This window comes from Cryptomeria japonica, chromosome 2, assembly GCF_030272615.1.
Source record: "Cryptomeria japonica chromosome 2, Sugi_1.0, whole genome shotgun sequence".
Taxonomy (NCBI): domain Eukaryota; kingdom Viridiplantae; phylum Streptophyta; class Pinopsida; order Cupressales; family Cupressaceae; genus Cryptomeria; species Cryptomeria japonica.
This window is the reverse complement of record NC_081406.1, coordinates 564534551-564678729: the sequence shown is the minus strand read 5'-3', so window position 1 is coordinate 564678729 and position 144179 is coordinate 564534551. Positions and strand designations below refer to the sequence as shown.

At 36.6% G+C, this 144179-nt stretch overlaps 1 protein-coding gene across 1 annotated transcript; it reads left to right on the top strand.

Annotated features, from left to right (window-relative positions):
* Positions 1-23074: 23074 nt before the first annotated feature.
* LOC131051494 (uncharacterized) lies at positions 23075-121293 on the top strand. Its single transcript, XM_057986052.2, has 17 exons — positions 23075-23482; positions 23756-23947; positions 29582-29749; positions 51260-51671; positions 51966-52084; positions 84237-84314; positions 84486-84629; positions 84983-85027; positions 85157-85323; positions 113805-113883; positions 114139-114224; positions 119129-119264; positions 119367-119499; positions 119609-119760; positions 119842-120043; positions 120208-120464; positions 120624-121293. Exons 1-16 carry the CDS (start codon positions 23363-23365, stop codon positions 120429-120431), a joined length of 2457 nt encoding a protein of 818 aa, XP_057842035.2. The 5' UTR covers positions 23075-23362; the 3' UTR covers positions 120432-120464; positions 120624-121293.
* The last annotated feature ends 22886 nt before the right edge of the window (positions 121294-144179 follow it).

Genomic DNA, 144179 nt, shown 5'->3' with positions numbered 1-144179 from the left:
TAGATGTTGATCAGATTTTGGAAGCAAAGACATTTAACCTCTATTGATCTGGAACTGCAAACTAGACTAAGAAAATACTAATAATCATATCAAGGGTTGCTCATATAAACAAGTATAGTCAAATTAGTTATTAAAGAAGGATTCATACAATGAGATAGTGGTGAAAATATATTAATGTAGGGTTCCTTATAGCAGTTCTCCTTATTAAACACTATATTGTAGGGTGCCTTATAGTAGTTCTCCCTATTCAACTCTTAATTCCTTATGGGCAAGATACTCATTAGATTTTGGTCAAAAGATAAATTCATCCAAATCCAAGGTATACATCCTTAATTATAATTGTGTTGTAAAAGATAATATTACTAGGGTCCTACACTTCCAATGATAGAATTACCTTGAAAGCACTTTGGCATTCCTTTCTTCATGGTTCAAAATAAACCATCAGACTATTAGAAAGTCATTCAAAGCTTACAAAGTAGGATCTCTAATTAGAAAGACAAATGGTTATCAATGGCATCTAGAATACAAATGATAAAATCATCTCTTAACACCATTCCCAATTGTTACATGGTTGTTTTGAAAGCTCCTAAATCAGTAGTCTCAAAATTAGAGAGTTATTAGAAATTTCATTTAGAAAGTAAATCTAGATAAAAAATAAAAATCCGTCTAATCTCATTAGCAAACATGAGTTTAGATAAGTCTAAAGGTGGATTGGGTATTCACAACATCTCAGTGATAAATTTAGCTCTAGGTATAAAATTGGTTTAGCACATGTACAATAAGCCTCATGCCAAATCGATTAAATTTATGCAAAGGAAATACCTTTATTCTTATAATCCAAGAAATAATTTTACAGTTTCTAATCCTTAATTTTATTATTACCATTTATTATTAAATTATTAAATTATATTTCAAAGTAGGGGCATTACAGTCCGTCCTTCCCAAATTTGCTTGTCCTCAAGCAATGTTGATTTTAATTTTCTCAAACAAAGGTGAGAAGCATGACACGTCTATGACCTTCTCATCCCCTTTGGTTCACTCTTGTTATTCTCATATTATAGATTAACTAAAAATATAGAGCCAAACACAGAGCATATACTTGAAAATACAAAGCATACGCATGGATATATGAAGACACAGAGCATACACATAGTATACACATGAATTTGCGTATTGTTAGACCCTTCTTATTAGTTAGAATGCATTCATTATTGTATTGCTTGGAAATAAAATATTGATCCATAATTGATCGATAATTTATGTATCATATTGCTTGGAATAAAAATATTGATCGATAATTTATGTATTGTATTGGTTGGAAATATGAAAGTATATGTGGTATTGAAAAACCACCAGAGTTCTGCCACCCCCAAAAAAAAACCCAAAACCATGCTCAAAACCACCATCCCAAAAAAAACCAAACCCTACTACATGCAGAATCGACCTCCCAAAACTACTAGCAGAAATCCCCATGTACATACAGAATTGGGGAGAAAATAGACATAGAACAAAAAGATATAAAAAGACAACACAAACACCACCGACCATGGCAGGATTAACCCAGAAGTGGCCTATTCTCCAGGTCCTCATAGAATTATAAGAGTCACTTCATTGCTTGGGAAGTTTGGGGTCTCGACTGCAACTTTTGACCCACCTCTACTCGTGCCACTTCATGAAGAACCCCTATAACCTCATCACATTGCTTCAACCTTTTGAAAGTTTTGAATGCGTGCCACCCGCAAAAAGCAAGAGTTTTGCATCTTGCCTTCAAATCATCATCAACCCATCGAATAAGTGGTAGCAACACCACCGAACCAGCCACCCCTGCCTCAGGAACAATGCCCACCATTGGGACCACATGCGCACACACACTATCCAGGTTTATTAGATACCTTGAGTCAATTACAACTCTCAAGGCACTTTTCACCTTGTCCACCTCAGCCTCAAACTAGAAACCCCAAGCTGCAATCAATGAATATGCCTCCATGTTCGTCCTGTAGCGATAAATTACATGGAAAATTTCCTCTCCCAACTACATCTTCACAACCTCATATAGGTGCTCATCCTTAAACAAAAACAAACCTTTCAGCCTCCTGTCCATGAATCATCCAAGAAATGGGACTAATTTCTTGTCAATATGGAAGGACAAAATTGGCTTCCATGCTTCGTAAGGCACCCAAGACAACTATGCATATAGTATGATACCAAGAAAATGGCACTCCAACTATACTCTGCCCAGTCCAATCAAGTTTTAAACACCTCACGCTTAATTATTACAATCATTCGTCGTCGACATTTATCACAATCTATGCCATCATTCCTCTGAATGTTTTAGTTCATCTGCACAATTCATCCACACAAGTCATCATTAAATCCATCTAAATATTAACCATTCAGTGCGTACGAAAAGGCAATATCTCTTCTTATTAGCATTCTCGATCACCACAAGGCAATAACACAAGACAATTCGTTCAAATGTATTTAAGATAATTCACAACATTTAATCTTTTCGAGTCGATCCACATGTGTGCATTGTCCCATTAAAGGTTCTGACGCCATTTCACAAACCCACTTTATTTCTCCTTCCGAAATAATGACCTTTTTGCCAATTCTGAAGTGGTAGTTGATGCCCTTCGCGAAATAGCATCGAGTTCGCTATTTCACAATCCTCACTTTTTGTCTTTCACAAAATGGCGATGTATTCACCATTTTGTAAATTGTTATTTTAGCTTCAGGAAACGGCGTCAGGTTCACTATTTTGCATCCTTCATATTTAGACTACGCGAAACAATGAAAGATTTGCCATTTTGCATCCTTTGTTTTTTGACTCTTGTGAAATCGACATTCAGCAATGTTGTTGTATGTGCGATGATATTTTCATCAAACTGGCATGCTCTACATCATTGCAATTGTGATGAACCACTTAAATATCTAACGAAGTTGCTGCATGTGTGACGATTTTTTCCTCGTAATCGCCCAATTTTTGTGATGATTGTTCGTCGCAAGACTAATAAAATTTTTATTGATATTTTGATAAAGATCACTTGCATTTTTTTGCAACATCGTTCGACTATGCTTCATCGAGAGTTCGACGAAAATAGGAACGTCGGACAAGCAACAATTTTTTTGGGGGTATTTCGTTAGTAATCCAACAATAGTTCATCAAAATTTCAACAAACATGCATCAGAAATTGGTGCTAGAAATAGTATTGTGCGAGGTTTCGATTTTTTATAATGTGTCTCAATAAGTGATCAATTATTGAAGTAAATAGGATAAATTGATGCGACCACTTCTATCGAGCGATTGAGACAACCCTGATCTTTGTTGCAAGGCCTGCGTTCTCAGAGGTTCATTATCAAACTCATTTCCACAACTGCGTAGATAATGACGATAGAGGTGCAAGATTATGCGATGTTTCAATAAAAGTTTACGATTGATGTAGAGAAATCTTCTATTTTTCAAGATCGCTTTTTGACCAAGCTTCATCTTTTTTAAACGACACGAAATGGTCATTCAAGTATTTGAGAGTTTGCAAGTTTTTTGATCCTAGTTTGGAGTGCAAATTTTGTGATTTTGGTATGAAGAAGTTCAATAGAAATGATATATCCTATGATAGAGAATAGGGTTAGTATAATCAAGTGTTGTAGTTTTGTGATAAAGGATGATAGGTCTTGATGAGAAACTATGTTTGAGAGATCAGTTTATTAAAGAAAATGTGATTATGCACTCTGAGATGTTGGATCTTGAACTTGTTGGAGATGAATATGTTGGCAATTAACACTCAATTGGTTGGTTTCACTATGTTTTCATTGATGGCAACATGGTATTGTGTTTCAGCTTCATGTTTTGATTCAATTGTGTACTAGCAAGCACTTCACAGACACTACACCGGCACTCACACCGGTAGGATAAAAGGATTTCTTTGGTTATCAACAATGCAAGCCGACATGGTTTGGAATATGGTTATCGGTATTGGAGGCTGACATCTCTTGGATCTGTCATCGACAATTGTTTTTAATATTTATGCATTCATGTTATCTAGCCGACATGTAATTTGATATTATAATTATCTTTGTAAGCCAACATAAGGTATGATAAGTTGTATGGGGTATACAGGTCAGTTTGATAGATCATTTTGTGATCATCATTATGCGAATATGTAATTGGAACGAGATAATATAGGAGATGCAAAATATTTTAGAGAGATCATGTATGTGAGGATATTTATGTAAGGGTTATTCTGGTAAAGGGTTCAGGGTCTTAGATTGAAATAGACAGAGCTTAAATCAGAACTGTATTCTGGCATAGAAGATGCTATCTTAGCAGTTCGATACTTCTCCGGATTGTAGTCTATATTTATTTGTAGTTAGTGAGGCTCCATTTGTGATTAAGTAGTGTGATCTAGGTTGTAAGCCTTCCTGCAAGTGCAGGCCCCTTATATTTTGTAATATCTCTTCATATGGCCAGTGGATTGATATTGTGGGTCAAAAATCCCACCGTGGTTTTTCCTCTTTGAAGATTTCCACGTATAATTATATGAGTTATGGTTCTCATTTATGTGATTGGCATATTGGTTGCTTTACTTCTTTCAATTATGTATGTACCAGTATATCAATTTGTGTATGGATGTTTTAATAAGGTTAATATGATCATTCCGATATAACACTGATTCACCCCCCCTCTCAGTGTTATTGGATTCCAACAATTGGTATCAGAGCCTTGTGCCTCAGAGGAAGTTTAATAGTTGGAGGAAGATCCTAAATCCGAAATCCATGGACATGGCTTTGGAGAAGCAACTTGAGATGGCACTTGAAGATTATGATGTTGAAAGGTTGAAGAACTTAAAGCTACAAGATGAATTGAATTCTGCTAAGGAATTCATTCTTGTCCTACAAAGCAAATCAGAACCCTGATTCTGCTCCTGATAAATGTTCTAAATGCAATAAGTATGGTCATAAGATAGAAGATTGTATAATGAATGTTAAATGCTATGCATGTGGAAATTTTGGACACATGGCTAATCAGTGCAGGTCAACAAATTTCACCGGTTTTAGCAAAGCAATTCAAATGAACAATGTTACATGTTATGCATGTAATGAGGTTGGACATATTACTAAATTCCGTAGAAGCATAAATCCATCAGTTGAAAATGGAGGATCAAATGAGAAAGGGAAAGAGAAGGTTAGTGAAATCCGGCAAGATCATACTCAGAGATGGGTTAGGAAGACTGACGAACAATCATCAGATAGAAATGCACCGATTACTTATCCGACAGAGGAGGTTTCTCTTGCACTGACAGGTAGCTCATTCGGTAACTGAGGCAGATGCCTTAGGGGTAGGCAAAATTCATGAAGATGTTGCATATGCCCTGGGAAGAGGTTCTGGAAGATGTTCCAGACATTGGAGATGCTTATCCGGCATGGATATGTTATGTTCAAGATCCAGTATCTTTCACCGATAGTCATTTATGTCAATGGAAGATTAGGGTTTTTCTTGGAGGTTAAAAGGTTGAATTCACTTAATTATTGATCACCTTGCATTCAAATCGATTAAGAGTGACTAAGAGCGATCAAAGTAATTTCGGAGAAATCAAATTTCTTCTCGAGCGATTTCACCGGTGACTAGAAGAATTTGTTAAGGGTTTTCACTGAAAGCGATCAACAAGTAATTATCCTTAAACATGGAAGTGAGATCATCATCTATTCCTATCTTTGTTGCAAACCCAATTGTAGTATAGGTCAAGAACCACCCCAGGCCACTTTTCAAGCAGTATCTGCATGTGGCTACCTTGGAAGATTTGGTTGGAGCATTTTCCCATGTTCCGAAGGGATTTGTCTATGTTGAAGACGTTAGGGCATACATATACTGTCACATTGAGGACTTGGGAACATCTAAAATAAAGGGCATGTACATGAGCGAGCTGATGGGAGAATCTAGAAAGATCAATCCGATATACAAGCACATTGAAGACTTAGGGTTTACCGACATTCTGGATATCCCGAAATTCGAAGATGAGATAATCGGGTATGTTTTGAGCAGAGTACTTGGGGAGTTCATCTGGTTAGATAGACCTTACAAGATCACCAAGGAAGTCATTAGGGCAATCACTCGTTTACCATCACTTGGGAAACATCTAGATAAGAAGGTTTCAAATGATTATGTCAACAAAATCACCGACGCAACATCTAACAGGAGATCTATGAGAATAAGCACTATTACCGACACAAATATCAGATTTGGTAGCATGATCATCGGGTATAAGGTAACTCAATCAAACTGATTGAATTTTGTTTCCATTTCCTGCATTTTAACTACATACAAAATGATGTCAAGAGAGAATGTGAAATTGGATCTATGTGTTTGGATGTTAGATGAGTTATTAATAAACCTAGGAAAGATTAAGGGAGAAAAGACGGGAACCTTCCGATATGGTAACTTAATATTCTACTTAATGTTATTTTTCATGAATGATACACCCAGTTTTGGTAAAAGGCAATGGGCATTTGACATCCCGGTAGAGAGACAATTGAAACAGTCAATTGCCACTCTAGGAAGTCAAAGAGATGATAAGGTAGGGAGATATTTCAAGGGATTTCATAAATCTATGAAGTCTAGGGAAAGGGTTCCTAAGTATATTGTAGAAATATATTCAACTGATATATGATTCATGGTGAAGAAGGATGAAACACTTATGGAAGCGGTTAAGCCTCAGAAGATTTGGATTAAGGAAATGGGCTATGAAGTGGATGCACCAATTCTTGAGGGTTATGCAAAAATGTTGATTGATGCACCTATTGACGAGGTAGAGAAGCCTTGTGGTACTACAAAACAAAAATCACAAGAGGTTGAAATAGAGTTCAACTGGAAGAAGAGAGAGAAGCAGGAAGGAAAGGCTAGCAAATTTGTTGAGAAGGTCTCACAGGACATCAAAGCATTAATTGATGTTGTCCCGGAGAAAGGTAGGAAGAGGAAGAATCCAGAAGTACACATTGAGCCTGTTACAATAGAGTCTAAATTTGAGGATGACACACCCTTGGCATTCAAGAGGGTTGTAAGGAAGAAAATAGAGGAAACAAAGGTAGAAGCCAAAAAGCAACCGGTTAGGAAAATTACATGCAAAATACCGGCATAGAAAAACAAGCACCAAAGGCAACACCTTCAGCTGCGTCAAATACTACAAAGAGGAAGAAGAAGAGTGACATCGATCTGACAATTCAATCTGGTAATGTGACTATCATTCCACCTACAACTTGTGCAGAGTTAGTTCATGAAATCACTAAGGATGGCATGTTAAAGAATGTATAGTTTTGTTATGAAAAATTAGAGGATGATGAACAAAGAGAGGTAGAGGAAGCAGTCTTATTATATTTGGATATTTATAAGAAAGCCTTAATAGAAATTGAAAACCAAATACCGACAAAGTTATATAATATGTTAGATGCTAGAAGACTATCAGCTATGCAATAAGACAAGCATATTAAAATTCAAGAGTTATTATTTGTTTGTGTTACTATTGCTCCAGAGGAAATGGAAAGGACACTTGAGGCGACAGATAGAAAAGTCTTTAATAGCAAACATAGAATAACTAGTCTGATGCTAGGAAGGGTAAATGAAATAATAAAGGAGACTCAAAAGGCATGGGTTAAGTTTTTTGAAGAGAACATAGGTTTCTTTACTTCACCGAAATCAAAGACAGACACTGTAGACACCCCAGTTGAAGGAAAAGGAAAGGGGATTATGGATACTTCACCCTCAGTTTTGAAAAACATTAAGATAGTGGAAATAAAGCCCCCAATAGATACAAATATTGAGATACTGGCTAATACAGAGAGTGAAAAGATTGATTATGCACATGATACTAATATTGAGGATAATAGTCCTCCAAAAAAAAATGTACAGATTGAGGTTACAGTTCCTACAGAGGAATCGGCAGTTACAAAGACTGCACCAAGTGGCAAAGCCATCGATGCAAATGAGGAAGATATAAAGGATAAATCATTAGAGGAGAAGAAAGGGGAAACTGGAAGAGAACCGATAGTTGGTCCATCATTGTTGTCAATTGACACCTCACAAGTTGAAAAGAAAAACATATCCGAGATGAGTCCTACTAAACTCATGATGATGGCGGAACAAAAACTAATGAAGGAGGGATCTACAAATAAAGGGATTATTGATCAATCAATCACTGTTTTACACAGACTAGTCCCAGAGTGCAAGATTGACAATGAAGCAAGCCCATCTGGTAAGCTTAAGATAATCACTGAGCATATTTCAAAGGATTTTCAATGCTTACAACATATTTCAAAACGTCAAGCACTAGAGAGGATCACTCAGGCTAAAAGAGTTGCATTTGATCAGGTGATTGAATCTGAGAAGAAGAAGATTGATGAAAAGTTGAAACTGATAGATAGTTCTCTGAAGCAATGTACAAATATGTATAGATTATATTATAACACTGATATACTTGTTGGCATTGTGTTGTCATTGATGTCAACCGACATGGGATGACTATCGATATGAGAGGAACAGGTTATGTGCAACACTATCAAGGAGGACTACAAAGTAGGATAAGATATCCTTGATATCTCTGTGTGTTGCAGGACACGGTAAGGTAAGACAGAGCATCCCACTTAGAGGAATGTTCACTAAGGTGCCTAGCTTGTGTGGATGAGATGAGTAAGTTACCGATACAGTGTAACACTGGTAAGGAAAGGATGTCAACTGCATGCTTCGGTAATAGCAGCCTGTCCTCTTGAGCCCTACTATTATAATGGGGCAATGCTCAAAGAACTATAATCGAGCTATTATTTGGTAGGTAATGAGTGAAACCGGTGGGGTGGTAACAGAACAACCCTGCAACACGAAAAGGAGTTCAACCCTGTCTGCTTCAAGAATAAAGCTCGTTAACAAAAACAAGGCTCCCAACTTTGTTATCGGGTTCTATAATGTCGAGTGAGGGAAGGAACTTCTTGTTGCTGGTCAGAGGGAGGATCAATCCTTTGTTTCTGGTGTCTGGAAGGTCTTACCAAGGGATTGAAGTTGTAAGGTCCAAAGGATGGAGGCCCTGGTTGGAAAAGAATATGGAGAGAGAGTAGAGATTCACCCCTAGTTCGCGCTCGCATGAGGAGAGTGATGCCATGCATTTGATAAACTGCTTCAACCGAGAAACTGAATACAGTTTGGGCGAGAAACTAAATACAGTTTGAGTGAGAAATCGTAACTACTTTAGCTCACTATCATCTATTTTGTTTGGACCTTTTGTCTGATGGAAACAACTATTATAGTTGTATGGGAACTCGAGGATGAAGCAGTTGATTCCGTTGAGCACCCGTCGGCCCATAGATTAGTAGGGGGCAACCTGAACATTTCTTTGGCCTCCCCAAATAGCCTAACGTTGGGCCCCTAAGTGATGTGTTGACATAGAGGAATCAGATCAACCAAGTGAGTGGTTGACAATCGACAAGATGATGACCAGTGCACAAGCAGGATGGGCAAAGTGCTTGAGAAGTTGTTTGTGATGAAGAGGCATAATACTATCAAAACCACATCAACACAAGAGGAGAAGGATGAACATGTCATTAGTATGTTGTGAGGTTGCAAAACAATAGGACTCCCACCGGATGAAGATGCAGCCATCATGAGATGCCACATGAGTGCACTGCAGAATGTAGATTACAAAGACTCACTCTCACGGGTAAGTGGAACTTATCTACTAGTATGCATAGTATGCATCATAGTTCCATGAGATAAATTATTTGAGGCAAAGATAGGTGTTTGAAGGCTTGCACTGGATCTACCATGAGTCAGAAGGAATGCCTTGAGTGCATGTAATCAGGGATATGCACTGGACTATCTGAGAAGGCATGTTGAGATGCTGGTACAAAAGAAGAAGAAGAGATGGGTTTGTCATATTGACAAACTGACAAAGTCATGGTCAGAGTTGATAAGGAAGAATGGCCTGACTGAAGATGAAGTCTGTTGAAGGTTGATGACATAATGTCATCAAGAGGGTTTTACCGGTATGGATGATCACTGGTAATAAGGACAAGGTGCAGATGCAGATGACTCCCCATCTGATGAAGTTGTGCATAAGGTAGGTTAGCAAGTGTGCTGACTGATTGAGTAGTCCACCAGAAGAGAATCAATGTGCAAGATGGATGACAGATTGGCTTGAGGGTTTAACCGACAGGGTTAGTAAACCGGCAGAGAAGAGGAACCGGAAGAGTGTTTGGTCGGTGAATCTATCTAGACCGACATGATGATCCAAGCTGGTAGTTGGTCGACATGGATGCCACATGGAGTCAAGGTGGCGAACCTGCATGCAATGGTAGAAGGAATGTACACCGACGGGGTAGCTGTAGAGTTTGTCAATATTAATGGAAGATCCCACAAATCATGGGACATGTTGCAGAGTTGTTGCAAGGGTTTGCGACTCGAGGTTTGGAGGACAACATAGATCTAGCTAAGAGCGATTGAGGAGATTGAGGTGGATGAAGGAAACAATAAGACCAATCTTAGTGTTTGACCAAGAGACCAGTCGATAGGGTAAAAAGTAGATTGCCAAAGATGGAAGGCGTGATCAAGAAGGTGCGTTAATGGCGAAGTTGTATAGTTGGTTGTCTGGAAGATCAGATCGAAAAGGATCTGATTAGATTTGGTTTTCCTCGATGATGATGAGGAAACCCTAACCACATAGAATTTGAATTGTCTTTTGGTGGGAAAACCAGACTATAAATATGCAAGCAAGAGACATTGTTAAGTGTTGTTGTTGTTGTTGAATAATAGAATATTGTGCTACTGCCAAGTGTATTACTTCTGCATGCGAGAGAAAATCAGTCAAGTGCACAAAGCATTTATAAGAAGAGATTGAGTGAGAGGGTGAACTAGGTTGAAGTGTTCAATCGGTAGTAGAGCATAACCGATAGTGTCCATACCGACAGAGCATAAGTGAAGAAAGTTGCGAAGAAGGCAGACATAGAACCGATAAAGTGTAGTACCGATGAAGAGTAGAGAGTGAGGAAAAGATCCAAGAGAGAAGAAGAAGAGGAGAGGTGTACCAGTAGAGTCTACTGACTGTTAAGCAACAGAGGAGTGAGTCGGTGTAGCAGAGAAGGTATCTCACTGATAGAGTAAGGTACATGAAATGGTTACAAGATTCACTTGTAACAAGACAACTACTTTTGTATTTGAAGTTATCTCTGTGTTCATTGAGTTGTAGCTTGGTGCAGGGGTTGTAACTCCTTTGGGTTGTAGCCCATAAATCTATTAGGGGTTAGTGCTCCTTGGTTTGGTGCCCTAAATCAGGGGTTGGTGCCCTAAATCAGGGGTTGTAGCTCCTTGGATTGGTTCCCTAAACATTGTAACAGAGATTTGACTGTGAGGTTGGATTGGAGCAGTAGACTCTAGCAGCATTACTCACCAAGGTTTTTCCCATCTCGGGGTTTCCTCTTATATGATGGTGTTATGTGATGTCCCTTTGCGTGTTTGCATTTGAGTTGGTCTCCCCACTAATCGTTAAGTCTGTTTTGAGTTAGATCAAATAACCGGTATGCTCACATGGGATAGTTTAAGAGAAAAGTTTGAGAACCACTGATTCACCCCCCTCTCAGTAGTGCATTGTGTCTAACAACACTTACAGTCAATGTGGATAAATTAATTTCAGGAGAAAATTGCAAATATAGCTAATTCTTTTGATGGATTGACATCATTGACTACATCCATTGATGGCCAAATTCTGATTTTGGAAAACCAAATTTCTGTTATTGAGAAGGAAAGAGACAAAATCATAAGAAGAGCCAAAAATTTGAGAGACTTGGTGAGTCCCCGGTTGGATTCACTCAGTGTACATAAGAAAGAATGTATGGATATGGTGGGAAAGCTCACACCGATAGAGGTAAATGAGAAAGAGTCATTTGCACATATATTAAATAGACTTGTATTCATTTCCGATACTTTCAAAATGGGTTGGGATACTTATCTTGAGCTATTGGAGAAGGCTTATCCAGAAATTTTGAAATTTGTTAAGCTCCGGTAAGATATTTTTGGGATATTCATTGTACAGTTTTTCTTTGACATTCTTTTTAGAATTTTTGATGGCATTGATGTCAAAGGGGGAGTGATATAGATATGAAAAAGAATAGAAGGATTTGTATGCATTATGAGGAGATATGGAGATATGGGAATATGGAGTATTTTGCATTAATGAATATTCAGCTCAGGGGGAGTAGGCAGGATGAAACCGATAGATTAAACCTTGACCATTTTTAATATGAGTGTTGCCAGCAATGCCAAAGGGGGAGATTTTTGGTAATTGACACTCAATTGGTTGGTTTCACTATGTTGTCATTGGTGGCAACATGGTATTGTGTTTCAACTTCATGTTTTGATTCAGTTGTGTACTGACCGACACTTCACAGACACTACACTGGCACCGACGAGACATAAGGATTTCTTTGGTTACCGGCAATGCAGGCCGACATGGTTTAGAATATGATTATAGATATTGGAGGCCAACATCGACAATTGTTTTTAATATTTATGCATTCATGTTATCTAGTCGACATGTAATTTGATACTGTAATTATCTTTGTAAGCCGACATAAGGCATGATAAGTTGTATAGGGTATATAGGTCAGTTTGATAGATCATTTTGTGATCATCATTGTGTGAATATGAAATTGGAAGAGATAATATAGGATATGTGAAATATATCAGAGAGATCATGTATTTGAGGATATTTATTTAAGGGTTATTTCGATAAAGGGTTTAGTGTTTCAGATCGGAACAGACAGAGCTTAAACCGAAACTGTATTCTGGCATAGAAGATGCTATCTTAGCAGTTCAATACTTATCCGGATTTTAGTCTAGATTTATTTGTAGTCAGTGAGGCTCCATTTGTGATTGAGCAGTGTGCTATAGGCTGTAAGCCTTCCTGCAAGTGGAGGCCCCTTATATTTTGTAATATCTCTTCATATGGCTAGTGGATTGATATTGTGGGTCACAAATCTCACCGTGGTTTTTCCTCTTTGAGTTTTTCCACACATAATTATGTGTGTTATGATTCTCATTTATGTGATTGGCTTATTGGTTGCTTTACTTCTTTCAATTCTGTATGTACCGATATATCAGTTGGTGTATGCATATTTTAATAAGGCTAATATCGATCATTCTGTTATAACATTGATTTACCCCCTCTCTTAGTGTTATTGGATTCCAACGGAATATTTGAAAACCTTAGTGTGTCTAGTTTTGAATCTGCTTTGACATAAGACAACCTGATTGAGTGTCTTAAGAAGATGACCTAATCTCTATGTTTGATTGTCTGAGAAATGGGTTGTTTTAATTTTTTGATTTTGATGTAGTTTACCAGAAATGCTGCTATACTGACCAGAAACATTGTGAAACTAACCAGGAACTCTATTCTGCAAACTGAAAACGTTAAAGGACTGACCAAAATCGCTGAGGAACTGACCAAAAATGCTATCAGATTGACCAAAATGCTAAGGAACATACCATGAACTTTGAGACAGAGACCAAAAACACTATTCTACCAATCAGGGAGTCTAAAGTTCAAAATAGTGATGTTTGGACTCAACAGATGGTTGTTTTGATTCAGAGATTTGATTTTCCGACTTAGGCAGTTGATGTTTAGACCTAGCAAGTGCAAACTTGGATAGCTAATGTTGAAATATGAGAAAAATGACATTCAAACTAAGAGAGTTGTACTTTAGACCAAGAGAGTTGACATTAGGACCAAGAGAGCTAAAGTTTAAACCAAGATAGCTAACATTTGGCCTGAGAGAGATAATTCAGACAATGGTTGTTTTGACTCCAAGAGTTGATGTGTAGAATCATACAACTGATGCTTAGACGTAGAAAGCTCAACCTTGGAGAGTTAATGTTGAAATATGCAAGAGATGACATTCACACCAAGAGAACTAAAGTTTAGACCAAAAGAGCTGACATTTGGACCGAGAGAGAGCTACTGTTAGGACAAAAAGAGCTATTGTTTGGATAGAAAGATCTAATGTTTGGACTGAAAGAGCTACTGTTTGGATTGAGAGTGCTATTGTTTGGACTGAGAGAGCTACTGTTTGGACCGAGAGAGCTACTGTTTGGACTGAGAGAGCTACTATTTGGATCGAGAGAGCTATTGTTTGGACTGAGAGAGCTACTATTTGGACCGAGAGAGCTATTATTTGGACTAGGAGAGCTACTCTGATGTGAAATGTGTAAATTTGATAGTTTGAAGTTTGAGTTTGCAATTTTTCCTGAGTTTCAAAGAATGATATCTGACATGATTCAAAAACACAGAAGCCAGATTGTCTTTGTCCCAAAGGACACATAAAGTGTATGTTCAAGAAGCTTTAAAGAAAGCCCAAGTTTTCATGGGTTTTAAACAATTGAAAACACACCATTCAATCTATCCTAAGGAGATTGGCTTTATTATTAGTTCTCAGCCCACACTTGGTACCCTGTTAGCTCACACAACCTTGTCACCCCCTAAAGGCCACTTGTGTTTTTGCCTTTGCGAGAGCTAGTGGAGTCTCGTTATGAGCCTAGCAATAAGGTCTCAAAAGGGGAGTTCACACATATGCTTAAGAGGGAGACATGGTGAGTGTCTTCGAGAGAGATTCGTCCCCCTCCCTACACTAAGAAGATAATAATGTTCGGAGGTAAACCAGGTAGCTTCTAATTTTAATTGGAACTGGTAAGGGATTTGTTCGGTGCGTCAGGGTATAAACTTAATTAAGAGGTCTCCCAGCCTTGAAAACTAAGGTTTGATATACCTGTAGGTACGGAGGAGAGCTATTCCCGAGCACTGTCATTGACTTGATTTTCATCAAATCATGTTTATTTTATAGTGGGTTGGAGTACTTGGCATTAGTCGTTCCCACTTGGGTCGTTCCCCTCTCACCAGCCTTATGGGCTTCTCGGGAGGGCATGCTTGCTAAAGATATGCACTATTGAAAAGAGAAGATGAGTCTAGCTTTCTGATCACCTAAGAAAGTCGAGCATACTCGCCTATCATCAAAACACATAAGACATGTTTGTTCATTTTCATTGTAATTAGTCTATGTGCCTAATTTATCAAAAACAAGTGCAAATTCACAGAATTGCAAATAAAGTTAGTAGTTTATATTGCATTCTTTGATGACAAAATTGTTTATATCTTCGGTCGAGATAGGTACCCACAAATTCAACAAACTGTAAATTAGGTTCGGGAAAATGACAGTCCAGATGCAGAAATGAGAAACGCAGAATATGACATTGAAATTATTAACGAAAAACTGAGAATGTTGTCAAATCAACCAAAAATACCATCAAATTAACAAAAAGCGCTGCTCTGATGACCAAGAATGTTGCTCTGCACCCCATAAACGCTGCCAAAATGACCAAGAATGCTACCAAATAGACCAAGAACGCTAAGAAAGAGACTAGAAAATGCTAAAGTATAGAAAAACACAAAATCAGAGTTGAAAATCTCCCATGAACTCCATTTGAGGTGTCTGGACATTAAAACAAAGATCATGAATGCGAATCTGGAACCTGAAAGAGCTAATTTGTGCATCGAAAGAGCTAATCAACCTGTCAATGAGATTTCCTGCAAGCAAACTTGTTAAGGATCAAAGGGGCTAGGCCCCATGGTGGGCGCCAATTAATGTGCTGCTAAAATTACAATCAATTGCAATACACAAGCACAATTAATGAGACAATATAAATGAAATTATGAAGCAAATTGAAAGCTAAATAAAAGCAAACCAAAAGCTCCTTTGAGATGTCCCATCTTCCTCTATTTTTGAGGACCTTGAAGGTGTTGGATTTGTTGGCTCTCAGCGGAGCAATGACCTCCAAAGTGGCAACTCAAAAGTTGAGTAGCTATTTCATGATTATGCAAATGTATGAGGCTAAGATGATTGTATGCATGATTAGCTAAAATGGTGATTTAAGCTACACGATTGATAAATGTAGACTAAATTAACATACTAGTATTGATCTAATTGTCAATTATTCTAGATGATTAAGATATAAAATGCCTATAGTAATGATGCTAAAATCTAGGATGCGAGGGATTTTTATTGCTCCAAAATGAGGGGTATTTATAGGAATTCCAACGCCAAAGATGAAGTGGCAGGAATTGACGGTCTAGATTCAATTTGAAGATATCAAGGGTCAGGATTGAGGAAGTTGGAGAAGAGGTTGGAGGGAGGGATACATGTCATATATGTGGTGACAAGTGCCAAGGAACCTTGCTCATGAGAGGGTAAGTGTCCAAATAGAGAGGACATGTGGCCAAAGTGCCATGTGTCTCAAGGAGGGGATATCTAACCCACAAGAGGTTAAAATAAAAAAGTTTAGGATTTGCGAGATAGAATAGGGTTAGTTAGACCCAAGATTAGATAGAATGGGTTGGGTTAGGGGGTGGTTAGGCTAGGTGGTTAGAAGTTAGGAGCCATGTGTTCATATTTGAATTTAGAAATTCAAATAATAGGAAAAAGGTAATTAATCTAAAAAAACTTGGATTTTTTAATCTTAATTATAGGTTGAAAACCTATTTATATTTTTAGAACCTTAATTCCATTCACGCCTAAGTCTACTTGTCTAATTTCAACCTAATTCAACCTTTATCCCTCACTTTTGGCACAATTAGTTCATATAAAATAAAATTATTTAATATGTTTAAATGAATTAGATATACATTAAAAACTATTTTTTGGAATAGTGGTTTGCTTGGCTATGTGTGACTAAAACATAATAGACAACTTTTTGTATTGGAAGATATCATGTGAAATACATAATGAGAAATGTTGATTTGGAAATCCTTGTTCTATCTAAATTAACAACACAGTAACACCAACATCATTAAGCTTACAACTAAGGTGAGGATAGTTCCTTCAAAGAGTTAATTGCATTTCATTCTTCCCTCAACAATTCTTGGTGATCCTCCATCACCATAGCATCCAAGTTAATAATTGTGCCCTCCTTCTACTTGATATCTCTTCTTATTTGTTTTCTTCTACCCCTTGGGGATCTAGCTTTTTTTTTTTTTTTTTTTTTAATCATGAATAATTATTTTATTGGTAATAAATTTTTTAATTATAGTCTAACGCAAAAGAATGATCTTATTCAAATACACTCTCAAATTCTCATGATTTTTTTTCAACATCACTCAACTAGGAACCATACCCTTATATATTATTTTTATTCCCACAAATAACATTAAGCTATTCCAATTATTCTCTATAAACTCAAATAAACTCAACCTAGATAATCCATTGTTTTGATTGAATTCCTTATGAAAAAAATTCCCTTTATCATTAGCAACAAAATTCTTAACCTTATCCTCTTCCATAGCCTTCTTAGCCTTCTTAGAGCTTCTTGGCAATGATTTTTTTCTCTCTCTCACTAAAGTGCTTCCCTTTCATGGTTTATTGTTTATCTTAGAGGATTGCTTCATTTTATGTTAGATTTTTTTTTTTCATTTTATGTTATAGTTGATAATTTATTATCAAATTGTACATCATTTTTTAAAAATAAATATGGATGATTGGATATCTTTAACCCCTTTTTTATGTGATGTGAAGAATCTAGGATTAGGGGGATTTATTTTGTAAAGGTTTGATTTCTAGGTTTGTTTATTGATGTGTGTTCTTTAACACCACAATAGAGGATTTAGCTACACTCTTTATGCAAGTGTTGTTGATGGACTTTTGGGCTCTTGTTCAATTTTAGACTTGACATTGACCATAAAATGAAAGTCCTTAAGAAGTATACACGTCATTAGATTATAACATGAAGGGTATTCAATTATTTTACATGTTTATGCGTACATTATCAATGGAGACAATGTTTGTGGAAAAAGATGAACATATAGGGACTTGCAATTATAAATTGGGTTAGATGATAGAAAAAGGTCTATTTGTTCGACTAAGAGACTCATGCTAGCTAGTTCTAATAGCACTTCACCACCCATATATGTTTGTTAGTTTGTGGCGATTGATCATGTTGCTTGGCTTAATTGTTGGTGACTTTGATAGCTACATTTTCACCCCAAATCAATTAACAAGGGAGTGCAAGGGGCATGGACCTTCTTGTAGGGCCCAAGGGGCTCATCACTACTAAGGGGTTATGGGTGTTGTTAAGGGCAATTCCCCCAACGAAAAAATCATCCATTTTTTGAGAAAGGATTTGGTTATTAATTTGTATGTAAACTAACCCTAGTAAACCACCAAAAAGGCTTGATAAATAAGTGGTTGTGGAAGGTGAAAAGTTAAGAGATGTGAGGTAGCCCAAGTGCATTAATATAGCACACAACACCAGTTTTTTTTGCAAAATTATAATTTGATCTTCATTGGATAATAGAAGAAAGTGGACAATCATTTCTTTATGGATATAGCTCACATTGGGTGAACCATGTCAAATTTATGTATTGTGATTTTTTTTTGCTTTTTTTTTTGCATTATAATTGATGTTGTTTATTTCTTTGGTTTGCCTAAATTATAACGATGCCAATGTTAGAGTAGGGACATGTGTACCCTATTTTGAGGTATGAATAGTTGGATGTTTTAACAATATAATATGGTTTCTATTCCAAGTATTATTAAGTATTTGACGCATACTTAGTCATATTTTGGAGGAGATGGAATTCTTTGTGTGTATTCAAGTTACAACATGACATTTAGAATGTGTTATAGTCTATTATTTTCTTATCTTTTGTGCTTTGGTCTGATGGCATGTCAGAGTGTTTTGGTTGACATGATGATCACTTGGTGGATGTTGCAAATACAAACATAGAGTACTCAGTTTATGTAGCTGGCTATAGTACCCTTCTAATGTAAATATCATGTGGAAAAATATTAAGATTAGGTTTACCATTCACCTTGCATATTCTAAGGTCTAATTGATTGTATAAATTTAATTATGTATTTACAAAAATCATGGAGTGGATAGTTGGGATGCCCATGTAGGGGTGGGGATATATGTAATTATTTTATTGTGCTTTAAGGGTAAAAACATTATTAAAACGAGACATCAATGAAAGGGCTACATGATTTAATTATAAGAAAAACTTCCTTATTTTGTGGGTATATGGTGTAGTTATTTTTAAATAACTACAAAGAATAGGACTATCCAAATTTACACTAAAATTTTATTTTCAAGTAGAAGGCACATCCTTCGAAGAATGCTTCGATAAAATTAGGGTCAAAATAATCCAAACTCCATTGTGAAGGACTTTTGCCCATACAATCAAATAAAAAGTACAATGAATGAAAATGTGTATATTACTTTGCTCATGATCTCCACATAATAAATAAATAGATGGATCTTTAGAAACTCTTTTGCTTATATTGTTAGAGTAAGCGCTTTACTATGAATTATAAGATAGAGAAGGGAATTAGCTTCAAGAAGTCCTTCTAGTATCCATATGTTTTTTTGAATAAAATTAGACTGACTTGATAGTTGACATTTTTAATAAATTCAAGGTAAGATTTTTCAACTATAATTGCTCCATTATATCTTCCATCCCATATAGGCATGTCATGCTCCAACTCCGAGGATAGTGATTACTTCATGATCTATTATAGGTTTAAGCTCAATGTAGGCTTAAGAAGATTTTAATTGATAATATTATGATTATAGTTATGTAATCTATAACTCTTTATCTCTAATTATTTTGAGCAAAGAGAGTTTGCTACTCTTTGAACTCGTCAATCTAAATTAATAGGTTTTATTACGTGACATAATTATTATTAAAGAGGCATGTACAAGATTTATTTTAATATTAGATTTGTAAACTAAAATTATAAATGTCAAATTTTACATAATTAACACTTTAAGAGAAGATTCTAAAATATAAAATATATATTTTCTATAAGTAAAATACAAATTATAATCTAGAAAACCTAAAAAATAAATAATTTCTTCTCAATGGGAACACAATATTATAACTATTGGAATATTTAAAATCACTACCAAAATGTGTGTTGAATGCAAAATCTTTATCTTATTGTATGGGTGAAAATTATATTGCTTGCACTTTTTCCCTTTGTTTTGGTCTCATTTTGATTGGATGTCCCTAATGAAATGACTAGTGTACAAGTGTGTGATTATGTGTAAAAGTTAGTGAAATACTAGAATCTACCCTACTTCCGTTACACACATCTCTAAGGGCCAATATTGATCTTTAGTTTATCCATTCAATTTTGGGTCAAATTTATGGGTGTATGATGACTTTAAAACTTGAACAAATTTAAATTTACATCTAGGTGTAAATTGATTCCTTTTCGATTATTCTTAACTTGTTGAGTTGAATGTGACATGTATTGATTTTTTTATTAGGGTGTTGTGGAAAAAGTAGGTCCTAATTAATTTTTTGATGTCTAGCATGCTATTCAACCATCATATAAAACTACCATTTCTTAGAATTTTCATTGCACTAGAAACTTACATTATTCCATCTACACTTAATGATAAATAAGGGCTTCGTGTATGATTTCTTACTTTCTTTGACCCTTGTTACAAAACTATTTAATTCTAAACCACGTGTTTGATTGAAGAAGGGGATCCTTTCCTAGTGAACTCCCAACTCAAGTTTTTGTTATAATGTTTTGTTCATGTTTTGTTTCACATATAGATTCCAAAAAATAAGGTGACTAGTTTCTAGAAATCCAAGAGTGCATAATTCATTTCCATGCATATAATTTATGCATACAATTTATATCAAGTTAGAAAAGCTTCATTTTCATATGTGTTGAGATCAGTTCCACAAGCATATTTTCAAACTAGGAAAGAGAATAAAAAATGATTTGTTGTCAAAGATAACTAATTTTACGGAATAATTTTAGATCACAAACCATATTGTAATAGAAACCCTTCACTTTGTTATTTTTTTAAAAATGTGTTCAATATTGATTATTAGTTTGAGTTCCTTAATATGGATTTAATTACTTCATCCTAATTCATTTGGAGGGTTAATTTCCTCGCACCTATATATTGAATTGAACAATAAACATTGTTGTGACTCTATACTTAAATGAATTAACACTATTAAAACTTAATTAGATTGGTGAAGTGGCCATTTGTACATCAACAAAAATGTTTGCTCACAAAGAACTAACCAAAGTGGCTTGACCCTATAAAGGTCAAGGTTGAGTTCAAATCCCATTTTTTTTTTATTAAACACCCTCGACTTCTACAAACCTTTGGTTGATTTCAAATAAGTGAAGGAGTTTATTCTCCCCAAAAAACTTAAAACTTGAATATTTGTGAAGGAACAAATCACCCCACACAACTATCCAAGGAAAATTAATTAAATAAAAATGAAAAACAAATTTGACCCAAGAGGAGGAGCTAGGTTTTAAAAAATACATATAAGTTAGATAAATCAAATGTGATATCTAGATCCTGATTCACATAGAGGAATAAAACTACTAGATATGCTAGAAATTGACTAAGTAATGTGCATAAAAATAGGGTATTGAATAGATAAACATATCAAATATAATTGTAATGTATCTAGTTTTTCTTTGTATCTACATTTGCAGAATTAAACTTTGTGCCTACACAAATGAACTTAGCATGTGAAAATGATCTTGAATTGCATAATTGAACTAGCAAAAAATTGATGATTGTTGTAGATATGTCTTGGCTTGTTGCATCTATGTTTGAAGTTAGGCGACGTTAAGAGTTGATTTAGTAACTTGTTAGGTAGGGCTTTCTTCTCCTTTGGTCAAATCTCTTGGCAGAATCATTTAAAAACAAAAAGTAAAGATCAAAGACAACATACAAACATGCAATATGCCTAGGACAATTTTGCAAAATGATAATGAAATTATGATGCTCAATGGTGCTTCTACGATGATGTGTAAATAAATTATAGAATGTAACATGATTTTGAATGTTTAAGGAATATTTTTAAATACAAAATATAACATAAAAGTTCAAATAAACATGTATTCCATCAATTCCCAACATTCAGTAAAAAAAGTTGATGATTTTTAATTTTTAATTTTTAATTTAAGAATTGAAATTTAAAAGTTTGATGCTTAGATTTATGAATGAAAATAATCTATATTAATTCCAAATCCAAAGTTCTGAATTCAAATAATACGTAAAAAACCTTAAAATTAAAATTGATCAAGGAAAACAAATTAAAACAAAGCCATAAGTTAGATTCGAAGAATATGCTACTTGTGACTTTATTATGAATAAAAGATAATATAGTCAAAGTAGGTGTCCAAAACACAAGTGAAAAGAGCAAGGGAAGTGATTTTTACCATTACATCTTATAAAATTAAAAAAACATACAAGTTAGGGGAAGGGTATTAGTAGTTGTTATAGCTAACTTCACACACCCTAAGCTCCTAAACAATACATTAGAGTTTGAAGATTTTTTTTTGTTTTCTTTGTATGCAACTTAAGAGCTTATAGTTATTGTTTTGATTTTTGGGTAGTTACAACAAACATCGAAGGATTCATTATGCATAGATGGGTCAAAAAGTGGTCATTTCGAGGTGATGCCCAATACATTTTCTATATTGTCTCATTAATTGTTTACTTTGATCATCACAAAATTTGCAAAACTGATCCAATACTCATGCACAAATAACCCAATAATGATGCGATATGAATGTCAATAAAATTGCACACTTTTTTCCCAACTACTATAATTTGAGCTAATAGATAATTATGTCGAGTTATGTCGAGAGGCATCTACAATGACATGAAAATGTCCGTGAACAAAAATCCACTTTTGAGACAATTTGACATGCAAATAACAAGTAAATGCATGAAATATGTCACGTTTCAACTTTTGTGGAGGTATTATTTTATTACTCCAAATAAAATAGAACCCTCACCACTTGTCTCCTCGAGCTAGATTCAGAATGACTATAATAGATTTGTAATCTTGATGTTTAGTATTTAGAAGAACATTTATATCATCTCTTCTATTATAAGAGATATCTCTACATATTTTACATATATTAATATATTTTTTTAATATAAGTATAATAGTTTTTAATAACTCTTAATTAGCATACTCGAGTGAAGAGAAATTGGAACATGGAGGCTATGGACCCTTCCCTAGAATTGCAAAACGGAAAATATGTGTGGGAAATAAATTGGCATTTGGAAAAACTTCAATAAAAATTGAAGCAGGTGGTCGTTAAACCCTAAATACTGAACAAAAATTTACTTGCACGAAGGTTTTGGTCCTAAGCTAGTGCAAACCGTCCTTTACCATTCACAGTGTTAAAGAGCCTTCACATAAGCTCTTGCCTGGTGTCGTCCTTTGGCGTATAATCTCTTCCAGGTTGTTCTTTTGCATTCTGTCTGTTAAGTGCCTTGTTTAACGTCAAAATGCTGACTGGTGGGGGCAGTTTGGTGAATCGAGCGCCTGTATTTTCAAGTGATGGCAAGAAGCTGCTAGTACCCACCGATCAAACTGTTTCAGTTTACAGTGTGGCCACAGGTCTTCTGGTAAGTTTGGCATAGCTTATGGCCAATTGCCTTTGTTGCTTTAGTTGATGACAATATTAGATGAGTGTAACGCCTCTGGAAAAAGCTGTCTGTGTTGATACAAAATAAACAGACGGTTTTTTCTACACTCACTGCTGTGAAAACCTCATGTTCTTTAATATTTATGGTGATGATTTTTAATGTTCTTTAGGCCGAATCGGTCTGTAAGACCACACAAAGTGCATCATTCAAATGCATGTTCATTGAAGCTGCTATTTTTTGATGTTACCACAGGTTTCGGAGTTGGTAGGGCACAAAGGGCAAGTCACAACAGTAATTTTGGGACCTCCCGATGCGAATGGGGATATGAAAAAGCCTTTTTGCCATTGCTGGACGTCATCTTTGGATGCGACTATACGCATTTGGGACTATGACTCCGCCACGTTACTTCACACTATTCAAATTTCTCGCCCGGTTGTTTCAATGGTAAGTTAACACCTTTTTTTTTACATGCATCATGGAATGAGTTTCTTTATAGTTTAGAGAGGGATTAACTGAAATGAAATTCATTCCATGCACATTGCATAGTAGCGAAACCAACTTTCTCTTTCCTCACTGCTCAATTGGGATTCGACAGAAACTGACACACTCTAAGCGTTACTTTATACTCTACCTTGGATTTATACTTTTCAAGCCTTGTTAAGCTCTGTTTGAGATTGGGTTTATTTTAGTTCTGTATTTTTATGAGTAATGAACTCTCAAAATGTCAAAACAATGCATGCACGTTCAAATCGTGCAGTGGCATGTTATACGTGACCAAGCTTGAAGAGTGAGTCGACAATGAAACAAAAAATGTTAAGTGCTTCACCAAGTGGTCTGGTTATTTCAACCTTTATATTACAGAGCTAGTGGTACTACAACAATCCAGGTTTAAGTCTGAATTTCACTAGTTAACCAGATAAATATAACAATCATCATTTTCACCAAAAGAAAAACATCCTAGTACATTGACTATCTATGGACTACTGATATTTGCTCCAAAAGTCAATAATAAATAGTTGTACACAGAATCCCAAACAACTTGTATCCATAGTGACTATGTCTACATCAAGAAACGAATACAATGCTTTTTGGCAGAGAATATAGCTAGTACAGATATCTTTATGATTCAGTGAACATATCCACATCTTTTTTGTCAAATGTGAAATAATTCTTGACCTTTTAGACGTTTAAAAGGTCCAAAAGAACATTATAAATATTCATTAAAATAGCAAATGGAAGAACAATTGGTAATTTAGCACTCCCGTTGTGACTTACAATTTACCAAGCCATTCAATGAAACATTTGTTTATGATCACCAGAAGAGAAACCAGATTTCTAAGACCAATAACTTCCTTTTGAAACATCTGAATCTGAATCACCAAAGAATCTGAATTATAGGGTATAGAAAGTCTACTGATTCAATAAGGTGACGATGTTGGGCGACAAAATAAAAGTTTACTTGGACTATGCACCGAAGGAACTGCCTTTTTGCAATGGATCATATGCTAAAGAATGAGGGTTAGGACTATATGAAGCCATTGGGAAGACCACAAACTTACGCCTTAAACCTTAGAATGATAGCTTAATAATTGCATTGAAGAGTGCATCTTTGAAAGTATATCCTGTAAATGTATCTAAAATCACAGGAACTTCAGGGGCAAATGCGAAGCATATCCCCTATGGAGGTGTGATTAAGTTAGAAGCATCACATTGAAAGATGGTTCAACAAACTTGGCTCTCGAAAAAAGTATATGTCATTGTTGTTTCTATAGGATCTCTGCGTTATGAACCCTGTAAAAGGCACCCTTATGTCAAGCATTTGTATTCCTATATAACTGTCCTTGAAAAATTCAAATTGACTATGCAGGAACAATTCAGTTGTGCAGAAATAAATTAGTTATGCATGAAATTGGAAACTGTGCAGGGGAAGAAACAAGTTATGCTGCTGTCAACTATGAAGGAATAAATTAATACAGCATCAGCTATGCTGCCAGCACTTACATGTCAGTTTTGCAGGTGTAAAAAATAAATTCATCATTACAGATGCGTTATGCAGCCAATAATTATGGTTCAGTCACTAGCAGTTGTGCATCAATTGAAGATACATTAGTTAGAAGTTTAGAACATAACTGACACTATAGGTGGCAAAATGAATCTAATTCGGTTACATTGGGCCCTTACTTTTGTGGGAGCCATAATAGTCCTCTAAACCTAAAATAAAATTGTTTGCCTTGAGTTTGGAGATTACCAAACAGAAGCGTGGAAGGACAGTTTGTGGCCAAATGTGCCACCCATACTGCTTTCAGATTGAATCTGAATTGGCACCCATTTCTTTTTAAGAAAGTGTCATGTTATTGTGTACTGTCTAGAATTCCATTTTTGAATTGTAGTATTGTTCTGTTTGAGCCTTTTTAGATTTGGTGTGTATTTTTCAAAATATCTGTGCCCTCTTCAAATAAAAAGACAAAGTAGAAGAGTAAAACTTTGTATTTTAGATATTTCGGTATCTACTGCAGTTTTTCTGCTTATTATCTAAGTTACCAGTTCAGGTTTGGGTACACTGGTATGGCAAAACGTTTTGGGGGTTGGGTTGGTTTTGGGTACATCCATTCAAAAACATATAAAAATCATATATATATATATATGTATGTATGTATATATGTATATATGTATGTATATATGTATATGTATATGTATACATATTTTGGGGGTCGGTTGGCTTTGGGTACATCCATTCAAAAACATTTAAAAATTATAATATATGTATATGTATGTGTATACATAGACATGTATAATATATGCAGCCTGAAAACATGTATTAAGCTGAGAATACCACATAGCATGCATATAAGAAACAAAAATACCATAAAAATAAAGATAAGAATTACTACTTTGATATCAGTCTATCAAAACTTAATTTTCATGACAGACATTCATTGTTCAATATTAAAATAATAAAAGGAGCATTCAATGTCCTATGGATCTTCATAAAGACCATCTTTGTCATCAAATGGGCTCTTGCACATACATAAGAATAGCAATCCAACTGCTTTGGAACCTTCAATGATCAATCTTCAACTCTTTTTGTGCAGTGACAAACAAGAATGAAAGTTTAGCAAGTGTATTTGGTTTGTGTCTTTTGTCTTCAAAAGTAGGTATAATGAGTTAGTTTTTTGTGTTTCAGTTTTAGAGGTCAAATTTGAGGGTTAGGGTTGAATTTTCTAGGCCGGGCAGTCAACCTGTGGCAAAAAAAAAAAGCAGCAAAGGGTACCAGGTGTTGCCTGGGTTTGCCTTGGATCTTGTAAATCGGACCTGCGTTCACCTGGGTATGCACTCTGGGTCTGATTTGTAGGACTTTGTTGGTATCCACAGGTGACACAGATAGGCTTTGTCCCTGAACTGGATCCATGCCTTTTTATCAGCCAACTGGTAATGCATTATACCTGATTTAGGAAACCTAGACAGGGCATGACCAAATGTGGTGAAGACCATAAATTTGGTTTTTACTAAACTTTATTGCATGTTGGTAAAGCTTATAAAAATGAAGAAGGACATTAAATATTCTGTGTAAACTGTTGGCAAAAATTGAGAGAAAAGGACAACTTTATCAAGAAAAAGTAGTATAGCAATTAGAACATGATGTAATGTACAATCATCACCTAGACGTGTGCCACTGAAGGAAGTGCTTAAGCTCATCAATGTAAATACCAAAATGATTCCAGGAGAGGGGGCGACCTTACTTGATTCTGATGGTAGCCTTACCAAAGTCAGACAATCGGCCAACAATTGTGTCATAGAAACTCATGATTTCATTGATGAAAGAATCCAAAGCTATGCAGTTGAATCCTGATAAAACAACATATAATTTGATAGATAGCAAAAATGCAACCTAAAATAAAACAAATCGATTTGTCAAATCAATAAATAGCAATTAATAAGTTGTCTCTTTGTTAATGCAATAACCAATATTTGTTGTATTCTTGCTGACTAGGATTAAGTTATTAACATTATTTATGGAAACTGTTACAGACACTTATTCACCTAGAAGTTAATTAATTTTTCCCAGAAGTATCTTTAAGTTGTTGAGCTTTTGTGGATTTATAGCCTGTTGAAGGTATGCTATTTCTTTGGTTTCACCAATGGGGTCTTCTATTGCCTGTAATAATGCATAATCTCTCACTATAACTAACTCCATGGACAGTTTCTTACCTTCCGCTAAGGTGTATTATGAAGAAGGTTCCAAGGTGGAAAAGTAACCATTTATGCTTTTCTAAGATGATATTGTTTTGTGTTATTTCATTCCTTTTGGATGATAAAATAAACTGTCAGTCACTTGCAGCAGTATGACTAGTAATAGAACTGACAATGCCTTTTAACGTAGTCAATAATCAAGAATCATGGGTATAAATTTCATACGTATGGCATAGCATATGAACATATCAAGTACATTGGGTTCGATAGCCTATCTAGAAAGAAAGAAAGAAAGAAAGATTTTATATTAATGACCATGGATGACCAAAAGTAGGTCAATCAGAGCCAAGAGTACAACAGTTCACAAAAGAAAGTTCTAGGTAGAGAAACCTAGAAAGGCCCCACAAAGGGGAAGAACAAAAGCAAAGAAATACAAAACAGCAAGGGACCACCAACGCAAGTGGTCAAGAAACTAGTACATATAGCCAAGAAGGGGGAATAATTCTCCAAAGAGAAAATACTGAGGAAAACTGGAGATCATCAATTATTATTGTCCGGACTAAAAATGGTGAAGTTGTTAGTGCCGTCATCAATCATTGTGAAGGGATTGTATGAGATCTAATAATGCTCATCAGGGAGTGCTGAGGGTTGAGAGGGTTAAGCAAAATATTCCTCCTAGGATCACTTTTAATATCCAAGACTAAAGCAACCCTTGTATTAGTGAAAAAGCCTCTAGTATGCATTCACCCATGTGTCTGGGGGTTGGTTGAAGAGGAGTAGATCTATGTTGATGAACAGAAGCTGAACTGCATCATCAGAAAGAAATAGGACCATGATCCTGAAAAGATCCAACTTATGGTTTTAACTGCTCATTCTTTGAGAATTCCATAAATTTATCATTTAATATGAAGTTAATAAGTTGTCGCTTTGTGAATACAATGACCTATGGTTGTCTATCAAATGTGGAGAACACATGTATGCACTCAAAAGAAAAATCTCTATTGTATTTATAGCTGCTTGAAAAAGGTATGCTATTTCCTTGGTTTTGTTGAATGATTATCAATTATAAGTGTTGTTTTTTTGGGACATTTGGTTCACATACATACATAGGTTAGTTTCTTCTTGGCGGTTTAACTGATTTTGTATTTGGTAGGTTAGATACAACAACCAAACCAGTTAAACATTAACCAGTTAATTTTCCTTTCCATGTCATTGGTTGGTATCTCATGAGTGAGTTTACATTTATGGTAATTAAGAAATATAAGTTACTTTTGTTGAGTGCATTACAGGTTATATATGTGAATTCGAGGTCAATGTGTAATTCATCAGATGCATGGTAAAAAGATGAAACAATGGTGTGGGATGCATTTATTTGTCAGAGTACACTAAAATGCATGGGTTGAGACAAGCATGATAAGGCAATAACTTTGTGGAGGCTCAACATTTATCATCTAATATCCTCTTGATTTCAAATAAACCTTAGGTCCAATATTCTAGCTATATTTCAGAGATCTGAATTTGTCAAATTTTTGTTGATAAACAAGTAAATTTTGTGCTTCTGCACACTTAATTATATGTTCCTCTACCCTGAGTTTTTTGCTGATTATCTATTTTCAAAGCAGTATATAAGGGTATTTTTACTTATACATAAAGCACATATTGCAAGATTCTTCATGTATAAAATTATGCATTTTTAATCCTATTGCAGATTTTAACTATTTAGAATATGCATTTTGTAATTATACTTCATATTCCATGTCAAAGTCTTACAATAATGGAAAGCAAGCTACAAGAATTGAGACTACAAAAATGTTTTTCCCTAAGAGTAATACTCTTCATGCTTATTGAATAACTGATGCAATCTTTTTGTTGGTTTGATGGTTGCAGGCAATTCCAGATTTCTTGAGGTGCCCGATCACCCATGATAAAAAGCGGAAGGATTTGTATGCATTTCTCTCACTTGATTGGAAGGAAACCCAGCTTAGTGATTGGGGTGGACGTCTAATGCTTCATAATCTGACTAAAATGAAGGAAATAAAAGGGCAAATAAAACTGGTGAAGTTTTGATTTTGTTTTTGGTTATTGATTATATTATCCTTGATGTTGTTATTATGCCCTTTATTTGATTTGCCTCTTATTGTAATTGTCCCTTTGTTGACAATTTTTAGAAAAAGTTTGTTTTCCTAATGTTATAGATTTACAATTTCTGTCTTAGCATCCTGTGTGCCAGTCTACTTAAAAACCTCAAGGAAAGTGTTAGGATACTGAGATAGAATTGTTAGGATTAAGGTGCTATAGACCTTGTAAATCCTATGACATGGTTCCCACATCCTTGGAAAGTGTTCTAAGGCACTTAGGGTATATTGGGAAAATAATTTATAATATATAATTCTCACTATTGTTTGTAATATATTTGTAAGGGGTGATGAATTCCACTAGCAGTAGTAAAGGTTGGTTGTGAACACAATTATTTAATATTGTTTTCCCCACATGTGGATACCTAGAATAAGACAATTAATGACTTAGAAAGTGGACAAATGAGTGGCCTTTGGGCTTCTTCAAGTGGACATTTGTATGAGGCAACAAGTGTCTCTTGGTATTCCGTCATTTATTGCATTTAATGTAATGTTTATCTTACAAGAATGGACGTTCAAGTTGGAGGGAAAGTATTGGGGCCAAAACTGGTGTCTTTTTGAATTATGTAGAGGCATTCCAAGGGTTGTGGTTGGGAGGAATGAAGAGCCTTATTTGGACATCTTCATTGGTGGTTTTGGAGCTCTTGCCATTCTTTAACTTCAAACTTTTGGATGTAAAAAATGAGAACAGTTGAATGTAGAGTTTCTCTATAGGAACAAGGATAGGTGGGAGGTATAAGGAGGTTGTTCCCAGGAACATAGGTGCTGCTATATTGGAGGCAAAGAGGATAATGGAAATGACTATATCGTAAGCACATTTATTGAAGATAATGCATACTTGGCCTGTCATGTCCCCTGTTTGAAACCCTAATTATGATGTCTGCAATTTTGTGAAGTCTCTGAAGAGACAAAATTGCAATAATCATACTTGATGAAGTCTAACTATCTTCAGTGACAAAGGTAGCAATAGATATGAGATATTAATAAAAACTACTTATTAAGACTATTATTAAACAGATCCCTCACGTAATAGTGTAAGTGATCAAACAAGCTATGACAGTTCCCATAATGTCAAAATTAAAGATTATCCATTTTAACGATCCATGTTACTGTGCCATGAATACTTGAAGATGTCGCAATCAAACCACTTATTATCCATGGGCATTGTTGAGGATTATTGATCTTTGGTGATATTTGATTAAAGAGTATCAAACGTTATCAAGACAAGGAGATAGAAGGGATTACATGTTATATCTAGCCATGGTCAACATCATAGTGTTAATACAATACAGAAGATTATTCAAGCATCAATTAAGACCAGCTTGGATGACTCGTCAATGATCAGCTTTGACCCCCACTTGTCAAAGTGATCCTAGACGGCTAAGGAGAGCAGCAATTATATCATTACCGATGAAGTTAGAAGATTTACGGCAGTGCTTGACCAAATTACTTGACTATTGATGAGCATTGGTAATAGTGTGATGGATATGAAGAAAGGAATAAGAAAAGACTCAGAAGAGCGACCTGATCACATCCCTTAGCTATATCTAATTGATGATTAGATAGAACTTTAGGATAAGGGACGTCGATTATAATTGGGTACCAGTTATAATGACGAACAACAATCATTATTTATGAAAGGCTGCAATCATCATAAGACAAGATCGATAAGAAATACAAGTCCTAACTATAACCAAGACGAGTGCGATTAATAGTTATTATAAAGAAAGACAAGAATGTAGGGGCATAAGATGTGTCTTCTAACAAGAGACTTATCACTCCAAACATACCATATAAGAAGGTAGGTTCCATCATTCAGGGAGGCAATTTATAAAGAAAGACAAGAATGTAGGGGTATGAGATGTGTCTTCTACCAAGAGACTTATCACTCCAAACATACCATATAAGAAGGCAGGTTCCATCATTCAGGGAGGCAATTTGGGAAAAGTGACAGAAGAGAGATATTTGATACTGACCACAAGTAAGAGATCAGGAAGAAATAAAATATATATTATTATTGTGGGTAAGCATCATAAAACAGCAAATAGGTATGCTGTGACTTATTTATAGATCCACACTGATTTACAGAATATTATATATAATAATGTATGAATGCTGCTAAGAATAAAGGGACCAATATACGGTCTAGTGTGTATGCTGTAGTATAAATAACAGTTTATGATGGTGTAATCAGAATTTATTTATCAGTTATGCTGTATTATATAATAATAATAATAATTTAATCAGAATTTATATATCACTTATGCTGTCTTTTATATATATATATATATATATATTTCACTGAAGTTAATATATTCATTAGCCAATTCCTTAATCACTTGCTATAGCCCCTTAAGGGGAGAGGTTGGTGTGATGTAGGGAGAGGCGGAGTAAATCCTCACAAGGTAGGTAAGTTGCAAGATGGGTAAGGATATGCATTCCCAATGCCATGAGGGAGAGTCCCAAGATGGGCATGGATATGCATTCCCAATGCCTTGAGGGAGAGTCCCAAGATGGGTATGGATATGCATTCCCAATGCCTTGAGGGAGCCTGCTTGTAGATGGTTTCCAAGTGCCCTATGACAAGTAATTCCCCATCCTCTTTCGGGTTGATGTTAGGAGAGAAGTAAGGAATTAGGGCTTAAGTAGGTTAACTGTCAAATGTATTATGGAACATTCATTGTTTCTTAATTTAATCTGATTTAAATGCATAGTGATGTATGCTAATAATTGGGAATTGCCAACCTCCTAGTTGGGGCATTACATTGCCTCTCTTCTTGGTGGAGTTTTTTTTCGCAAGGGTTTTTTCACGTAAATCTTATTATGTGATTCTTTTATGTTGCTGGTTTATGCTTCATTGCTGGTATCTTATGGTGATGTTATTCCTTATTTGTTGCTGTTATAAGTTCACATAAGATAGGTTTATTAAGCATGATATATTGGCTGATTGGTGGCATCATAAATAAGAAGGATCTAAGCATGGTTTTCCACATCAAGGCAATTTAATCATCAGATTTGCATATAAATTTCAGATTTTCATGTTGTAGCTATTCAAGTTTTGTATCTCATTCTTTGGTTGGTTTATTAAATAGAGATTGATCTTCACAATCTTTGGTATTGGACCTGTTTATTTCCCAACATTAACCATGAATGTGCAGAAAAAATGCTTCTTGTCTATATTCGCAGAAAATATGTTCGAATGTATAGCACAAGAACATTTGTGGGCCATGTCAGAGGAGTTGCGATTAATCATGTCATGGAGGTCATAATGAAGAATGTACATGTAAGCTTGTCTTAGGAATGACAAAGAATCTGAAGTGTGATGTGATCATGTGAGTAATGACGAATCTCTTCATATTGATGGATCACAAATATCTTAAGTGTCATAAAAAGCTTCCTATGATTGTACATGCAAGAAGAAACATGTCAAAAAGGGACAAAATTAACTACAAAAGGCAATTTAAGACACAAAGAAAGACATTTTTTTGAGTGTTACGAAGATTATGAAGACTAAGCTTTTGCCAAGCAAAGTACTATACCCATATGTATTTTTTTTATATCTTGTAAGCCAAAAATCCTATCATTTTTCGTTTGTAAGACAAGCTTGAGTCGTTCTCAATAGTTGTCAATGCTGTTGTTTTTAGCTAACACATTTGTAGGGCTAACAAAATAAGTTTTTTGGCACATTAAGTAGGGTGAATATGGAATCTTGGATGACGAAGAAATGGCAAGGTGTTCTAAAGGACCAAGAAATGTCTTCACAATGTAGAGGTAATTTTTGAGGATTTTGAGTAGGGAGAGGGTGCACAAGTGGTCAAGAGTGTGCTAGAGAGAGAGAATGTCATACATGGAGGTCAAAACCACCTAAAATGTCTCTTAGGTGCCTAGGTGCGTGTCATGGAGGAGAAATGTTGTGTTTTGGTAAACTTTGAATAAATAAAGCCAGTTATGTGGGAAAAGTGCAGTGTTAATGACATTAAAACATGAAAACACGTGAGTGGAAATAATATATGCACATTTTCAATGGTAATGACAAATTAGAGCATAAAAATCATGTGATTCAAAAGCACACTTTTTCAGCAAAGTGTGAAGATGTAAATGAAGAATTAGAAAACAAATTGCTTTATGACTCAAAAGGGCACTGAAATTCACTTACGCATCAAAATGTCAAGGCGAAAACGTGGCAAAAGTGCATTCAAGCACCCAAGCATGCACCTAACTATTTTAATTTAAATATGTCAAATTGAACAAGACAAAAGCTCATTGAGACTCTTAGGGGTGCCCAAATTCGTTGAAGGGACATAATGCCAATGTGAAAATAGAACAAAAAGTGCATCTCACCTCCTTGGGCACCCAAGGCTCACTTAAATGTCAAAAGTGTCACTTGCAAAACATGACAAAAGTGCAATGGAGGCCTTTGGGAGTGCTAAAAAACACTTATAAAGTAACGAATATCAAAGTGGAAGTAGAAGGCAAAGTGGTATCCAGGTGCTCAATATCACACCTAGGCACTCTCTTAGGCAATTGGATATCAAGTTGTCAGTGAGCCTTTGGAGTGCTCAAAAACACCTAAGTGGCAAAAGATCAAATTGGAACTAGAAGGAAAAGTGGCATCCAGGCGCTCAATCATCCCCCAATACACATAAATGTTAAATTGAAAACATGAATAAGTGCAATACTACACCTAGGCACTCCCCGAGGCAATTGGATATCAAGTTGTCAATGATCAATTGTAAGATAAAAGAGGAGTTGTGTTTCAACCAGAGAAACGAGAATCGTCTAGACTCGCCCAAACTCGGCAAGTCTGGGTCCGAGTCATGCTTCACGAGTCTATAGAGCTCGAACTTGGACTCGGCTGAGTCTAGGAGGCAAACTCGCCAGACTCGCCGAGTTGGCCAGTTTGGCCTAAAATCACCAAAATCGACGAGTCTCGTACCTGAAACTCCGCCATTGGCTGGGTTAAACTTTCAAGGCTGATGTGGAGGTCCTTAATGGGCTATACTCAATCATGGAGGAGATGGCACCTGCTGCTTCTACTCAGACAGAGCTTATTCGAGAGCTACAATTGTTCTCAAATGCACAAGGGGAGACCTTCTCTCGTCCTATCGCCAAAGAAAGTAGGACAACTATGATGCCAGGTAAAAATAAATTGTAAGGCTTAATTTTAGTTTTATTGTATACTGTTAAATGAGTTTATGGGTGAGACTGATTTTATTTATTTTTCTCATTTCAAACTCAGATAATTGGTGGAGCTTTTTTGGCCCATTGACACCAAATCTTTAGAAGTTGGCCATTCACATCTTGAGCTAACCATGCAGCGCATCTGGTTGTGAGCGCAATTGGAGAATGTTTGAGCACATACACTCCAAGAGGCGCAATAGATTATCCGTGGAGAAGATGAATGATCTCGTCTTTGTTCACTACAATCTCTGCCTGAGAATGAGAAAGAATGCATTAGTTGACATCTCTCCTATCATTCTAGATGAGGTTGATCCTGATGCAGAGTGGGCCACTGAGACAGATCCCGTGGCTGTCTTTAGTGATGATGACACTGATTGGATCGGCCAGGTAGATATAGAGGCTGAGTCTGTAGCCATGGCAGAGGAGGAGCAGAGACATGAGATTTAGAGGCAAATTGTGACACAAATGTTCCTGATGTTGGTGAGCATGGCATGGTGTCACGGGGAGCGGCTATGGCTGCCGAATCATCCAGGACCTACCTTAGATGCCTTCGCAAGGGGCCGGGGCCAGAGGGTGCACTCTCCTCTGAGCCATAGGCTTGTAGTTGTATTTACCTTTGGTATTTGTATGGAACATTTGATGATGATCATATGATGACATGGATTTTTTATTCCATGAGTTTTGTAATATTGTATACATTTGGCAATATTTATATATCTATGTTTGTTATTTCCTTCAGCTACAATTTGCGTTTATGCTTATGTAATTGATGTATACTTGTGTATGTAATCAAATGAGCCGAGTTTCATGATGTTATTGTGTCTTTAAGGTGTATTCAACAAAGGGTGCATGAAACAAGTTTATATCTTTAAGAATCTCTAAATTTCTTGAGTTTTCACTTTCCCAAGTCCAGCCAAGTTTGAAGCTGAGTCTGACTCCAAGTCCTGAGTCCAAGTCCGAGTCGGCCTTGCCGAGGCCGAGCCGAGTCCGAGTCCCGTTTCTTTGGTTTCAACTGCATAGCAAATAGTTTCAGCTGGTTGAAGTTCAAAAAACACAAAGGAATCCCATAAAAAAATTACACAAATCTACATTAGGAATGTCATATTGGTATTAGAGCATAGACGCTGCCAGCTTGTGGGTTAAACTCATCAGTGCATGTAGCGGAGTCAAGGAGATTCGAGAGTTTTTTAGAAAGGGAAAGGAAAAACTGGTGGAAGCAACACAACCTGAAATTCATGCTGGAATAAGAGGCAATGGTTAGAACACATGGTAGATGATGAGGACAAGTTTGACATTTTATTTGTAAGTAGGAGCAAAGAAATCAGCATTTAGTTCAGATGATTCAACAAATGTAGAATATGAATGCTAATTTGAACTCCAACATGGCGATGCGAAATCTTATAGGCGAGGGAAGTACTTCAAATCAAGATGGCCCACTCAAACACACACAATAATAGGGTATTAGTTGGATCAGCATCCAGGCCATTTCAGCCTACTTTCTTACCCATAAGAAGAATAGTAGAATCCAACAACATATGATATTAATGCTTGCGTGATTGAGTACCAAGGTCTTGATCGAGATATCAAAAACGAGGTTTCATTTGCGAACTATTGCAGTTTCAGATCAAAGAACAGGCCAATGATTGAGAGAACACCCATTACACATTAGCCCCATAGAGATTTGTAGCATAGGTTGAGTAATTTGACTCATCCTCCTTTTGATGGCTTTTGGGAAAAGTACTACATATTCTTGGGTCCAAAGGTTGGATACATATCTTTCACTTATCCTCATGTTGGAAGGCATAGCTCATGAGTGGTGGCATCATGGGTTGATTACACAAGGGCATAACCATATTGTTACCTATGTTGATTTTACTTAGAGGCTCATGGATAGGTTTGATAGGAAGCACCTCAAGATTCATTATAGGGAGCTAGCATAGTTGAGACAAGAGGGCACAAAAGAGCAATATGTGATGAAATTTTAGAGGTTAATGGTGATGGTATTGGATGTGACAAAGAAGATACTTCTTGTGCTATTTGTGGAGGGTCTAACCAAACCTCTCAAGGGTTTAGTTTAGGCTTTTGATCTGCCATCATTATCAATTGCTATTAGGTGAGCCCTAACTTTGGAGAGATTGATTCTTAAGAGCAAGGCGCCATTTGTAGCACCATAAAGGAAACCACTTCAAAAGGAAGGCCCTACCTTATAAAGCATGCCAATGATTATCAACAAAGAAGCTACAAATAATGAACTTAGGAGGAAGAAATTGTGTTTTACAATGGGCACAAGGACATCGGTGCCTTGGTCATGGACAAATTCATTACATATAGGTGCTTTTGGATGAAGAGACAAAAAAGGAGGAGCTAGAATCAGAGATTGAAGAAGGAGAGATCTAGGAGGGCACCCTTGCTTCTCTTTAAGGTGCTGTTAGATGTCATACATTTTGAGTTTGTGGAGTGTTGCATGAGTAGAAGATGACATGTTGATTGATAGTGAAGCCACTCATAATATCATTGAATAGGAATTGGTATCTAGGAGGGGACTAGCCATAGATAAATTTGAGGGTTTAATGCCATAGTTGCAGGTGGCTTCACCATTCCTTGTACTAAGAAGATAAGGCAGCTTTACACCACCTTGGGAAGGCATAAAATGTGTGATGACTTTTATGTTGGATTGGGAGAGACTAACATGGTTTTGGGTGTATGGTGGCTATATTCCCTTGGGGATATCACCCTAAACTATCAGACTATGGAGCTGAAATTTAAATTGGAAAAGGAAGAAGTAGTGCTTTGTAGCATTGAAAACAGAGCTCCAAGAGTTGTCGTTGCCACAAGGATGGAACATTAATTGATGACAATCACAACTTTATCCATAGACGAGATGCTTTTTTTGTGGTGGTATTCAATCTATTTTGGATCAACATAGTAGGGAGTTTGATGTTGTGCCTCTAGGATGGCCACTGCATAGAGAAATTCATCAAGAGAAAGAGAACGAATGTGCTGGATACATCTTTCCCATTGAGGAAGTAATTGGCACCATCAAGGATTATCAAGGGGATTCTCATAAGTTTTGTGGAAGAGTTTCAAACTTAGATATGGTTGCAAAGGATGACAAAGAGGGCATCATGGAGACTAGTAGTGATGGCAAATTACAAATATGTTGCAAAGGAGACATGGCAAAGTCCACTGTCATCATAAATCTAAGCTTCGTAACTGCTGCCCTCATCATTTGCAGCCACTATACTCCATCATTTGCAGCCATAGAGGCGTATTCGCTTATTGGATTGAGTGATTTCATTTTGTTGCTGCTTCTGGAGTATTTCCAGGTATTGTATTGTTGTTTTCAGTTTATGTGTTCCTGACTTTTTCAATGGTTTTTCAGTATTACTGCTGCTGTACCATTTATGCACTGCCGATTTTCAGGACTGTTGATTGTGGACTACTGTTATCAGTCATTATCAGCAACTAGTTTGCAGGTTTTTTGATGATTTTCATGTATAATGCTGTTTGTGAAGGGCTTTGGTCATTGGAGCTGCAGAACACAATTGCTTCAGCTGTTTTGGATGAATTATAGCTGTTGCAATTTCTCTCCAGCCTGTATGCAAGCCGATTGGTCCAAACTCTTTAGGGATTCAACCTACAGTATAGTGTTGAGACCCAGTGGAACTCAAAGGAATAATCATCATGCTCATTTTGAGAATAGAGTGGCATGGCAAAAATGTGGTGGCCAATTTATAGGGCAGCCTTTGGTTTTGTGGGAGCTTGAAGATGTCCTCAAACACGGAGAAGAAAGTGTCATCTGTCATCATGTCAAAGAAGAGCATGTTATGGGTTGGTTGTTTTGCTTGTTTGATCCAAGTCAATGGTAGGGAAGTATAAGTGCATCTCATCATGGGTCCTATAGAGGTTTGCATTTATGTTGTTATTAGAATAATATCTTTTATTATTTGTCAATGGTCAATTATGTAATATATTGTAAATATTTAGTAAGTTTCTATTTATCGTTTTGTAAATTCTTTATAATGATCTTTTGATCATTCTTTTAATACATTCAATTTTTTACCAATTACTTTTTGTAATATGGTATCAGAACAGAAGACAAATTCGTCAAATTTTTTTGAAAAGTTTTTCTGCAAGACGAATTTCTTTTGATCAATTCTTCTAGCTTTTTAGTTCCTTTTTAAAATAAAAATCGAAGGCCTGTTATTCCTGAGGGTTTCTTCTGGAAATCGCAAGATTTGATTTTTTTTGCGATTTTTTTGTGGCCTGCAACTCTGCGTCGTGTTCTTTCGGGGGCATTTTTCCCACCCAACGCGACTTATTCCTGCGTGATTTATATGTCCTTTGCTCGCGCAACGATCGCATCTATTCTCCCCCCGATTTTTTGCGTTCTTCTGTAGAATCGTGGTGTGTTATTTTACTGCGACCCACATCTAATTTGGGTGCCATTTTCCGCGCGAAGGGATTCTTTGACGACTTCTTCGTATTTTTCTAGCCTCTGCAAATCCGTGCCATGATCCTCTGTACACGATTGTCGTGATCTGGGTGCTTTATGTTTGTGACGACTAGGGTTTCCTAACCCTCCAAATTCTTTTGCATCAAACCTGCGGATTTTTTTAACAGCTTCCTACACGAATTTTAACGACCTAGGGTTTCAACCGGCTAGGGTTTTGTAGAAAACCCTCAAATTTTTGTCGGAATTGATTTTTGATAGAAGATTCCTTGTGGGTTTTTCCCATATTTTTTTGGGTCTCTATTGAAATTTTCTAGGTTTGTCGAAATTTTTTCCTCAGGATTTAATATTTATGCTAGCTGTACTTTGCCCTTTTCGAAGTCTGTACTTGATTCTTCCTCTACAATCAGTTCTTTGGCTTTTCAATTTTTTTTATTTTTTTTGTGCGTCAGGAAGTGTGCAAAATGGCATCTTTGACCAACTTAATGTTGGAAGGCAGTCAAAGATTCAATGACAAGAATTATAACACGTAGAAGTAGCGCATGCTGACAATTTTTGAATATCGTCATCTTGATGAGATCGTCCTGGGTACAAAAGTTTGTCCTACTGCAGCTGGACAAGACCAGGACAAGTTTGATGAACGGAATCATGCTCCTTGAGCTCTCTGTCACAGATGACTAGTTTCCTCAGATTCCCTTTGGCAAGTTAGCATCATATATTTGGAAGCACTTGAAGGAATTGCATGAGATGTCCAAGAAGAGCCGAGCGTTCTTCTTGAAGAACTAGTTGTTCTCCATCGTGATGGATTAACGTATGTCCTTACAGGAGCATCTCACGGAGATTAAGGACATTCAAGATCAGCTCGAAGCTATTGGTCGGAAAATGGAGGAAGAGGATATGGTAGTCATCACCTTGAAGAGTTTGCCTAAATCCTATGAGCACTTTATAGAAACACTCAACATTACTTCAACGAATGTTGATCTGAAATTTCTAGAGTTGTGAACCAAACTTTTGCAGCAGGACCCTTGGAAACAACAGTTTGGTAGTAGTGCCACTTGGTCCTCCTCAGAGCAATCCTTTGCAGCCAAATCCTTTCACAAGGATAGAGGCAAATCTCAGTCATCTCAGTCATCTTAGTAGAAGGGCTCCAATCAGTCTCAGGATGGTTTGAAGAAGAAGAAGGTTCAATGCAACTATTGTCATAAATATGGCCACATGATTAAGGATTGTCACAATCGTTTGGCTTACAAACAACGGAAGCAGGGAGGGTCTTAGCCTAAAGCCAATGTCGCTGAGCACATGGAGCAAAAAGAGTCTACCTTTTACGCCTTCATGGCTAAAAGACTTGCAAACCATGTGAAGTCTTCTGCTTGGTATATAGATTTTGGTGCATCTTGATATTTCACTCATCGACGTGATTGGTTTACAGAATTCTCTCCCTTTATTGATTCAATCATTTTTGGAGGAGGTGAAGAGTATACTGTTGTCGGCAAGGGCAACGTTCAGATACAATCTGGTGGGAGGAATCTCATTTTCCTCAATGTATACTATGTTCCTGGCATGGAACTCAACCTTTTCTTAGTCAGTCAAATTATGCGGCATTCTCCTTAGCTTGATGTGATCTTTAGTGTCATGTCCCCTCCTTGACCGTTATATATAACCTAAATGAAATAATTATTATTATTAGTTAATACTAATTTATTTATTATATTTTGTTATTTAATTAATAATTATTAATATTTATTATAAATAATATACAAAAGAGAAGACAATGACTAATAAGAACCATTGAATCTAAATAAACTATTAGCATCGACCAAGTACTATCGTCCACAATGGTTACTATCTCACCCAACCATAAGAGAAATATAAATAAATAAAATCAGATGGTGCAGTGCTGGTCAAGACACCACCCTTCTCCCTTGGTCGAAGCTCTCTTGATGGGCTAGTTGAGAGTCTTAATAACTCATTAAGTCAAATAGTCCTCCAATAGCCATGCAAGATAGAGGCATATGATTACGGGGAATAAAGGCAGTTATTCCCTAAGTCAAAAGACAAGTTGGTTGCAAGAAGACGCCACCTTTAGAAAGGATGTGGCCATGGAGAGACATCCAATTGAGGGATTTTTATAGCAGACCGACACTCAAACAAGGGGGAGGAGATTATGGAGATATACTATGCAGACCTACGCGAAGGTAATCCACTATGGCTTAGAGAACTAGATCGCATGAACATAGAGATCATAGAGTTTTTTAGTGGCGAATCTTCGCTAATTGGCGAATTTTGTGATTTCATTTTTCCAGAAATGGCAAATAGTCTGGGCAACACAGTGGTCAAATTGCCCAAAATTTCGGGGTTAACGGTCCACTGTATTCTGGCTTCGCCATTGACCATATGCCGTTCCACGTGGATGCCCGCAATATTTGCATGGAATCACTCAGACATGGGTATTAGACCACCTCTGTTATTCGCTAGAAATAGTAAAACGACCCTGTACCCAGGACCTATTTCGCCAACGGTAAATTAAATCTTCATTGCACGCGTCGGTCCATTTCACCTATTGTTAAATTTCACGTTAAGCATAATGAGGCCCAATTCGCCAATAACAATTAAAACATTATAAGCATTCGAGGACCCATTTCGCTTCACTTAAATCAAGATGCATTTTGAAACGCCTGCGAAATTCGCCAAAAATGCAATCATGGATTGATATAAGTACAATTGAAAGTTTGAAACACTCTTTCTTACAATTTGTTCGTGTCTGATTAGTAAATTTGGGAGCTCTCGATTCACATTCCGCAATTTGAGTTGGAACGTCAAAGTTGATTGTAGGGTGGAGGGCCAAAGTTACAATCCTGCAACACAGGCCTAGGCATTCCCGATTCCTGATTCAGAGAATTGAGAAGGCATAAAGGTGAGTAATCATTTCTTCATACTTGATAGTATTAGTTTTAATTTGTATTGAGAGGTCAAGATGTCAGACATGGGTGAGACTCCTCAGGGTGGTGAAGGGATTGAGATGTCAGACAAGGGGAGATTGAGACTCCTCAGGGTGGTGAAGGGATTGGGATGTCAGACAAAGGGTAAGACTCCTCAGGGCGGTGAAACTGAAGGGATTGGGAGGCCATCAAAATGCCCAAAACTTAGAGATACTACCATAAAGTCTTACTTTGGAATTGGCAAAGTTTCTGGTCCATCAACTTTTGCAGTTGCAGAAGTTTATTATCTTTTTTGAATGTTCCTCACTATCCTATGTCACATTGGTCAATAAGTGTTGAATGGAAAATGGCAAACTGTCTCGCTGAGGTGGAAAAGCAAAATTTGCATGAGAGTGTAAAAGAGTCAAAATTCATTTCATTATCCATAGATGAAGTTACTGTGGTAGATAACACTGCTTGGGTTTGTATGCATGTGTATACCATAAAAGAACACGTCCGCCAAACTCATCTACTCTGTATTCATAAAATGAGGGGCAATTCAACAACAAAAAATTTATGTTTGGAAGTTAAGAAAGCTTTGAATGAAATTGATGGTATGGATGACTTGACAATTGCCAAGAAGTTGGTGTGTGTTGGAGTTGATGGAGCTGCAGTAATGCAAGGTCAAAGGACTGGTCTTTACGCAAGATTACAAACTAGTATTGCACCATACATGCTTGGCATTCACTGCATGGCCCATCGAATGAATTTAGCATTTGGAATTGTAAGCAATTTCCCTACAGTTTCAAAAGTTGAAGATTTGGTCCACGAGCTCCACTCATACTTCTGCCGAAGTCCTAAACGTTTTGCAGAATTTCAGATTTTCGCTGAGGGTGTAACAACAGGAAACAAGCTTCTCAAGAATTTTGAGACCAGATGGATCTCCTTGCATGGACCAACGGAACGAGTTCTAACAGAATATTAATCCTTGATCGGACTAATGTACAAGCAACACCTCACAATAGACAAAGCTTCTGATCTCTTACATAAGTTAAGTGATATAGAGACTCTGTTAACTTTAGCTAGTCTTCTCTCCATGCTGGATTCAATGAACAAACTTGTTAAGAAAGCCGAAGACAGAACTATGTATATCAATGAGTATAGCACTCTACGTAAAATGCCATGCTTGGCCCTGGATGGTCTATATTCAGATCTAACAGAGCGAAGCCCAAATTTTTTTAGGTGGCAGATAATTACAGATTTGAATCATGTTGAATTTTTTTTACATGTCTTTGTAAAAGGATTTCAGATACCAATGCACCAATCTAAGACGAGCAAGCGAGGCAGGGCACTACCAGTTAAAAGGAAGATTTTGACAGGATTGTTAAATCAGTTAGTGATAATTTGAAGTCTATTGCATACAAACTTTCAACTATTTCTTCTTGAGGGAATCACACACAACCCATGGCTTCAAGTATTTCTTCTTGAGGGAATCTTTCACGAATCTCAGTTGAAAGTTCGTATGCAATAGACTTCAAATTATCACTAATAGATTTAACAATCCTGTCAAAATCTTCCTTTTAATTGGTAGTGCTTTGTCTCGTTTGCTCGTCTTAGATTGGTGCATTGGTATCTAAAATCCTTTTACAAAGACATGTAAAAAAATTTCAGCATGATTCAACTCCGTAATTATTTGCCACCTAAAAAAATTTGGGCTTCACCCTGTTAGATCTGAATATAGACCATCCAGAGCCAAGCATGACATTTTACGTAGAGTGCTATACTCATTGATATACATAGTTCTGTCTTGGGATTTCTTAACAAGTATGTTCATTGAATCCAACATGGGGAGAAGACTAGCTAAAGTTAACAGAGTCTCTATATTACTTAACTTATTTAAGAGATCAGGAGCTTTGTCTACTGTGAGCCGTTGCTCGTACATTAGTCCGATCAAGGATTGATATTCTGTTAGAACTTGTTCCATTGGTCCATGCAAGGAGATCCATCTGGTATCAACATTCCTGAGAAGCTCGTTTGCTGCTGTTACTCCCTCAGCAAAAATCTGAAATTTTGCAAAACATTTAGGACTTCGGCAGAAGTATGAGTGGAGTTCGTGGACCAGATCTTCAACTTTTGACACTGTAGGGAAATTGCTTACAATTCTATATGCATACCATCAATTGTCAAGTCACCCATACCATCAATTTCATTCAAAGCTTTCTTAACTTCCAAATATAAATTTTTTGCTGTTGAATTGCCCCTCATTTTAATAACACAGAGTTGATGAGCTCAGCGGACATGTTCTTTTACAAGTATACACATGCATACAGACCCAAGCAGTGTTATCTACCATAGTAACTTCATCTATGGATAATGAAATGAATTTTGACTCTTTTACACTCCTGTAAATTATGCTTTTCCACCTCAGTGAGATAGTTTGCCATTTCCCATCCTGCGTTTATTGACCAATGTGACATAGGATAGTGAGGAACATTCAAAAAAGATAATAAATTACTATATTCTGGGAAATCTTTCATAGGATGCCCTCTCGACAGAATGTGAAAAATAACACTCATCTGAACAGTCTTTGCCAGGTTTGCATCTTTCGTTGCATATTCAAGCCTAGCCTTGATTGTATTTCCACTATTACCAATCAGTGTCATTTTGTGGTTATGCTTTTCATATTCCGCGGCATACTTAACATGAAGACATTCTTCCTTTGATTTCCATCTTACTACTGGTGTTTCCTTTCCGTTTATGATCTATTTTTCATAAACCTTACCAATATGCTTTTCTATGGTGTCAAGCTTTAGCTGCATCTTCTTCTCTCTTTTAGTTTTCCAGCTACAAATCTTACACTTGCATTCTGTTGGTTGTTCATCATTGTTTGGGACTGGTTCAATGAATGGGTACTTTGCTACCCAATCAATCTTAAAACTCCTAGTCATTTCCCACTCTCGCCCCATTTTTACTTTCCTTTTCCTTTTCTTCCTACCAACATCATCTTCAGTGCTAGCATTTTCATCCAAGTGAATTATCTCATTGTGTGTATCCTTTAGAACATCTTTTGCTGTGCCGCTATTGTCATCCTCATTTGATGCATTTAACTCGATGACAATCCCACCTTGTGGTGGTGGTGAGCTACCGTGAATGGCTTCTGCAACTGCAAAAGTTGATGGACCAGAAACTTTGCCAATCCAAAGTAAGACTTTATGGTAGTATCTCTAAGTTTTGGGCATTTTGATGGCCTCCCAATCCCTTCAGTTTCACCGCCTTGAGGAGTCTTACCCTTGTCTAACATCCCAATCCCTTCACCACCCTGAGGAGTCTTAGTCTCACCCTTGTCTGACATCTCAATCCCTTCACCACCCTGAGGAGTGTCACCCATGTCTGACATCTTGACCTCTCACTACGAATCAAAACTAATACTATCAAATATGAAGAAATGATCACACACCTTTATGCTTTCTCAATTCTTTGAATCAGGAATCGGGAATGCCTAGGCCCATATTGCAGGATTGTAACTCTGGCCCTCCGCCCTACAATCAACTTCGACGTTCCAACTCAAATTGCGGAATGTGAATTGAGAGCTCCCAAATTTACTAATCAGACACGAAGAAATTGTAAGAAAGAGTTTCAAACTTTCAATTGTATTTATATCAATCCATGATTGCATTTTTGGCGAATTCCATGGGTGTTTCAAAATGCATCTTAATTTAAGCGGGGCGAAATGGGTCCTCAAATGCTTATAATGTTTTAATTGTTATTGGCGAATTGGGCCTCATTAACAATAGGCGAAATGGACCGATGCGTGCAATGAAGATTTAATTTATCGTTGGCAAAATAGGTCTTGGGTATAGGGTCGTTTTACTATTTCTGGCGAATAACAGAGGTGATCTAATACCCATTTCCGAGTGATTCCAAGCGAATATTGCGGGCATCTACGTGGAATGACATGTGGTCGAAAGGTGAAGCCAGATTACAGTGGATTGTTAACCCCAAAATTCTGGGCGATTTGACCACTGTGCCCCAGACTATTCGCCATTTCCAGAAAAAATGAAATCGCAAAATTCGCCAATTGGCAAAGATTCGCCACTAAAAAACTCTCTGCTTTCAGAGGAGTCCATCTGATTCTAATCTTTATGTCAAAAACACTGGTGATGATATTCTTTTTCTTGTTGTTGATGTTGATGATCTCATTATCATTGGTAGTTTGGCACTTTTGATCAATTAGATCAAACAAAGTTTGTGTCAATCCTTTGACATGACAGGCTTGGGCCTTCTGCACTATTGCTTAGATGTTGAAGTTTGGCAGACTGAGGGTGGTATCTTCATATCTCTGTCAAAATATGCTCACAGTTTGCTGGTCAGGTTTTGGATGCAAGATTGCAAATCTACATCCACACCTATGGAGAAAGCCCTGAAGCTGACCGCCAAAGCAGACTCACCTGTGGTGAACGAATCAGCATTCAAGCAACTGGTGGGCAGTTTCATCTATCTTATTGCTACTAGGCTTGATCTTAGTTTTGCAGTGAGCTACATTTCATGCTTCATGACAACTCCAAAAGCTAATCATTGGGTAGCCGCGAAGGCAAAGCGTGTGCTGCGTTATGTAAAGGCACTTCTGATTTTAGATTCCTATACAAGAGAAGTCAAGATCCTAGACTCTTTGGTTACACAGACTCAAATTGGGCAAGTTCCGTTGATAACAAAAAATCAACTTTTGGGTATGTTTTCAGTTTGGGATCTGGTGCAGTCACATGGACTAGCAAGAAACAACAGGTAGTGGCTCTTTCCTCAAGAGAAGCTGAGTATCGAGGAATAGTTAAGGCAGTTTGGCTTCGATGGATGCTTTCAGATATGCAAATGTCTCAAGCAGGTCCTACTCCCCTTTACTATGACAATCAAGGGGTACTCAAACTGGCCAGAAATCGGGTCTTCCACGAGAGAACCAAGCATATTGAATTTCATTGTCATTTCATTCGGAAGCTGGTTGAAGACGGATCAGTTCAATTGCTGTATGTTTTGACGGTGGATCAGGCAACAGATATCCTCACCAAGTCTTTGAGCCCGGACAAGTTTGTAAAATTTAGGGGGCAACTTGGTGTAGTTGATAGATTGACCATTAAGGGAGGGTATTAGAATAATATCTTTTATTATTTGTTAATGGCCAATTATGTAATATACTGTAAATATTTAGTTAGTTTCTATTTATGATTGTTTCTTTTTAGAAACATCGTTTTGTAAATTCTTTATAATGATCTTGTTGGAATCATCGTTGTCGTTACACCAAAAGCTCGAGCTGTTAGTGAACAAGAGAGCGGCTAGAGACAAGGATCCACAGGAGGCGGGAGGAAGCCATGTCGCAAATCCAAGGAGGTGCTGACCGACTAGCCAACAAGCCCCCCCTTAGCACCGACTCGGGTTTCGCGAACTTCTTTTAAGGAGACCACATGGTGACATCTTGGGATTCGAACTCGTAACCCAATGCTTTGATACCAATTGTTGTAATCACCGCTGCCGTTACACCAAAAGCTCAAGCTATCAGTGAACGGGAGAGCAGCCAGAGACAAGGATCCCCGAGAGGCGGGAGGAAGCCATGTCACGAATCCCAAGGAGGTGTTGATCGACTAGCCAACAGATCTTTCGATCATTCTTTTAATACATTCAATTTTTTACCAATTACTTTTCGTAATAGGTGTGAGTCATGCACACTTTTTTGTTATTTTCCCTCTAGAGCTCAAATTGTTTGAGTTGATCAAAGTTCATGGATTGCATAAGAATGTGAGTGATGGTGGTAGTAGCTCTTGTATTGATTTTTGGTAGGAGTTGTTCCACTTGATAGGAACAAGATCTAGATACTATAGCATGATTCATAGCAATGGCATGATAGTATTTGAGCATTTGAGTTTGCTTGGTGTTTTTTGGTAGAATTTGTTTCATGTGACGGTTACATGATCTAGACTCTATGGGCATTACAACATAATCAAGGTTGCACCGAGATGGGGGTACTTGGAGACTCCAGAGATTGGTACCGGTATTGGTACAACAATTTTTTCAAAATAGGAGACAGGCGTACTTGGAGACGCCAATTTTTTATAATTTATAGAAAATCTGAAAATAGGTGTATATTTGTAAAACTAATTATGAATATAGACAGTGTATAAGGAAATTGAAGGCAATGGCCCAAACCAACAAGTTGAATATTTCAACCCTGCAAATCCTTTGCTATTATATGTGATTATATATATGATAATGTGAATATAGATTATATATATAAAAGAATATGAATATAGATATACTCACAAGAATGAAGAAAGAAAATGTATATCATAGGAAAATTCCCGACTCTCAAGGATCTAATAGAATTCATCCCCATTGTGCATACTGCAAAGTCTACATAAAGGAATTAAAAGAACAACAACAAGAATATAGATAATATGAATATCTTTTGAGTTTTGCATCAAATTGCAAATATTTGAATGGCAAATACTTGTCGTCTGGTTAGCTCATGTTGACTCCTGCCTTGCATTGGCTTACGTTTTCTCTTCTGTGGTGTGTTTATTTTCCAACTTTTCGGTGCATTTAACTTTTAATTTTTAGGGTTTTTTGTTTTATTTGTGTGGGAGTCAGCGCCTTTTGCATGGGAGACAATGAGAGTCTTCCGGAGACTGCAGTTGAAAATCTCCTGCAATTGGAGACATTTGAGGCAAGGTCTCCGAGACGCGTCCCAGGGGGTCGGAGACAGGTCTCTATGCAACTATGAACGCAACTCATCATCTGGATTTACAATTGCTTGTGGGTAAGCAATTTTGGCAAGGGTGGATTGTCATGCCCCTTTTTTTGGAATAGGATAAATAGTAATATTATTTAAGTTGGCCTTGACAATTTCTAATTTTAGAGGCAACTTAGTGATAGTATTTTAATTAAAATAAAAAGGTGTTTTTCAGGTCTGAGGTATTGGCGCCTAGGGTTTATTCAGGCTGTGGGCAAAAAACAATAACTTAAGGATAGTAAGGATAGTGAATTGCACCCGAGAGTCAGCACCACATCTGAAGGTGGAAATTTAACATGGTGTTAACATTGTCAGATCTCCAGCATACTCTAGTTCATCTTCAGATCTCACACCTAGCCGGGGACAGTCCTATCATTGCTGCAGTGCATCTACAGGCCCTTCAGTGATTTCAACCTTGAATGCAAAACTCTGTGAGTACTCGCAGCCAAATACTGGTGGCGAAGTTACTCACGAATAGATGTGCGGCTGTGTAATAAGAAAACTCGCATCTATTTTTTGCATTAAGAATCGTTAAAACTCGCGATTTCTGCTTCAGAATCCCCCATAAACTTGTTGAAATTAATGGAAACCCTGTTTTCTGTCAAAAAAATAATAATTCTGAGTGATTTCATGCATTTTCAGGCACGTTGTAGTATGGATTCTTCATGACTATGACTCTTAATAATTAAATGTAATACAAGTGAAATTCAACACCGATGATTGTTGTTCAAATAATTTGAGCCTCTCAAATATTGGGGTGAGGATTACAATAATTTTCAATTTTTTTATATTATAAAAATAGTAAAAAAATTAATATCTCAGTCCATGAAAATCAAATACTGGTGACGAAGTTACTCACGAATAGACGTGCGGCTGTATAATAAGAAAAATCGCATCTATTTTTTGCATTAAGAATCTTTGAAACTCATGATTTCTGCTTCAGAATCCCCCAAAAACTCGTTGAAATGAATGGAAACCCTGTTTTCTGTCAAAAAAAATAAATTCCGAGTGATTTCATGCATTTTCAGGCACGTTGTAGGATGACTACAGTGATTTATGGTATGACGACAACTTATGGGATGATTGTGGATTCTTCATGCTCTTGATAATTAAATGTAATACAAGTGAAATTCAACACCGATGATTGTTGCTCAAATAATTTGAGCCTCTCAAATATTGGGGTGAGGATTACAATAATTTTCAATTTTTTTATATTATAAAAATAGTAATATAAATATTTTTAAAATAAAAATATTAATATAAATATTTTAAAAATAGTAAAAAAATTAATATCTCAATCCATGAAATTAAAATATAACTGATGTATTATAAACAAATAAAATAATAAGATTATTCTTATTTAAACATAATAAGATTGATGTCTGAATTTTTTAGGAAGATGTATTTAAAATATATATGGATAAGCAAAAATAATTAAATTAATAGTATGATATTTTAATTTTATATACATATGCCAAAAGTTTTAAATTGAATTTTTATGAGAGTTAAATTTAAGGATAATATGTATTAAACTCAAAAATTGATTTAAAATGTCCTATAATTTGTGTTTTTTAAGAACATTCTATAAAATTATATTTTTTCAAATGTTTGAGTAATTTGCTGAGTTACTACTATCAACTTTTTCCCTGAAGTTTTGCAAGTCTTGAGTTTTTAATTTTTTTGGACCTGCCGAGTTTTGCCATGCCCAAGTTTTTCAATAAAATAATATGTGACAGTCATTTGATTAACGCCAACAACATTAGGTATTCCTAGTTATTTGACCTAACTGAACCTCGTTTTGGTTGGCAAATGCAAAAGTTTTTTGTGTCAGAACTGACCCTTTGCTGTCGTGGGTTGTTTAATTATATTCATATGAAAATTGTAAATAAATATTCAAAATAAATATTCTAATTTTCTTCTTGGGTTAGTAAAAAATGCCTCTCTTTTGTATCAGCAGTAAATGACTATCTATTGTGGTTTGGACATGAAGCTGTACTTTTAATACGTGCATGTTAGCCATAGTTTTACTTCATCTTCTTGTGACCTATGAACCAGTTATTATCTTTATGTGAATTCTGAAATACTGCAATATTTTTTTTCCAGAAATATCGATCACGACTTGTTGTAGTTAGTCCCTCAGGTAAATATATTGGAGTAGCAGACAGGATGGTAATTCATATTTTGAAGACTCCAGATGAAGAGATTGTTAATGCCAAAGAGGTGAAGAAGATGCGGCTGCACCATCTGAAAAAGTTTTCTACTCTAGCTTTTCATCCATCTGACACAATTCTTGCTGGAGGAGATGTAAGTGGTCGAATATTAATATGGCGAGGGATTGGTGAACGTTCATTGTCTTCAGAAAATATTACTGAGGAAGATGGAGATTTATCACATCACATGGAGAGGTTTGATGTTAGGGCAAAAGATGATGCCATTTCTAGGACGACATGGCACTGGCATCACAGTGCTGTGAACTTTCTTTCTTTTTCCTCTGATGGTGCTTACCTGTATTCAGGTAATATATTTATGGTCTTTTTCAGTCTATTATTTCTTGGATGTAAAGATATTTTGCAATTTTCAAATTTATGACTTAATCTCTATTAAATGTTTAGATTCATGCTTCATATAGTTGAAAAAGTGTATGTGATAGAAATTTGAGTTTTAAGTAGTCAGTATTACTTTGTAATATAAGAATCATGCAGCATGAAAAATGAAGCAAACATTGTTGAGGATTATAAATTTGATGAAAAATTTGTTAAAATTTTATTTTTTTGTTTGACATACTAATTAATACGTAATTTCTTGCCAGGTGCAAAGGAAGGGGTTTTCGTGATATGGCAGCTGGAGACTGGAAAGAGGCAATATTTTCCACGTTTGGGAGGCCCTCTTTTATTCCTAGCAGAGTCTCCTGAGCCATCTCTTTTTTCGGTGAGTAAGATATTAATGTTATTTTTTGTTAAATACAACCCAATTCTGCAGTGCTTATCATAAGGTTTATTGTTAGTAATTGCAAAGTATGTTCTTTGATTGGTGAGGAAGTGCTCCAGAGAAGTAAACCTTTCTAATGTGCTTCATTGTTGATAAGAAGGGTCCTAGGTACCCCATTCACTGTTGGCTGCTGTGATTAATTACAAAATTGACATTTCCCTGTTAAGTGCGTTGGCATATTTCTTGCAACTTTTTCCACTTCTAGTTTTTCCTCTGCAGACTTAAAAAAAAACAGTAAAACTCATTTGGTCCCAATACACCTTAATATAATTGATTATATGTGATTAATTATGAATCCCATGCTTTGGCACATTTACAAATGCAATAGACAATAATGTTTATTTGGTGGTCACATGCTTATCATGCAGTTTTGATGTTATGAGGTATTGGTCTTTAGTTGATGTGGTTACATATTTATCAAATTATTATGTCATTGTAACATGACCTCAACATGAGCTATAATGGTATTTCTAATTAGAATTTGTGATGGTCATCTCAATTGTAGTTTGAATCTGGATGATTTATATTCAATCATTCTACATGATAATATACCAAATTTTTGTTGGCCTGTGACAATATGGCTGAAGAAATTAATTAAACCGTAGAGTTGGTGCTCACCATGTTGAATGAGGTGAAGAAGATGAAGACCCTTCATGTGTGAAGGATTCATAATTAATGTTAGCTGACATTTATGATTGGTGATGGTTGATGACTTTAGAATTGATGATGATGACATTGTGAAATGTTTGTAATGAATAATTTTTGGATTCTTGATTAGTGAGTGTTGATGATGATGCCATTATGCATGGATTCATAATTAATTATCATTGATGTTTATGACTTGTGATTGTTGACTTACATGGCTGATGTTTTGGGATGTTTTGTTTTCATGGTTGTTGGTAATTTGCAGTTGTCAAATTGAGTGGGAGATAAATATTTTTCTTGATGGTTAAGGGTGATTTATTAACATCATGATTTCTGACAGTGTTTCTCCAATATTTTAGGATGCAGGGACAACGTTTGGGTGATGGTGAAAATAATCTGATTTTGGGAACATAGAAGCAAACATTGGGAAAAAATTGCAAAAATCATGGAATTTTTGAAATGCTGATTTTTCCTCAAAAAACATGCATTTTGCATAAAATAATGAAACTCATTGACCAATGATTTTGACTTTTTTTTGACTTTTGGCCCATTTTTTTGAGTTTAATTGTGATTAAATTGTGGAAGATATGCAGGTTTGACAAATATTGTTGCCAATATGGTTTAGACAGTAATATGCTGCCCTATTTTTGAAATGATAATTGATTGTTCTATTAACAAAGGAGAGGAATACTCCTTATGTAAGCAATTACAAAAGATCTTTCCATGATGGAAATGACTGAGAACTAAAGATAGAATAGAAAGATTCTAAATACTAAGTAACTGACTTACAAAATAGAAAGTTACAAAAAACTAACTAAACAACTTAAATGACCATGATAATATAAATTTATAATATTACTTTAATACCCTCCCTTAATGCTCATTCTATTAACTACCATGCTGAAGATTTGTCATGATTTGCTGGTCTTTTCAAAACCCTCCATTGCTTTGGAGAAAAACAAGAACACCCATGGTTTTATAAAAAAAATAATGCAAAAACTCAGTACTTTTGTAAGGAACGCCATTTGTCCTAGAGACCCTTGGCACGACCCCAAAACATTGCAAAAGCTTGATACCTATGATTTTGATGAAAAAATCATACTCGTCTGGATGGAAGGCCTTCCGCTGTTAGCTTTCGTTATCCATCCTGGGTGGGGGTATTGAATAGGCTGAGGTAATTAATTAGTCTCCCTGCCTCCCAACTCCAAATTAGAATATTGTATATGCCAAGAGATAAATTTCTCCCATAGAATAGTAGGGGTCTGGGTCATCCCTCCTCCTCCCACCCACCAGCTGCATCCGAATAATAAGAGGGACTGCTTCTAGAGACCCTTGGCACGACCCCAAAACATTGCAAAAGCTTGATACCCATGATTTTGATGAAAAAATCGTGCAAAAAACTCTTGTTGAAGCAAACCCAAGTCTGATTTAAAAATCAGAAAATTTGCAAAAACAAGTAACAATTTTTTTTGTCCAAGATGGAAAGCCATGATTTTGTCCAAAAATCATCAAAAAGTTGTTGCAAAACAGCACCATGATTTTGTGGAAAATCGTGAAACCCTAGGTGAAGAAAATGTGCAAAAAAAATGTTGAGCACCCTAGATGAACATGAAACCCCTTGTGCAGCCGGAAGAAGGTTTGAAAAACAAACTTCGTGTGGCTTGCAAAAAACTATTCGCATGGAAAAACACCAGATAAAATGCAAAAAATGATCTGAAAAAATACGTTGTGATCAGAATTGGGTTGAAAAAACCATGATTTTTATCAAAAAATTGTTAAAATTTAACAACACTCAATCTCCAACAAGAAAAACCACGAATTTTATTATATAAAAAACCATAAAAAAACTCCATGATTTTTGTTCTAAAAAAACTGATCAAAATATTTCTAGAAATTTAGGTAAATGGACCATATGGACCATGAATTATTTTATTAAAAAATTTGCCAAAAAAATAACCTGTGCTCTAATAGCATGAAATGATAATTGATTGTTTTGTAAACAAGGGGGAGGAATACTCCTCATATAAGCAATTATAGAAGCTCTTTCTATTAATGGAAACGATCGAGAACTAAAGACAAAATAGAAAGATTCTAAATACTAACTGACTAACTTACATAATAAAAACTTACTAAAAACTAACTAAACGATTTAAATGACCATTATAAGATAAATATTACAATATATATATATATATATATATATATATATATATATATATATATATATTTAGAAAAAAGGTGTAAAGATTTATTCATAAATCACATAAATACAATGATCAGGCCTTAGGCCCACCAAGACATCAACAAAAACTAAAAGGATCCAAAAAGAACCACTAGCACCACCACTACAAAGTCCAAAGACCATAGCATTAGATCCGACCGTCAGATTTCCAATGATAATACCTTTTCGGAAAGCCCTCAGAAAGATGACGTGGCACAAAATAGGGCTGAAGGCTAGCTAGTTTGGAATTACACCAAAAATTAGGCTCATTCGGAGCCTCAAAGGGCTTCAAAAATGACAATGAAAAGGAAACAAACATAAAAAGGAAATTGATCCTACACCACTGGGTGCTTTTGCATCATCTCGTCTTCTAGCATTAACCTATCTAAAGTTTCAAGATAATTAGGAGGTAGACCATCCCTTCCACTAAAACCCCAACCATCATCATGCTCTGAAGCCCATTTGGCCAAACAAGCAGCCACTCTATTCCACTCCCTGGGAATATGACAAAAGGAGACAAATTCCAATGTATTACACAGTTGTAAAATCTGTCTGACCACAAAAGCTAATTGCCAACTCACATCATTCAAATTTTGTTTGTTCAACATGTCCACAACAATCTGAGAATCCGACTCACAAATAATCTTCCTCCATCCTAAAGAACAACCTCGCTCAACAACAATCTTAATAGGTAGGGCCTCCATAAGATTGTTAGAGTGCTGCCCAATATAAATAAAGAAGAAAAAAATTGCACAACCATCATCACCTCTACCTATACGTCCAATACCTGCATGTCCAGGATTCCCACGGGAAGAGCCATCTGTATTAATTTTTAAGATTCCCACAGGAGGGGGAATCCACCTTCCATCTCTGCTTATCCGTTGCTTCGCATGTCGAGATCTATTTCCAGTAGCACAGTCCATTTTAATGTTTTCCAATTGTAGATTCCTTACAATAGCACTCGGATGAATATTTTTAGACAAATTGCATTTAGCCGAGATTGTCTCTTGAAGCCTATTAACTATCTTCTGCCACAGTTGAGGACTCCCTATATGTGAATCACAAAAGACCCTCCGATTCCTTTCCAGCCACAAATTCCAGATAATAAGGGCTGGCCCAATAGCCCAGGCCACTTGAAGAAAAGAGGTCTTTGCTGGGGGCCTGCCCAAGCTATCCCAAAAGTCAATTAAGGAGGTAGCAGGAAAACAAGCATGTTGCCAAGCCTCCCACCAATTGTGCCAAATCTCCCTAGAGAAAGGGCAAAGAAAAAACAAGTGGGAGCAGTCTTCCTCATTATGCATACAAAGATAACAGATAGATGGTCCCTGGAAGCCTTTCTTTTGAACATTCTCTCACGTGAGGCATTTCCTCTGAGCAACCAGCTATAAGAAAAAATTACATTTCGGCCAAGAGAAGCTATTCCAAACCTTATTCCACCAGGTAACATCCGTCAGGCCATGCAATTGCCTATCAAGCTGAGCATAACATTTAGTAACAAAAAACTTGCCTTTTGGGTTCGCACCCCAAGCCAAAATATCTCTCTCCTTGAGGGAATTACATAACCTACCCTCCAAGATATTAAGCAACACCACACGATCCTCATCCGAGCCACCCAAGGGCCATTCAAGAGGATCCTTCTAGTAAGTCACCTTAACCTCTCCAATGCGCCTAACCGTTTTAAAATTCTCCACCTTAACCCATCCAACATCAGTGAAAATAGTGCAAAGACGCTGAAGCTGTGGATAATTAGACATAATAGGAGGGTGACCATCCCAAGAGTCCCACCAAAAAAGAGCTTCAAAGCCTCTATTACAAATCTAGAAAAGACCATCTTTAATAAGTTGGGCACCTTTTTTAAGAGTATCCCAGATACAATAGCCCCTGCCCACTAAACTAAGACGAGGCACCTCATGATCATTAGCACCAGGGAGATACTTATGGGTTAAAATCTTGGCCCAGTCCTGATCCTGACTGCTACACCACCTCCAATACAACTTAGCTGCCAAGGCCTTGCTAACCAAACCAATAGATCTGAGGCCAAGACCCCCAGCATGTCTCGGTCTACAAACAGAGTCCCATTTACCTAAACTCCACTTAGAAGAAAGAAAACTACCAGACCAAAGAAATGGACGGGAAAGACTCTCGAACTCTCTCACAAAGCTGGAGGGGGGAGCCTGCACAAAACATCTATAAATGTGAAGCGCTTGCACCACAGTCTTCAGAAGAATCACTCTTCCAGCAGATGATAACCACCTGTAAGTCCAATGATTAACCTTGCAACAAAATATATCCAAAATTCCTTGCCAAAAATCTCTGCACCGAACCCCCAAAACTAAAAGAATCCCGAGGTACAACAAAGGAAGGGACCCCATTTGAAATCTGAGGATCCTGGGAATCCTATTTTGAATAAGCCGAAGAGTATTTATAGAAATATATGGATGATTTATCTTCATTAATTTTTTGACCTGAGGCTTTGCAATAGATATCCAAAGCTCTCCTGAAATTCACTGCCTCATTGATTCTGGCCCTGCCCATCAAACCTGTGTCATTCACAAATTGAAGATGAGAGTAGGGAGGTAGAGCTTTGCTCCAACTCCAGCCCTGATTAAGACCATGTCTCACCTGGGAAGTGAGAAATGTGCCAAGACCTTCAGCCATGAGAATAAATAAATAGGGAGATAAAGGGTCCCCTTGTCGAATCCTGCGCGAAGCGTTAAACAATTCTGAGGGTTCCCCATTAATAAGAACTGAGAAAGACGTAGAAGTCACACAACTAAGAACCCAATTCACCCACTCTTCTCCAAAACCAAAAGCCAAAAGGATCTCCTGTAAGAAATCCCAACTAACCCTATCATTAGCTTTGGCCATGTCAAGTTTAATAAACATAGCCTTCTCCTTAGAGGAAGCCATCGAATGAATAGCCTCCATTGCTATCACAACTCCATCAAGGATCTGTCTTGAAACCACCTCGCTCCTTAGAAACCAAAGTACAGAGGAGAGGTTTGAGTCGCTCAACAATCAAATTAGTGATTATCTTGTAGACAACATTACATAAAGCAATAGGCCTGTACCGATCCAAGCTATTAGCCCCCTCCTTCTTAGGAACGAGAGCCAAGAAGGTAGAATTCATAGATTTGAGCATTTGTTTATTTCTATGAGATTCCTGAACCACATCTAGAAGATCATACTTTATAATCACCCAAAATTCCTGAAAAAACTCAATAGGAAATACGTTAGGGCCAAGAGCCTTGCCTTTTTTCATTTGAAACACAACCCCCTCAAGTTTAGACAACAAAATGGGTTGCAAGAGAGCATCATTCATTTCAATAGAGACGAGGGGGAATACAATTCAAGATGGCCCTCTCTTCCACCATAGTTTCAAGATCCTCTTTGGTAAACAAATTAGAAAAATAACTGACAACTTCCATAGCAATTTCTTCTTTAGATGAAAGATGAACCCCTTCTGAAGATATGAGAGAGGTAATAGAGTTACTATACCTCTGAGCCTTAACAAAATTGGGAAAAAAAACAGTGTTTCTATCACCTTCTTGGAGCCAATCCACACGAGACTTTTGTTTCCAGAAAATCTCCTCACACAACTCCCACTCTTCTAAGTCCTTGAGAGCAAGGGACTCGGCCATACTGAGCTCCACAGTCATCCCTTGATCCCTAATTTGATGCGTAACCTCATCCAACTTGGATTGAGCTGCCATCTTGTGTCTGTAGATTCCCAAAACATTGTTTATTCCACCTCTTCAGCCTGTATTTCACATGCTGTAATCTCTTCCCAAAGGTGTACATAGCCTGCCCGTGGGTAGGCACCCCTTCATACCACCAATCAACCATAAGATCCTTCAACGACTGATCACGAAGCCACATCAATTGAAATTTTAAAGAGGGGTTTTTGGAGGTTCTAAAAGATGTAATAGAAAGCTTGATAGGCCAATGATCAGAACCCCTCCAATCAAGAATTTTTGAACTGTTGGACCACCTATCATGCACCCAATAGCAAGAAACCAAAAATGTATCAAGCCTTTTCGAAATAGCCTCAACACCACTCCTCCTATTATTCCATGTAAAGCCACCATTAATTGGCTTCATATCAATGAGATTCAAGAGACCGATATTATCTCTGAGTAAATTTGAGGAAGGATCAAGCTTGGATAACCCACCTCGCTTTTCCTCCAAATTAGTAACGACATTAAAATCTCCAGCCAAAATCCAGAGGAGAAAAGGATCTTGAGCCTGAACAAGATTGACGTGAGCCCAAAGATGTGACTTACCCACAAGATCAGTAGGAGGATAAATATTAGAGAAGAGGCATCTTTCTCTAGTCTCAAAACTAGAAGCGACCATAGAAATGGAAGACTTGCTAGAAAACCACCCCAAAGGGGAAACTTTCCTCGGGTTCCAGAAGCAAGCAACCCCCCCTGAACTGCCATGAGAGCTCACTCCCTGCCAAAGGTCTTGGGGCCAGACATGCAAAGCATAACTGGTCAAACCATCCACTGAAAACTTAGTTTCCTGAATAAAAACAACATCAGGAGACTCCGAGTCAATTAATTTGCGAACAACCTTTTGTCTAGGGATGCTGTTCAACCCCCTTACATTCCATGAGAGCACAATCATTTATGTGGTTGAGAGAAGTGGGAATCAATGGGCTTCATAGACCCCGACTAAACCAAAGTATCACCAATAAGCTTAACCTTTTCTTGATCCGTTTTTCGTCCACTTCTTAAAGGTTTGTCTAAAGAACCCTTTTTGAGGGACTTCTGCTACAAGCCTAAAACAGGCGGGGCTTTGTTACTCTTCACAGTTTTTGAGGCCACTATAGTGGAAGGAAGAGTAGACGCCATGACCACTGCACCTTCAGGGACCTGTGACCCACTAAGATCTCTGTTGTCCTGAACATGGGAAGGCAAATCTGTAACCATTTGAACATCCTGTTGATTCTCCAAAGATAGGGCCCGACCCTCTTTCTTGGAATCCCCATCCAACACCTCGTGCTGAAATTGGGCACCCAAGGACATTTCAACTGAAATCCTTCCTCTTGGACCAAATCATCTAGAACATCAAACCTATTTAGGGTGACATCATTTTGCCTATCCAACCAGGTTCTCTTCTTTCCTTTGTCTTTATTCCGAGGTTTGACAGTAATGAAGCCATCTTTATCAGCAGGACCATTAGGCATAGGGGTTTTCCCCTTATCTTCCCCCAGAACATAGTGAGGAGGATCGGAAACAACCAATTTAGAAGATTTATTTCTGGGACATCTCCGCTGTAAATGACCATATTCATGACAAATTCTACATCTAAATGGCAGGGTCTCATAGTCCAGCTGTTGGATCCAAGAATATGTCCCCAAACAGATTTCCATAGAGTCTGGCAAAGGATTATTTAAATCAACTTCTACACATATGAGTGTAGGAAATTACCTTTCGATCTCAAGTTTGTGAAGCCGAACCCACAGGTTTACCAAGAAGCAGTGAGATTGAGTGAAGAATATCTTCTCTCCAGAATTCCAATGGAAGCCTTGGCAATCAGATCCACACGGGCACACGAGAGGGAAGCTCCTCAGCAGAATGAAAGCCAATATGCCAAGGTTTGATAAAGAGTCCCACCTGGTTGAAAAAATAAGGGCTACCCTCAAAAGCCTTGTTCTTGTCTGCCAAGTTGGAAAAAATAACCAGAAAATAGTTATTGGCTGCCATAAGTAGCTCCATGTCTCCCTCAAGATTCCAGACACGGCGTGCCCAAGACTCTAAAACAGGTATAGAGGGGCGAAGACCGATAAATTTGCATATGAGAGCATGATTACACCAATATTCAACATCCTCCAAAATTTGCTAAGGTTGAATAACCAGAACTAGACTATCTTGGGATCTCTTCAAACAACCATTCACCTTTTTCATGTTTTTTGAAGAAGAGACGCCTACCCTTGATTGGGAATTACTAATCTGTTCCTTTCCACATGCATGCATCAAATGAGATGGATCCACCATATCCGGATCCCCAAAGATCATTTGAGAAGAGAATAATCCTCTATTCTCCTTGGATCAAGAGAAAATACCAAAAGAAGAAAAAGAAGAGGGGCGGAAAACCCAACCCCAAAACCCCAGACACCTCCAACAGCAACCCAGAGCAGAAGAAATAGAAAAGGGTTGCAAAAAAACCCTGCGACAGCCCAAAAAACCCGCCCCCAGCAAGCAAGAAACCCCCCCCCCCCCCTTGGAACGAAGCAAGCAGAGCACAGGACAGGCTAGGGCACATCGGCTCTAGCACGACACCCACGGAAACGCAGAGCCATGTTCAATAGATAAATTTTACAATATTACTTTAATAGCTTTGCATTTGTTTTTTCTGTTTGATTTGTGTTTTGTAGTTGTTTTGAGATGATAAACAAAGTGTAGATAATAAACTAACTTGCATTTATTTAACAACTCAGAAAATTGACAAAACTCATAAATATATGAAGCTGCAAATTTCAGATTTTATTTGTGATCTGAAAATACACTTTTTAACAAAAGAGAAACGTAGATCATTAAATAGCATTGCTTGTGTATTTTGTGCAACAATGAAATAGAATCAATTGGTATTGAAATCAGCTAATTGACACTTGTAGTTTGGACACCAATCTTCAATAACTTCTCTGAAGGTCATGAAATGGATAGAAATGGTAGTGTAGACCTTAAACGCCTCCAAACAACAATGAAAACTTTTTCAAACCCCAAGCGCTACCTTCCTCTATGCTCACACCACTCCCTAGGCTGTATGGCTAGCAAATAAAGGAAATAAACCTATAAATAATTCTTACAATCTGCTCCTTCAAGACTGTAAATACAACTATAATCTTTCATGATGAAGCCCAATTGTGATCTCTGTGTGAAATCACCGAGTAATCCTCCAAATTAGATCTTTCACCAACGTAGAAGATGTTCCTTGCAAGAGTTTTTGTCCTCACAAAGTTTGAGTTGAACGAAATTCAAATCAAGAAACCACGTAGGGTTTTTTCAGAGAGAATTATTAGAAATAATAAACTCCACATCCATAATGAGCTCTCCATTCCCCTTTTTATAAGCCTTTTAGGGAACTTTCTAGAAACTTTCTTTTAAAATCACTATATTAATTTATTAAGCCTCTTGACTCTAAAACGTGATTTAATTTACTTTTGAAACATTGCCGGCACATAAAGTCACTATTAAGCATCTCATCATTTAAAACTTTCCATTCTCTTTCCAACAAGCTATGACACTGATGTGTTGGATAAATTAAATTTAATTAAAAGACAACCTTAGTGAAAATAATTAAATATAGCTCAATAATGCACCCAATTAGAGACACTAGTCGAAATGCATCAAGATTGAAATCTGAATGCATAGGAGTGATCTTGATGATGAAAGATGATAAACAAACATGACTGGGCGACTTACTAAAAATAAATGCTCCCTCCAAGAATCTTGAAGCCAAATTCGAAAGCCGGAAATAACATCTAAATGCGTCCTATGACTCCTATAATCTATATAAGGTCACTGGTAATATCAAATTACCCCTTTGAACATGCTAGCACAAACCGAAAAAATCAACAACTACTGCACTATTAAGGAACCTTAAAAAGGGGACATTACATAGACCCACACATTTCTGAGTGGTTATTAGTTTTCTATTGGCCATTTGGTGGAATTGATTATGTGTTGCATTGATGTTTTGTCATTGATGCCAACATTAGCTGTTTGGATGCTTTACCGACACCCTTCTGGTCCCGGTAGGTTGAATCGTTTCTGTTGATTTGGATCCGACATGATCCGGTAGGCTCCGGTAGGATTTGGTTATGGAGTTGGCTTGTTCATGATACTCATGCTCATATTCGGTCAATTGGTTTTGGTCTGGTGATCGGATGCTATCCTGCTTGCTTAGTAGCTTAGTTTTTGGTTCCGACGAGGGTTTCACCGACAGAGATTTTGATGAAGATCTTTGATGAATTTCATAAGTGGTGTTGGTGTAGCTTTTGGTGGAGTTTTAGGATGTTGTTGGTGATCATGTTCGAGACTTGGCGGATGGAGATCATTGCTGTAGCGTGTGGACCTATACTGGGTCCCGGTTGATCTAGGTTATGGACCGACTTTAATGTAACGTGTGGATTGGACCTCTTGATGTGTTTCCGGGATGTCTTATGTGCTGGATATTATTTGTTAAAACAGTGCGAGACACGCAATGGATTTCAAAGAATTGATTAATTTACAGAACGAGCAAGACGCTCATAAATAATACAAGAGTATTTACAAGAATAACAAGTTTCTAATAAGAAACTGCTGAGAAGATCGTAGAAGATCTTACTAAAATAGAATATACACTACTGAGCATTAATACTAAAATTAACATTATTATAATATTCTAATACCCTCCCTTAATGCTCAATCTATTAACGACACCTATAGACCCCCTGAATTTTACAAATTTATCAAGACCAAGGGGCTTGGTGAAGATGTTTGCTGGCTGCTCCGAGGTAGGAACATACAGCAATTGGATAAATTTGTCTTCAACCAGCTGTCGAATATAGTGACAATGAATTTCCACATGCTTGGTTCTTTCATGGAAGACTGGATTCTTGGCGAGTTTGAGCACTCCCTGATTATCACAGAACAAGGGAGTTGGACCTGCCTGGGAGACATGCATATCCGCAAGCATTCGTTGAAGCCAAACCGCCTCACAAGATGCCTTAACTGCTCCCCGATACTCTGCTTCTGTCGAGGAGAGAGCCACTGCCTAATGCTTCTTACTAGTCCATGTGACAGCACCAGATCCCAAACTAAACACATACCCTGCTGTAGATTTACGGTCATCAACCGAACTTGCCTAGTCAGAATCTGTGTAACCACTGAGTGTAGGATCAGAACTCTGAGTGTATAGAAGTCCATAATCAGGAGTGCCACTCACATAACGCAGCACACGCTTCGCTGCTATCCAATGATCAGCCTTGAGAGTTGTCATGAAGCATGAAATGTAGCTCACTGCAAAACTGATGTCAGGTCTAGTGGCAGTAAGATAGATGAGGCTGCCCACTAGTTGCCTAAACAAAGATTCATCCACAACTGGTGAAGATGACTGAGCTGAAAGTTTGAGCCCGGGTTCCATAGGAGTAGAGGCAGGTTTGCAATCCTGCATTCTGAACCTGTCCACAAGACTTCTGGCATACTTGGACTGAGAGAGAAAGATACTGTTCTCAGTCTGCCAGACTTCAACTCCTAAGCAGTAATGTAGAAGTCCCAAATCTGTCATATCAAAGGTGCGGCACAAATCCTGTTTGATCCCAGTGATCAAATGTGCTGAACTGCCAGTAATGATTAAGTCATCCACATAGACAACCACAAACAGAACATCATTACTAGTATGCTTGATATACAGGTTTGCATCAGATGGACTCCGCTGAAAACCATGATCTGTCAGGTACTTATCAATTTTCATGTACCAAGCCCGAGGAGCTTGTTTCAGACCATAGAGTGCTTTGACTAGTCTACAGACCTTCTGTTCTTGACTAGCAACCTTGAATCCTGGGGGTTGCGTCATGTAGACTTCTTCCTGTAAGTCACCATTCAAAAAAGCACTCTTGACGTCCATCTGATGGACTTTCCAACTGAACTGGGCTGCCAAGGCAAGAACGAGCCGTATGGTACTCATTTTGGCTGTAGGAGCAAAAGTCTCCTCGTAGTCAATGCCTTCTTTCTGTGAGAACCCACGAGCAACAAGACGAGCCTTATACTTGTCTAGGGTTCCATCAACTTTGTATTTTACTTTGTACACCCATTTGCAGCTAATGGGCTTCTTCCCTGAAGGAAGATCAGAAAGGGCCCAAGTGTGATTCTTCTGAAGACTCTGGAACTCAGCTTCCATAGCCTGTTCCCACTCAGGTATACCTTTAGCCTCTGAATATGTCTGAGGCTCAAAAACATTGTGTATGTTAGCCATGAGAGCAAAATTGACTGTATGCTATTGTTTGCTCTTATTACGGGAGGTTCTACCCTCAATGAGCTTAGTATCCCTGAGATCACCAATGGTCTTGGCCCACCATTTAGGCCGGAGAGTAGAGGTGCTAACATTTGGAGGAGCTGGGAGAGGCTCAGGATTAGGAACAGGAGCAGTAGGAGGAGGATTATTCTCCGGAGGGAACTCAGGTAGTGTATCATCGAAAATGGATTCTACATCATCCCTCCCATCAGGCGAACCTAATGGAAGAAGAACACTGTGAGGTTGATCCTCAGAACATTGCTCAGAAGAAGGGGATTGAAAGAATCCTCTGTCTTCATCAAATACAACATCACGACTGAAGATAAGACGTTCAGTGTCTATATCTATCAGTCTGTAGGCCTTATGGTGATCACTGTATCCTGTCATCATGAGTTTCTGACTTTTGGAATCCAACTTGGAGCGCTTAGCATCTGGAATCCAAACATAGGCAATAGAGCCAAAAACCTTCAGGTGGCTGATCTTAGGCTTCCGACTAGACCAAACCTCTTCTGGAGTCTTCCCCTTAATAGCCTGAGTAGGTGAATGGTTAAGGAGGTAGACAACAGTAAACACTGCTTCAGCCCAATACTTATTCGAAACACTCCTGTGTTGTAACATTGAACGAGCCATCTTAGCAACCGTACGATTGCGACGCTCAACAACACTGTTTTGCTGAGGAGTGTAGGGTGTAGTCAACTGGCGTTTGATGTCATGGGTATCACAAAAGTTGGAGAATGCAAAAGAACAAAATTCCCCCCCGTTATTTGTCCTAAGAGTAATGATGCTACATCCAGACTCTTTTTCAACTAAGGACTTAAACTTCTGAAAGATACTAAATACATCTGATTTGTGTTTAAGAAAGTACACCCACATCTTTCTACTAAAATCATCTACAATAAGAAAAAAGTATTTGCAACCAGTAACAGAAGATGTATTCATAGGACCACAAATATCAGCATGAAGTAATTGAAGTACCTTAGATGCGCGCCAAGACTCTCCATGTGTGAATGAAGTCCGATGCTGTTTCCAGCTTGACAGGTGCCACATACTCCAAGATGCTGAGTCTGAATATCAGGTAACCCTGAAACAAGTCCCTCCCGAGATAGCTGAGAGAGATATTGAAAGTTGAGATGTCCATATCTCTGATCCCACAAAGTGCTGAGAGGGGAAACACGAGCTGCCAGAGCCACTTCAGGAGAATCACCAGTGTCAAGAAGCCTGTATAGGCCATGATCCTCTAAACCAACAGCAACAGTAAGACGAGTCTCCCGATCAACGATGGAACACTTGTGAGCACTGAACACCACATCTAGTTGAGGAGAATTCCTCATAATCTGACTGACAGAGAGCAGATGAGATTCCTGCCATCTAGTTCCATACCAGGAACATAGTACACATTCAGGAAGATGAGATTCCTGCCACCAGACTGTATCTGAACAGTGCCTCTACCAACAACTGTATATTCCTCACCTCCGCCGAATACAACAGAATCACTGAAAGATGAGAAGTCTGTAAACCAGTCACGTCGATGAGAAAAGTGACGTGACGCCCCAGAGTCGATGTACCAAGCAGAAGACCTGGCATGATCTGAAGACCTCTTAGCCATAAAGGCATAAAAGGCAGACTCCTTTTGCTCGGAATGTTCAGCAACATGCGCCTTCTGGTGTGACCCTCCCTGCTTCTTTTGTTCAGAAGCGAGCCTCTGACGGCAATCTTTCTTCATGTGGCCATACTTGTGACAATAATTGCACTGCACATTCTTCTTCTTAGCACCATCCTGTGTCTGAGAAGAGCCTTTCTGCTGAAAAGACTGAGAGGACTGAAATTTGCCTTTATCCTTGTGAAAGGATTGGGCTGTAAAGGCATTTTCCGAGGAGGCTGACGTAGTACCACTACCAAATTGTTGTTTCCAGCGATCTTGCTGTAGAAGTTTGGTGCACAATTCTGAAAACTTTAGGCCAACATTAGTTGAAGTAATATTGAGGGTCTCAATGAAGTGTTCATACGATTTCGGAAGACTTTTTATAGTGATGACTACCATGTCTTCTTCCTCCATAGTCCGACCAATAGCTTCGAGCTGATCTCGAATGTCCTTAATCCTCGTGAGGTGTTCCTGTAAGGACATGCGTTCGTCCATCATGATGGAGAACAGCTGATTCTTCAGAAAGAATGCTCGGCTCTTGTCGGATGTCTCATGCAATTCCTTCAGATGCTTCCAGATGTCGAAAGCTATCTTGCCGGAAGGAATCTGTGGTAATTGATCATCAGTCACGGAGAGTTTGAGAAGCATAACTGCCTCTTGATTGCGTTCATCAAACTTATCTTGATCTGCACCAGGTGTACCAGGACTGAATTCTTTTCCCAAAACAAGCTGGTCAAGACGCTTATATTAAAAAATGGTCAACATACGCTGTTTCCAGATGTTGTAATTGTTGCCATTAAAGCGTTGACTGCCTTCTAACATCAGGTTGGTTAGAGAAGCCATTTGCACGTTTCCCAATGCACTGAAAACGACAGGAAGAGAGGTACAACTGCAACAGGCATGGATTTCAAGATAAGTCCCGGCTGATGCAGAAAAAACAGACAGGTGCCTGAAAGATGAGAGAAAACCCAGAAGGAATCTGAAAACCAAATTCAAATCCGTTGGCTCGAAAATTGAGGCACGGAAAACGATGCACCCAGAAAAATCGGACAACTACCCAGATTAGGTTTCGAAAAACCCACCAAGAATCACCAATATAGACGTCCACACGGGTTTTAGAACCCACAATAACAGTCTGCAGGTCGCGCATAGAGCCACGAATGCCGCTGAAAAAAAAACAGAAAATAGCCGCCGTAAAAAAAAAACGTGATGCAGAATCCAGAATGCGAAAAAAATTCGCAACACCTGCACCCCGAATTGCGAGCAGATAATACTGCGGAAGGAAAAAAACCTTCACGTGCAGCCGAGAACGACAGAATTCAGGTTAGCAGGAAAAACCACGGGTCGTGAAAAATTGCGACTGCACAAACCCACGAAGTAGACACAGGATCGAGGAAAAAAAAACTGAAAAACCCTAGATGGATTTTTAAGATTAATTGGAATAATTTCGAAAATTTCCACTAATTGGAAATTAGAATTAAAAAATTTTCGAAGAAAATTCTCCTAAAGCTCTGATACCATAAAACAGTGCAAGACACGCAATGGATTTCAAAGAATTGATTAATTTACAGAATGAGCAAGATGCTCATAAGTAATACAAGAGTATTTACAAGAATAGCAAGTTTCTAATAAGAAACTGCTGAGAAGATCGTAGAAGATCTTACTAAAATAGAATATACACTATTGAGCATTAATACTAAAATTAACATTATTATAATATTCTAATATTTGTTTGGTCTAAGGCACATGGTTTGTAATTATGTAATTGGTTTATTATCTGATGGCCGACCTAATTATTTATGGTCGAGGATTTGTATATATAGATGTAAGATCTCATTGTAGATCATCATGGTTATGCTAGAGGTCATGGTCAAGGAATGTAATGTGCGAATAATGTAATATCATTCAGGCAGAAGATTTGGTCGATCATTGGAGATCGAATTGGGTTTATGTAAGAGGATTCAGTCCTCCGGTATTGCGCTTAATCGGAACTGTACTTAGGCATAGTAAATGCTATCTTTTGCAGTTCAACACTTCTCCGGATTGTAGTCTGGATTTCTATGTAGTTAGTGAGGCTCCTTTTGTGATGAGTAGTGTGCTCTAGGCTGTTGGCCTTCCTGCAAGTGTTGGCCCCTCAATTGTAATTCACATATTGCTGCTGAAGTATTATTTGACTGTGGGTAGGCTTCCCACCGTGGTTTTTCCCTTTACCGGGTTTTCCACGTATAAATCTTGGTGTCATGTGGATGGTTTTTATTTTGTGATTATTGTTTATGTTTAATTGGTTTAACTGCTATTCCGGTATTAATGTTTTGGGTTCTAGTATTAAAGTTTTAAATTGCTCATAGTTTCGGTAATCCGTGACAACTAATTCACCTCCCCCTCTCAGTTGTCTTCCGGTTATTTGCACTGTCTAACAGTTGGTATCAGAGCTTTGGTCCTCTCTGCAAAAAGCTTAACCACTTGAGGAAGATCCTATGGCGACTAACTGTTCAAGCTCATCCAGTTTTTTTGGAGCTATCTTTCAGAGAGATATTCCGAGGCTTGATGGAGCAAATTACACAGTATGGAAGATTCAGATGGAGACTCATTTGAGATGTCTTGACAAGGAGATTTGGGAGATCACACAGAATGGTGTCACACCTTATAATCCGGGATCTGACAATCCTCCTCCGGTAAACCTGGACAAGGAGCTTGAGAATGATTGTAGAGCAAGAGATGCCCTCTTGTGTGCACTTTCTGATCAACAAATAATGGGATTAACTGGCAAATCATCTGGAAAGGCTATATGGGATAAGTTGGAGATTCTTAATGAAGGTGACCCTACAATGAAGATTGCTAAACTTGATGGTTATTGGGTGAGATATGAAAATCTAAAGATAGAAGAAGATGAAAGGATTACTGCATTCATGGAAAGGGTAAATGAGATTGTTATGAGAATTCAATGTTGTTGTGGAACTCCGAGTCAAGATGAAATTGTTTCTAAAGTCCTGAGCACCCTACCACCGGCTTACAAAATAAAGGCTACTGCTATTAATTAGTTGAGAACAATGGCTAATATATCTGTCAACAAAGATACTTTGGTTGGGAGTTTGAAGAATTTGGACCTTCTGGAGCTGTGAAGTTTGAACTCGCTTTTCATGCATCTACATCTACAATCTGTAAGCAAGACTCAAAAGCTTTGTATGCAAATGAATTAGAAGATATGAAGAGAGAAGATGATGAGTTTGAGTAACTTGAAGCACTGTTTGCTAGAAGAGTACCTAAAGGACTAGTATGAAGGAAAAACACCTTTTAAATGTTTTGCATATAATAAGATTGGTCATTTTGCATCTAGATGTCCTGAAAGGAATTCAAGATTTGAAGAAAGAGCTAAAAAATCATTTAAACCTAACCCGAGATATTAGAACAAGCACAAGTACAAGACAAACAGAGACAAATCATGCTACATAGCGGATGAGGAAGGCATTACTGATTCTGATGATGAACCGACAGAAGACTCTGCTAGTGGTTCCAACGATGGGAAGGAATGGGTGTTCCTAGCTATCAAGGAAGATGATCCGACACTGGAAGTGAATGCACCTGAAGAGAAGGCACTTGCTGCTAAAATTGAAGACAAGGATGAATTGGTAATTGACAGCGGTTGTTCACATCATATGACTGAGATAAATGGAAGTTTCTAGCTTTGCAAGAATTTGATGGCAGTCTAGTAAGATTTGGAGATGACAAAACATGTATGATCAAAAGAAAATGAACTATATCATTGGATGGTAAAAACAATACTAACAATGTTTATTATGTTGAAGGTTTAAGGCATAATCTTTTGAGTGTAGGACAATTGGTAGATAAGGGATTTCAATTACAGTTCAAAGATGGAAAATGCAAAATCATTAAGAGATCTGGTTGAGAGATTGCAACCGACACACAAACAAAAGGTAATATATTTCATTTAAACTCCAGTGAGAAGACATGTTTGATTACACAGATTGATGAGAGTTGGCTATGGCATAAAAGGCTGTGTCATGTAAATTTTGATTGCAGTGTGAAGATCAGTTCAACTAAGGCAGTTAGGGATATACGTAAGATTATGAAGCCCTATAATCTGCTATGTAAAGAATGTCAAATGGGTAAACAGGTCAGAATCTCTTTTAGGAGTTTACAAGATAAATCAACTGATGTTCTTGATCTTATTCATACTGATTTGTGTGGCCTTGCTAGAGTTAAAAGTTTTCAAGGTGATAGATATTTCATGCTAATCATTGATGATTATTCTAGAATGATGTGGGTTACTTTTCTAAAAGAGAAATTTGAAGCATTTGAAAAGTTTAAAATCTTTTAGGCTAAAGTGGAAACTGAGACAGGATTGAAGATTAAATGTTTGAGGTCAGATCATGGTGGAGAATTCACATCCAGTGAGTTTAATAACTTTTGTGAGAAGCATGGTAAAAGAAGACAATTTTCTACTCCCTAGACACCTCAATAGAATGGATTTGTGGAAAGGAAGAACAAAACTATCTTGGATGCTGCTAGAACAATGATGATGGAAGCCATTCTATCTCATATCTATTGGAGAGAAGCAGTGAGCACAACGGTTTATACATTCAACAAAGTATATATCAAAGGAAAAACCGGTAAGACACCTTATGCATTATGGTTTGGCAATACACCTACAGTTAAGTATTTCAGAATTTTTGTTTGTAAATGTTATATCAGGAGAGATGATATCATTGGAAAATTTGATCCTAGATGTGATGAAGGCATATTTCATGGTTATTCTAATGAAAGCAAAGCATATAGATGTTATAACAAGAGATAGCAGAGAATTGTGGAGAGTGCTAATGTCAAAGTAGATGAGCTGAATATAACTCAAATCATAGTTTATGAGAAGGAACCGATAGTGGAAATGATTATATCTGAACCGGTAGCACCTTTACCGGAACAAAGTGTTGAACCAGTTACTCCAGCAGTATCAGAGAATTCTATAGTAACTGAAGAACAAGGAAGAGGAATAGAAAGTCAGAAGATTCCTAGGTATGGGAGATTGAATCATTCAGAAGATCAGATCATTGGGGATAAGAGCAATGGAGTGATGACAAGAAGAAGACTGACAACTAATGAGGTATGTTTAATATCAGTATTTGAGGCATGTAAAGATGAGTATTGGTTGAAAGCTATGGAAGAAGAATTAGATCAGATTGAGAAAAATAACACATAGACCTTTGTTCGTCGGCCTAAAAATAAAAATGTTATTGGAACTAAACGGGTTTTATGGAATAAATTGAATGAGGATGGTCAAGTTACAAGGAATAAGGCTAGATTGGTTTGTAAAAGATATTCTCAGAAGGAAGGAATTGATTATGGAGAGACTTTTGCACCTGTAGCTAGGATTGAAGCTGTAAGATTATTTCATGCCTATGCTGCTTATAAAAACTACAAGGTTTATCAGATGGATGTTAAATGTGCATTTTTGAATGGGGATCTTGATGAGGAAGTTTATATTGAGCAACCTGATGGTTTTTCACTATTAGATAATACAAACATGGTTTGCAGGTTAAGGAAAGCTTTATATGGATTGAAACAAGCACCTAGAGCTTGGTATGAAAGGTTGGATAAATATCTTTTGAAGCTTGGTTTTACTAAGGGCAGTGCCGAGAGTAATTTATATTATAAGATCACTGATGATGATATACTGATTATTGAAGTATTTGTTGATGACATTATTTTTGGAGATGAAGATAAGTTATGCATAGAATTTTTTAAGAATATGGAGAAAGAATTTGAGATGTCTATGATTGGTGAGATGAATTTTTTCTTAGGTTTGCAGATTGCTCAGACTGACAAAGATATTTTCATCTGTCAAACTAAATATGCTAAGGAATTGCTGAAGAAATTTGGTATGGGAGATTCTAAACCGGTAAGTACTCCTATGGTTACAAGTGAGAAATTGACAAGAAAAGATTTTTCTGCACCAGTAAATCCTACAAGATACAAATCTATGATTGGAGGTCTACTTTATTTGACTCTGACTAGGCCTGACATTATGAATGCTGTTTGTATTGTTTCAAGATTTCAGAGTGATCCTAGAGAAAATCATGAGATTGCGGTGAAAAGGATTTTTAGATACTTGCAAGGTACATTAGAATATGGTTTGTGGTACCCTAAGGATGATAACTTTACTTTATGTGCATATACAGATGCTGATTGGGCTGGAGATATTGATGACTGGAAAAGCACTTCTGGTGGAGCTTTCTTTATAAACCCAATTGGATTGGGAAATAATATCTCAGTTTGTTTCTTCCCTTCTACAAGAAATGAACGTTTGAAATTTATCTACAATATTCCAGCATGATTGATTGATTGCTAGGATACCCTGGGAGCATCTAGGGAAAAGAGGTGAAGCCACAAACTTGGATATAGGTGTTATTTGGAAACTCTATATACCAATTAGCATAATCTAAAATCAATGATCATTCATTTGTTCTACTCTAAAGTCCTAATATAAAGTTGCTTATCCAATCTCCACATTAAATGCATTATAAAAGCATCATTCACCCTGCAATAGCATTTCAGATTCATTATATTCTAATTGTGTCATGTGTCTATAAATTTGGGTAGTGTTGAATGTTCCTATTCTTGACAATCAAGAAAAAGGTCCTATCTTCAACATGGCACAAAACAAATAAGATATCATATGAAACTTGTAAGACTTTTGGAACTCTGAGAACTACTTGTGTGTGTGCTCACTGATCAAGGTGCTTAATCAAGAAGCATTTTACCCTCACATATGGAATACATGATAAAGGACATCCATGGCCTAAATGTTCTTGCTTCTTCTTTCCTTGTCATAATAAGTGCCTAAATTGAATGGACCTACATGGCAAGTTTCCTAATGGCCAAAGCTCTAGCAAGCAAGCATACATGACATAAAATGTAAAATTGTGATGTTTCACCAACATCTATAGAGAAAGGTGCCATTGTGATTGCAGGCTTGTGCCTTTGCTGATCCAATGTGCTCGCAGGTTTGAGCCTCAACTTTGATAAATGGGGATGGTGTCCCTTGTTTGTGACCTCATCAGTTCATAGCTCCAAGTCAAAAGTGTTTCACATGGGGATGCAAGACATGTTGTGCCAGCGTCACCGACCACTTTAAAAAGTTTACCAGGCACTCTCTTTTTAAAAAAAAGACCACCTATGACTTTTCATGAGTCTCCAATGATTGGCATTTCCCCTTTATTGTGTTTGTGTTTTTTGTTTGGCCTAAAATTATGTTTTCTACCCTTAATTTTGAGTTTGTTGCTTTTTTGAAGCCACAAATCCATGTTCACTGTGGTAAACTTAAAACTTTTACTACCAAAGAAGCAAACTCACTGAAATCGTTCATGTCATTTTGCTTATTTTTATGCATGATTATTCTAAAAATGTGAATTTCCCTTTAGTTCTTGTCCCAATTCTACCCAATTTAGATCCTCCAATTATGTTTTTGACTCCAATCAATTGAAGTTTCTTTAACTAATTCATTGTCCGAGATCAATTTTTCTTGCAACCTTTGTTTATCTTACATCTTGTAATGCCCCCTTCCCAGTTCTAGTCATTAGATGTGACCGTAAGCCTATTCTAGAGTTCTCGTAGGCTAATTGGTAGTGGTTAGGGGACTCTAGTGATCTTGGAAAACTTGGTTTTGGTTGTTCTTTGCGGAGTTGAGCTTAGTTGATTTTTGGGATTTGCAATGACGCTTTCCAAAGTGTTTTTTGGTCTCTTGGCTTGTTTTCCACATTTATTGGAGTTAATGCTTATTTTTAGTAAATCTCCAAATTGGTGCCAATCTTCATCCCACGGCCTCATTTTCATCGACATGATTAGTTTTGTTAGTGCTTTCCACAATTTGGACAGGAGTATTTTAATTATACACTAAAGTATTAATGCTAATGTTTTATTATTTCACTTTAGTGTCATGGTTTTCATAAACATTATGTTCCCCAAAAGTGGATGCCTAGGGAAGTGGACTAACACTTAAGTCATTTTATGATTGGAAAAGTGGTTTCCTGGGATAAATGAGTTATTTGAATTTTTAAATTAGCCTTTTTCCCTGCAACTCTATAAAAGGAGGTCTTGGGCTCTCTTTTGGATTATGTAGAATAGTACACAGCAATATTTTGTCAAATTGAACCGGAGTGATTTTTCAAGGATTGATCGAGGACAAAAACCCTCATTTAATCACTGGTTTCCAATCTGAGAGATTGTCTATAGCTGGTTGGAGTGATTTCACATAGGAGACACTGTTGCTTCCACAGTGATTGCAGTTGGGGTCATTCAAAGTATTTTGTTTTCGGTCATTATGGGAACTTTTTGGTTATTGATTTAGAGATTTTGTTGTGTTACAAGGGGTTTAGAGGGTTTCCATTGCAGGTTGTACACTCTATGGAGCCCTTGAGGAGGGTTGAAGTATTTTGATGAGGCTCCCAAAGCCTTGTACAGCCTTTATTGGGTTATCCCAGTATTAGCTGCTGCTAGCAAAGGGAGTTCTGGACCATTTTGGGAAAAAAGAGCTATGTGCCATCTCAGATATTCCTGCACAGTTTACAAGACCAAGAGGAATCGAGGAGTTTGTGGGGCCCTTCATTCCGGCAGCCACACATAAGACAAGGGAAGCACCTGATGAAAAGAATAGAATCACAGTCCTTTAAGAATTCCAAAGACTAATATAGAAGCAACAAAGGGTGGTGAATTGTTTGAGGCCTAAAAAATCTTTAATGTAAGTCTGCTGCAGCATATGGAAGTATATTCAAAGTTTAACACAGCTTCTTGAGGAATTCGTGGGACCTTGTGATGTGGAAGTTTAAGGAGAATTGTGGAAGCCTCCAAGAGTCATGCCAGGACATGAAGACATCATACTATTGATCATCGACTCTTCAAAGAATGCTTATTGGGTGCCACTCCTAGCGAAAAGGTGGTGTCTACACTAGGTTTATGATGATTGGATTAGGGGCAAATGTAAGCTGGAAATTACTTCAATGGCCATTTGAAATGCCAGCAGACTAGGTCAGGGAAGCTAAATATTAATATTGTTTATGAAAATTAATCTTTGATGATTTGTGGACGATCTGATTTCAGTTTATTAGATTAGATATCTTTTTATTAGCTTTTGAATTGTTTGCTAATGATTGTTCTCTATAGTTTTAGATTTTATTTGCTAATTTTAAAATTGATAGTGTAGAAAGATTAGGTTTTTTTATTTGTTTGTCCTTTACTTCTTGCCATTATATTATAAGTTAGTTATTCATTTCTTCACATTGGTTCTTTAGAAGAAATCATAGAAATGACCACAGAAAAAACCAAAAGACTCCTTGTAGTGCCTTTCCTGGAAAGCCTTTGAGAAATTAGAGGTAATCTCTAAGGAAGCATTGGTTATTCTTAGTTGATCTAGCTGCCCTTAGTCAAATCAGTAGAAACCTGCACTAATTAATCAAACCAGCTTCAAAGCTTTAATCTAAAAATTCTATTCTTCTACATTCAAGAAGCAATTTAATTCCTGAAAGAGACGGTCTTTTGTATGCTTTGCCTAAGATTATTTTCAAAAGATTTTGTGTTCTATTGCTCTTTTAAATCAGAAAGAAGGAATTAGTGCTTCTATTTGCTTTATGGTTTTGTGTATTTTCTTGAAAAGACCAAAGATTTAATGATTTTAAGTGCCAGGTAAACTGTTTGCACGACAAGCCCTCCGGTACTATGTGAAATGCTTTTGACCTAGAGCTTTGAACTGGTGAGGTTACAAACGGGGGACCTCATCCCCATTTAACAGAGGTGAGGCTCAAAGCCACAAGCACGTTGGATCAGTCAAGGCATATGCCTGTGATTACAATGGCCCAACGGGGGTTTGAACCTTGGAGGTCAGAATAACAATGCCACCACTTAACCAACACACTATGGGAAGAACCTCGTGAAAAGACCAAAGATTAATTAAAGCGATCTGATTAAGTTTAATACAGTTAATTAATTAATGTTTGTTAAATTGTTTTGTTAGTTTGGCTCATTTATTTATTAAAAATCGAAACAAGCCTCATTCATTTAGTTGCATTTGATCTTTTTAATTAAATCAATTAATTTAGGTAGATTAATTTATTCATTTCAGTTAAATCACAAGAAAAATCAATAGAAATTCAGGAAAACTTCCTCAAACAAAACACTCAAACAATTTGAAATAGGTGCAAATGAGTCATTCAAACTATTCTTCAACATTCAAACAATTCAACCAACACATCCAAACATAAACGATTCATTTAAAACAAGCAATTACATATAATTGTTCACTCAAATCAAGTAGCTCTCTCAAACATCCAGTGGACCATTTCTTACTTGATCTCATATGTGTCTTGGGTTATGACCTGATTTATAAAGAGAGATATTGGGAGAGGGTTTGCCTATTCTCTTCTCTTATCCTCAAACATATAGTTGTTTCAGAAAACAACCATCCACTCACAGACACCACTTTCCAACAAATTCCGAGAACTCCATAGTCTACTCAATCAATGTCCTTATTACAAATTTCTTACCGTTTGCCTAAGAGGAAAACCTCAACCAAACAACCAAGTCACCTCACCATTTGGTCAACTTTTGTCATGTCAATAACAATAAGTGCCAACCCATCCAACCAACATGAATGTGTCTCATTTTGGTGTATTCAGTTAGCTAGTTAAGCAATCTAATCATCATTGTAAATTCCTCTTTGAATTTCTTCCTGGTGATTTTGGGAAGCAAATCTTATTTCTCTTCAGCTGGTGTTTGCCAACAAGTTTTGACATTCAAGGAGATTTCTCACACTTCTGGACATTCTTATAAATCAATTTCGGGTGTCTCCGCATATAGTGGTAAGCTGAAAATATTTTCTATTCAATGGGGATGAAGTTTGCAAAGGATTTGCTCACTTGCTGAGTGAACTTATGTTTTTTAAGAGCTAGTGCTATTTGGAGATGATGACAAATTCCTGGCTTTTAATGGAAATAGGAAAATACACAACTTCAATAGCCCATTGTGTATGCTGGAAATTAAATCTATTTGTAAACCCTAAACAACCCAACCACTAGTTTAGATCAACAAAAACCTAACCAACAACACCAATGAAGTACTCTATCTTGCATGCAAATAAAATGAAATAAACAAAGCTATACCTTCACACACATAATAGGCTTGACTCCATTGTTCTCCTATCCTCCAAGATCTTGTGAAAATAGTATTTGTTCTCAGCTATTTAGCACTAGCATAAGATGACATAAAAGGAATGGAGTGTGGTTGATTGATGATGATAAAAGCTATTATGCAATGATGATGAAAGTTATGATTTGGAGAGATTTGGGCATTATGTAAGTACTTTGATAATTGTGAATTGACACTGAAAGGGGAAGAAGCCTCGTTTATAGAATTTTTAAAGAGAATCAAGGGCTTAGATTAAGAGGTTAAAGATACATGGCCATGATCACATAGTTAGAAGAGAATCAGTAGGATTGAAGGATAGGCAAATAGAAAGGGATGAGATTGAGTGGTAGGTAAGAGTGAATAAGATTAAGAGGTTAATTTGAAATGGAAGGCTAAGATTAAGAGGTGGGTTGACTTTTTGGTTCAATGAATGTGGACATTGAAGAAAGGACAAAGTGAATGAAGAGGAATATGGCAATTGTCACATGACTACGAATTTAGATTATGATCCATGTGAACAAGTTGGAGGGCTAGGATTAGAAAGAAGAGGATAATGAAGTAAATAAATAAAAGAATTTATTTAATTAATAGAGGATGTTATCGGGAAAAAGTGTATAGTTAGTAATGTTAATTATCAAAAGTTAGTTAGCCGACGGGTAGGTAGTTGGAGTCGCGACGGTTGGGTCGCACCCCTTCTTCTTCAATGGGATGACCACAAAATTCAGGACGAATGGCTGTGTTCCGATCGTCACTTGTTGCGCCATGAGTGTGCCCAGCGGCTTGATGCCGTGTTGGTCTGCTCCCAATAAAGTAAAGGTGGACGGCCAGAGAGTAGGTTTACCCAATTTTTTCCATGTTTCCTCTGGCAAGACATTTACTCCCGACCCCCGTACGGAAAAACAAAAGGCACTGGAGGCACGAGCGGAATTGGAGAGGGAGATGTTGAGGAGCAAGGGTGCACAAAAGCTGGCGGGTACTTCTCGCTCTGAAGGAGAAACAAACATTATAAACCAACTGTTACAGGTCGAGATACCTGTCAAAATGAAGGACCTCCTAGAAAGTATGCCGCACTTGCGAGCGACGTTGTTGCAATCCGCAATAGTAACCCCAGTAGGCCAACCAATACATGGCAAGGACAACCTTGGCGAGACAGTAGCAGACCCATTAACCCTGACGATCAACAATGGTAGACACCCAGCAGTGGTGGAAATGGGTATATTGGGCACCATCCTGACCGACACAATTGTCGACGGGGGGTCGGGAGTAAATGTCTTGCCAGAGGAAACATGGAAAAAATTGGGTAAACCTACTCTCTGGCCGTCCACCTTTACTTTATTGGGAGCAGACCAACACGGCATCAAGCCGCTGGGCACACTCATGGCGCAACAAGTGACGATCGGAACACAGCCGTTCGTCCTGAATTTTGTGGTCATCCCATTGAAGAAGAAGGGGTGCGACCCAACCGTCGCGACTCCAACTACCTACCCGTCGGCTAACTAACTTTTGATAATTAACATTACTAACTATACACTTTTTCCCGATAACAGAGGAAAAAGTTGGTGTTATGATAATAAATAAATAATAAATATTTATTCTTAGTTACCGGGTTTGGGCCCGGTTCGCCGAAATTAATAAGCTTTTTTCTCTATATTAATTCATGCCTATGATATGAATTTTTAGTGAGATTATTTTTTATTTATAAATTCAGTTAATTTTTTTAATAAATTCATTGATTATTATATATATTATTATTATATAATATATTAGATGTTATATTATATTATAATAATAATGTATATTAATAAATAATCTATATAATATTATTAAATTATAGTATAATATAGTATAATATAGTATAATATATTATAATATAATACACACATAGACACACATTGTTTTTTGTACTAATGAAGCCAAACCCCTTTTCAAAATTTTGTCGAACTGGCAACTTAGTATTTATTTAATTAATAGTGGAAAAAGCTAATCAATTAATTAAATAAAAAAAATATTTATTTAATTAATAGAGGAAATTATGGTAGAATAATTAAATAAATAATAAATATTTATTTAATTAAATAAGGACAATTTTAGGTGCATACACCTACAATCTTGAAACTTTTTGCAATTTTATTCTTGCCTTTGTTTTACCCGTGTTACTTTCCCCTAAGATACAATTCTTGTCCATTACTTGCCCTACTTCTTTAATCTTGACTTTTGGATATTATATGACCTGAAAGTGACAAGCCATCATTGAAAATCCTAGGAGCAAGGTTTGCAAATTTTGGTGACTTAAACATGATAACCCCTATCTTTTGTTGAAAAAATCTCCTTTGAATCCTAGTTGTTTTGAGAAAAACTACGAATTGATGTTTTAAACCTGAGAGCTGAGAAAATACGGAATATATGATTTTAAAATCTTCACAATTAAATACAATTTTCTTTGATGTTGAATACCCTCAAGAGATACCTTAGGTATTCATGGAAAGTTGCTGACAACTGGTGTATGTTTTATGAAAGACTGAAAATCTACTAAAAGGCCTTTTGAATTTGAGATAGAGATATCAATGAGATTGGATGCTTGAAAAATGCTTCAAAATCTGCAACAAAAGCTGCTGAAAACCCTGCTGAATGTTGACTAAGGAAATGTTGATGTTTTTGTAGCTAGGTTGGATTCCTTCTAGGGCCTACCTAGCATATGGGTGACTAATTGGCCTATCGGCCTTAGTCACATTAATGTGCAAAAATCAATATGTAACATGTATTTTGGTCTGGCCCTAAATGGGCGATGTAACTTGTGAATTGAGCCGGTCCTATAATGGGCAATGAAACTTGTAATGTGCAGATGTAACTTGTGAGTGTGAATAGGGCTGACCCTATAATGGGCGCCAAGCATATTATTGTTATTATTTGCAAGGCCGATCTGAGGTGTACAATGAGGTCAAAGCACATATATATGCAAGGTTCATTCATGCATCAAGACACACATCAAGTCAGCGAATTACATCCTCCTTCAGCAGCAAATTTATCCAAGACAGCAAATACATCTCTAAGACAGCAAATTGCATTATCAAGATCAGTGAACTTATCCAAGGGCAGCAAACTCATCTCCCAGGTGAATCTGTGCTTGAACAGCGAACCTCATTCATGGTCTACTACAGGTCTCCTTAATCAGCGAATTGTCCTCTCTGATTAGGGCATCATTCTCAGTCAAGGATAATTGCAGATAAGTTTGTTATAATTCAGATTTTCATGGTGTTGTTCATACTACTGTGGGCCCTAGTGTAAAGTTATATTCTGCTGTTCATATTGCTTCAAGTGTTGAAGCAAAAATTGTAAAAAGACAGTCTGATTATTGCCTAGTACAAGTTGAGATTTTGTTGCTGGGTTTTTCACCTCCAAGAGAGAAGTTTTCCCAGGGTACTCTTGTGTTCTGTGTGTTCATTGTGTTATTTCTGGTTATTGCTATCAGTCTGATCTAAAAACAACAGGAAAAACTTCAATGCAGCCTGGAAAGAATGAATGAACAAGTGCAATCCTCAAATGCTTTATAGGCAAAAGCTTCTAATTTTTGCTCCTCAAATCAATCTTCCTAGGGCACACTTAACTTCCAATTACACTTGCTATTTGCTAATTTTTTGTGTATAAAACTGCCTGAATACCTTCTAGTGCGTGTGCCTCATATATTGAGTGTTTACTTTTGATTTTTATTAAACATTGGTGCTTCCTTTGTCCAACTATACACCATTGCATTGGCTGTCATTTTTTACTTTAAACTCGTCCCATTTTGCTTAAGCACACTTGAAGTCTATTTTTTCCTTTTTGTAATTGAGAAATAAGACAACTCTTGGAGAAGCATGCATTTATGCTCTATGCATCCTTTTTCCATGTTTTTGCATTTTGGACTTCCCTTTACATAAGCACGTTTCTGAATGGAGAGTTCCTTTTTGACTTGAAGCGTTGTAGACCATCCTTCACACAAGTTTACTTCTTTTGGTCTTCCTTAGCTAAATTGCTCTCCATATGACTAGATGTTCATATTTTGAAAGCTTAAGAATTTTGTCTCCTCCTTTGATGTGGCATGCTCCTTTACACTAGAGGGATACCTCGCATGTTTCTTTTTTATTTATTTGGCCATAGATCAAGGAAGTGTGTCATAGTGGTCTGGATGTGCCTATTCTTCAACTTGGCCAATGTGCCCTCAAGATGTGAGAGACCAATCTTTTGACATTTTTCACCAAGTATGGATTACTCTTGTTCTGGTGTGCTTCAGTGGTCAGGATGCACCATTCTGACTTAACCATCTTCTTTAGGCCAGTTAGTGCAGTGGTACACTATACACTAGTATATCCATTTTCCATGCCTTAGTGATCTTTTTGCCTTTTCGCTAGTCCAAGCTTTGATCTTTGCCTTGTTTGATGCACATTGGAAGGCTTGTTGTTTTGGCTCTACCAAGACATTGATTTGATGTTAGTTATAAGTTATAACAAAGACGGCGTTCATGACAATTGGAGACAAGGATTTGATGATTATTCACTAGATGGAAAGCACAGTATTTTGGCTTTAAAAATGATTCTATATGAAAAATTTCATATGGGTAGTGGGTACAACACTTAAATCAGGTAATATTGCAACTTTGAAATTAAGTTGCATGTAATTGTCAAGTTGATACCAGAGTGATCTTGATTCTCAGAAATGATTATTGGATGGTGTAGTTGTGTCCTTAGCTTTCATAAGCCGCTTTTGTGGAAATATAAAGTGGGCAGTCATAACAAATGACTTAATCTTCCACTGGCCAAATAAACACCTATATTTATAAAATTAATTTATGGATGACAACCATCTAATTCCAGGCAATTATGTCAATTCCAACTTGTATCTGATGGTTTGTTGGGCTTTCAACCAAGCAGGGGATTAAATATTGGCCATGTAGCTATATAGTAGTAACTTTGTAATGTCCCCTGCTAGGAGGCTGCCTGCATAATTAACATACATTATTATGCCTTAAGTCAGAACACTAAACTAAAGAACAATTAGCATTCATAACACGATAGTACTGAAGCCCCAATCCTTCTTCCTAATCATCAACCCTAACGGAGGATGGGGAATTACTTGTTAGGGCACTAGGAAAACCATTCTCCACAAATAGGCCCAAAGGTTTCAGGAACATCCACCCATACCACCTCTTGGACTCCCTAAGGGTTTCAGGAATACCCATCCATACCACCTCTTGGGTCTCACCCATTTTGGGAGGTATCACACCCGCCTTTCCGTAACAAAACCAACTTATCCTCATGAGGGGCAATAGAGAATGATTAAGGATTAGGCTATGAGTATACTATTGTCTCATGTATTATGAATATATATGTAAACTAATGAAATTAAGCATATAAATCTGATTAACAAATATAAATCTTATTATCTCTGTTATATGGGTATATAAGAATAAATGTAACAGTTTATACTATAGACCATATATCTGTCCTTTATTCCTTATAGGATTCAGATGTAATATTACTGTAAATAAACATTCAGTTAATGAGTGAGATACAGCATACCAATCTGCTGTTACGCAATGATTGCCAATATAATACGATCTGCCAATAAATTAACATATGTTCTCCTTTGGTGATCTTCTCTTATACTTCTTCATTGGGCTTGGAAGGTTATGTCCTTTCCCAAGATCACAGCCCTCTCAAGAGTGGTGTCTCCTCATACTGTCTTTTGCCCCTTAACAACCCATTGTTGTTTGGGTGTAATCATATCACCATCAGTAATTAATAACACAAGTATTAATTTAAACACAAACCTTTCATATGCCCCTTAATCTTATCACTGCATTATTATCTTATATAGGGACCGCTGCATACACTCAAGATACAGAGATCACTGTTTGTTAATTGACAATGAAATCGCTGCCTTAATTGGAATAGCTCCTCGATAATAATTATATGTGCCTTTGTAAAGTGATTGCTGTGTATCTAGCAACCTATCTACCGGTGCTTTCAGCATATCTAATTTTATCTTTCTTATTTCATATTTATTTCTATGTTTGAGCAGTGTTATTTTGGTTGTTAATCAAACCTTAATAGGATCTTTGTTTTATTCTATTAAGTCTGAAGGGCTGCGAGCTGTCTGAGATAAAAGTTGTTATCTAATTGTTATACAAGCTACAATCTATTTTGATGGGGCCATGAGAAACTTTGTCAAAACATATCTTCGCATCATAAATAAAGAGGGTGAAAATAATTGTCTCTAATATCTGTAAGTGATGATTTTCAGGAATAGTTCTGTGTACAAATTGTATTATATTGTTTGGATATTTAGTAGGAAACTTTAGAAATGTTATAATGGTGGGGAATTAGTTAGGGATCTGCTGATTTCATTTGGTTTAGATTTCTTGTGCAGATAACAAAATCTTGTTTGTGAATATTTCAACTATGAGTATCAACAAGGCTATCGGAGGTATCAAGGTATTTCTTCCACAGATCAGAAACTTGGATTTATTGATTGTATGAAGCATGACACTTTCTGGTGACTTTGTCCTTGGTGTGAAATGGATGTACGTGCTTTATTTTTAGTTGTGATTTTGATTTCACTGCTCTATTTGGATCTAAGGCAATTTATTTGATCTCTATTTTCAGCCCCCTTTTTCTGTGCAAGAAAAATTTCAGCATCTGTCAAATTTTAGTCCTGCAGTCGATTACAAAGCAGGCATGCTTGTCCTGCCAGCAGAAAACCACAGCGTTCAATTTTATGATTTATATTATGATCGAGCAGTTACAGAGGTGAGACCACAATATTTTGGCAACACATTAAGATTGAAAAATCACCGCATGTGTTCTTGCAACTCATTTAGTAGGCATCCTCTCCTCAAATCAAGTAAACAAAAATGGTGTTCGTTTGTCTCAATGTCATTCATTTGTAAAATTATGAAGTCAAGCTTTTTTCTTTTTTTCTTGATTAGCAATTGAGTTTGTATTTGGCATCGCTTTTGATTGATTAAATTTACATTAGTTGTGTTAATTGGATAAATTAAAGCAATAACATTGAGAGTTATTTTAAGTGATAGGATAATCATGAGATTTATGTCTTTTTCCTTCTCTATAACATAGATGTCAGTCATGTTTCCTGTGAACAGGTTCAGGTTTCTCGAAGAAATTATATCCCCGCAAATGAAACTACGGTGGGTAATATTTTTGTCACATCACACTATCGATTGTAAACAATTGCTTATTACTAGTAATCACTTGTGATAAATGCTGCGACTTTTATTCCACAAATATATGCACTAAGTTTGCTATATGGTATGCAGGTTTTAGTCAGCCTTGTGGCATTGTCAGGAGATGCTTCTGTGATGGGTACAGTTGAATTTAAAGTTGGAGAAGATGGTATTGGTCATGGATTTTCTCTAAAATTCTGGGCAGCTGAATCTGGACACAGAAAGTTCTCATTATCAACTATTATTGATGAACCTCACAGGTACTGCATGATGAGAAAATATGTAGCATATATTCTTTGTGGTAATTTTCAAGTAATGAGAGCAGCAATAAACAAGCAAAGAGAACATTTTCTCATAAAATTGTTTTCTGAGTAGAAAATTAATCCATCCGTCTATGGAACCTGTATTCTAGTTATTCACTGATGGATAGTAAATCTGCACTTTCTACATTATTACCATGTTTTGAAAGTATTGTATGCACGAAATTAGACAAAATCCTGCATAAGATTGGATTTTAGCTGAGTTACCGGGTTCGGCTACATAGGCCCCCCTATTGCCCAAATACGATTTGTGGTTCGGTTTGGTCACTCAGTTGGGCAAAATATTTATTATGTCATGTGCTTTGTTTTGGCCTCCTGCTGCTGACATTTCATCTGACTCAGCTGACATGCCATAGCCCTTGGTCAGAGTATCTCAGCAGCAGTCAAAGTACGTATCGGGGTTTATTTATTTTTAAGTTTATTTATTTTATAAATTGAAATTCAATGATTTATTATATATTATATTATATTATAATATATAATATAATATAATAAAATAAAAATTGTTTTTGTACTAAACAAACCCAAACGAACCCAAACCCCTTTTCAAAATTTTGCTGTACCGGCGTACCGGTTCTTCGAACCTAAACCCGAACCGGCAACTAAGGATTTTAGAAAAAAATATGAAGGTTGGAATATATTGAACTTTATAATTATGCATACCACATAAAATAATCATAAATCATATCTACTTTCTTTAGTAATTTGCTAACTATATCTCAAAGCATAGTTGTTTTTTGAATAAAAAAACGAACCTCATCATCTTAGATGGAAATCAAAGTGTACGTAGTTCAAGCCCGGGCATTATAGAGAGAAGGATACATAGCTGAATTCATTGGGACAGATCATAATCTAAAATCCTTCGCAGATCCTATTGAAGCTTGGTTGACCACCATTGAGGAGGAAATCCATAATAATTAAGGTTGGAGTTGTCAGGATGTAATGTGTTCAATAATTTCTTCTGGATTTGATTGTGTATGCCAATTTTTATCATCAACGTTTCGAATCACACTCCGTGATTCATCATCAGGATGTAATGGCCCCTTTTTATCTGGTCTAGAAATATAATTAAATAATTAAAATTAATTTTTTAATTATTTAATATGGTCATTAATTCCTAAGTTAAGTGACAACTTTATGTCAAGGCCACTTTATTATTTCCTAAGCTAAAGTAAGAAATACTAAAAAGAAAGGGAAATATGAAGATAGAGGGAAGCCGAAAGGGTGGATCTGAAGAGTTATAAAAGAGCAGTGAGAGGCTAAATGGAGATATGTTGAGTTATTCTTTTCCTTTGCTTGAAACCTTCATGGTTCTAGACATTTAGAACTTGTTCCATCTCAGCTTCTTGAGGAACACAAACCCTCTGGAAAGGCCAGTTTCAGGGGTGAAAGATTCCTCCCTAGCTTGTGTTTGGCCTACTTATTCAGACTTCGCATCTGGATTTCAACGATTGGGATTGGGAGATTTTACAGTGTTTCTTTTCAGACATGAGGTTATCATTGGAGATCAGAAATAATTATTACTGCTCATCTTTTGGTCATTTCTGTCTGGATGTGAGTCTTTTGGTTGCTGTTTATTGTTGGGAACAATAATTTTCATATCCTTGTGTGGCACCTTTCATTTTAGGCAGTTTCCTTGCTGATAGGAAAGGTCAGAAATTTATATTGCTAAATCTCCATGATATTTCTGATTATTAAGAAGAGCATTTCGTTATACACATTTCTGTCCAATTCTTTTCTTTGAAACCTGCACTTTGGATTATAAGAACAGCAATGCAGATATATATCTTTGTAGCTATGTTTCAACTTTCAACAAAGCATTGCAAATTTTGATGCACAATCTACATGTGTATTAATACATATGGAACAATTGAACATGCACTGGTAATAGAAAGGAAGAACTTTGGAAATTTTTAAAAAGTAGTACATTATTCCCTTAGGGATCTTACACAAGAGCTCAATTGGCTAGCCCATCCACTGCTAAATGTTCTCTGGGAACATGGGTGAATTGAACCTCCTAGAACTTGTCCTTCAAGCTTTCAATCTCCCCCAACTCTCTTGCTATTTGCCAGTTTTTGCTATGGAGTCCATGAGGATCAGATAAAAGGCTAATAATAACCTTTGAGTCTGATTCAATTTGTAGTTTTTGCCACCCAATTTTGAAAGCCTCTTGTATTCCCTTATAAACTGACTTTTTAGAACAGCATGCCAAAGTAATATCTCATGTATTCATCATCTCAAACCATTTGAGACAATACATTTTTTATAGCAAGAAGTCTTTCTTGAATTTCTCCCACATAGTTTTACCTAATCCTAGAACGAACGAGTTGTTAAAAAACTCGTAACCGACACAACAATATGAGCACTAACAATAGTTTTTCCAACATTCCCCCCCTTAGTGCGAACATGGTAAAACTCACACTTTCCACTATAGTAAGCCCAACTGTTTTGACTCGTGATCTTGATTCAAGCAAAAGACACCTCTCATCAACCTTTCATGGTTTTCACATAGTTTTACCACAAACCTGGACATGAACAGGAACACACTCATTTGTTCACCTCGTATGGTTTTCTGAATTACCACTAACCTTTTCAAGATCCACGAGTTGCACTATAGTAATGTTTTTGTTGATTACAAGATTTTACACTAAGAGGTTACATAAGGAAATAACACACTCCTGAATAGAAATAGCCACTGTTGTTGATCATGCTACTCGATCTCCAATAGCATAGGAAATTGTCTTTGCCATTGGAGATGGAATATTGGTGTTATATTCCCTCCCCATGATGTGAAATTTCCAATTATTAAAAACATATAAAATAGAAACACATATCACAATATTAAATAAAATGCCACCAAAGTTGATAAGCGGGCCCATTGTTGGTGACTGATGGGAGGATGCTGAGTGTCCTCTTTCCTCTGATGCTGCCTGCCTACAAGCTTGAATTTATTTAAAACGCATATTCTTCATCACTAGGGCATGATATCTTTTCATCATTGGCATAGTTTTCCCAAAATGTTTCTTTAGCCAAGGAAGCATGTTTATCTAGTAGATCCTAGCCCTCTTCTTACAATTCAAAATTACATGTCCTACTTCATTACAATAAAAGCATTTTATTTTCCCTTTTGAGGAGAAATGCTTGAATTTGTACTTCACTTTCTTGAAAATGAACTTGCTTTGTTAGGTACATATAAGACTTCTTCAAATTCCGAGTCTACATTATGGTCAAGCAGAGTAGAGATCTCCTTCAAGGCTAATGTTTACCTTGCTTAATGTAAACACTATACCATACATATTCTTAGGCAAACTATTCAAAAGCATTGCTTTGGCATCATCATCCTTTACTTTCTCATTAATGCCAGCTAGCTGATTTAGGAGAGTGAAACTTACTTATATGATATGCCATTTTTGCACCTCTATCCACCATCAATCCATACAGTCTTTGCTTCAATGTAGTCTTGACAATTTCTGCTTTAGATCTGGAAAGCTTGTTTAATTTCTTCTAGATCTCTTTTGCAGACTTTATGATATCTACATGGTGTAAGTACGCTTTTGACAAGCCAAGGCCAATGCTTCCCAATGCTTTTTGATTTTTGATAGTCCACTTGTTAATTTCATTTCCATTAGTTGGAGAGATTGAGTTAGGTTTGACAACATACCAAAGATCTATTTCAATCAAGCGTAACTGCATTTGTATTTTCCAAGTACAAAAATCTCTACCTTCAAATTTTTCAAAGAAACTTAATTTATCCATGACTACCCCTTTAATCAAAAGTAAATTAAAGGTGTCGGGCTCTACCACTAATGCACCTTGATTATTACATAAATGCTCTCATTCTAGAGTAAGAATTTTAGGAAGGAAAATCTTAATGTTCGATAGAATTAGAGATATTAATTTTGATCTTCTCCAAAACATAACCGATATCCCTGCTATCCTGCTAGAAAATTCTACTTTCTCCTTCCAAATGTTCCAGAGCATTAGGGTGATGTTAGAGCACACAATCAAGAGGATGTTCTGACCCTTAGGTAATTCAAAAGACTGAATGCTGAGCCAAGGAAGATTGTACACATTGGATGAAAACTACAATAAGGAGACCACCTAGACCACCCATGGACATTGGAAAAACAAATGTGTAATGGTTTCCTCATTATCCAATGATACTACACAGAGAAAGGGGCTATAAATGTCATGTTTCACGAGCATATCACGCATTAAGATCCTTCCCTTTAACATCAACCACACAAAGAATCTCACCATGGACCATATAGCAAGCTGCCATATAAGTTTGAAAATATCCTTTAGTGGATGGCAAGTAGCTCTGTTTAGATCAGGTTAGCCTGAAAAGATTGTATATTAACCTTTTGGGTTTTGTCTCCAAGCTAGGGAGTCGGACATTGAGGAAGTTGATAGTGGATGACCCAAGACAATTCTATTGATTTGAGATTGCTGCCCTTCTAAAATTATTCAATAAAAGAATTACCCAAAGTCCAGTTTTGGTTTTTAATTTTAACTGATATCCACAATCTTTTTTGAAGTGGATCAATATGCGAGTGGAGCAACTGGTGTGGCTCTATTGAATAAAGTTTGTAGGTGGAATGTATATTTCATTGGGAAGATGAGTAAGGCCATGGAAAATTATTTTTTATATGGTATTTTGTTTGCATTGAAGAAGTGGATAAGAGACATTACCTGCTGCTGAAGGAATTTACTAGTTGTAGAGATCACCAAGCATTGAAATTCACTAAAATGGAAAAGAAGTTGAATCAAACCATGTGAAGAGTGTGGATTCTCAAAGAGGCGTATGTAATGTCCCCACTTTGAAATAAAATTTAATAATAAATGATAATAATAAATGATAATAATAAAATTAAAATAAGTAAAATTAAATTAAAATATAAAATAATATAATTAAATATAATTAAATATGATTAATTAAAAATTAATTAAGTTAATGAAAAGTCAAAAGACATGAAAGGAAAAGTTGTGACTCCCTCAACAATGAGATATAAAAGGGAGAAGAGAACCTCATTTGAGAGGGGGAATAATTTGAAAATGAGAGGTGCAGATCTGATTCAAATAATAAATGCAGATCTGATTATGAGAGGTTGTGTCCCTTTCAAAGGGCAGAAATAATGAAGAGTTGCACTCTTCAAAGGGTGCTAATGGTGAAAGGGTGTGTCTCTTGCCAAAGGGTATACATGATGAAGTGGTGTGACCTCTCCCTCACATTGAGAGATATAAAGGAAAAGAATCAAAGCATCCAATAACATCACCATGGATTGATAAGATCAGAACTGTAATTATGTTACAAGCAGTAACATCTTTGTTCTTAGTGGTATGCATGGGGATGAGCTGAGTTGTTCATTCGCATTTTGGCATAAAGTGGTTATATATACTTATGGATAGAAAACCGGAAGAACACCACCATCATTGCCCAGTTGGGTGGTTCTATATGCACAGAGTCAGTAAACCAGATCGCATGAAGACATGGATTGGTGCCAAGGATGACAGTATATACATAGCATAGTGACAAAGAACTACAACACAAACCACGCCAGTGCAATTTCCATTACAAAATCAGTCATAGACACATATTACATACTCATATCAATGAATGACACCTTCAGAACTGCTGGTATCATTAACTCTATCAGTCATAACATATCCTCAATTGTCAAAATCCGGAAAGCTGATCAAGATAAGTTCCATTATTCGAATTAATCTCAGAATTTTATAGTAAAATATATCTAATTCTGATAAAATTGTATTTATTAATATATTACTATTCTAATTTGTGGTTAGAATGGATGTCTCAGGTTTAAATTAAGGGAAATCCCAAGTGGGGACATTACATCGTAAATTTGTCTTGAAAACACATAACTTGTTAGTTGAATAGGGTGGTGAATTTTGAGGAGAAATGCATTTTTGACAACTATGTCAATAGATGTAGGACAATCGTGTGGAATTGAAATCATGAAGGAACTATGTGAAGGAGATGAGCTCTCTATAGATGTGTTAAAAGCTCGTCAATAACCATTGATCAATAATTAAGTACATAAATTATTTATTTGGAGTGGATTTGTGTTTTGAGTGATGAAATTGGGATTTTTGTTTCAAGTGTTGAAATAGTGCTATCTACAGGTTCAAGGTGGGAGAACTTCATTAATGAGTTATGTGGTGGTGATTTGAGTTGTCATTCATCCAAGATAAAATCCAATCCAATCCAAGCTCTGAATGAACACATATTTTTTTCCTAGATTTTCCATGGATGTTATTAGGTATGTGGAGGTGTAAAATTTTATGGATAGTAAGTTAGGCTAGAATGCTGCATCGCACAATCCATTGCCAATGCAGAATTTGTACTAGGAAATGACCATGGATTTTGTACTACTCTTTCCAAGTACATAAAGGTAAGAATTACATATTTGAAGTTGATGTAATTTAGAAAAATGTCTGATTTGTTGCCTAGTAAGAAGAGTAATGTGCTGTATATGTAGAACATATTTTCTGCAGTTTGTAGGAATTATGTTTTGGTAGGTAAATGTTATAAATCAATTTTCCAAATTTCCAAACTCAGATTTTTTTAATTGGTGATATGTTGAAAGGGTGCACTTCCATATATTTAATAAATAAAAGGTGAGAGATCTGCTCTAAATAATTGTACAGTTGATGCACAATTTGAGTATGTAGGAGCTTGTTTGGCAATATTTACATGCTAACCCATTGGTTAGGACATACCCATGGTGCCAATTCTGGTATGGGGTTGGGTATGCCGGTATGACAACATTTTTCTTTCTAGGTGTTGGTTGAAAATTTTGTACACTTGGGGGATGACAAAATTGTGGTTTCAGCCACAGTGTGTGAGTATAAAACTCTCCTAATTTAGGGAAGGCTCCCCCTTTGCTCTCTACTTCAACAATTCAAAAATAAACTCTAACTCTAAATCTATTCTAAATCTGGGTGAAACTCTGTCTTGTTCTCTTTTTTCAGAAAATACACTTATTCTTTTCTCTTCTTTCAGAAAAGAATCACAACTGATAGCACAAATGATTAATGAAGTAAAGTAAATAAAGAAGCAAAGTTTCCATAAAGGCACAAAGTCCTCCGTTGTTTCTTCGGGACAGGAAAACAGAAAGAAAGCTCAAATTCTTCAACTATCTACTCTCGTATCAACCTTTTTAGATGATTTTCTGGTAACCAGGCACAGTATTTAGCAACTCAAAGTTTGACTGCATGATGCACTTCTTATGCACAAACATAGAAAATAAAAGCAGCGCAAAGTTCGCAAGTTACCCCCTTTGCTTGAGCGTCTTGCATTAGCTTTAAACGTGACAAGCAGCTGAAAGTCTGCAGTATCAAATCTTAAGACCAAAACTCCAAATGCAATAAGAAGCTCAAGTTTGCAAGATTAAGATTGAATCCCTCTTGTATAACACCTCAAAACTCACAATCAATCTCTAGAAAATGTCGTCACATAACACCTTGAATGAACACAAAGTTTGAAAGCCATTTGCCTCTTTTAATTGATTGCAATTTGATTTACAACTAAGCTCAAAGTCTTAAGAGTGCACATACAACCTGGCATAATTTTGTTGCATTGCCAAAAGATACAGATTACAATAGACCCCCTCAAGTATTTATAAGAGAGGAGCCTTGAGAAAAAGGTGGGAGGATCCCAACTAACTTGAGAAATTCTCTCAACCACCATGACTTATTCCAACCACAGTCCAAATTTAACTCAACTTGTAGTTGCTTTACATGTAATTACATTTTACAAAAATGCAAGTAAAAGTGACACTTGCAATTACAAAACTTGTTTTTACATGTAACTCGTCAAAACAAAATTACAAATGCATAATTGAAACTATTCTATGTGTTCGAAGACACGACTCTAACTACATCATCTTTTGTCTGTGATGATCTTCATGTTGCTTCAGGATGCTAGAACTTGAAGTATTTAGGATTGGTGAAGACATCTCAAACCGGAATGGGAATTTGCATCCTTAATGATCTTTGTGTCCTTGGCCAACGAACTTCAATCTTATCTTCTTGCTTGGGGTAGTATTGGCTTTTCAAGAGGGAAGTTCTTTGCAAGGCTAAGGTAAGAAGCCTATCTCTGTCTTGAAAGCATTTTATGCTCTCAATCATTCGTATCACTTATCCATCTCCTTGTGTGGCTCCGTCATGTTGTTGTTCTTTCTTTGTATCATCTTCCAATCTTGGAATCTGCTTGCAAAATAAGGCCCATGCCTTAATTTATTGATTTGGTAGGTCGTGTGTGCAAACATGACTGACATGGGTGACACAAAGGGACCGCAAAAGTGGGGCCAAAGTTCAATTTCGGGTTTGGGAAGGCTGACTGCAAGTGTGGAAAACAAGAGTACGGAGATCAAATATGCAACTTCATATGTGCAATAGGAAAATACAAGTTTGCACTTGTAATTGGATCATAGAGACTCATTTGCAAGTGTTTTCATGATGGGAAAAGCATAGACTTGTTAAATATCACCACTTGTAACCAGGTTTCAAAATTCCGACTGCAAGTGTACAAGTGTTGCATGTTTGGGAATAGCTTGCAAATGAGTGGGAAAAATCTTCATAGTTTGCCCTTGAAATCAGAACTTGGGGATTTGATAGCAAATTGGACTTGGAACTTCAAAGGGGAAAACTTGCAACCACTCTTATGATGCATGGTACATTCTACTTGCAATAACGAACTTGCACTCCTCTTTTCGAAACCCGACAAGCAATATGGGAGAGTAATAAGAGGGAAATAAGCACTTGTAATCAGGTCTTGAGGACCCGACTACAAGTTACATTAGCACATAACTTGAATTCCTTTACTTGGAATCGGGTCGTCAAGACCCGATCACAAGTAACATAGTGCACAATGGGAAAGATCTCAACCTCACACATATGCAATCAGTTCTTAAGAATCCGACTTTGAGATACAATATTTCAGACAAATGGGAATGCAAAGCTTATAATGCACTTTAGAAAGGAGAGCGAACTTGAGTCCAAGCATGAGAAACCCGCCATTGCATTTGTAAAGAGAAATCCACTTAACCAAGAAACTTGACTAGGAATAAGCAATGAATCTTGGGAATGAACTCCTCAAAAACTCTTATAGTCGATTTGAGAAGGAAGACTCCTCGCTGCAATCTCTTCACACATAAATGCAAAACCATTCCTCCAAGGAAATCGAGCTCAAAGAGTCAGGTGCAAAAGCTCTTGAATTCCTTAAACAAGAACTTGTAGTCGGGTTCTAAACCTCTGACTACAAGTAAAATGGAAACTACTTTACTTGCATAAAGAATAACTTGCTATCGGGTTTAAGACTGTCATGTCCCTCCCTTGATCGTTATATATATACTAAATGAAGCAATTATTATTATTAACTAATATAATGATTATTTGAAATTTATTTATTTATTAGATATTATTATTTAATTGATATTTTTACTAATAATAATATTTTTTAAATATTCAAATAAAAAAAAAGAAGAATTAATATTATATTATAAACATAATTTAAGTATTCTTAATTGTAAATACAATTCATATATTTAAAATAATAAATATATAATTGTGAAAATTAGGGATGATAACTGACCAATATAATTGTTGAGCGCATTCATTATGGTGAAATATGTAACATCGTAAGGGAACAATACAATATATTACGATAATACTGAGAAGAACAAATTGACCAAGTCTAAAGAAGTTGTCAAATACAAATAAACACCATAATCACAAAGGGTATAAATTATTAATACTTCGTAAAGAAGCCAAAATATCATACATGTTAAGGGAGGTGCTTAAGATCAATCTCCCCAAATCCGTTAAGGGAATGGAGCATGTTTATCGAAAATGATGGTACATATCCAAGTTATTGAAACGTCTATAATCCAGTCATCACATCATTGGGAAAGGAATAGAACGATCAATAAGTCATCATCGATTAATGATAAAGATTAGCGACTGTATCTATAAGACTAATTGAGTAGAACTAAATAGATATCCATCAAGGAATATCGACTAAGGATGAAATAACAAATGTAGTAGAATTATTAGTTAAGACTTCATATAAATTCTTAAACGTAAAGAGACACCATTCGTATATTATTTGGAAATGCGCTTCATAACTAAGAAGTAATAAATAAGTTTTCTTACTTTATAAACTACACTTGGTTTTAAGAAGCTGCCCGATTAAGAAATAAGGATGCTTAATGAATAGAAGAGATTTACATGGAAGGGTGTGACTGAAGAAGGATACCGTTCAATAAAGTATTAAAGGAGAACACTAAAAGGAAGATCATATAGAAGGGAGGGAGATGGAAAAACAGATTGTGAATCAAGAGCAGATTGAAAAGAGGAATATATATATAATGGGAGAGCCATCGATCATATTAGAACTATTAAGTTTCAGGTGGTAGCATCCTTGACCGTGATGGTATACATGGGAATGTATGTTTTATATATATGAAGTTTGATAATGTTTCTATGCAGAATTTAATATTAATAGAAATATTAACAGAGTGCAATATAAGGATACCCAATAACATGACAGTGGCAGACCAGATCTGACATGCGTCAGATCTGTCTGCCATTACCAGCCAGTAAACAAATTACTAACTAGGATTGTTTTAAGTTGTAATAATATTAGTAAATTATATAAAAGGATTTAGCTGATACATAATTAATATTAGTAAATTATATAAAAGGATTTAGCTGATACATAAACAATTGGTAATATTACACTATATATATATATATATACTCAAATCAGAGTACGGGATAAAATAAGGATTGTAAATATAGATATGGATAATAATAAATATTAATATAATAATAATATTTTTAGAAATTAGTAATAATTCATATAATTAGTAATTAATAAATACGCTAAGGCTTTGTAAATGGATCTGAGCAAGATTAATTATTTATTATGATAAGATAGTAAGTACCTGATAGAGTATAGAAGGATAGAACATTATAGATTTGATTCATGCTAAGGTAGTCTTGACACTTAATCAAGTTAGTTTAAGCCATAAGTAATTTGAAATGATTAATTATGGTTAAAATAGACCAAACCCTAGTAGGGGACATTACAAAGACACTCGACTACAAGCAAAGCCATTATTAAAATATGAAGTAAAAATGCATTGGGTTCCCAACCCGAGATTACAAGTAACATAAAGTCATGTTTAAGAGCAAAGAATCCACTTGTAATCGGGTCTTAGGGACCCGATTGCAAGTAGAATGTCTAATTTGCAATCACAACAAAGAGACCCCCACTTGACTTGAAACTTGACATCTTAAACAATGAACCTACTTGTAATTGGATTTTGGAGACCCGATTGCAAGTAAGTGCATTTACTTGCAATGAGTTTACTTGTAATGACATCCAAAAGTTCCTACTCACAGTGATTGTTCTGAAACCCGAAATTGCTCAAAAACCTAGGAAAATGAAGGCAAAAATTAACCAAATTTTGGACAACGATGGCAAACACACCCCCTAATGATTTGGCATTAACAAATATGAGATTTGCACCTTGTAAAACGTGCTTTACAGACAAAAACGACACATTTTGAGTAAAAATTCATAGGGGTTGTCAATTTTGTGAAAATCCAAAAATTGGGACAACACTAGGATTCGATATGGCTGGCTATGCCTGTATTATATCTATGCAAAAAAAATTAAAAATATATACAGAATTGAAAATACAATTGATATATATGCAAAAAAAATAAAAAATATATATAGAATTGAAAATACAATTGATATATAATAATTATCACATTTGATTCTTTGATAGTATGATACTTCATCATTGATTAATGATAGTGATACTGATAATATTAATTGTCAATTGATAGTTTAAAGTTTCAATATTATGTCACATTTTATATGTCTAGGACTTCATTGTCAAGATTCAAATGAAAATCATTACAATTACAAAATTTGAAAAAATACAATAAAAAATATATATCTCGCTCTTCAATCTTCATGAAAGGATCTAGATCAAAGTCATTGTTTGGTTCAACATCATTTGAACCACAAGCTAATGGAATGCCACTCACACCAAGTGCATCATGTGTAGGAGCTTCATCATCATCTACAGTAACTTTGGCAAGTTCTACAATAGGTGCATCGAAGTTGGCACACTCAAGGGTTATATCCTATTTTTTCATTGCCCCTTCCTTGTAGTCAATTTCCTAATGTGATAGGAGATGCAAGTTGGAATATATAGACTGTGTCTTCAGCTTTTTTTGTAGCCAACCGGTTATGATTCATTGAGTGGATAAAAGAGTATGTACCTGTTGACGTGTATTTTGTACACCATCATACACAGAATAAAATACCTAAGGGTATCTTATCCTCTCTTGAATAAAGTCGCTAACTGCTGAAGATTCGCATGAAGGATCAGTTAGGATGACTTCAAGGTTCCTTTTGGTAGGGTCTCTACATGTGGACAAGCTCCAGTGGTATGATGTGATTTGCTGGAATCACAAGGGGACTTACATTTGGTGATTGAATTTCCGATCTACTTTGCTAGAACACAAGCTCTTACTAACTTAGATTTGAAAAAAAAATGAAAAAAGGATAAGGGCGAAGAGAGGATCTAATCCTAATACTAAGAATGTAGGAGCAATGACTTGATTTTTGATGAGATTCTAACTAGATCTTGTTTTGACATCAATGGAACATCTACACAAGGCTAGTGCGATCTTCTAGGGAAGCTTTATGATGTTCAAATCATCACCGCAGGCATAGATACCATCCAAGTTGATGCATATCAATGAAGAAGCGACAAATTGAAATTGAGCTTAGGCTGAATGATTCCAGTTGACTACACAAGGCAAGTCTGCAATCAACAAACTGCTAGTAGTATGGACATACGAATTCCACCATCAATCAATCACATTTCCTCCATTCATTTAATTATCTACCATCTAAGATTGAAGACTTCAACAAGAAACCATGCAAATTGCAAGAAAACGACATATTTCACCATTACTTCAATGAAAATGGAGTTTGTTTACAATCAATGGCAACAATTTCTTGCCTTGTCCTCCTATTCTACTCTCTATCTACTAACTACTTTCAACTATTTCTATACTATCCCTCTAAATCTCTAGCTATTGCTAATTCTTTCTAATCTCCTTTACAAATGAAATGTCTGGGCTTATATAGTGCCCACAATACAATTTGATGGCTTTGATCAATTCAAGATCAATGGCCAAGATTTTACAATGAAAACCCTAATTAGGGTTTGTTACAACCATTACATAACATTTAATGCTTGACCAATGATAAAATTGTATTGCTTGGACACATGTCCTCTCTGGAAAAATCGACCAATGGATAGCTGGGGTAGGTACATCGGAGTTTGTGCCACCTTCCATGAGTTAAGTACATTGAATCTGGACATGCTGAGGTGGACCACACTGACTGGAGGAGCGATGACTAGGATGCCACCTCATCTGACACTTGTAGCTTGCTAGATATTCAATTTGATGTCGTTGAGAGGCTATCTTTAATTAACTCTTGTTCTAACTCCTTTTGTCCTTGATGTGCAGGATGATGATGTACCTCGCCTTGGAACGTTGGATTGAAAGAGGTTGCCCATGTCCTTACTTGATCGTCCTGGCGAAGATCGTCCTGGCGAAGACCGTCCTGGCGAAGACCGTCCTGGATCCGGCTTGATTTTCCTTGAAGAGATCTCCATTTGATGCCTACACAACATTTCAAAATTAGTAATATGATTTAGCAATACATAGCGTAAATAAGAGAGAAAAGCTTTTAGGAAACCTCATGATAAGTCTTTAGAGTTATCATTTCCTAAAAAACAACGATTGAGCTAAGAGATTCAAAATTCAAAACTTCAAAAAATAAGGCAATGACGATCAAAATTCGAGATTAAAACAAGAGATCAATATCGCCATACCTCTTTGAGAGCTTAACTCTAAAATGCAAAATAAATAAAATTCGCCTAGGCAAAATTGAGGTAAAAAATAATCTTCAATATGATCTCCTCAAAATTGACTTTGCCACCTTTGGAGTGAACGTGATCTTCAAGTATCGCCTTAGACGTGGTCTTAAATGATCTTCAAATTTGCCCTTGACAAATCGCTCAAACAAATCCTCCAAGTCTTTAGCAAATTCGCCTTAATGTATCCTCAAGTTCGCATTTGGTGTGGTCTTCAAATTCGCACCACCCTTTGATAACTAAGCGCCACCCTTGGTTTGAATTCGCACCACCTTTGAACACACTTCGCACTATATTCGCCTCTCCTCAATTCGCATGAAGAAAGGTAAAAATGATTATGTGAAAATGAAAATTTCCACTCCCCTTATATAGCGCTTCACACCTTTTACCCACTTTGGCCGACTTGAATAAAAAAAACCATTTTTTAAATGATTTTCAATAAAATAACAAGGCCGACTTGCTTAATTGAGCGCTCCAAATCGATTTTTATATTAATTAATTAATTAATTATTAATGCCTTGCGTTTGCAAATTTCGATTTTTTAATAAAGGCAAAAATAATTAATAAAAGATAACGCCATATTAAATGCTAAATAAAAATGGATTTTCAATTTTTTAATCGATTTAGCATTTAAGGAAATTTAAATTTGTTTATTTGGCGCCAAAATTGGAAAAAGGAAGGGACGTACCTCATCGCTCTGGTCCCTTGGAGAGGGACAGGAGCGATCCATGACTTTGGTCTCGATTTTTGCATTTCTTACGTCCAACTTCTTCATCTCCACGTTGAAAATCGATCATCTTGATAGGTTCTTCGCATTTGATCATCTTGCATGTGTGCTTAAGTGTCTTTTGAGTGTACATCGCCCTGGTCCTTGTCCAAAGGACAGGAGCGATCTTCTTGTTTCCACGTCCATCTTGCATCTTTTAACTTCGATCTTTTATTATTGGCGAATAACATCCTTTGTTCGTGTCTTTTGCGCTTATTCCATTTGCTCGCATGAAGTTTTGGGCGTATTAAAGGGATCATCGCCCTTGTCCCTTGGAGAGGGACAGGAGCGATCCATGTCCTTTCCTTGACCTTGTCAACTTTAAACCTTGATCTTCGTTGTGATGTCCTTCAAACGTCGTCCTTCACCTTACCTAACTTCGCTTTGCTTTGATCTTGAAGGAACGTAAGTGTTTTGATAAGATCGCCCTGGTCCTTGTCCAAAGGACAGGAGCGATGTGAGGCTTTTACATTGTTTGGCGATGTTTGGACGTTGAAAACCCTTGCGAATTATCTTCATACGATGCCTTGGACCCTCTAAAACATTGCGAAGTCTTGTCCTTACGTAAATTTTGCACGAAATGGCCAATGCATTCAACATCGCCCTGGTCCCTTCCTGAGGGACAGGAGCGATCTAGGCTATAGGGTGCGAATTTCATCATTGCGACGGCCTTTGAATGTTTGTGCTTGCTAAAAAAAAGTCTTGAAGTGTCCCTCGCCACCTTGACTTAACTTGGATCGTTTTTGAACTTGCGTAGGAAGCAACATCATCCTTGTATCGCCCTTGTCCCTTGGAGAGGGACAGGAGCGATCCTCCTTTTGTAGCCTTTATCTCACCTTGCCAGGTTCCGAGTTTATATTCAACGAACTCGTCCTTCTTCACTCTATTCGTTCATGCCTTGACATTGTTTGTAACTTTGCAAGAAAATCAATTATATCAAAAATCGCTCTGGTCCCTTCCTGAGGGACAGGAGCGAACTAGGCATTTAGCACTGTTATGGACGTCCAAAAAATCTTCAATTTGTATTCAATGCGTCCATCTCATGTTTTCCCTTGTTTTTGAACGTAAACTTGCCTTGACATTTGCCTGGATTCTGTCTAATGAAGGAAATCGCTCTGGTCCCTCGGAGAGGGACGAGAGCTATAAGGTATTTCGCCCTGGTCCCTTGGAGAGGGACAGGAGCGATTTGGTCAATATAGGTCATTCTCCTTCGTTTTTTTTTGCATCTCAAATTATATTCATTTGGCAAAGCATCTTCCTTTGGATGTCCTCAAATCATTAAGTCTTCGAAATCTTGCAAGGACAAGACGAAATTTGAATTTGTAGCTCCGGTCCTTCACTGAGGGACAGGAGCGATTTTCCTCCTGGAGGCATTTCTGTGCTCATGAAAATCTTCAATTTATATTCAATGGAAAGATATCGCCGTTCTCCATCACTTCCAACTTGAAATTTGTCTGGACTCTGCAGGGATGATGAGATATTTGAAAATGAGCTCCCGTCCTTCACTGAGGGACAGGAGTGATTTTGCTCCTACAGGCCAAAATAACATGATTTTTCACATTTTAACACTTCACAAGGCGAAAACAAATCATTTGAGATGCCTAGGATCAAAAATAAAAAATGTCAAAATTTGGTCAAAATTACTCAATTGGACAAAATTCATGTTTCATCATCAACACTTAGACAAATTTAGACTCTGCGTCAACATTCCAATTGAAAATTAGACCATTCTGGCGAATTCATTGCATTCAAAATTTGCATTCTAGAAAAGGAAATTCAAAAAGCTCCCAAAACCGACTGGATTCAAACCAAAACCCTAAAAAAGCAAAGCGAAAACGAGCAAAAAACATGGGTCCCCATTTGCAATGGGGCGATGTGTGAAAACGTCACAACAGTACCCCAGTTCCATTCAGCTGAATAAGAACTTGCAATCAATTGAAATTGGAGAGAAAATCAATACAACTTAAAAATAAAAAATTTAAAAGAATGGTGAGTACTAGGAATGTATGGTAAAAACTAAAAAAAATGCTTACTTGTGATAGATTTTTTTTAATGGAGGTTTTGGATCATCCACAAGTTCGTCTTGCTACTTTTTATGAGAGCACAAGCCTATGTTGATACCTCTTTGGCTAAGAGCCAAGGACTGGGGTATTTATTTTGCCAAAGTCACCCAAGGGGATGAGGCACAATCTCAACTTGATCCCTTATATTATACCTTTGGGGGTTTTGAACGGCTGGCGTAATCGAGGAACATACCATCACCATCATCAATTGTGTTCAGCCAATTGAGCTACAACCCTTTGGTGTGGTAGAATGTTGATTGCAAAAGGTTGGAGGAACAAATAATCTTGCTGGTGGAGGTACCAACATGTATGAGCATCTTCCTTGTATTGGTCTTGAAGGGCACAAATACTATGATCTTGTCTTGAGATGAACCTGCCAAGCTCTTTCCTAACATTGCCCACCACTTATAGAACTGAGAAGATTCTATAGAATGCTGTCTTGTACCCATTAGCAACTTCATTATCTCTCTATGGTGTAGTTCTCTCTAGCAAAGAAAGTATCTTTGTGCTGTAATATTTGGGGGATAATGCATATGTAAGGAGATGCAAGGGTGTGCTCATTTTGTTCTAGCAATCATGAATGATTTTTTGTATCCCTAAAACATGGCTGATTTGTATTTGCAAACTTGATTATACTCATGATAGGTTTGGTAAAATTCAAGACAGTCCACATGAGCATGCCAATCATTATCCAAGATCGATGAGTTGACCTTTTGGGCCCCCTTTGAATTTGATTGCTTCCAAATACTTCATTGTTGGCTAATGACCATGGTGTCTAACGCCTTTTACACCTTCACAAGTCATCTCAAAAGTATTTTGTAGTTTCCAATTGGGTTTTAGCAACCTAATGTTGTGTAAAAACAAGTTTTTTTTAAGATTGCTGGAATCGGATAGCCGCCCCTTTAAACTGCAATGCACTCGGTAAACTTTTTTCACATGATTGGTGACGTTGGCACAACATGCTCTCTAGTATTATGGGGACTGGGGGTGAGGTTGGACCTCGTGACCTCTTGCCTACAACAGGATGCTTTAGCCAATCGAGCTAGGGGCCCTGCCCCGTGTAAAACATGATAACACATTACAATGTACAAAAATATGGTATAAAATAAATTTTAGAAAAATGAAATTTATATTCAACAACTCCAAATTTGGGAAAGTCTTGAAGATGCTTTTTGACATGTCATGGTTTTGTCACAAACATTTGAATATACTTACCCTTCCTATATAAGGTTTTTACCCACTTTATCTAAGTGCTGATTGCTTGCATGATCAAGTTAAGACTTAAGAGAGTGTATGATATATATGGTGCTAGAAAATGTGCGCATACATGCCAATCAAATCTTTTGCTGCTCTACAATTTTCTGCGTTCTCCATAATGGCTTGGATAATGTTAGCCATACCTACCATCTCTATGGAATCAACAAGATTTCGGAAATGAAATTTGCATCCTTGACCAGCCCCTCACAATCAACTGCCTTAAAAAATATTGCCCATTCGGGGCACTGCAACAACATTTATTAAAAATCATTTTTTTTCCAATCTTTCCATCCATTAGTAACAAAGGACACTCTTGTTTCAACCCATCAATCCCTAATTGGTTTTAGTGATGTTTCTACACTTTTTTCTCTTTTGTCAATAAGGTGGTGCACACCTTTTCATACCTAGGACCTATGTAACTAGAGGCTGTGGTACTGATTGCTACTACCATCTTCTGCCAATATGGTGCTCTCACCAGTTTGAAAGGAAGATCATTGGTTTAAATGCAACATGCAGTTTTTTTAATTATTTGCAATGTCTCTTGCTTCATTCTGAAATACCTTGACCGTGTGCTTCTTTTGTTGGGAGAAGGAAATGGATTTGCTTCTTGAATAAAGATCTCCAAGAATGGATGTTGGGAGGCCATTATTGAAGGAGAATTTGTTGGTGGCTTTAGTGATATATTTTTTTGCTAAAGGATGAGGTTTTAATTTTTCTCCCACTCACAACATCAACTTCTTCTTGTTCTCTAATGAATGCTATAATTTGTTCTTTTGGCTACCCCTACTTGTTTGGTCCTTGACATATTTTAATTCCTTGTCCACTCATTGCACATAAGTGAGCCTCCACTTGGTTATATGAGCTCATATATTGAATCCTACATTGATTACAATTCCAAATAAAAGCCTCAACTCCCAACCCCTTGTAGAGGAGATGCTTGATCATATTTAAATTGTTGATTTGCCGCAAGACTCACTAAACTTAAAACTAGTAGCCCTTTCAAATAAATTGCTGTTAGAAGAAATCACAAAATTTTAAATAGAAAAAACACAACCCTATAGTATGTGCAGCAGGTCATGCCTTGTTTGCACCCGTTTTAGGATCGATATTTGGATTAGTTCAGTATGAGACTAAGACTCGGGGGCATACCAAACAAGCTATATACTAGAAGGATAATATCTATAATATGCCTATCTACCACTACAATTCAAAATAGACCAAGAGACAAAAATGGTAAATTGCTATTTCTAGGAAGATCCCAAAACATGCAATACTAGATTATTACTTTTGAGCATATGTGGCACCCAACTTAGATGTGAAACCAGAAGATGAATGATACCTAAAGAAGAGTGGGCAGATAGAAGATGTTGCTATTGCACCCAAGAAGTGGTCAAGACAAAATGGCATTACATCATGGAGTGTTTGGACTTACAAGGATATTAGGATCAATAACATTGAGATGCTAAACAAGAGCACCTTGAGTAACTTGTTTAAAGAAGAAAAGATAACAAAACTTTCTTATTTTCTTATCAAGATACATAGTAGAAGATCCAAGATACAGAAGGAAAAATAAATTAAGTAGGCAAGGTGTCATCAGTCAGGCTTTTCTTTGTGGGCTTTTCATGTTTATTTGTTTTGCTGGCTATCCATGGGTCCCATAGGCTGTTTGGCCTTGTAGACATTATTGAAATCATTCATTCATTCATTCAATGGACCATCCCCACCAGCTTCCTTTATTTCACCATCCATGGCCTCAAGTTTCAACCATCAGTAATGGCTAACCTAGTCATGCAGATTAGGGCTCTTAGGATTGCTCTCATCTTCTTCTACTAGATAAATGTGGTTTTTTTTTTTCCAGCTTTGTCATCATAATAAAGACCTTGTCTAAAAGCTCCACATGGACTACCACAGGCAAGAAGAGTCAAGGGCTGCCTTGCACGCTATGAATTTTGCATAATCTAAAACCATCTGAAGACCACTCTTATATTTTGGCTTGATGAAGAAAACTGCCAATGCCCTCATTAACACCTTGCCCCTTATTTATCCCTGAAGCTTTAACACAAATTGGGTTAAGATGTCCATATGAACCCTCCATAGGTATGACCTCTACATAAAGTCCTTGCCCTAAACAATGATGATGGCTGGGAATTAATTGCATTACATTGCTTAAAAATCTTCCCAAGTCTACATTTTGTGATGAAAGTAGTGAAAGAAGTCAGTGTTTTCAACATTTTTTAACCTCACCACCTCCATTGCAATAGTTCACAAACAAACAAAAGAAGTTGGCAACATGGAGAATCCATTTGATTCCCGAAGGCCTTAGCAGCCCTTACATCCTTCCCACATGCTCCAACGGCCTTTGTTCATTCCATTTTCCATAATGTATGGCATCAAACAATTATTTTTCTTTCCTCTACTAGACATTCGTGACTTTACATTATCTTTCTATCAATTACTTTTTCCATTCCATTGTGTTTTTAAGATTGCGAAATATTTTTCTTGAAACTCCAATCCTCAATGCTATGAGAAAATATGATTTGAATCACCATCTATTGTAAATGTGGCAATATTGGCCTCTTGATATATGTTTTTGAATTCATAATCATCTAATTGATTTGGCATTCGCAATACAGCCCATAGGATGTTATTGATCCTCCAATTGACTATTCTCTTATGTTTTATTTTGTAATGATCACCATGGAATTGTCTTTGATAATGATGCACACAATCTTCTTTTTGAAAACCGTAGACAAACCCAAAACCATTGCTTTAGATTTTGGTATTTTATTTGTTCTTGGTTTTGTTTCCTTGATGTTGTGCTTGCTACCTTGCCATTTGAATCCCTAATAATCCAACCAGCCCTTAAAAGACTTGGATTAACCCTAGCAGCCCACCGAAATTCAGCTTTAGTGAATTGGATGGTGGAGCTTACCATTATTTTATTTTTTTCCTCAACTTGGGAGGATTGAGAAAGGCTTTGGGGTAAAGTGTGGGACATTTCATAGTAGACATGGAAGTGGGTTTGGTTCCTTAATATGGTTACACTCGACCATATCTAAAGTTACCATCGTGATGCTTTAAAGATTGGGGTGGGCTTTTGGTCCACGTATTGCCGTAAGTGTGGCTCTTACCTTTGGGTGTCACCATGGCCACTGCAACGAATGCCCTACTCGGTGAACTTGGGTCTATGGTGTGAAAATTTGCATTCCCCATTGATCACCCCAAACTTGTTGGGCTATTTCCAAACATAGATTCTAATATCAAGAACAACATAACTAAATGAATCATGTAAAAATACATCCCAAAATAACAATGAAGCAATTGAATCTGCCATTAGAAAACATTTAAATCATATTTTGCAAATTCAGACTTGACTTGGACTTGGCAATTAAAAAAATCTTTAAATTTCCACTCAATAGAATTATCAACATAGTCAATATCATAATAACCAAATAAGTTCACTTTTTTGGTGTAGGAATAGATAAGAGTCCAAAGAAGCAATAGTTTGCGAAAAATCCCGATTATACCCGATTAATGCTGAACCCTAGAGCCAGCTGATTTATTCCCCGAAAAAATCCCGATTCAAGAAAAAATCGTTGACCAATGGTTGACCCAATTTTCTGCAATTTTTTGCATTTAAATTGTGTTAAGGTCATTTTAAAAATCCCCCAAAATGGAAAAAAAGTGAAAAAATCATTGTAAAAACTTGCAGAACCGTTGAAAAACTCTTGAAATTACTGAGTTGCTTAGAAATAGGGCTGATTTGAGACAAAATCAAACTGAATGTGGAATCAACATTGAAACAGTTTGTTATTTTGTCCCTTAGTTTTCTTTTTGAGCTTTGAAAAGCCCTAAATAAAGGAGTGGGAGGAGCAATGGCGGTCATCAATCAAATTTGAAAGGGCCTCAATCATCCTAAATTGTGTGCTTTAAATTGTGGCTTCAATATGACTTAAGCTCTCTGCGCACCTCGCCCCATGGATTTTGTTGTGAACAAGTATATAGTTAATATTTTACACTAGATTTAAAATTAGTAGTATTATGCACTATTATAGATGGCACTTTGACGGGAAAGAACAAACCCCTATAGTTTGTAATTAATATCGAAGAAGCAATAGATACCAAAAAATTGCGATTGAATGCGATTAATCGTGAGTCAAAAAAGGGCACGATTTTTTTCCCAAAAAAAATTGGAAAAATCGGTCAACCATTTTCCACATTTTTAGGTTCATATTGCAATTAAATTGTGGGTATAATTGGCTGCAAAAATCACGATATATCAGCAACCCTAAAATCGGCGCGAAACCCACAAAAAACCCTCAAAATAGTGAAAAAACCTTGCAAATGTCTTATAAATGATGTCACACAACGTCTTCAGTGTGTTCTTGGTCGCAGAAGGGCAGATAATCGATAGAAATTAGAGGGTTTTTGAGCGACGCAATAGGCATAAATTCCAAGCATTCATCTTTATGAATGTTGTTTCTTTGTTGCATTTTACTATGATTTAGTTATTCAGCTGAAGGACCCCTTGTTTTTCTATTTTGCGCCTTATTATTTTTCTATGGTTATTTTAAAAAATTTCAATTGGCCAACAAATATCCCGCATGTTCTTGCCAAAAAACATGATAACATTCCAAGTGTTCATATTAAAGCCCAATATGGTCTAGACATTATGAACATTTTTAGTTGAAAATGGAGATTGGTTTCGACAACTTATGTGATTCATTTTGATGCTTGTACGTGATAATATTCATAACAAAACTTGTAATATTAGATATTATTTTACTTGCCATCCCTTTTGTCGTCCAATTTTGATCATTTTTGTCTTTTTTTTGCATCCAAAAACTCTAAAATGCCTCTAAAAGCATCATTTCGCTCAATACAAAGATCATTTTGCTCTCTTCACTCTCTCTTTTCTCATTTTCTCTAATATTTTTTTTTGGGGGGCATAGCCCTCGAACCCTCGCTTCCAGCCCATGAGGAAGGGTTTTTTCTCACATCTAACACCTTGTGCAACTTATCATTCCTGCTTCTCAAACCCATTAAGGTCTCCACTCCCCAACCCCCACTTAGTTAGTGGGATCTCGTACCCGTACTTGTACTGGCAACTTAGCTATTTTATAATAATTTTGTTGATTAATTGATTGACATAGCACTAAATCAATAAATGTAACCTCAAACTAGATAGTATGCCATCTCTTAAAATCATCTATTCTAGTCTATAGCTGTTCATAACATAAAAGGCATGCATAGAGATAAAGCACAAACTTTGTACTTAGTTTATAGGTTGACTTTATAGCAAAGTTCCTAGACTTGGACTCGGCTCAGACTCGGCAAGGCCAACTCAACTCGTGACTTGGCTACAACTCGGCAACGACTTGGCAATGACTCGGCAAAATCTTGAAATTATATACTTTTACAATTATATATATATGAAATTATATATCATATTCCATGACTCGGGCCGTGTCATAAAAAATCGGCAAGGTTTGCTCGGCTGCGACTCGGATAACTCGCGGCGAGTTTTGGAACTATGCTTTATAGATTCAAAAACTATATTATAATTGACATATTGGCAACTGCCACTATCTAGTTATTATTTATGCTGTTGTGATTTCTACAATTCATGGGTTGAACTCTCTATTTTATTTGCTTTGAATATCTTTATGCTATGGAAATGCCCTTAAATATATATAAAAAAGTAATTTTTGATTGTTTTTCTATAGTTTTAATGTTTTTTTTAACTAAATCCGATTTTTTCCTAATTCTAACCCAATGTTTTCAAAAAATCTTATACTTTTGGTTTGCCGATTTTTTCCCCAAAAGACTAATGCTGCTATGGATCATAAGACCATATTTAAGTGTACTTTTAAAATATACCTTAATGTTCTTTTCCCTTTTATAAGTTATCCACAGGTCTTGCATGAATCTAGATGTAATACCTATTGCATAGGCAATAACTAGGCTAAAAATATTAAGTTAAATCAAATTTTATGTAATACTAATTATTTATAGCCCTGGTCTTTTCATCGGAGTCAAATTTGATACCTACTTTAATAAGTGAAGTAGAAGGTTTGCAAATCATCATATTACAAAATTTTAAGCCATTTATGTTGTATCTAGATTGAGATACGATAATAGAGTGATGATTTTGCAGTATAGGCATTCCCAAGAAATGATGAAAGAAGCTTAGTTATTAACTTATTTCCTTAAAAGGATTGGATTTTTCTTTAATACATCATTGAGGCATGATATTTTTATAACCATAAGTACTCACAAAAAAAAATATTCTTTTTTAAGAGTAAATAATTATCTTAATGAACTTAGGAACCAAAGTGCTTTCTAATAAAATTCTTTGTAATTGGTGAGTCTGTTGGAATAAGGGATCACTGAGAGGGGGGGGGGGGGTGGGGGGGTGAATCAGGGTTCTACCAGTTAGCAATTTTTTTGATTTAACTTTAAACCACCAGAAGCATAAACATGAAACTGAGATGCAAAAACATAAAACAATCAACCACAAAATCATAACACCGGAATTTTTCCGTGGAAACCCAAATGGGAAAAACAATGGTGGGATTTGAACCCCCAATATTATTCCCCTATGGCTAGTAGCAAAACAATATTACAATATGAGGAATGCACAAGCACACTGCCTAGAGCTCACTGCTCAAATACAATCAGGGCTACAACCCCGGAAGGCTCACTGCCTTACTGATTAATTACAATGATGAATTACAACAAATGAACTCCAAAATAGCATCTACAATGCCTGGATGAGTTCCGGTTAAGTGCCAAATACATTGATTGTATCACCTTTGTTGTTTTGCTCTGTTCTCTGTCTCAGTTAGCTACCGGATCAAGAATGCGCACGTGAAACTACGCCAAAACGGATTCTCGATCACCATTCGCTCACATACAATCATACCATATTTCAAAAAGATCTCCCACACCGATCTTATATATCCGCAATCACAAAATAGATCATTTATCAAGTCGGCCTGTTAATGTAACGTGTAGTCATATCTTGGCTTGACCGGATCACCAAGGATAAATGCGGATCACCAAAACAATGATAAAATGACGTCTCTATGTCGGCTCAATCATCCCATACACAATTCATGACACCGCAATCACCGGAAAGCTTCCAGACCAAAACTACTATGTTCATCCTGAAATACTGGTTAACTAGCTACCGATTGACATCCTCTTTTGGAAATTAAGGTCCGTGATTACCAGATGGGAATCTCATGAAGAGTTGCCATCAATGACAACCCTAAACCAATAATCAACCATCAGAAGCCACTGGATGAGTGTCAATTGCCAACAGATTCATATCATTTCTAAGCTTGCTCCTTGAATAGTTTCTTAATGCAACAATCATCCATTACAAAAAGGTGTATTATACCCAAGAAGTTTAGGGAATTATGAAGTTTATATATCAAAATGCTAAATGCATGCTAAATAAATGATGTCATGTGAAAGTATAAGGACTTACACATATCCTATCGTTATAGTGTCATAATCACTAGTAAAGGCCCACATTAGAAGATGATAACATAGTCATGTCACTGTAACTGATATGTATGTACTATGTAGCAACCAAATAATATGTTAATCAAAAAACAAAAGTTCATCTAGAATCTTTCTTACTTTTTTGATAACTAGTTCTATTATTGGTAGGAACTTAACTAAAGGCAAACATTGTTTATTGTCACTCTAATTCACCCAAGAAAACTCAAATGCTAGAAAACCATGTTTTTCAATGTTTATGCTGCATTTTTGGTGCAATTTTTGCTGTGCTGGGGTACCTGTTCCACATTTTGCAAGTTGCTTGCATGGACTTGCCAAGTTTTGCTGCCACAACTCGCTGAAAAGTTTGCTCCTGACTCGTGAATTTAATCTATGAGTACTTGTTTTGAAAAGAAACCCATGATCACTCTATGACTTGTTGAGTACGTGACAAGTTTTCCAACCATGATTTAAATAATTCCATAGGTTGAATTTATATTTGACTGATGTTTAGAAATGGACCCTTCCCTCCCCTGGTGATCAATTGCAAAGGACCTTAAATTAATTGCTGCATGGAAGAAAATATCATATATAACTCTCTTTGGTCTGGCTAGGAAGCACCAAAGGTATATATTGTATTATTGGCCGCACATGCATTGTGTGCCCCTTATTCAATGCTTGCTGCCTGCCTTGTGCTATCACTCAAGAGATTCTTATGGCAGAATTTCCAAATACAATGCTATATATAGGTTTACATGGAGGTTGAGAACTTGAGAGTAAGAAACACAATGTTTATAACAAATTACGTTATATAATTTAATAACTATCAGTCCCCTTTGTCATAAAGTTCAATTTACATGGCCTTTCATGTTTTTTTACACTGGGGGTGAAAGTTTCATAACAGCAGATATGTTGGTTGTACACACTCAAATTTAAGTGCCGAGTTTTGTTTTGGCTTACTTTTTCAAGAGGAATACAATGATGCCATGATGCTCATTGATTCATGGTCTAGTGACAAAGCCATAGGGATGCTCTTAAATGTCATCTTGTCATCTGGTGTAAGTGGAATTATAAAACAACAAAAAGTTACATTCCTAGTAAACACATTTCAACAGAAAGCTTTTGAAGAATGTTTTAAGGTCTAGCCAACACAATTCTTTGGAAACACTTGAAAAGAAGATCTTTTTATGGTCAAGTGAGCATAATGCCATTTAGAGAAACCATTTCCTTCTATTGTTGAGATGATTCGTTGTTGAGTTATTTTGAGTATAATACTATACAGAGAGACTGGATTTTCCTACTGTGGGCGCAATATCTTGTTGTGTTATCATGGAAGCAATACCATGTAGAGGGATCATTTTCTTTCTGATGCAGGTGCAATAGCAACACATTCTTGTGGTGTTAAATGTCCAATACCATGGACAAATATGTTTAGGTCATGTGGTCCTATTGTAGGTGCATTACTGTTTGCTATTAAAATGCTAGAACACTGACTCGATTTGATGCCAAAAAGGACATGCATCTCAACAGTACCAACAATATTCCCACATCACTTGTTTCAAGTCATTGCTGGGAGTTGTAGCATTTCATTTTCCCCATCTTTCATTCTTCTTTCTGCAATGACTTTTGTATCACATACATATAATACCTTAAAAAAGGGGAAAAAAGAGCACAGCGAGATGAAGGATAAAAATTTGGCCGACAAGCAGAAATTGGGAATGGTGGGGAGGACAAAATGAAAAGATTAAAATCTTGGCCAAGATTGTCTTGAAATGTCTGATTTGAACAAAATGAATATTTTGATTTTTATCATATTTATCTGCATTACTCCTGTATGAGAAGCACTTAGATGATAATAAAATTTTATACTCATTTGTGTTGTTCTTTTAATTGATATTGAGGCTCTTCTATGCATCCCCTTTAACTGTTGGCACACATACGCAGGCCTGGTCATCAGGTGGGGGTTTTAAGATTCTGCCTATGTGATTTGGACCTGCATTGTCATGGGCCATGTGATCTTATCTCCAGTGGCTCCATTATCACTCTTAACACTCACAGGACTTACCTATTTGGTGTTAATAGTGTTGTATCCATAATTATTGTTGTGCACGCTGAAGATGTTGATCAGTTGAATGTTGAGTCACTTGGTTGCGGACCACAACATTAACATGTCTACCCTGGATGGGTTCTCTAGTTGACCGTTGATGATGATGCACCATCATCTGATGCTGCAGAGGTTGAGATTCATTAGTTATTTGAGCATTCAATAATACAGGATGATGTTTATGAGGATTTATCCACGTTTTATGGTGAAGATATGGCAAATGGACAAACCTCTTCTTTCTTCCACTAGTTTTGTACCTATAGCTTCCATATTCTGTAACTTACAATTTGTTTGATCCTAGTATTCTTTCTTTTTGTATATTAAATCTTGACTGATAAGAATTTGAAATTAAAACCCTTATTTCTAATGCTTTCATTCTCTGCATTCATTATCATTGCTAAAACTAAATTTTAAATGTTTCTAATTTTTACAACTCTTATAATGCAACAATATCAAATATAATTTTCTATATTTTCTTTATGGAAGTACTAGACAAATTCATTGTCCATCTTCGTACCAATGTTTCAGGTGTCTGCACCAAGTATTCCATATATGTATCCTCTCTACTCGTATACCCAAGCAAGTTCTGTTTTGCTTTCATATTAGATTTGGCTTTTGTGTAAATCCGCCTATAATGCCATCAGTAATTTGCCTGAAGTGAAAATCATAAGATTTTACATTCATTCATAACTTTGGTACTGATTTTACTATGCGATGGTTTATAGTGATGCAGGAATTTCTGACCTTGTATTCCACCCGTGGATGAATATGGCAGTGAGTACTTCTAATGGTGGGAATTTCAAGGTAGCCTATTGACTTATCATTTCTTGATATTGGAGGAAAATCAGTTTTTTATTACTGATATCTATTGTATATTGCTATTGGTACATCCCAGTTAGCAGCATTTCAATTTGGTTGCTTAAGGTTTATGCATTGCTCATTTCAGTATAGTCTGTTTTTTTCCAAATTATCATAGACTTTGCTAGTGGATATATTCCTTGTTGTGTTTCATATCATTGCAATGTATTCCTTGTTGACTTTCTTTCCTTGCATTCTCAGGTCTGGATTGAAAGTAAAAATATTTCAAGAGATCACAGTTCTGGGCAGAGTCATGGCTGGAGATGCCAATCTGTTGGATCTTATAAGTAAGTTTGTACTTATTAATTAATTTTCATTATGATTGCCTGTTATGATATCTGTTCTTCATTGTGCTATTTTAGATATCGTTATTGCAGATAAAAAATATAATGATCAAATGAAAAATGTAATGATATGCTGGTTTGGATTTTATTAAGTTAAAATGAATTGTCTTTTCTTAGGAGTTTGATGCAAGATAAAATGACTGTTCTTGGAATTTAATGCAAGTTGTCAGTTCAAATTCATCTATAGAGTAACTTGAAATGACTATTCAATTCTCATTTATAATATGCACGGATGAATGCATTTGTAATTCATTTTATCCTTTTGAAAAATGGTGATAAAAGTAATTCTATTATGGTGAAGTTACACATTCCAGTTAATATGCATGCTTCTTGTTGATACACACACTCCTGTTTCTATGAGCTATCTTAAATAAATTTTTTACTTTCAATCTTATAGCTACCCTGACCTGAGTTATAATTTGTGCTGTACAACAAACCCTCTAAAATGATTTATAGATGGATCATCTAGCTTCATGTTATTGCATTTCAAAAAGATTCCGTCCTTTAAATGGTTAATTTTTTAATAAACGGTTTGATCACTTATAGGAGGATTTCTATCTATTTAATCTGTGCCTTTAAAAAAGGGCAAGGCCATTTTCAAATTGTGCTTTGCACCAAAGCTTGCATTAACATGCAAGTTAATTTTCTCTTATTAAGATAAAAGAGATACAAAGATGAAGTATCTCAACGTTTTAGTCCTCTTGAAGAATCAAAGAGGTGTCCCACTAATGTATTGATGAAGATTAAAAGAGCAGGGCTAGTAAAACAACAGGAAATCCATTTTTTACACTTATTTGAGAAATTAAATGCTTGGGAAACATGTCAGATATATGCCAGTTATAACAGTCAAATTTCTTACCCACATCCAATTGTAGGTTCACCCTTGCAGTCTTATTGATTTACAGAGTGAACAGTTTCATTAACAACAAATTATTGATATTATCTGCTATCTACGGTACCAGCAGTGGCTCCAGGAATGTTAGAAACAACAACAAAGAAGAATACCTTCTTCTGATTGAATCTCCTTTTTTGTAATAACAGTAGTATTTCTTTCTCCTGAAAAAACTCTCTCTATTTGAGATGCTTGCTGTGCTTTGATGGGATTCACCTAGTTTGCTCAACACTTCATCTAGTTGGTGTTGCTCAATTCCACCAACTCTCCAGGCCTAATTGCATTCTAGACCTCCAAGTCCTTCTCAATCTCTTCTAGGGCTTGCTTCTTAACCATTCCAAGGTGTTTGCTTCAAGTGTTTTAGCTAGGAACCCTACCAAGTTACAATGCTTCCCATGTGCTTAATTATGGCTTTCTTGGCTTCAACTTGTCAAATTGACCTCCTACTGTTGTGAGTTGATGCAGAGGTGTGGAGGTGGCTACTAACACGTTTTGAATGCCTTTTGGGTCCATTTGAGGTTTGCAACCATTAGCTTTCTTACCGATTTCAATATTTTGCCTAGAAAAGGGCTACAAGGAATTAGCCCTATTAGGCCTCCAAAATCCGGTTTTTAGGGCTTGAGTGAAAACGGTCCAAAAGACCCCATAGCAAGTTTGGATTTTCTTCAATGACTCATCTAACCTCAAGTGATTTTTGTGGTTTTGGCTCCTTACTCCACCGTACAATATGCTAACCCCAAAATGAGGGTTTTGAAGGGTTTCTAGGCCTTCTAGCCGGCAGTGACTGGTCAAGTTGGTGTTTGGGCATCAAATGATTTTGTCAAGGCTTCTCCTTGCATTGGCAACTCTGTCCCAACTTCATGGATCCCTCCAAAAGCTTGGATGGTGGTTTGGCATTCACCCCTGCACTTTGCACATCAATTTCACCCTGTTTCCTCTGGCCGGGTTGCTCCTGGACTCGCCTAGAACAAGGTGACAGTCATATTGAAAATCATCTCCAGCACTTGTCCCTGCATATGTACACTTTACAAGTGGTTGCCCTTCATGTCCCAACAGGCCGTGATGGTAGCACGTGTGGAATTCATGGGGCAACCATTTTACATAAAACTGCTATATACAAGCCAAAACTGGCTGTGTGCAAACCAAAACAAGAAAACACTAATGTAAACTATCTGCAAAGCCTGAAATGGAACTAACAACTCTGTAACACACCAAAGAAACTCAATCCATTGCTGGATTAATGGATTCAATCCTTTTGCATTTACAAAAATGAACAAAACAAGCCAAAATGCTGCCAACTAGTCTGAAAATGAGTAGTTTCAGATTGTTGAACTTACAAAACCAAGTCTCCAACCTTGGTAACCGTGCAAGAGAGGGTTCTTATAGCATTTCCCACGTGTGGAGTCTTTCTAGGGCTTTGGACAATCCCTAACTCCATCGCTAATCAAATTAGGACAAAAGTTGTCATGACAACTTTCAAAAATTGTCATGACAACTTTTTGCAACTTTGCACTTTTTCACTTTTTGGCCTTCTCAACCTATGAGGCCTATTCTAAGTCATCACACATGACTTTTAAAACACGTCTAAGACTAATTTAACCCTCCCTAATGCCTATACCATGTTTTGACACTTTTGACCATCAAAAAAGTCAACTACCTACTCAAACCACTATTTAGCACAAAATGCAAACCTAAGAAGAATGAACTCAACCTAGGCCTACATTGACTCTAAACACTAACTCTTGGACCCTCCTGGAGTCCTTATTCACTAACTGACTTGGCTAGGGTCAGTACAAGCCAAAATTGAGAAATCACTACTAGCCTAAGTCCTAGGTGCTCCTGCACCATGCTTTCAGTCAGCAGTATCTCAGAGAGAGCAATATCTGCATCGTACTTCATACTCTTAGTTCCTAGTTTTTTTAACTTCTAGTTTCTTTTATCTATTTTAGTAGTTTCTTTTATCTATTTTAGTCTAATGTTTACGTTATCTCTTTTACCCAACTATTCTTTGTTGTTATTTTTCTTAAAATGGATGTATCTCCATCCGCTCAAGTCATGCTGCTAAGGACTGATATTTATTGGAAGTATCTCTTTCAGCTATACAGCCATGCTATGAAGGATTGATATTTCACAACCTTATTATATGTATTTATGTAATTTCAATTCCTAATGCATACAAAGGTAATGTTAATGTATGCAGACTGACATTGCTGATGGGTCAAAAAATACACCAACTTTAGTGTCTATTGCACTCTCTTGGGAATGATTTCCACAAGGCTTTGATTACCTAGTCCATCTAAGAGATAGATTTATGAGGGTGAGTGTGTGTCAACACATAACAAGCCCGTTGATATTCATTTTCTGGTTGACAGGTTAATCAGAGCAACAAATTTTATATGCAATTAAAGGTTACATTCATTTCCTGATGTAATATTAGCCATGCATGAGATTAGAAAATTTTGATGTAGATTGCAGTCTTCGAACATGAGCATTTAAGTGGATATTTAATGAAAATTCGAGATGATCAAAATAACTGAAAGATTTTCAATGTAAAATAACTGAAATGTTTTCGGCATGACTCAACAAAAGAAAAACCTACTCGAACTGCATGTTTTCAATAAAAATAAATTTTGAAAAGGGAGAGAATGGCAAGGAGAAAAAAGATAATCTGCAAAACAAATTGTAAGGGTTCTAATTGCAGAAACCAAAAAGAAACCGATCAGTTGCATGATAAGCCTTGCACAAACTATGCAACTGACGGTTAAATCATTTAATGGAAAACATTCTAGTGGTTTGATGATTTCTTAATTTTCCAGCGACCAAATTACTTGTGCAGACTAAAACTATGTTGTTTATTTCCATTTGCAGTCATAGATGCCTTAAATGACATTGCATTGCCCAGACATAACTCTCTGAATCCAAGCTCTCCAAACCCTACTAAAACATACTCTTCTGGTCTTTATAACTTATTACAGGTTAAACTCATTACAACTTCCCAGAAATAGTTACAATGCATGACTATAAGCATTAATTTCTGGTTAAATTTCCAATTATGGCATCAAATTACATGACTGTTGATCTTTCCTGACTTTACTAGAGAGAAAACTAATTAAATACTGGTTTTTTAATCCTTTACAGTCATAAGAATTGGTCTTGTAAGTACAGGGATCACCTTCTGCATTAACTGCCGTGACTGATTTTTCTTGGTAACAGCAGAGGGGCCCTTTATTGCTTCACTTAATGGGTTTTGAATTCAATACTGATGTTGGTTCATTTCTCCAGGCACTAATTTGTTCTTGGACTCCCGCTCTTTACATTTTTGGTTAACTTATTGTTCCCTTTCCAGATATCTGATACCTTTTGTTACTAAACTTGGTTCTAAACTTTTAGAAATTAGGTTATGCTTTAGCATTCAATTCGTGAATAATCCAGTCTGGTGGTCCTTTCCCAATTCCTTTGCATGTCTCACAACCTTGTTTATTACGCTTACAATCTCCCATCCATTATACACAGTGCTCTTTAATTTTCTACTAACTATGTGTGGTGTTCTTATCAGTGCAGACCCACGCATCTCCACTTCTGTTGGTCCTTTCCCAATCTCTTTGCATGTCTCACAACCTTATTTATTCCTCTTACAATCTCCCATCCATTATACACACTGCTCTTTAATTTTCTACTACTCATAATGCATGGCGTTCTTCTCACTGCAGACCCACTCATCTCCACTTTTCTTTCACTGTGTATTGACCTCCCATGTATACTCGGTGATGCTCACTCATTTTTATCCACAATCCTGCTTACAACTTTTGTTTTCTCCTGCATTACTGTTCATTTTCTGCTTTACCACACATTGTCTTCGTATGAAATATTTTGTTGGCAATTACAGTAGTTCCCTCCATTGTTACAACACTTCTTTTATGCACTTGGCATCATTATGTTTATTCTTATATTACAGACAAAAAGCTATGCTATGTGCTGCATTTTCTGCTGATGGATCTCTTTTGGCTGTCGGTGCGGGTGGTCTTGTGACATTTTGGAATCCGAAGACAAATAGTCTTGTTTTTGTAATTGGGGAATCTCTGCAGTTCACGGTAATTTTTGTCACACATTCATATTTCTTTTGGATGAAATTATGAGCAGAGCCATGTTTGGATTTAATGACTGGATTTATATGTTGCCCTTGGTTTGCTCAGTCGATCTCAGCACTATCGTTCATTCCAAAATCACAATTTCTTGTAACAGTCTCTAAGGGGTCAAGTCCACGCCTTTCTGTTTGGAATCTATCAACATTATCTATTTGGTGGTCGTATTGTATTTCAGTGGAAGGTAGCGAGCCAAACATTAATGGTAGTTTATAATTTGTTTTGAAATTTTATCTCATTAAGAATGTTGTACTGTTTTACATTTTTTAAACCAGCTGATTATTTGTGTGCAGCAATTGCCACTGATCCAAACAGACCAAATTTTGTTGTTCTGGTATCTTTACCTATTCATGTTAGAGACAAATTGAAATTGAAAGAAGATGCTGTCATTGTGTTATTTACCATGGAGGACCCCATTCCAGTTGCTGCTTGGGCTGTGAGAAAAGTAAGGATACTTGGAAGAATATTGAATCTGATCTAAATTGTTTTTAGATGATGCATCTTAGTTTCAATTCTATTTGTTCAGGGAATTGGTGGCACAGTCATCTTTATTCAAGAAAGTGCACTGTCGTGTGAAGAAAATGACATTGACAAGAGCAAACAAGCAGACAGCAGGCTTGTCTTTTTGGACAGGGACCATGCATATGTTGTTTTCAATCCATATAATAGTGATGACAACGAAGTTCAATCAGTCTCTCGATTAAGATTCTCTTCTATGGATGATCCAGGTGAGAGAACTCAGATTGATCCTACTGTTGCCATTTAATATAATGTATGGTGTCTAAAATATTACAAGTTCTGAAAGGTTTGACATATGTGGTTGTATATTTATAGAATCCTGAATTTTTGATACATTAATAAACATGCTAACAAATATTTAAGTTCAATACAGGTCTGTCAGGATACAAGACTATGTTTGGTAACATTGCTGCTCAGGAATATAATATCGATAAATCTAGCTCCCATATGGCCAACCAAAATGGTATTCGTGCTGCCACAAATCATCCTTGGGAGAGTGTATTCAATATGCCTTCGCATGTTCTTCCTCCTCTCACCAGACTGGGAACTGCATTTTTTGAGTCCCTTTTGCAGAAGAGGTCAAGCAAAGAGTCGTGACCGTTGCATTGTTTGCGATGTTTTGCCATTCAGGTTTCATATTCAACTTTTTACAATTAAATAGACCTTGAAAAAGATTGCTAACTTTAAAACAAAATAGTAAAATGGATTTGTCATTAAAGATTTGATTTTCAAGTGTATGTCTTGTCGGTAGGGTTCTAACATATGTATGTATATGTGGGTTTGATACAGGCATCTTGAAATATGCATTGCTATACTTGGCCATGGTTGTATAAACCAGCTTAAAAATTAGTATAAACCAGCTTAGAAATATGTAATCACTAGAAAAGCATGTAAAATGCTCAATATATGTTTTTGGCAACTATATGGAATTGCAATGGATATAAGTTTTTTTGTTTTAATCTCTGTAAATGAAGCTGCCGAAGGTTTGCTTGTATATTATGAAAGACAGTGCTGGTTAGTGTTCTTTTGGCGATGGGATCTTGGTTCACATAGATTTAATGCAAGGTGTCCACTAGTAACCATCATTGTTTGTTTCTTCGACTGTATTATGGGAGACGCATATGTAAGCAGTTTTCTTTGTTGCAATCTTTGCCATCAACTATGGATTATTACAGATTGTAGCAAATGACATTTTCAAAAGGTGCTTGGAGCTCATGATGTTACATTTATGTAGATCATGGAGGGTGCAAAATTTCATAAACGATCACCACCGGTTATGATCTTGGAAAGGATACTGGCTATAAGTTAAGCATTTAAAAGTTGACGGAGAATGGAAGTAGTATTTGCTTTGGCATATTCACTTGATTGCTGGACATAGCTTTATGCAGGGCAGTGCTGACATTATTATGCATACAATTTTATTTTTTCTAGCTTTTAATTGATTAATTATTTCACTTCATTGTCCGAACTATATATTTAATAAAATAGATTTATTTTTTTGAGTTACAAGGAGTCAGCAGAGTGTCATGATGCATCTTTATCAACATAGTTTTAAGAAATGAACAAATTTGTATAGATTTATTTTTTTGAGTTACAAGGAGTCAGCAGAGTGTCATGATGCATCTTTACCAACATAGTTTTAAGAAATGAACAAATTTGTATTTTTGGTTTGAAGTTTAAGCATATTTACAAATAAACAAGACTAGTGGAAAATCCATATAAGGTCTTCAAGCATTGTGCCCTAGTGTTGGGTCTTATTCTAGATACAACATATTCAGGATGGGGAGTACAAAGGGGACGATTATATAAAAATAGGGAAATTTTAAAAAATGTAAGAAAATTTCAAATATTCATATGATAAATATTGACATTATACATTAGAGTTCACAAGAGAGTCCAAACAAACTAAAAAATATAAATACAACAAAATACCTTGATGTTGGGAGTTTGAACTACAAATATCTAGAATGACAGTAAAATAAGCATAATTATAAAAAGGTAAAATACCTTGATGTTGGGAGTTTGAACTACAAATATCTAGAATGACAGTAAAATAAGCATAATTATAAAAAGGTATATGAAGTTGCTTCTAAATAGCATATGTTACTGATTGCATCAAAATCAAAGTTCAACTTTGAGTCATTGCCACCATGAGGAACTGCCTCATCTAATAAATTCCTATTAACCCCTTGTTTTTTAATCCATTGATTTGATTTGATATCATAATGTTGGAGTTTGTAGATACTCTGAAGTACATTTGTCCACAGATGTTACTAAATACAAGCCATTGCGTGTAAAGTACACTAGACAATTGCATATATATTTTTCAAATCACAATTAGGCAACCTATCAACCTTTGGTGCATATTATTTGGAATTTAGAACAAAGATTGTCATACAAAGTGGGGTGTTCGTGTTATTCCTCCACAACATGAAAATGGGCTTAATATGTTGCTCATTTAATTTCAAATTCGGATTCTTGTTGCAAATTGTTTGCTTCACTATTTTAAATGTCGTCAAATGTCTCAGTAATATTTCCAAGACTAGGAGAGTAAGTATGTTAGCATATCTAATGGCATCTATAATAGGTGAGATGATTGAACAAATGTATTTGCATATAAAAATATCAAAAAGAACAAGTTGAAAAATTATAATTAGAAATTTAATAATCAAATTATCAAAATATTACTAAAATCAATAAGTTTAAACCAACATTTTTTTACTCCACACTAGAACATCAATCATCACTAAAGTTTTTTCTTTCAATATTTTTACCTTCCACAATGTTTGCAATAAACTATCTATTTTACTCTAAATTAGACATAATCAATTGTAAAGTTGTTTGCACAAACATCTTAACCAGATGAAACAATTGGCATAGTGAAATAAAATGAAGTTCTAAAAAGAGCAAGCAAAATGTGGTTGTTGCAAATGAAAATATGTAGCTTTTATTGTTGCTTGCTACACCCAACCTATGTTCTTCATATTTCAATGTGTTGTTCAAGGCATGAACACATGGGGGTCCAAAAGATGTGCTAGTAAGCCCTTTCCACTATCATGCCAACTAATTTGTACACATGCTGAATTATTATCCACTTGTAAAACATTTGAGGCCCCAACTTTTGATATGACATCTCTAAGAAATTGAAATTGGAAGTTTGCATCCTTGTGCTTCTTAGTGTTGAAAATACAACACTTGGATCAAAGATGGGTTAGTAGCGAGTTGGTAGAGCACTCTAGTACTAAACAAATCGAAGGTCCTAGATTCAAGTTTTAGTTGGTTCATATAGCTATAGCTCAACATATGGTATTAGAGTTAGGCTAGGAGCTCCAAGCACTTGTAGTGTAGCTTAAGGGGGAGGTGATGTTTTGGAAATAAGTCATGCCTAAACCAACATGAGATACTATTAATGTCTTACATCATCTTCATCATGTATACATTTATACCTGAAGAGAAATTTAAGACTATACATAGACTTATAGATCACATAGAAGTATCAATGACACATGTATTCTAACACATCATTTGTGTGTCAATATAATGTGTATCATAAGTAAAAGATGTATCACAAATTTTCTTAGGCTCATCTACAAAATCAATGTCATATAATTATGCAAAGAAACAAGAAATTTGTCATAAGAACACAAAATGATGACACTAGTATCAATAAGGTGTTATATTTGATCTTTTATTGCTTGATATCAATTACTAGATTGATCTAGCACTCTATGATATGCTCAAGAGACATGTGTTGAATGACAATAATTAGGAATTTTCTTGCACATGGGAGGAACTAGGATGATCAAATGAGATTATGAAAGGCTAGGTAGGATATGTTCAATAAGGTTAGCATGATGTGTATAAGATTGTTGGTTGTGCTTGGATCAAATGTAAGAAGGTTTGTTACTTGGAGGGAGATAACAAGAAATAGATGGTAATCTTTTCAAAAAAATAAATTGTACATAAGGAGTAGTGGGTAAAGAATGTGGAGCAATAAAATAGTGATAGTTTGTTTCAAGAACTGGTGTCTTAGATATATTAGGAATAGAGGCTTGGAATATATAATGCAACATATCAAATTCTAGGATAGATTCCTCAAATATTGGAGAAGAGATAATGGATGGAGTATGTGAGGTGGAAATCTGAATAAATGCAAGACTGTAAATTAAGCTACCATAAACCTAATAAAATCCTACAAAGAACCCAAATCACCAATGAGACAAATTCAAGAAATAAACTAAAACAAATAAACCTTCATTGCTATCTCATTGTGTCCTATCATTTCCAGATCTTGCTGCTGGAATATTTGCTCTTAGATTGCATTGATTTTTCTTCAAGATGACAAAATATGAATGAACTGTGGTAATGAAAAATGCAATATGCAGTTGTATGGATAATGCAAGTCGACGATGGATGAAATGCTATAATGATGGTATCTAAGCCTAAGACACACTCTTGATTTGCTCAAATGCTTAAGATTGCTTGGATGCTCTAAGATTGCTTGAATGCTTGATAATGACTAGCTTAAAATTTAGGAAAATGACATCCTTTTATAGATTTTGCAAGATCAAAATCCTATGTGGCAAAAATCAATGGCTGAGAGTGAATCTCGATAGAAGAAAGGGTTGAGAAGAATTGATTAGAATGTGAGAGAGAAAGGGGAAGATGTTCCTCCTATGATGGTATGGTGGAGGACGAGGTGGAAGGAGAAGCCACATGGCATGATGCTCACCTTGACCAAGGATGAAGACCCAAGAATATAGGATGGTTGGAGATAATCTAGGCTTTCCAAGACAAGTGGAATCAATAATCTAGGGAGGTTGGAGAGAATTTAGGCATTGTAGGACAAGTGGACCTTAACCAAGTTAATGTGGACAAAACCACCACCTCGGATGTAGGGGTAATGGAGAGAACATAGGAAGTAGGAGGACACCTAAGTTTCCTCTTCCTTTTGACCAAGTTAAATATTAAAAATATTTAATTTACTTAGCCACTTGGTTGTTGACATGACATGATGACTTGGAAGAGAATATGATGTGGAATTTAGATTTGCACTCATATTTGAATAAGTAATAAAATAATTTAGAATTATTTAATCTTGATGAACTTTAGAAAATATGATGAAATGCAATTAAATAATAAATATTTAATTAATAGATTGATTTAGAGGAATAGGACCTAAGAATCAAATAAATAAACTTTTCAATTTATTTATTGATAGAAGAATAAATGCATTAAATAAAATAAATATTTATTTAATCATGTCTAGTCATTTTTAGGTGTATACATTTTGCCCCTCTTTGAGACAATGTTGTTTCAAAGAAAAATAAATCAAGTCTCGATTTGTCCTTGACAAAGTGGTATTAATGGTCTGCCCCCTTAGGAGATCAATTGGTAATTTTTTTTGATAATTTTGGTATGAAGTGAGCGATCTCACAAATTTGGATAAGGGAGTATGAAAAATTAGTCATCAATGTGAATTTAGGTTGGCCCGACATGACATTACATATAGCAAGTTAGGGCCCACTTCCATCTCATTTCCAAATGTGGAGCTTGAGGAATGTTTTGTGGAGAGCCAAGTGTTGAGAGGAGAGTGCTGCTAGCTGTCACCATAGTGATCCCCTATCATAGGCTTCAATTTGAGCGCATCTGTAGATTCCAGAAACCAACTGACTAAGGTCCTTGGTATGTACCCTTGTACCTATTTGTACGCTTGAATTAAATGCGTTTTAGGTCAACATTTGAATGGTTTAGTTTGGTGCAAAATTGTGTTTTTATTTTTGAAATCTTTCTATCGCATTTGTCTAATCTTTTAACGCATTCATTTATCCTTTTAGTGCATATGTTCTTTTAGCGCTTATGTCGTTTCTTTTAGCGCATTTGTTATTTCTTTTGGAGCTTTTGGTTGATAGTATAGCGCATTTATCTATTTAGCGCATATGGTTGATATTATGGCACATACGATATGTCGTTTAGCGCAAACAAGTTTTGTAGCGCTTTTGTGAAATGAACTAGCGCATCTTTGGTGTGTATTAATGCATATGTTTCATATGTTAGCGCTTTTACAAAGTTTTTTAGCGCTTCTGCGTTTTGTTGTGACTTTAAGGTAGTTTTTAGAAGTTTTTGATAAGATAGTTGCATGATTTAGATAGTTTGGATAGATGAGTTGATGTCATGATTGATGGTGACCAACTGATAAGTGCTCAACAAGATTGATCTAATATCCAAAGAGCTGATAAGATATGCAACGGTGTACCTAGATAGGTTGATTAGGATAGATGCAACTAGAACTCATGATTGATGCTTGTAGCGTCGATTGATTTGTAGGAGGATTTGGATATCCTAATGTCTTAGGAGCGATTCTTAAAGATGACATACCTAAGGGTTGAGATACCTCATACGCATGCCTGACATCAGGACGACATGGGTTTATTGACAACACTCATAGAGAGGTGGCACAGTGAGTACAACACTTTTCACTTGCCTATTGGTGAGATCAGTGTGGAACTGGAGGATGTGTATAGGATTTTGCGTATTCCGATTACTAGGGAGCTTGTGAAGTATGTTCATCATGAGATGGGTGGTACAACAACATCGCACATGATTTTTGATGATGAGAGTATTGTAGGTGTAGAGGTCAGATGGGAGGATATGATTCAGTACTACAAGATTTTACCCTCAGTTTTGGCAGGTTTGATTGGAGGATTTATATGTCTAGATAGGAGATCGTGCATTCTGTTAGTTTGGTGGGGCTAGATTTTGGAGCATCTAGTGACAAAGGGTACCTGATACGCATGGGGAGTATGCATGTTGGCACATTTATACCATGATTTACATTAGGTGGTCTACGATGGTACAACTGGTTTGTCGGCCGACGTGACCTTATTACAAATATGGTGCTGGGAGCATATTGTTGTTATGCAACCAGTGTATGACCATGTGAGGGGAGATGGTCAACCCTATTGCATATCGTGGAGTTGTTTCCTAGCATAGACTAGGGAAGCTGGAGTTTTGGAGATACACATTAGACACCATGGACTCAGTTACATGTAGACCTTACGTTGGATGTGAGCCACAGATGGATGACACGAGAGAGCTACCAGTTGTATATCAGAGTCAATTTTTGATTGGTTGGACTCCTTATGTGATTGAGCGACAGTTAGTTGCATGGGTATATAGACATTTCAATCACATCTAGGGGATGCCATAGTGTACAACCTTGTATGCTCGGACATACAATGATAGAGTAGATTGGGGTCCATCTCTTTCTTTTGAGATCACATATGCAGAGTTTATAGCAATGCTGAATCATGATTGGGATTTATAACCTCGCCTATTAGATGCAGGGATGACAGCAAATTATGCTCGTTATTTTGCAAAGAATCCTTTTTCTAGGCTCAAAGATCCTATAAATCCACCTCCTAGCTTTGGTGATGATGATGATCAAGATCACCCACGTTAGAGGACGATATGACAAATCACATAGGGTGGGGTTGAGGAGAGAGGGGATGGTGGAGATGAGGGGAGAGGTAGGAGAGGAGACAAAGGAAGAGGGAGAGTACGGATGCATGAAGGTCCTTTTGCCAGGAGGATGGGAGTAGAGAATTGATGAGAGGCGGGTGAGTTAGTGTTGGTAGGGATGGAGGTAGGGTTCCGACAAGGATTGTGGAGGATATTAGTGGTGTTGGTGGTTATGGAGGATATGAGGAGGAGGAGGTACCCTTTGGTGCGACATAGGAGAATGGGTGGACTTAGTGGAGGACAACGATTTGCCCCAGTGCAGGTGCAACAAACAAGGCCACATTTACAACCACTAGTAGGAGCACATTAGCCATCAGGAGGACAACTAGATAATACTTCTGTATAGAGAGCTCAAATTCTTCAGCTTCAAGATCAGGTTAGGTCTCTGATCACTTCGGAGCAGGATATAGTGAGAGAGAAAGCTAGAGCACTGACTTTAGAGCAAGATACCACTATCGAGCAATATAGCCGAGCAAAGAGTATGATTGAGCATCTTGAGCAAGTTGGATCCCAAGGAGCTCACGGTGTCACCATTAGGGAGATGGTATGGGTGGGGAAGGAGATTGCATACTAGCACAACTTATATGAGGATGTTGTTCCCCCAGGTCAGAGAGCTGGTAGTAATGACTCTTCTTCACAGTGACCATCCCGGTGGGGACAGTCAGAGAGTGTAGGTGTTATGAGGCCTCCATGGAGAGATCCAAGAGAAAGACCATCTGGGGTCGGAGGAACAGGTGGATTAGGATATTAGAGACCAACACCCTCTAAAGGGAGTGCTTTTTAGCCTTTGAGAATTGATTTGGATTTTGTTTTACCACATATGGATAGACCTTTGAATTTGATATCATTGTATACTTGGACATTTTATCATTTTATGATGATACGAAGATGGACATTGGACTCTATATGTGTTTTATTTGCCCTTTTATGCAAGTGATTTCTATGATGATTCGTATGATGTTTTATGATCTAGATGATGGCATTTTATTCTATCATTGTTATGATTTCCTATGTGCACATTTACGATGATTGTTCTACTCATGATGTCTTATGATGACGATTTATATTAATACGAACAATGATTGAATATATGCATGGTGAATGCTTAGCATTTTGATAGCTACATGCTTATAATAATTATTATTCATGCCTATGGTGTTGATAATGTACAATGATATCTATTAAATGTTCTATTGATGATAACGATGATAATAATGATAATGATGATGTTTGAGAAATGTAATGGTGATTGATGGATAATATACAATACAACTGATGGATATTGTGTACATATGAAATATCTAAATGATTTATTAATGTATATATATGGAATTTTATTTGATAAATGGTGAATTGAGTGTATGATACATCTAAAATGAATGAAATAGATGTATCTACCATTCTATATGTATTGTAAGTATGATTCTATATATATGACAATGTGATGATATTAACAATGAACTTAAATGATGATGAAAATGGGACTAAGAATGGATAATCCTAATTAATTCTAAATGATGATAATTTTTTGAATTAAAATGAGCATATAATGAATCCTAAATGATAATAATGAACCTAAATGATGAAAATGTTACAAATGATATGACTAAGATTAAAATGATACAATTTATTTTTGTTTATCCAAGTATACTCAATCAATCAATTGACATAACAACCGTTGATCTTATAGCACAATGAAAGGATAACTTTATTACATGAATGATGAAATGCTTATAATGAATGATAATGAAACACAACATCCAATCTAAATAGATTTATGATGGATGATATGCAACACTTAATCTAAATTGATGAAATGTCATCTTTTTTAGCATATTATGGTAGTGCTTTTCATCATTGAGCTTTTAAAATGTTGTAAGAAAATACAAGCACCTAGGTACAATTACACCAGGATGACTTGAGTATCTCTTACATGGATTTTGATTTAGCAAGGTAATACAATCATTGAGGTATAATGAGACCAAGATGACCCGAGTATCTCTTGCATTGACACACAAGGATTATCCTCTTTCATATACAAACTCATAATGTCCTCAATGATCTTTTGCCAATAATCTCCATAGACGAGTGTATAGACTAATAAAGAATAATCAACAAGAAAAAAACAAAGAAAATAACCATGCCCCATCACAACTCCTCTAGTCTCAGACATCCTCGAGTAGCGTATGAAACATGATTAATGAAAACCAAGACACAAACATTGAACCTTCTATGCCATATATATGTTTTCTTATCAAAATAGATACAATCATCCCATTTGATGATTTTGATGTAGATTGTTAGTGTTTTGATTCAATTTGTTAGTCATGTTCAATGGTCCATGTCATGATTTTGTTTAAGACATTTTTTATTAAGGATCAAACATGTTTTGAGGGGACCCGAAACCCCTTACAACAAGTTTTGAAGGGACCTGAAACCCTCACATTTTGCAAGGATCCAGAACCCAAAGAAGAACGTTGCCAAAAAATACAACAAAGGAAATCAACAACCCAATCTTAGCCTAAACAATAAAGTAAAATCATTGAAAGACAAGCTGAAAAAAGTAGCCCGAAACCATACTTAGACAACACCAAAAGATGTCAAAACAAGAAGATCCAATGGTTTTATCAAGTCTCCCTTAACCTGCAACAAATACCAAGGGTTTTTCCAGGCACCCATAGCCTGAACGATTGGTAGCAAAGATCCCAACATCATAACAACCAGATCCCTAAAGAAAAGCATAAAGGAAGAACCTAGAACTAGGGGGTTTTGAAAGGCTCCCCAAACCTTCAAATTGGGTTTTGAAATGACTCCCAAAACCCACAAGTTGAATCCAGCAAAGACAATCTACCTAAAAGTCAACTCCCATCCAGGACAATCCACCTCAATAGGAAAATGAACCACCTCAATAGGAGCTGAATAGAAATGGACCACTAGCTGAAATGGACCACCAACTGCACATTGTTCAAACCTACAAGATCCAATGACAAAGGATCAAAACAATACCATTTTTCTAGAATATTGGGTTTTAGAAAGGCTTCCAAAACCTTAAAAAGAAAATGAGGCACAAACCAGTCATACTCCCAGCAAGGTAACTCCACCATAGTCTCCACCTCCATAGGAGAAAAGTGACAAAGACCTAGCAACAAGGAGACGAGAACAATCAGACAACCAACCTCAAGAAGATGGGCAACAAGAGCCCCCAAAAAACTCTATCCAACAACACCCAACCAACCACTCTTCCCCTCAATAGAAGAACCATTCACCTCAATAGACTAGGCTGAGAAGGAGAGTAAGATGAGAGATATAGTAGCAACAAAACCCTTCATGAAAAAGATAGGACCAGAGAAGCATAGTGTCCATAGAGAAAGTAAAAGAAACCCCCCTTGGAAATCGAAGAGATGTCGAGGTCAAGAAGCACAAGCAAGAAAACCCCAACAAAAGATACAAGGCAAACTGAAACCATAAGCAGAACCCTCACCAAATCAGTGGAAAGATAAGGAACCACGGGAACCACATCACCCAATGAGCAAGGTAGTGAGGCATAACCAATAGCCGCTCCCAAGAACCCCTGGGCCTTCGACCACAACATCCTCAACCCCCTCACTGGAAACCACAACTACCTTTGTCAAAAACCAAGTTCTGCTCCAACACCCTCTCCAAGGTGTCACCCTCACCATAGAAAACGCTCTCAGGGAAGGATCATCATCATCATCCATATCCTCCTTTGCATTTGAGCCTCCCATTGAAACCTTCACCTCCCCTCCATGCACGCTCCCAACCATTTCAAAATTTAAAACTTGTTATGTTACTTGTTTTCTGGAGATATATCAAAATCTAGATTGTTATCCTTTGAAGTGTGGCATTCGAGGATCCTATTCTCTAACCGAGTCGAGGATTTTCCCCCAATCTAGGAAGGAACTAACTTATTATGGGTGCATGTATCTGGAAATGCGGATGGCATTTTATTATGAAATGGATAAGATAGGCATAGGAAAGCACTATTTCACAAGCCATGGTAGGATTTTATTGATGGGATATACCCAATGGGAAATGGATAGGTTATAAATAAGATATGAATAGGATTATTATTATTATGAATAGGTACGAATATATGGATAAAATAGTGGCTATGAAGAGGTTTTATTGTGGGTGTTTACAATGATTATGGATATGTATGAGAACCTAGAATCCAAATAGATAGAAGGGTTGATTTATCACAAGTAGCACCTGTTGCTAGGTTTTCACCACTTGCTTTTATTGCACTTTTTCTGATTATATGGTTTTTTTTGTATTTTTCTTAATTATTTTTGTTTGTATTTTTCTCGATTTTGTTTTTGTATTTTTCACACTTTTTTGTTTTTTTTGTATTTTTCCCCTTGCATTAGGGTTTCCAAAAAGCTTAAGTATAAAACTTACAAAGATGCATACTATTGATTGGATCATCCAACAACTCACCTTCGGGTGTAGACAGTTGATAGGCCCCTGATTCGTAAGCAACCACAATAACATATGGACCTAGCTAGGTAGGTTCAAATTTCCCCTTCTTTTCTCAATCTTGTTGATTTCAAGGGTTCTCCTTGAGCATTAGATCACCAAATTGAAAGACACAAGGCTTAACTCTATGATTATAGCTTCTAGACATGCGTTGTTGATAAGCCTTTAGACGATTGAAAGCTTTTTGTCGTCGTTCATCCAACAACTCTAGTTCTTGCATCCTGGAAACACAACAAACCTAATCTAGTATTAAGCCATTCAATGAAACTCTTAACGATGACAACTCGACCTCAATGGGAAAGATGGCTTCAAATCTGTAGACAAAAGAGTAGGGTGTTGCGTAGTGGGTGTGTAGATACTTGTTCCATAAGCCCATAAAGCAAGGTTCAACTAGACATGCCAATCACAACTAACTTCATTGACTGTTTTCTTTAATATTTTCAAGTTTGTCTCGTTGGAAGCCTCAACTTGGTCGTTGCCTTGCGGGTAGTAAGGTGTGGAGAAATGGTGTTGAATATGGAACTTGTAACAGAGCTTTTTTACATCCTAATTTTTAAAAGGTCGTTCATTATTAGTGATAATGGATAGAGGGATTCCGTAGCGAATGATATAATTCAAAGTAAATGAGGAGATTTGTTTTCCTGTGACAGTAGTAAGAGGGACAGATTCAATCCACTTTGTAAAATACTCAATGGCGATGATGATAAAATTATGACCATTGGAAGAAGGTGGATGGATCTTACCCACGAGGTCAAGTCCCCATTGACAAAAGGGCAATGGATTCAGTAAAGGTTGCAACTCTTGTCCTGGTGCATGTATCAAATTACTAAGAATTTGGCACTTCTTGCATTTTTTGACAAAATCATGTGCATTTGTCTCCATACTTGGCCAATAGTATCTTGCACAAATGATTTTCTTAGCCAAGGAAGGACCACTAGAGTGAGTCCCATAGATACCTTTGTGAACTTCTCGTAAGGCAGTTTGATATTCATCACATTCCAAACACCTGAGGAGAGTACCATCAAGACCTCATTAATATAGGGTGTAAGCAATTATGGTGTAGCAAGAGGATTTATGAATGAAGGTTCTATTTTGATTATTGGAGAAACTGGGTGGTAGGGTATTGTCTTTTAGGTAAGTATAAATGTCACCATATAAGGGAGAATCAGGTCCAACCAAATGACAAATAACTCGGGATTCAGGATCCTCATATGTAGGAGTAGACAACTTCTCTACCAAGAATTCACATTGTGCTTGTTTTTCTGGAATCTCTAGAAGAGAGGCAATGGTTGTCATGGAATCAACTTCTTTGTTCTTGTCGATGTAAATTATGTCTCATAATTACACTTTACTGAAGTTAACTTAGGGTAATGCCTTTCATTGTAGTTTTGATATGAGACACTTAGGGAAGTGTGCATATAAGGATGATGTATTGGGGGAAATTCCACCTTTTGTGGTCTTATATTGTTGTTACATTCCACCTTTATTGGGTGATCTACATCTTGTGGAATATTTTATTATTTCTCCTACCTACCTTTGTATCTCATTGAGTCACATGTCATGATTGCATGCTCACATATCCATATGGCCCTGCCTTTATAATCAGGCTCATTTTACATTGTAGGTAATTAAAACAATCAATTCATTCAACTCGGTTGAGGTATTTTGCATATTGATAGGAATACAGTTTATTCTTGTCATATATTTTGTTCTCTCTTGTTTGTGCTATCAATTGGACTCTAGATCTTGGCAAATTCCCACATGGTATTAGAGCCATTGGGGCTTCATTGAGTAGTCTTTGTTGAGACATTTTGGAGCATTTATTTTTTGGATCTGGGGAGCTGCACATTTCGAGGGCATCCTACGACGATTTCAATCTCACCATTTCATTTAGGAGACTATTTCCATGAATTTTCACTACAAATATGCCTATATTCTGTGTAAAATTGTTTTTGTAGCAAATTTTTTTTAGTTGGAAGGCCATTTGGCCCCTCCCGAACTACAGATCACAAAATTTCATTTTCTGGCATTATTTTATTTCTGCAAAGTTTATCAGATCTGGTCAAATATTTTATTATTAGGTGAAATATATTGCTTTGGCCCAAGTCTTTTGTTTTTCAGCGATGCTTTATTCGTACTCGACAATTGTTGCATGGAGATCAACTTGTTCCTTGGCCTGTGTTATAGTGCAACATTTGTGTGCACTTTGATAGAGCTCTTTTTTTTTTCAAAGACCAAAGTTTATATTTGGAGTCCTGACTCATCTTTTATTTGCATTGAGATATGTTGTGGATCTGGCCCATATATTTGTAGATTCGTGTTTGGCACAAGGAATTGACCGACAAAATTTCATTGGATTGGGTTCCCATTTAATGGATTGGTTTCCCATTTAATAGATTGGCTTTGATCGGTCTTCTTTGTTCCACCGTTTATTTATTACTCTGGCCCGCATGAAGATTGCAGATGATCTGGACGGTTCGATGTTATTTTGGTGGGTGGTTTGAGATAATCGTGTTATTTCTTGTATCGTCGGCTTCTTCCATTGCCAGTGCTTGAGATACTTCAAAGGTGGTTTTCATTGCTTGGCGGTGATTTGTACTTGGTTTAGGAATACTTTTTTTCACCTGAAATTTATTTCTTAGTAGACCCTACGTAGGTACCACTTGTGTGGGGGTGAGGAGACCCCGCGCGAGCCCCTCCATTCATATTTCTTTTGAAGTTTTTGAAAACTTTTAATCAAATTTAGTAAAGAAAAAAAAAATTCCCACAAAAGATTTTTTTATTCCCACAAAGATTATGTTGTAGGTCAGGGAATATTATTTGTTCATGTAATGCTGACGTCATCACATGTGAGATTTTTTTTGCTCCTCTCCATTTGCATTTTCAGTCTGATGAGCGATTTTCAAATGGTGATAACTCAAGCTCAGAACCTCCTTTTCGAGTGCATTTTTTAATTTGGGGAATAATTTCATGATCTTTGCAATGGTGTAGGTGGTTTTCCATTTTGATGCACAAATTTTTCAAAAAATACAGATTTTCACCACTGTAGCTGAGTAATCCTCGATTTTGCAACTGCAAAAGCTTTGTTAGGGATCATACAACCTTCTTTTCAGGTGTCGGTTTTTTGAAAGTGCATAATTTTTTATCTACTTTAACATGGTGCTATCTGATTCTCACCATTTTGAGTAGAAATTGTACTTTCAGTATTTGGTCATTTTTGGCCTATTTGATACTTGTATTTCTTGGATCTTAGTTTAGATCACTTGAAGTATTGGTTTGAGTCTCTTATAGTCTATTTGAGATAGTTATAAAGTTGAAATCAAAAGTCCACTTTGCCTTTCTTTGCAAGTGGCACATTGTAATGGCACTAAGTATAAAGTGTCAAATCGTCATTTTTATTTATTTATTTATTTTTGGGGGGGGGTGGGGTTATTTGATTGAGTAAATTTGGGGGTGTTTCTTGTGTGATTGTGTCTCTCTTTTTTTAGTTCCCTTTCATTTTTTTGCTATGGGTTCTCCTAAATTTCCACTTTTAACTCCACATAACTACGCTTCTTGGAAAATTGATGCATGGAGTAAGCTAATGGAAAATGAATTAACTCATTATATTGATGGAACTATCACTGCACCAGCTGATCTTAAAGATGATCCTAATGTTCACATGGAGTGGCTCACTAAAAATATTATGGCTATTGGGATATTGAGGAAATACATATCAAAGGATCTCATTTTTCACATTGAGAAATGTACTACAGTTAAAGAGGCTTGGGATATTTATGCCAAATTGATGAGATTAGGGGCTATAAGCTTGATGGTGAACTCACAACATTAGATCACAAGGATTTTGATACAATCCAAGATTATGTCACGAAAGCAAATGAGCTAAGAGCAAAGCTTAAGGATTGCAACATTGACAAGAAGGATGCTTAATTGGTTTACAACTTCTTTGACAAGCTTCCATCAAAGTATGCAGCCTTTGCTTCTAGCTTTCACACCCATCGGTTGGTTCAAGGTACCTCATACACTCCACCATCATTTGATGCATTCATGAAGATGTTGATACTTGAGCAATCTAAGTTGACCAAGATGGGGGTTCTCAAATCTTCAAAGTCACAAGCCTTGGTGACTAATAAAGGGAATCAAAGAAATCAAGGAAAATACAAGAACCAAAAGCATCCTAAGCCAAAGCCACAACAAGATGGAGCACAATCATCTTCTCCACAACATGGAAATTCTGCATCCTCATGCCTAAGGGGGAATCATATAAGGAGAATCTTTTTTATGGATATTGCAAGAAGTCAAGACATGATGAACACCATTGTTACAAGAAGAATATTGATGAATTGAAACATCTTCTTGAGAATAATATAATTAGTTTGCCTTCTATAATGTCTACTTCGGCTTCTTCTTCCAAAGAAAAGGATAAAGGGAAGGATCACACTTTTGGGACAAATAAAGGACACATCATGATTTGGGGAGATGGCTTCTAGATTCAGGAGCTTCTCATCATATGGCATCTTAGTAGTCTATGTTCTCTTCATTTGATCCTTACAACATACCACGGATTTTGATGGGCAACCATACATATATGGATGTGATTGGGAAAGGAACTATTGCCATTGGGAATAACTCCTTCAATGATGTGTTGTGTGTACCCCATTTGACAAATAATCTTCTTTCCATCTATCAGATTACTCATGGGGCAACAAGGAAAACTGCGGAGCTCACACCTGATTCAGTTATCATTAGAGACTTGAAGACTAGAGATATTATTGCTACAGGGGTGGTGGATCATACATCTCTATTGTACTCTTTTTTACACTTTGGTCCTATTGATGAGGTTGATTCTTCATATGTTGATCACACTTCTTGTGTTGATTCAAATATCGAGGATAACTTTGGGTACTTGAAATTGGGTTTTCTCACATGTTACCCCATTCTTGAACCTTGCATTTTATATCGTCCTTTTGATATCACGTCAAATATTGCACCCGATGATGCAGATGTTACTACAATTTGGTCTTTTTGTGATTAAGTACAATAGAGTATACCTTGTCTTCCAGATTTAGTTCATTGGGATAGCTACTTGACAAACATTGCAGGTTTGTTTGTGGAGTCATACATTGCAGATATTCTTTCGAGGTTGATATGATTGTGGATTCTTATGTACAATATTTGGAGGAGGTCTCTTTATCCTTAGAGGAGACATGTGAGTCTTTGGATCATATTCTACATTCATCTCCACTAGATCTTGGAGTGCCTTTTTCAGCAGTGTGGATAAGTACACCTGATTTGGAGGGGGTAACTTTCAACATTGACATGGGGACACTTGAGCATTTTTCAGAAACTCCATACATCTTGAGTTTTTTTCCTACATCTTCCCTTCGTGATCGGGGAGACTTCATGGATACACCTTTGGTTATGTTTCTTCCTAAGGGGAGAAATGTTGTTTGACAATCGTGGAGCAACTTCTTCATTCAGTTTCAAGCTTCTAACATTGGTACATATTCTACATTGAGGGGGGTCTACTTGGTCTCTGTTCTTCTCTGTTATGGGGAGGACTTTTTCCTCACATGGGGTTTTTTCCTTCTCATACTTCTTTGAGATTTATTTTGTATAGTTTTTTATGCAGGAGCATTCCCAGTCGATGAGCAATCTTGCACCAACCAAAAATATTTCCTTTTAGTTTTGTTCTTGTTTAGTTCTTTGTGTAGTTTTCCGTGTTCTTATCGATATGTACCGTAGTTGCTTGTTCTTCGTGGCAGATCTTATTTTTGGTTTCCTGGTGGTTTCATGTGCTTGATTCCATATTTTCAATTCATTTAGGTTCTTTTCCGGCCAGTTATCGCTTCCGGTTGACTGTTTCTGGGTTCCGAGACAGTTCTTATGCTTACCAGTTGGTTTTCCTTCTTTACCGACACAATTCTTGGTGTGTGGATCCATCTTGGGTCTTGTCCAATGTTCTTTGGCGTATGGCCAACCTTCCTGTTGAATTGAAACACTTGGTTGTTATTTCTCGAAAAGATTTATGTAATTTTTAAGGTTGACCTAATTACACATTTCATTTTCCTACATTGGTGAATGTAATCTTATGAGGTCGACCTAGATGTGTTCTGGCGGTATAAATATGTTATTATATAATCATTTGTAGATTAAAGTAAGTAGAACTTAGAATAACGATTGAGATTCGCATGTTGTGATCCGGTAGATTCTTAGAGTCCTAGTTGGATTGTATCTGGCTTGAAGCATGCATGTAACCGGTTAATTACTAGATGTTCTTTGATGATAATATAATTATTGCCAGATGATTGTCGGAAGTTCTATGGCTTTAATATGATCCGTTCATGTGAATTTGTTATATTTTCTTGCTGCTTTTGTTGTGTCTCTCTCACTGCATAAGTCGATTGACTCTGTTGAGGGTTTTTACTGGTTATGGTTGTATTAAGTGGTATTAGAGTTGGTTGAGGATTGGCTGGTGGAAGAATCATTTGCAAACATTGAGGTGGATAGATCGTCGATTGGAGGCAGGTTGCGCATGTGTTCAATAGATCATCGAGGGGAGGTAATTGAAACCGGTAGTCAGATCACCGAGTTGGGGCAGTTCACTAGAGTGGAAGAAGAGACGTCATCGAGGAGGACAAACCCTCGAAGGGTAGAGAAGATGATGGAAGACTTCAAGAATGAAGTAAGGAATGAAATCCAAAATGCTTTGGCAAGTTTTCAAAGAAACCCTGATTCTGAGGATGAATATGAGGAAGCCGATGAAGAGATTGAGGAAGCTAAAGGGGAGGAAGATGAAAGAGAGGAAATATTCCTAAGAGAAGTGGCACAAGCAAGTAAGGTTCATAAAGTTGAGGTTTCCAACTTTTTCGGAACACTGAACCCGAAGGATCTGATTGCTTGGATCAGAGAGTCGGAGGACTACTTTGAGTTTGAGGATGTCAAGGACCCATAGAGAGTCTAGTTGGCACAGACCAAGTTGAAAGGGCATGCTTCCTTGTGGTGGAAATAATTACAGAAAGATAGAGTGTAAAATGGTGAATCGAAGATCACCTGGTGGAGACAGATGGTTGCAAGATTGAAGGCTAAGTTCATACTGGGAGACTATGAATTGGAACTGTTCAAGAAGTTGCAGAACGTGAAATAGAGAAACATGACTCTGAAGGAATATACTGAGGAATTATACAAGGTGGTGATTAGATCTGGAAATAGAGAGATGGACAAAGAAAAGGTGGGAAGTTACATCAATGGACTTGCTTTTAACATCCAAGATAAGATGAGTATGTTGAAGGTTTCCACAGTTGAAGAAGCTTACCAGTATGCTTTAAAGGTTGATGATAAGGTAAGAAGAAGAAAACTGAATAAGGGAAAGGAGAAATTAAATATGAGTGATAGTATGAAGAAACTCGTTGAAGAAGAGGATTCAAAACCTAAGTGGAGTAAAGAACCAGAATAGAAGACACCGAGGAAAGGTAGCAGCAGTACCGGTAGAGAATTTCCTGGAAAATGTTTCAAGTATGGAGAAACCAAACATAGATCCTATGAATGTAAATAAGGGATGGCAAGAAGTTTTGTGGTAAGTGAAGAACTAGATGGTACCAGATCTAACTGTGCACAGGAGCAAGGAGAATCCCTTATGTTCAAAAGAAAGGATATCGGATCTACTCGGAGGAAGAGTCTTTACCGAACTGTATGCAAATCAGGTGGTAAGTGTTGCAAGGTCATTGTGGATAGTGAAACTTAAGAATCCTTGTCCTTATAAGGCGAGTTGGTTGCAAGATGATCAGAAGATAGAGGTAAAGGAGCAATGTTTGGTGAGTTTCAATATTGGGTCTTTCAGAGATGAAGTTTTATGTGATATTGTGTATATGAGTGTTTGTCATGTCTTGTTGGGAAAGCCTTGGTAGTATGATAGAAGAGATATTTTTGGTAGTATGATAGAGGAGATATTTATGGTTGTAGAGGAAACCTGGTTACTATTGAAAAGGATGGGCAGAAGTTCACATTGATTTCTTTAAAGGAGAAAGAGAAGGACGTGAAGAAACTGAGTCCTGAGAGAAGTTGCACTACTGAGAAACTGGTGGTAGGGGCTATATTGGAGGGTTTGATAAAACCAGTTGTGGAGGTCATACCAGAGGTTTTGAAGGAAGATCTGATAGAACCAGTTGCAGAGTTTATACCAGAGGATGACATGGGTTTGTAGAGGGATTTGATAGTTGAGCTCGATGAATAGATGGAACCGGTCAACATAGATCTTATGGTGATAAACCAGATGAAGTCTTGTGGTAGAATGAAATTAGAGTTGCAGAAACATAAATAATGTGCAGACCTGAAGAAAGAAAAGAGAAAAAAAGGGATTCAGAGGTTAGAGAAGTCAGTAGAGGCACCAGAGGAGATAAAACAGAGGTTGGTAGATAAAGAGGATGTTTGGATTAGAAATGAGTATGGGATCTTCATTCTGAATCCTTTTAGATGTTCATGAGTTACCTCTCATGGAACATCTTTTTCTGCTTGGGTTGTCTAATGCAGGAGCATTCCTAGTCGATGAGCAATCTTGCATCAACAAAAAATATTTCCTTTCAGTTTTGTTCTTGTTTAGTTCTTTGTACAGTTTTTTATGTTCTTATCGGTATGTATCGGTAGTTGCTTATTCTTCATGGAAGATCTTATGTTTGGTTTCCTAGTGGTTTCATGTGCTTGATTCCATATTTTAAGTTCATTTGGGTTATTTTCCGATCAGTTATGGCTTTCGGTTGATTGTTTTTGGGTTCTGGGACATTTCTTGTGCTTACCGGTTGGTTTTCCTTCTTTATCGACACGATTCTTGGCATGTGGATCCATTTTGGGTCTTGCCTGATGTTCTTTGGCATATGGCTAACATTCTTACTGAACCACATCACTTGGTTGTTATTTCCCAGAAAGATTTATGTAATTCATAGGGCCGACCTAATTACACATTTCATTTTCCTGCATTGGTGAATCTAATCTTATGAGGCCGACCCAAATGTGTTCCGGTGAGTATAAATATGTTATTATATAATCATTTGCAGGATAGAGGAAGTAGAACTTAGAATAAGGATTGAGATTCACATGTTGTGATATGGTTGATTCTTAGAGTCCTGGTTCGATTGTATCTGGCTTGAAGCCTGCATGTAATTGGTTAATTACTCGATGTTCTTTGATGATAATATAATGATTGGCTGATGATTGCCAGAAGTTCTATGGATTTAATATGATTTGTTCATCTGATTTTGTTATGTTTCCTTGCTTCTTTCGTTGTGTCTCTCTCGTTGCATAAGTCGGTTGACTCTTTTGAGGGTTTTTACCGGTTATGGCTGCATTAAGGGGTATCAAAGATGGTTATGGACTGGCTGGTGGAAGAATCGTTTGCAAACATTTAGACATTCTTTGAGGTGGACAGATCGTCAATTGGGGGTAGGTTGCACATGTGTTCAATAGATCACTGTGGGGAGGCAATTGAAACTGGTAGTCAGATCGTCGAGTTGGGGCAGTTCACCAGAGTGGAAGAAGAGATGCCGCCAAGAAGGACAAACCCCCAGAGGGTAGAGAAGATGATGGAAGACTTCAAGAATGATGTAAGGAATGAAATTCAAAATGCTTTGGCTAGTTTGCGGAGAAACCCTGATTCTGAGGATGAATATGAGAAAGCCGATGAAGATCTTGAGGAAGCTGAAGGACCAGAAGATGAAAGAGAGGAAATATTCTCAAGAGAAGTGGCACAAGCAAGTAAGGTTCATAAAGTTGAGGTTTCCAACTTTTCTGGAACACTGAACCCGGAGGATCTGATCGATTAGATGAGATAGTTGGAGGACTACTTTGAGTTTGAGGATCTCAAGGACCCACATAGAGTCCGATTGGCATGTACCAAGTTGAAAGGGCATGCTACCTTGTGGTGGAAATAATTGCAGAAAGACAGAGTGGAGAATGGTGAATTGAAGATAACCTGGTGGAGATGGATGGTTGCAAGATTGAAGGCCAAGTTCATACCTAGAGACTATGAATTAGAGCTGTTCAAGAAGTTGCAGAACCTGAAATAGAGAAACATGATTGTGAAGGAATATACTGAGGAATTCTACAAGGTGCTGATTAGATCTAGAGATAGAGAGATGGACAGAGAAAAGGTGGTGAGGTACATCAATGGACTTGCTTTTAACATCCAAGATGAGATGAGTATGTTGAAGGTTTCCACAGTTGAAGAAGCTTACCGGTATGCTTTAAAGGTTGAGGAGAAGGTAAGATGAAGACAACCAAATAAGGGAAAGGATAAATTCAAGATCGGTGATAGTATGAAGAAACCAGTTGAAGGAGTCAAAACCCAAGTTGAGTAAATAACTAGAACAAAAGACAACGAGGAAAGGTAGTAGTAGTAATGGTAGAAAATTTCCTAGCAAATATTTCATGTGTGGAGAAACCAGACATAGATCCTATGAATGTAAGCAAGGGATGGAAAGAAGTTGTGTGGCAAGTGAAGAACCAGATGGTACCAGATCTGACTATGCACCAGAGCAAGGAGAATCCCTTATGTTCAAAAGAAAGGATACCAGATCTCCTTAGAGGAAGAGTCTTTTCCAGATTGTATGCAAATAAGGTGGTAAGTGTTGCAAGGTCATTTGTGGATAGTGGAAGTATTGATAATTTAGTATTTGAGGATATGGTTGTAAAGCTTGGACTGGAGAGGCTTAAGCATCCTTGTCCTTATGAGGTGAGTTGGTTGCAAGATGATCAAAAGATAGAAGTAAAGGAGCAGTGTTTGGTGAGTTTCAATATTGAGCCTTTCAAAGATGAAGTTTTATGTGATATTGTGTATATGAGTGTTTATCATTTCTTGTTGGGAAAGCCTTGGCAGTATGATAGAGGAGATAAATATGACTGTAGAAGGAACCTAGTTACTATTGAATTTAATGATGGGCAAAAGTTCACATTGATTTCTTTAAAGGAGAAAGAGAAGGAGGTGAAGAAACCGAGTCCCAAGAGAAGTTGCACTACTGAGAAACCAATGGTAGGGGCTGTACTAGAGGGTTTGATAGAACCGGTTGCAGAGGTCATACCAGAGATTTTGAAGGAAGATCTGATACAACTAGTTGCAGAGGTTATATCAGAGGATGACATGGGTTTGCAGAGGGATCTGACAGTTGGACAGATGGAACCGGTCAACATAGATCTTATGGTTACAAATCGGATGAATTCATGTGGCATAATCAAATTAGAGTTAATGTGATCCAGTTGATTCTTAGAGTCCCTATTGGATTGTATTTGGCTTGAAGCTTACATGTAGCCGATTAATTATCGGATGTTCTTTGATGATAATATAATGATTGTTAGAATTTCTATGGCTTTAATATGATGTGTTCATGTGAATTTGTTATGTTTTCTTGTTGCTTTTGTTGTGTGCCTCTTGCTGCATAAGTCGATTGACAGTTTTGGGGGGATTTTTTTCCCTTTGGATTTTTGTCTCTTTCTTCGTTTGGGGAAGTGTGCACATAGGGATGATGTATGTAGGAGAAATTACACCTTTTGTGGTCTTGTCTTGTTGTTACATTCCACCCTCGGTGGGCGATCCACCTCTTGTGGAATATTTTATTATTTCTCCTACCTACCCTCACTTACCCTTGTATCTCATTGAGCCACATGTCATGATTGCATTCTCACATATCCATTGTAGCTAATTAAAATAATCAATTTATTCAACTTATTTGGTTGAGTTATTTTTCATATTGATAGGAATAAAGTTTATTCTTGTGATTTATTTTGTTCTCTCTTGTTTGTGCTATCAATTGGACTCTAGATCTTGGAAAATTCTCACAATTCTCCAAACTCGACACTTGTTCAAAGTGAATGAGGACAAAATATTTCTTGAAGTCATCTACCATGCACTTGTATATCATCAAATTTTCATCCTTAGTTTCATATTCATCATTCACATGGTTAATGACTAGTTGGTAATCTCCATAGACATTCAGTTTTGTTATTTTCCACTCTACTACCATCTTGATTCTAGTCACGAGTGCTTCATACTTAGCCATATTATTAGTACAAGAAAATAACAGTCTGTAAGATTTGGTTATTGTATCTCCTCGAGGAGTGACAAAAATAATTGCAGCTCCTGATCCATGTTGAGTATAAGACCCATAAAAGTAGAGTTTCCACGTTTGATTTGTAATATTAAGGATTGATTTGTCTAGAAATTCTGAATGCAATGGATGATCATAGACAAAAGGTGCCTTTTCCAACTAATCTGCAATTACCTAACCCTTTATAGCCTTCTGATCCACATATTGTATATCAAATTCACTGAGAATTAGAACC

Coding starts and splice junctions, on each gene's coding strand:
- LOC131051494 (XM_057986052.2), top strand. CDS start 23,363: ATGCTGACTGGTGGGGGCAGTTTGGTGAATCGAGCGCCTGTATTTTCA. Junction 29,750..51,259: donor TAAAAGGGCAAATAAAACTG/GTGAAGTTTTGA, acceptor TTTTTTTTCCAG/AAATATCGATCACGACTTGT. Junction 85,324..113,804: donor ATTATTGATGAACCTCACAG/GTACTGCATGAT, acceptor GATGGTTTATAG/TGATGCAGGAATTTCTGACC.